This window comes from Patagioenas fasciata, chromosome 14 (assembly GCF_037038585.1).
Source record: "Patagioenas fasciata isolate bPatFas1 chromosome 14, bPatFas1.hap1, whole genome shotgun sequence".
NCBI classification, from domain to species: domain Eukaryota; kingdom Metazoa; phylum Chordata; class Aves; order Columbiformes; family Columbidae; genus Patagioenas; species Patagioenas fasciata.
This window is the reverse complement of record NC_092533.1, coordinates 1899236-2036976: the sequence shown is the minus strand read 5'-3', so window position 1 is coordinate 2036976 and position 137741 is coordinate 1899236. Positions and strand designations below refer to the sequence as shown.

The window sequence follows — 137741 nt, the reverse complement described above, 5'->3', positions numbered from 1 at the left end:
ATGCGATAAGGCTTTCTGCAGAGCTATTTATACCGGAGAGATGAGCTGCTGCTGGCAGAGGCGCTGGGCCAGACGCAGGACCCGTCACGCCAGTGCTGCTGAAAGCAGCGGAGCTGGCCGTGCCGCTGGGGTCGTGCTGGGAAGCGATCCCCCCGGCTGCTGTCGGCGTTGGGGTGTGCTTGAGGAGCAGAGAGGCTAAAGATGAGGGAGGCGCAGCCAGGGCAGGCTTCTTACTCCGTAACCTTTCTGATTGCACATCTCCCCCTCTCCCAGGGCTGGAATGGGATGGGTGGACCCTGTGAACCCTGCGGGCTCCTTCATGTAAGGAGAGAAGCCCGTGGGTGACTGCACTGGGAGGGAGAGCTGGTGGGGGGACCTTCTGCCCCCTTGAGTATGCAGGTTTCATGTTCTTCACCCGGGACTGATTTTCCAAGCTTATCGGCTATGGATATTAGTTACTGTAAGGTCATGATGATGACATGCCCAGGAGATACGTGTCCCTGCCTGGGTGCAGGGTGTGCCGTGGGGAGGTGGCAGGGAGATGCCAAGAGTCTGGGGGACAGATCAAAAGGTTTGAGCTCATCCTGTGCTCCACAATGCCCAGAGATGCTGTGGTGCCCAAGCTGGGAGCTGCTGGGGGAGCAAGGATGGCTGCTGGGGTCCTGGGGCTAGTGGCAAGGGGGTTAATCACAGTGATGGTGGGAAGAGGCACCAGCGGGGGCAGTTGGAGAGCTGGGGAGGGTGGGGGCTCCTGGCCAAGCTGGAGCCAGCCCCAAGCGCTTGGGCTTCTGCTGATGTTGGATGCTGAGTCCCAGAGGCTTCCCTCATCTGCCCCACTCAAGGGGCCCTTGTTTCCAGGGAGGAGATGATTCATGTGCATCAAGTGGCCCCTGAGCAAATCTTCCACTGTTATGGGATGTTGCCAGAGCTCAAGTGTGGTCATTAATGGCTGGCTTTTCTCTAAAACCCCCCAGGCTGGAGCACTCCAATTTAGTTGCTCCATGCTGGGAGGAGGAGGTACTTTCCAGGCTGGTGTCCCTGGCCCCACCAGCCCATCCCAGTCATCCCAGTTTGCCCCACACCCAGCTGGGGGATGGCTGGCTGGGAAGCCCTGCTCGCCCAGGGCTGAGCGCTGCCCTTCTCCTGCCTGCACCGGAGGAGCGGTGGCCGCAGGCAGGGTGCAGGCAGGCAGCAGTTTGTCCTCCTGTCTTCTGCACAAAGGAACAATTCTGGGAGCGCTGTGCCTCCCCCGCCAAGGCACTTCCTCGCTGGCTGCGCAGCTGCCTCCTCCTGATCGGAAAGGAACCTCCATGGGAATGGGAACGGGAACAGGAACTGCCCCAGGAGCTCAGCAAACAGCTTGGGAGGCCGTGGTCTTCCTCAAGGAAGGGGAAAAGGAGTGGGGGAAAGCTGGTCCTGCTGGGGAGAGAAGCAGCGTGCTGGGGCTGGAGGGGGCTGTCAGCACATTGCCCCTGCGGTGATGCCCACAGCCCGCACTGGGGCAGGAGGAGCTGGGGACAGGCAGTGAGGGATGGGGACACATGCTGGTGCAGTAAGGGATGGGGACACGTGCCGGTGCAGTAAGGGATGGGGACACGTGCCAGTGCAGTAAGGGATGGGGACACGTGCCAGTGCCCGGGTGTCTCGTGCTCCCATCAGGCTGTGGAGAGGGCAAAGCGATTTATCTCCTGCAAGTGACTCCTCCAGCAGCGCTGGGTCTGTTTGTCCCACAGGGTGGGTGGGTGACCTCCCTGTAGGGCTCCTCCTGGAGATGGGACATCTCTGTCACTGTCACTGGGTGCTGGGGTGGCCCCTGGCTGTGCCTTCTCTGGCCCACACCCCGCCTATTTAAGGCATCTCAGGAGCTATAAACGTTTGTTTACTGCCAATGGCAGTTCTAAGCAGCCCTGTGCAGGCAGGCAGGGTGTCCCAGGGCCCTGCCCATGCCAACAGGAAAGGTTTATTTTTGCTTGGTTTTTATTTTAGCTACAAACAATGGCCGTCACTCCCAGCATCCGATTTCCCCCCGGTCCCCCTCGCCCCCATCCTTCACCTGGCGCGGGAGGAAGCGTGGCCAGGGCAGGCAGAGGACGGGACACCCATGGCTGCAGGACGAGGGTCCCTGTGCATCTCGCACTGCAGCGTTACTGCGCTGTGAAACAGCATCTCCCCTCCCTGGGACTCTATTTTCAGGCTGCAGACCAGCTTTGCTTGGGGTGACAACTCCACAGGCATTGTTTTATCTCTCCCCCTGCAAAAGCTGGGTCTGTACACCGGACAACTCCTGCTTTGGCTTGGCCAGAGCCTCTTCCTCATCCTCCTCTTCCTCATCTCTGCAGGTTGCTGGAACAAGATCTGATTTTTTGCTCTTGTGCTGGAGCAGGGGCCAAGGAGGGGGAGATGGGCTCTGCAGCTGCGGACTGTGCCTAGACCCTTATCTGCACACTGTGGAAGCTGGTCCCTGAGCGGGGGAGTGCTCGTGGGGTCTAAAAATGGAGCTGCCCTGGGTGCAGAGTGCAGAGAGGTGCTGGGGTGCTCCCCTGCCCGCATTGTGTTTGGTGCTGCTTCTAGGACAGGCTTTAGCAGCAGGTGAAATACTGCCCCGTTGTCCTGGCCAGCAGCAGTGTCCTGGTGCTGGTCCCCTGGCTCACCCTGTCCCAGCAGATCTGCCCTGGGTCCCCGCAGCCCATCCAACCCAAATTAGCTAATGCCAAAGCCGTCTGCTGCCATGGCTCTGGGCTTTTGCAGGCTCAGAGACCTCACTGACATCTCCCCGTCCTGCCACAGCAGTGGGACAGGCTGCGAGCATGGAGAGGAGTGAGTTTCTGGGAGGAGAGGCTGGTGTTGCTCCCTGTCCTGGGATGTCCGTGTCCAAAGCCTGAGCCCAGCAAGGCGGTGCCATCCCACACGACTTTGGTTGCAAGAGAAGCTCCCGCAGAAGCAGCGGGCGGGAGACATTTGTCAGCACCAGAGGCCAGAGGTGTCCTGTGAGCAAGTGGGTGGGGGACACAGGGTCCCTTTTCATCCACGTCACCTGCTCGGCGCCTGTGGCTGCTCTGATGTTGTGTTGCCTTCCCCCCAGGAGCCCTTTGATGTCCTGCTGCCGCCTCCTTTCATACTGTTGGCCAGAGCCCCAGGGGCAGGGGTGCGCTCGCTGGTGCGGGGTCTGCGCTCGCTGGTGCGGGGTCTGTGCTTGCTCCTGCTGGCTATTGCAGAGGTAACGCGCTGGTCCTTGCTCACCTGGTGACCTTGGGTCGGTCACTTTGGTACTGAGCAGCAACCCTGGAGCAATCTCCCCTTGCTTCCTGCAGCCACCCCATTGACCTGGTTTAGGCTGGCAGCCTAACGAGTGTAGGAAATTAATTCCTTCCCTTCATCCGCTCCCCTGGGCAGAGGCTCCACTCAGCGGGCCATGTGCCCTCCTGGCATCACAGGCCTCTTTGACCACCCCCCCTTGTATTTCGGAGGATGTTTAACAAGGGAGACGAAGGGGACAGCTCAGCTGGGGGGAAACAAAGGCGCCTTCAGTGCTGGCCCCACGCCGTGCTCTGTGCGCCCCGGCTCAGATCTGGCGCTCGGGGTGTTGCTGATGAGCTCACTCGCCTGCCAAGCCGAGCAACAACCCTCGCTTATCGGCTACTATCACTTCTCCTGTGCAGGGGGGTCTCCTCGCCCCCCTTGCCATGCACGCTGCCTGCTTTGCCGCTATTAATAGAAACCCGCTTGCGCTTTCACCCTCAGCTGGTCCGACGCCTTGACACGGGAGCTGGTGGCTGTGATGGGAGATGTCCTACGCAGGGCAGGGGATGGGGATCCTGGTGAGCACCATGGCCTGGGTTTCAGTGCCTGTGGGAAGCTGATGTAGGTGTGTTTGTGGTCCCATCTCCTCCATGGGAGCTCATGGCCAGCTGAGAGCCTGCTGAGCTGGGGCAGACGGGAGATGGGTGTCTCCCCCAACGCTTGCAGGTTCTGGGTGGACACGGAGACATTTTGCTTTTGTTCCAGCTGCTTCCTTGCTAGTCCCCTGCCCCAAGAAGCCCTGCAGGGGAGCACGTCTCACCTGGGAACCACCATGGCATTGCTGAGCAGGAGCCTGCTCCCATCCTGCCCATGCAGCGCTCTGCAAACACCCCACAGAGGTTCTGTCCCCCTTCCCTCCCTTCCTGCCTCTGCAGAAGGGCAAGGAGCGAGCTGTGGGAGCTGAGTGCTCACCCTTGCTCACCACGTGCCTGAGGCTCTTGCATGGAGGGAGCTCTCGTTCCCCATGCGCTGGGGGATGCTGTCAGCTCCCCAGGCTCGCTTGCTTCTCCTGGAGCTGTGCTGAGGCTTATCTCCCTGCCTGGAGGGTACCTGTTCTGGTTTGGCCTGTCCACAGGAGATGGGTGCTGGCAAAGCCACCCTTGCCGAAAGGGCTGAGGCTGCTGTTTAGCTTGGCGCTGGGGAGGGAGGAGGAAGCAGAAGGTCTGCAGAGATAGAAGCCCATCACCCGGGGGGGCAGGAAGAGGCTTGTGAGCTGCATCCTGCTCTGTGTCCTGGGGAGGCGGCGATGTGGGGCCGGGCACGATGTGGGGTCGGGCACTCTGTCTCCTTGCCCGAGGGCTCGTCTTGGCTGGGTACTGATCTGCATTGACCCGCTCATGCTGGGTTCCCTGCTAGCCGAAAAGCTTTGGAACAGCAGTAGGTTTTACTGCACTGTCCCTGCTTTGGGCAGCACCGGTCCTGGGGAACTTGCTCTGTGCTCTGGGCCACAGCTTGTGGGGGTGGAAGGACTGTGCCCTGGGGCAGTGGCTGCATGCCTGGAGGGAAGAGCAAAGTGGCCTTGGAGCGGTGTGGATGAGCTGGGGTGACACAGGGGAAGAGTGACAGCATGGCAGAGGAGAGTGAAGAGGTGTATGGTGACCCTGTGGAGGCGACACTGGCCTGGGAGGTCATGGGTGGTCTGAGCAGGCAAGGGGTGAGAGGACATCTCCCTGGGTGGCATTGCCAGGTGGCTCTGGAGGTGGCATTTGGGTTTCCTTTCCTTCCCTCCTTTAACACCCAGTGCCTGTGACAGTGAGGGGGCACCAGCAGCAATACGCTGTCAGGTGGACAGAGATGGAGCTTTAGCTACGTGGAAATATCTGTGTGCCGAACCCTTTGATAGCTGTCCAGTAGCCTGCAGAGCTGGTGTTTCCATTCATGGGCTCAGCAGGCTGCATCCTGGTGTCTGCGTGCAGGTGGAAAAGCTTGTGCATGGAAGGAGCACGTGTGCACTTAGCAAACGCGGCCAGAGCTGTGCCAAGCTGGCTGGGGAAGATGCCCATCCTGGGGTCTTCCACACTTTCCAGCCCCTCTGCCTTGTTTCAAGCCCAGCACGCTGACACCAGCCTGGCTGACGGGCTTTTTCCTGCTCCCCACAGTGCTGGACCAGCTCCTGCCAGAGCTCAGCGTCTTGCTCAAGCTGCTGGACCACGAGTACCTGAGCGCCACCACGCAGGAGAAGAAGCTGGCCGTCTCCACCATCCTTCAGAAGCTGCAGCCACCTGCAGGTCTGTGTCCTGCTCCCATGGTGGCTGTCCCCAGGGCTGGTGAATGTCCCCAGGGGCAGTATCTGTCCCCAGCACTGCCCCAGGCCAAAACCCCAACAGGCTGGGGAAAACCATCTGCAGGGCAGGGATGAGCTGGCCCTGTGCTCAGTGCCCAGCACATGCTCAGCCCCCTCGGGGCACTTTGCTCCTGCTCTTGCTTCCCAGCTTTTCCTTGCCCCAGGCGTGGGGCTGGCTCAGCCCTGCTGGGGCTGCGGGGGCGCTGCTCCCTGCGGAAAGGCCACTTCACTTCATCTTCCTGACGCCCATTTTGCTGAGCGCAGGGGTTTCCACGGGAAGGCCGGGAGGGATGTGCACCTGGGGCTTCACAGCATTCCCACTTTCCTGCCCTCCTCTGGGGGAGGCAGCATCCCTGGGGACTCCTCCATTCCTGCTCTGGAGGAGCACCCCATGATGTGGTGGGGTGCACTGGCCTGTGTCCTTGGGTTGGTGTTTGTGGGGAGCAGGGGTGCTGGTGTTCGCCCTGGCCACCCTGCTCACCCCTGGGTTAAGAGCATCCCCTCGCTCCCAGGGAAGGACATGGACTACATGTACGTCAACACAGCGTCCCTGAGCAATGGCACCAGCTTCGTGGAGTCTCTCTTCGAGGAGTTTGGTACGTGGGGGTGACCTGGAGTGATGTTCCGGGGGTCAGGCTGGGTGAGTGCAGTGCTGGCCCTGAGGTCCCCGCTGACAAGGAGGGCAAGGAGGGTGAAAGCTGTATCCTTGTGTCCAGGGTGGGCAGCATCACCCCAGGCGTTTGCTCCCACTGCCCTGTAGCTGTCTGGGGACTGGCCACGGGGGATCCACACACCAGCTGCATTTACCAGCAGTGCCCATCTCCCAGCACCCTCCCAGTGAAGGACCATGGGCGTTTTCCTTGGGGGTGCCTAAGGGACATGGCAGGGAGGCCAGCTCTGAGGTTCCCTGCTCCTTTCACTCTCTCCACTTACCCCTGGGCAGACTGTGACCTGCGGGATCTCCAGGACATGCAGGAGGAGGAGGGGGACACCAGCGATGGTGTTGGCTTGGAGGTGGCGAGGAGCCAGACAGCAAAACCTGTAAGTCCCTGAATGCCCACGTGTGAGGTGTGCCCTGCACCTCCCCAGGGAGGTGGCTGGGGCTGGGACCTGTTCCTGTCCCTTGCCACCGCAGCAGCTGCTGGCACACATGGCCCTCTCCTCTGCCTGGCTAATGCTGGTGACGTTTCTGCCGTAGGTTCCTGTGGACCCTGCTCCACCGCTGCCCACCACTCCCCCGCCTGAGGATTACTATGAGGAAGCCTTGCCCCTGGGTCCTGGCAAGTCCCCAGAATACATCACCTCCCGTAGTGAGTTCTGCTCTGTGCCGGGGTGTCAGGAGGGTGGGGGAGCCCCACAAGCTTCCTGCTGCATCCCCCGCCTGGCAAAGCAGGCAGCGCTCGGTGGGCAGGACGGCTCGTCCTGGGGAAGGAAACATCGCTGCTCCCGCCGGCATCGCTCCTGTCCTGCTTCCTTCCCATCCCGTTGCGCTGTTATTACATGGAGTTGTTTGCTCCAGCTTGACTGGTCACGGGGTGATGGGGAGAGGTTGGAGCTGGGGGGAAACCAATGCTGAGATGTTTTGGGAGGCATCTGCTCTGCCGTGTCTCACAGGCTTGTTGCTCTGAGCATCCTTGGGTGGAAACCAGGTATAACAGCCCCAGCTGCCCTCTGCTTCTTCCGCAGACAGCTCCAGCCCCCCCAACTCCATCGAGGATGGTTATTATGAGGATGCAGACAGCAACTACCCCGTCACCAGGATGAATGGGGAGCAAAAAAACTCCTGTAGGTATCCGGGTGCCCTTGCTGGGGAGGGGAGAGCTTTGGCAAAGTCCAGCCCTGAGATGGGGGCTTGAGGGCTTGGGGCCCCGAGGGTGGGTTTGGGGCTGGAGGACCTCTCATGTGTCACAGGCTGCTGGGAAAAAAGCAAAGAGCGTGGAGTGCTGTTTGTCACGCGAGCCAGAGCCCTCATGCTGTGGAAGGGATGTAATCGGTGCTGTGTCTGTCACCAGCATGGGGAAGGGATGTCCCTGCCTACACAGCTCTCACACCCTGCTTGAGCTGCCTTTGCCACCACCGGGACACTGTGGGGCCCTGCTTCTCTGTGCCCCACATGGCAGGTGTGGGGCAGAGCTCCAGCACGTGATCCACTGTTGTGGGTAGAAGGTTTAATCCTGGGTTTCAGCGTTGGAAGCTTGCGAAGAAATTAGCCAGCTCAGAGGTTTGGATAGATGCACCTGGGACTGGCATTTGGCCCGCAAGCATCCTGCCTGCTTTGGAAGGGAAACGGACACAGCTGGGGTCAAAATGCTGCTGTTTGCAGGGGATGACACGGAGCCCATCCACCACAGCACCCAGCCCCGGCTCCGTGCTGGAGCCCGCGGGCACGGGGAGCACTGGCAGGGTGCAGGCACTGCCGGCAGGCAGGGCCCCAGCGTGCCATTTGGGGTGACTCGCCTGCTTCCTTCCAGACAATGACTCCGATGCGATGAGCAGCTCTTACGAGTCCTATGACGAGGAGGAGGAGGAGGGGAAGGGCCAGCAGCTGACACACCAGTGGCCCTCAGAGGAAGCCTCCATGAACCTGGTGAAGGACTGCAGGATTTGCGCTTTCCTGTTGCGCAAGAAGCGCTTTGGACAGTGGGCCAAGCAGCTCACCATCATACGGGACAGCAAACTGCTGGTGAGCCCAGAGGTGGCGGGGGCCAGAAACCCACTGCTGGGTTATGAGGGTGGCTGGGTCCAAGCTGAAGGAAAATAGCACTATCCAAGCCAAGACTCTGCCCCAAGGCAGCCACTGCCCTGCAGCACATACAGAGGCTGCCCTCACTTCCCTTGCAAGTCAACGGAAGGCTCCTCTTTTTGGGACCCTGTGGGATGAAAGCCGTTGTAGAGACTGAGCCACCTCCATCTGTGCCACCTATAAGGGACCCTGAGAGGGACCCAGCTCTGCCAACACAGCAGTGGGACAGGCAGATGTTGGCCAAGCCCTGAGCTGTTCCTTTTGCTTCCTCTAGTGCTACAAAAGCTCCAAAGACCGGCAGCCACACGTGGAGGTGCCCCTGGCCACCTGCAACGTCATCTACGTCCCAAAGGACGGGCGGCGCAAGAAGCACGAGCTGCGGTTCTCGCTGCCGGGAGCCGAAGCGCTGGTGCTGGCCGTGCAGAGCAAGGAGCAGGCTGAGGAGTGGCTGAAGGTACCGTGGCTGCTCTCGCATCACCCAGGGGCCACAGACCCTCTTTTGCATCCTCCCGAGCTGGGGTGGAGAGGGGGCTGCCCTGGGAAAGGTCTTGCCCTCCTGGAAGGGGAAGGGGGCTTTGCTCCCATTTCTTATCAGCCATGGGGGGTGACCAGCTGCTTCCCAGGGCCTGGGCGTCTCCGGCGCTGATAGCCCCTGCGGGCTGGGGATGTTTGCTCTCCCCCTCCTCTTCCCCATAGCCCTTTCCTGCCTTTGTTCAGGGGCAGGAGGTGGGGGCCGTGGGAGGGAAAGGAGCTTCTGTGCGCACCACAAACCCAGCTGTTACCCCAAACGTGGGAGGACAGGGTCATTTTACATGACCTGGGCAAGCCATGCTGTGCCTGCCTGGAAAATGGGGGGTCATGGGGTGTCCTGTGCTGGGGGCATGACTGGGCTTGGCACCTGAGTCCCTCACTGCTGAGTTTTCCAAAATCTCTGACAAAACCTGCAAAACTGGTTTGTGTCCTGAGCAGGGCAGGGCACGCTGTCCCATCCTGCAGCAGCCAGGACCTCTCTCCCCGTGGTTCAGCCCAGCTCTGGTGGCGAGGTGGGAGTGTGCTGAGCCGGGGAAAGCAGCCTTGGTGCTCAGGTCTGTTTTGAGTGGCTACTGGGGGCTGTCTCCGCAGGTGATAAAGGAAGCCAGCAGTCCAGCAGCGAGTGGGATGGAAGCCCCCACCTCCCCAGCAATGCCGTGCAAGATGGACCTGGACAAGGTGATGGTTTCTAACCGCCCTGCCGAGGGGCGGCATGGGGCCGCTGGGGCTGAGCATGGGGAACACAAGGCCAAGGGAGCCCCGAGCTCCTGGTGCCACACAAGGAATCCTTCCCTTCCTCACAGCAGCTCTGCGGGGCTTATGGTGCTCCCTGCTGCTGGGGAAGGCGAACGGGGCTCCCCTGGCATCGGGGGACATCCCAGCCCTGTGCAGGAGGGGCAAAGGGCTGATAGAGGCTGTTGCTGGGGGCTGCTGACAGGGTGCCTGCTCTGCTCCGCCCGCAGCGGCTGTCCCAGGAGAAGCACACCTCGGACTCGGACAGCGTGGCGACGGGTGAGACCGGCTCCTCGGCGGCCCGCAGGGAGCCCGGCGAGCATGGTATGTCCCCCTGGCCGGGGGGCCAGCAGTGTGCACCACAGCAGTGTGCACCACAGCAGTGTGCACCACAGCTGGGAAGCAGCCTCTCCCGCTGAGGCAGGATGCTGTCACACACGCCAGGGGCACAAAGCTACCCTGTATTTCCAGGGAAAGGCAAAAAGAGCGGCTTGGCTGACCTGAAGGGCTCGATGAGCCGGGCGGCGGGGAAGAAGATCACCAGGATCATCAGCTTCTCCAAGAAGAAGCCTTCCCCCGAGGACACGCAGACCTCCTCCACCGAGGAGGACATCCCGTGCTGCGGTTCGTGCTCACCGGGGGCAGACGGGGCTCAGCTTGCAGGGGGCTGGGAGCGGTGGGGAGCTGGGATCCTTCCCCCCAGCCTGGCTGTATGGGGGGCAGGTGCAGGGTTAGGGGGCAGTGGGATGGAGGCAAGCTCCCTGAGCTGCAGGAGGGCTGTGACACTGCCTTGGGCTACAAAACAATGCCCAATCCCAGCTCTGCATGCTCCTGTGGTGTGTGGGGAGGGGGCGAGGGGTTGCCCATGTCTTCCCGGAAAACGGACTCAGGTGACTGTGTGGCACTGAGCTGGCACCTCACCTGGGTCCAGGGGTCCCAGCTCGCTCTCTGTGGAGAAACTGAGGCACAGAAGGAGCAACCAAGTAGGGAGCCACACTGTAATCTCTGAACAGCCCTGTCTCGTCAAAGCCTGCCCAAGGTCTGGCTGAGCAGGTGCTGAGACCTTTCCTTTGGCCCTGCGACCCCCCAGGCCACCTCAGCGTCCTGGTTAACCAGTGCTGGAAGGAGCGCTGGTGTCGCCTGAAGGGTAACACCCTCTACTTCCACAAGGACCGCACTGACCTGCGCACCCACGTGAACGCCATCGTCCTCCGGGGCTGCGAGGTGGTCCCGGGGCTGGGCCCCAAACACCCCTTCGCTTTCCGCATCCTTCGCAATGGGCAGGAGGTGGCAGCGCTGGAGGTGAGCAGGCAGTGGGGGTACAGGGGGTGCTGGTCCATGAGAAGGGGGTTGCCAAGCTAGGAGACCATCTCCTGTGATGATCACAGCTTGCATGCAAGCAGTGCCTTGTTTTCCCCTGCCCTGCATACTAAGGAAGCCCAGGGCATCACTTGGCTGAGATGAGGCAGCCATGCAGGTGTGAGGCTGGACACAGGGAGGAGACTGGCAGGGCTGAGGCAGGCGGGTTGCAGGGGTGGGCTGGGGATTTGGGATGGGAACCTCCTGCATGTGCCTGTGTTCCTTCTCTTGGAAGCTCCTGTGCCTTGCACACATGCTTTGTGTCAGAGGGCCCTTCTTCACAGCAGTGCTTTGCATCGGGAGGCAGGAGTGAGAGGCCAGGAGCTGGGCATGCACCCCAAACCTTTCTCTCTCCTTTGCAGGCAAGCTGCTCCGAAGACCTGGGCCGCTGGCTGGGTCTCCTCTTGGTGGAGACAGGCTCTCAGACAGCACCAGAGGCCTTGCACTACGACTATGTGGATGTGGAGACCATCGCCAACATAGTGACGGCTGTCAGGCACTCCTACCTGTAAGGCTGTGCTGCTGTGTAGTGCGGGGAAGGGGCTGTGCTGGGGGCAGAGCGTTGGGCTGGGGATGGTAACCCTCAGGCCATGTGTTCCCTAGAAAAGGCAGGGGCTGAGACACGGTTTGTGCTGTGATCTCAGGGAGATATGGTGTCCCAGGGTGTTGGTGGTTCCCAAAGCAGGGCAGTTTTCCTTGGGCAGGATGGAAAAGGGAAGGTGTTTCATCAACGCTGGTGAAGGACTTAAAGCATATGCACAGTAGGGTAGGGTTCTGAGCGAAACTGTGAGAGCAATACAGGCAGCCCTCTGAGATGCAGGGGCTCTCTGGGGGAATGGCAAGGATGCCCTGAAAAGGAAGACCCCATCCTTCCTCCCACAGGTGGGCCAGCTCCTCCCAGGACCACCGGCCAGACTCTTCTCGCGTGGTGTACGATGACGTTCCCTACGAGAAGGTCCAGGTGAGTGTGGCTCAGAGGCTCATCCTTTCCCATCACCGTGGCTGGGCTACGGAAGATGCTCCAGGGAGCCTTGGCCAGGCTGTGATGGCCCCAGGGGTGTTTCAGCCCTCCCTCCCGTCCCCACCGCAGGCCGAGGAGGAGCCGGCGCGGCCGGCAGGGGCCCAGGTGAAGCGCCATGCCTCCTCCTGCAGCGAGAAGTCGCGGCGAGTGGACCCGCAAGTCAAAGTGAAGAGGCACGCATCAAGTGAGTGGGGACCCTCAGCCGCACACCTCCCTGAGGAACCCTGGCCAGTGTGGGAGGATGCTGGATCCCCACGGGGGTCTGTGGCCACAGGGAATCTGGCTGGCTCCAGCACATAGTTACAGGGTGTGCTGCACCAGCTCAGCTGGGCTGTAGGTGGCATTGGTGCAGCTGGGGCCAGAGCCCTCATGCTGGGCTCTCCTTGTGCGTGCAGATGCCAACCAGTACAGGTACGGGAAGAACCGGGCCGAGGAGGACGCCAGGCGATTCCTGACAGAGAAGGAGAAGCTGGAGAAGGAGAAAGCATCGATCCGCAGCGAGCTGGTGTTGTTGCGGAAAGAGAAGCGAGAGCTGCGGGAAGCCATGAAGGGCAGTGCAGGTTTGTTGGTGCCATCCAAGCTCTGCAGCAGGGGATGCTCGAAGGTGCTCAGGCACAGGGGGAATGCTGCAGAGCTGGGGTGGGATGGGGGTGCTGGGCTGGCGATGACATTGTGGCTGTGAGCTGGGCTGGCTGCTGCACGCTGCTGGGCTGGCAGCCCCATCTAGCGTCCCCATCCAGGAGGATGAGTGGCTTCTCCACCCCCGTGGCCTCACCCCCCCGGCAGAGACGCTGAGCTGGGTGTGCTTGTGCAAGCAGGGATGAAGCTGCAGGACCTGGAGCAGCGGGTGGCGGTGCTGGAGGAGCAGTGCCGGGAGAAGGAGGAGCGTCGCGTGGACCTGGAGCTCAAGCTGACCGAAGTGAAGGAGCGGCTGAAGCAGTCGCTGGCGGGAGGGCCGGCCCTGGGGCTGGCTGTGACCAGCAAGACCGAGAATGGGGTATGTATCCCTTCTTCCTTGCTCTCACGGCTCTGGCTTCCCCCAGCAATGGGGTGGCTGGGGGAGCATAACATGAGGAAGAGGGGACATTCCTGCTGCTTTGTCCCATTGTGGACAGAAGTGGGAAGCAAAGCGTCAGGTTCAGCCGCATCGGTTTTGAACTCATTACAGTTTGTGCCTTTTTCTGGCTGTCCTTGCTCCTACATCATCCTCCTTCTTTCTCACCCTTTTCCACAGGAAGCTACAAACAAGCCAAACGGGAGCCCCCCTGAGCACTTGGTCCCCGTTAACTGTGCAGCTGAACTGAGGAAAAGAAGTCCCTCCATCCTCCCTGCCAACACGGGAAACGTGCTGCGGAAGGCCAAGGTCCTGCTTCAGCCCTCCTCTCCTCCCCAGCCCCATGGGAAATCTTATCCTTCAGCCTGTCCCCCTTCCTTGACCATAAAATCTGGGGATGGGGGATGCTCCCTACCCCAAAAGCAGGGGGTACTGCCAGCATCCCCCGCGGCCAGGCTGGTGCAGCTTAGCAGCACTCACTGCTGGCATGAGCCCGGCTTGCAGGGACGTTTGGAAGGTGCAGGGCTGGGTGGGCAGGGGCGAGAGAGCATCACCTCTATGATGACTGGGGCTGCAGTGACCCCAGGTTTTGAAGATGCTGGGTTGGTCCAAAGCCCTGAGTAGGGAGGGATGCCCTTGAAGGGCTCAGCACTTACTCCTCCAGCGATGTCTCCTCATCCCCCACTTCTTTTGCTTTCTGTGCAGGAATGGGAAAAGAAGCAGACTTAAGCCAGGCTGCAGGAATTCCTGCCGAGCCCCCGCTGGACACTGGGGCTCATACTGGAGCTACAAGACCCCTTTCTCCACAGCATGGAGAGCGTGCTGGGCAGGCATGTGGGGAGAGATGCCCTCCCATGCCCCAGCACTGCAGCACCATCTGCATTGTGGGCAACACTATAAACCATGGGGAAAGGGGCAGGAGGGGGATCTGGGAGGTGGGGGGGAAGGGGACTCCTTCGTGGATCAGTGTCACATACTACTGGGAAGCTCATTTCTGGGGGGAGCCTCGCATGGGGCTGAGAGTTCAAGACAAGGCATGTGTGCCTGGCTGGTGGGTAAGGAAGGAGGGCAGAGCCCAGGTCTGGCGGTCGGTGCTGCCCGGCAGGCGTTCTGATTTACCAGGATCAGTGTGTGCCACCCTGGGGACTCTGGACACCAGGATAAGAGTTTCCAAAGCGACCACCAACTTCTTGGGGGTTTTGCCTTCCTTGGTGCTGGAGTTCATGAGCTGCTCAGGACCGGACACTTTGGAGATGCTGATCATTCGCCCTGCTCACTGCTCCCAGCTCCGCAGGGTCTCATCTCAGGTTTCATCATGTCTCGAACTCGCTGTGCCTCAACCAAGTGCCCTTGTCCCTTCTTGTCCTCCAGGCAGTAAATGTGAGGGTATGCTGGCTTCCCTTGGGATTGAACAAAGCTCAAGCGTCAGCATCTGAATGCAAGTTAACACGGGGATACATTTCAACCTTGCTAAAGAGTTTGTAAGTGCTGCAAAGGGCTGCAGCTGGAGGCAGTTCAGTGGTCCTGCCCCAGCCCCCTGCCAGCTTTTGGGGGAGCAGGGAAAGGGACAGCGTGGTCACACTATTGCTGCTGCAGTCAGACACGATTTGTCAAGGCACGTGGTCAAATGGGAGTGAAGGGAAGTGTAAAAAATTAAAAAAAAAAAAAAGGTGCTTTCAAATGAGGGGACTGAAACAGAAGAGAAGTAAAGGAAGGTCATTTAGCACAGGCAGAAACAAGAGACAGGAATAAAAAGGAAAGGCCTAGGCTTTTGTTCCAGGAACAAGGCAGCAGGCCTGTTGCCAACCCATGCTAATGACTGCCACAATTAACCTCTGGAGCTCGCTCTTTCAAAGCCCTCTTGTTAGTAACTAGGTAAGCAGCTTTTAATAAAAACGCTGGCACTGGCACAGTCCTTCCCCTGGCTGTGGGGAGCATGGTGGGAGCGGTGAACAACCTCGCTCAGACTGAAGTGGGTCAGGATGGCTCTGGGGTGGGCTGGGCATCCCGGGGCAGGCGGCTGGGGGAGTCTGGTACGGCAGGCTGGTGACCGCGGTGAGCTCAGAGCCAGCCTTAGAGATCATCTAGTCCAAACCTTAGAGATCATCAGTCCCACCCTCTGCCATGGGCAGGGGCATCTTCCACCAGACCAGGTTGCTCGGAGCCCTGTCCAACCTGACCTTGAACCCTTTCAGGGAGGGGACATCCACAGCTTCTGTGCCAGGGCCTCACCACCCTCGTGGGGAAGAACGTCTTCCTAACACCTAACTTAAATCTACGCTCTTTCTGTTCAAAACCATTACCCCTCATCCCTACCCCTGCACTCCCTGTTGAAGGGTCCTTCCCCACCTTTCCTGTAGACCTCCCCAGGGTAGTCCCCAGTTAAAAGGCCTCACGTTAACCTCCAGGCCCGACTCTCTCTCAGTCTTTAACGCAGTCTCTAACGAACAAGACGTGAAACTTGTAACGTTATCACCACCCTAAAACTGCGCAGCTGCGGGGTCCCCGCAAGCCGCACCGGGCCACGCCCCCTGCACCGGGCCACGCCCCCGCTGAGGCACCGCCCACGCAGCCGCGCTGCCCGCCGGGATTCGTAGTCCGCGCAGGGGCTTCTGGGAGCTGTAGTTGGCGGGCGGCGCCGGCGCGTCGCTCCCGCAGTCACTCAGCGATGGCCGCCGGGTCCCTGCGGCGTTTCGGGACCGTGCTCGGCGCTCCGCGGCGCGGCAGGTACGTGAGGCGGTGTGAGGGAAGCTGTGTCGTCCCTCTCCCTCAGCCGGTAGCGGTCGCGGCGGTGACCGCTCCTCTCCGGTGGCGGGCTCGGTGTGAGACGTGGCAGCGCCCCCGGCCCGGGCCCGCCGCGGAGCCTCGCAGCCGCCACCGCCCTGCGGCGGGCCCGGGCCTGGGCCGCCCGCGGGGGTGTGGGAGGGAGTCGTCGCATCTGGAATATTGTGTCCAGTTCTGGGTCCCTCAGTTCCAGAGGGACATGGAGCTGCTGGAGAGAGTCCAGCACAGCCACCAAGATGCTGAAGGGAGTGGAGCATCCCCTGTGTGAGGAAAGGCTGAGGGAGCTGGGGCTCTAGAGCTGGAGAAGAGGAGACTGAGAGGTGACCGTATTAATGGTTATCAATATGGAAAGTGTGAGTGTCAGGAGGATGGAGCCAGGCTCTTCTCGGTGACAACCAGTGATAGGACAAGGGGCAGTGGGTGCAAACTGGAACACAGGAGGTTCCAGTTACATTTGAGAAGAAACTTGTTCCTGGTGAGGGTGGCAGAGACTGGCCCAGGCTGCCCAGGGAGGTTGGGGAGTCTCCTTCTCTGCAGACATTCAAACCCACCTGGACACCTTCCTGTGGAACCTCAGCTGGGTGTTCCTGCTCCATGGGGGGATTGCACTGGATGAGCTTTCCAGGTCCCTTCCAGTCCCTGACATTCTGGGATTCTCTGCCCCCGGTGATCTCCGCTTTACCCCCATGAGGGGTGCACTGTCCACCTTTAGCTCCGCAGAAAGCCCAGGACAAAACCAGGCTCTCAATAAGTGTGTTCTTTCCTGGAAAAGTGACATTTTGAGGAAAGAATAAAAAATTGAATTTTTAAGGAAAGCGTTTCTGCAGTCAGTAAGTCACGTTGTGGTGCAGTTCCTGCCACACACGTGTGATTTCTGCATCTCTTCGTGCCCATCAGAACCATTTATTTACGAGTTACAAGTTCAATGTGCTCCCCAGGTTTTATTTTTTGTAAGGATGCTGCACCTGTACTTTCAGCATGTTTTGGATGGTCAAGGGAAAGGGGTTGGTGTAATTGTGTCACTATTTAGACATAAAAAGTGTTCAGTCATGGTTTTGGAGGCTGCAGAATATGGCTTGTACAAGTGAAATCCATCACAGGTGCTTGGGTTATTCAAGTGAAATGTGGGCAGGAGAAAAGAAAATAAAGTCCAAGTGCTTGCTGGTTTATCCTGCGGTTTTCTCTCTGCAAATAAAAACCAAAAGACCATTTAAATACAATAAAACAATTCTGCAGCACATAAAAGAAGCATCTGAGTTTGGGACTAAATGTGAAGATGCATGTCTGAAAGTCCTTCTGCTTTTATACGTGCGAAAACTGCTTTGCCTCTCTGAAAATGTATACCAAGTTTGGAAGGGGTGTACAGCACAATTGGAAGAGGTTACTTTCTCTGATGGGAGCTGAGCTGCCTTCTTCCTTTTGTGGAGAGTCACCAGCACCTGCTGTTGGTGTGAAACTCCTCTTTTACCCAGGTTCTCTGTGGCCGTGCCTGTGTCACAGCCAACAGCAGCAAAGTAGCAGGTGCTGGGGCCCAGACACCCACACTGGGAGCCTGCTGCCCATTTACAGCCCTCTCATGTTAGAGTGAGCTGTACAAGCTTGTTCTCTAGTTTCATCAAAGAGGAATCCACATAGTATTAATCTCTGGTGTCACTCCCTGATGAAATGGAATCACTGGGGGTAATTAGATTTCCTTCCAAAGCACGCTTATCAGAGCTAAAACACTAATGCGGATGTTTCTCTGTGTGTTGGCACTTGTGTGGTTCGTCATGCTCTTCTGGGAGGAGGAGGAAGAGGAGGAAGAGGGAGCATTAAAGGAGAGATGGGATGGGACCCTGTGTTCCGAGGGAATGTGACAGAGTCACTTAGGGATGGTCGGGTATTCTGCCTGTGCTCCAGAGAGGTGATACTGTTCTTCTGATGGGAGGGATCTGTTCTCATCATTTAAGTTCTAATCTTTAAGGACAAGTGGCTTAAACCGTATGGATACTACCAGCTCCTCCGCTATATCTGTTTGGCTTTCTGTGACATCAGTTTGTAAATCTTTTCGTATGACCAGCTTAGTTGTGTAATCCCTTCACACATTTTGGGATTTCCACATGTCTGTCACTTGAGGATGTTTCAACTTCCTCCACTGGGATTTCTGCCTGGTTTTAGGGCAGCTGTGGTCACAACTGTGTTTAGAAGATGGATCACACTGCAGTGATCAGACTGTAAATAGTAGTTGCCTTTTTAGTGGAGTATTCCTTTCATCCTGGAGCAAGAAGTAAGTTGAGCGGCATTTTCAATTCCACATAATAGTCCTTCTTAAGAATTCCCTTTGGAGTCAGTCTGCGGTTCTTGTTTCTTGTCTGCAACTTATAAGGCAGGTTTGTGTGAACGGCATGTGATAGCCGGGGCGTTTCGCTGCACGAGGGAGTGTTCTGTGCCTTGGTTTCGGGAGCTGCAGAAAGGAGTCCATGCAGGCAGCTCTCTGCTTCACGTAGGCAAGTCCTTGGAGCTGTGGCGCCAGCTCATTCCTACCACTCTACTCCTACACACACAACACACCCATTCGTGTAGTGTAAACCACTTCACTGACTTTTGCTTCTTGGATGCAAAAGAGTTAACTCGTTTTTATAGCTTTTTTAGGACGAGCCTGTGAGCTGCCTTGCACGGCTACTTTCTCAGCTGCATTTCAGGTTCTTCGATTCCTCTGTAGCATAGCTAATTTCCATCCCTGCAGCTCTTTAAATGAAATATAAGATGATAAAGGACAAAGCTTGTAGTTGGTACTTAACACAGATACACGTTTTATTTACAAAGAAAGCTTTACAGTTGTTTGAAACTTCACGGATTGATTATGACGGCTTGCTGAAGGGGATCCTCTCTCACAGAAGGAGGCTTCCTCGCCTCCCGTGTCGTCTACTTTCTGTAACTTTGGAAAAAGTGCTGTGCTAATCAGTCAGCAACACGAATGTAACAAGCGTCTCAAAAATCATTCACGATGGGGTCTCATGCCACAAGTAGCCAGGGTTAAAATGTGGGGGTTTCTTCTGTATTGGCATTCCTGGAACCCTCCTCACAGCCCCTTGTCTGGTTCCTTAAAGATCAGTGCAAGGAACATCCTACTCCAGAGCAAGTGTACATAGCAAAAGCACTTTCAGACTCATATTTGGCGTGTAATGTATTGAAAAGGAGCATTTTGATATCTAGATTCTGCTTTACGTACCCACTTAATCAAAAATTCTATATGCAAGTGTCTTCAAGTGGGAAAAGGAAGTTTGTCATTAGTGTTATGGAACATGTAGCAACCTTGTATTAAAGATGAAATGAGGGAACATGTGGGCTGCTAAGCAGGGAGTGGTAGGAGATGCTTGGTGGTCTTTGGGCAGATATGAATCTCTTAAACTGTGCTTTGGTCATAGAGCTGAGCTGGTCTAAGCCCTGGCTGCCACCCCAAGGGGGACACCTCTTCCCTTCCCCATGTTCTCCTTCCCACGTCTCACCAGGCTTCATGAGTTTGTCTTCACTTTTGTACTGGCGCTTGAGCTCATCTGATCTGTGAACAAACCTACTCAGGGACACAGACAGAAAAGTCTTGTTTTGTAGGGCTAGTTTTTGGCTGGTTTAACTCGATAAACCTTCATTCTGCACAGTTCCAGTGCTGGAATAAGGGGAGCAAACCTGTCCCTTCCAGTTTCCACTGTAAACTCAGCTTAGCTGGGTTGCTGAACAATGCTTAAGTGTTATGATGGATTTGATAGCCCCAAAACCAAAAGCTGTGCACTTCTGTGACATTGTACCCGAGCAACATAGCCTTGCTGAAAAGTAAGAAAGCTTAATGGTGCAGGCTGGTAACACGAACTCGGCTATATTGATTCTGGGGCCTCAGTATCTCTAGGCAGTGTCAAATTATACTGTACAAACACAGAAGTTCGAGTCAGTGCCAGTGCAGTGGTTTCTGTGTTTCACGTGGTAGATGTGCACTTAGCATATGCAAAACCTCGCTGTTAAAGGGGATGTTGAAAGCCCTGCTTGGAGGAAGATCCCCGGTGTTCCTGAAAAAGGAGAGGGAAAACTCTTCATTTGGCTCTCAAAGGGACAGCATTGTTACTGCAGGTAAAGGGCTTTCTGGAAAAGAACAGAAAGAAGTGAAAATATTTTCTTTGTTTTTCGAAGTTTTTGGTGTAGTGGTTTTCATCATCTTTGACCAAACTGTTTTCAGCCAGACTTCTGTTACCTAGTTTCTGGGAAATGTGGGAAATTGTTACGCTGTAGAATAGGCTGCTAAGCACATAGGCAGTGTTTATAGAGCTCAGTCCAATTATCTGACTCTTTGGTTGTTTCATCATTTTGTCTGCAAGTTGTGGAGTCAGCCTCCTGGGTGAGCTCCACCTGCTGTCCCAACATGAGCCACTGGCAAGGGCAGTTTTTAGTTGGAGAGAGTACTTAAGATGAAAAAGTCTTTGGAAATAAGGTGGCTTTCAGTACTTGAAGCTTGGGCTTGTTTGGGGATTTTTTTGCCTTTGGGACTTTTTCATTGCCAGTAGAGATAAAAACAGTTGAAGAGTATTAGGGACAATTTTCAGTTGACACATTCAGTTCCTTTTCCAAATGCAGTGAACAGTGCTGTGAAGGCCATGGAGGAAGGCCCCAAAATATTTGGGCTACACACAACTTGGTCACATCTCTGACAGTTTTCTTTGACCCCATGTGGGTCTAAAATAAAAGAATTTTTCAAAACATCTGTTTCTTTGTGTTTCTGTGGTAATTGTCCACGTTTTCCAAAAAGAGCTAAAATTTTATCTAGCATCCGATGTACCTTTTTTAAGAGAGCCTGCTTTACTAATGACATTAACTAGAGTTCTTTTTGACTCTGTTGTTACTTAACTTTCCTTTTTTGTCACTAGTTTGTATTTTAGGGGGTCCCCATGTGTTTTCAGCACTGCAGCTCAGCAGAGAAGTACAGGAGACGAGTGTGGCCCAGAAGATCCCCGCGATGAGCCCAAACATCCCCTTTCTGACTGTGCCTTAGAGCACAAAGCCATCAAACTGGAAGAACAAGTCCGGGATTTAACTGTGAGTATGCTGCTGGTGCCATCAGGACGTCTTTCTTTCAGTCCCCTTCACTTGGTCTGTCTTTCAGCCCTAGTTTTTTTCTGTAAGCCCTGGAACACGCACACAGTGCTGCTGTGCCATGGCAGCCTTCAAAACCACCGTGCTCTGGGTGGTTGCACTGTGAAAGTACAGTCTGCGTTCCCTAGAAACACCATCTGTCAGTAGTACCTAGAAACAAGACACCGGTACTATGATCCTGGTAGGCAAAACTGTATTTTGGAGGTGGTCTGGTCAATTCTTTCACAACGTTGCACAGAGGGAATGGCAGTAGCTTCATCCTGATTAGCGTCATGTATTGTGTCACACCAGGTCCAGATTGTCCAAGAGGAAAGTTGTCTTTAGTGACAGTGGTGTGGTAGAAATGGCAGGGATCATGTTCTAGGGACTTTGAAGAACAGATGTGAGTAAGGGGAGGATTAAATACTGCAGCACTGGGTGGGCAGTTCCAGAGATGATTGCCCTGAGGGTACTACTGCACTGAGCAATAGATCAGCGGGTTGCAGATATTTTGCTGAGGCTATCAACTTGCCTGCTGGAGAAGGGAGCGTCTGCGGAGCTGCAGTGAGTCACACAAACACCAGCGCTGCGCCCTGAGTGCTGCTTTTGAGGGAGTTGTGCTGATTAATCAGAAGGATTATGTTTGCACGTAATGAAAACGCAGGAGCCCAGCACAACCTTCTGACACGAAGTGGCCGCTTTTATAATAGTTTCTAAGGGATTGCCAGCTGGTCGGGAAATGTTTTTTAACTCCTTGTTTGATGTCTCCCTTTGCTGTTGTGGTCACAGGAGCGATACCGGAAAGCTTTGGCAGATTCTGAGAATGTCCGGAGGAGAACGCAGAAGTTTGTGGAAGATGCCAAGCTCTTTGGTAAGCCAAGCGAAGCAAAGCTGTGCTTACTGCCGTGCCTGCCTGAACAGAAAATGCTGAGCAACAGCTTTTCTCTCCCCTCTTCCTGCCCCCGCTCACTGTAAAGCCTGGCATGATGCTGGCCCTGGACTGTTGGTGTCTGGGCTTACTCGCTATTTTTTCTGTGTATCCAGTTGTGTCCTATCAGGTTTATCTCAGTGATGGTCTTATGTTTTTTTTCTTAATAAAACAAGGCTGGTGCAACTGAGTGTAGTTCTACTGACTTGGCTGAAATTACAGGTTCTTCTGTAGCCTGAGAATTTGCTCTGGCAGGATGTGTTCCATACTCTTATCTGTGTCATCAGGTTGTGATCTCCTCTTCTGCTCTAGCTTTCAGAAGGTAGATGCTGCCTAGCACAAAGCTTGTCAGTTCCTATATTAGATGTTGTTTAAAATTTCTGTAATAAATATTGTAGCATCAGTGAAGTGAGCTGGATTTGTAGCTTTGGCAATGGAGGCAGGTGAAGGGTGAAGGGGGAAGCGACTGCTATTTAAATGTTGCACTCTGCCAGCACTGTCTCTGAGAATGAGAAACTGTTGTTCTCTGTAATGCATGAATCTTGGGAGGGTTTTTTGTTAGTTAATTCCTGTAGCTTTGAAATTAAAGCTCCTCTATTTTTCTAACCAGTGTACCCATTGTGTTATAGAATGGCTGTTGAGTTTTGGGATAATCAGCACCTTTCTTTTTTGAGGTTTGTTTGTGTGGGGTTTTTGTTTTGCTGTTGTTTTGTTTTTTGTAGCTCTTTGAATTTTAGATGCGTTATGCTTCAGATTTGGAGAAAAATGAGGTTCTTTATTGGAAGTTGCTCGTGGACTGAGGCACGGGGGTCTGTAGAGCATGAAAACACGCTCTGGTACAAGAGGAAATTGTTGCTTATCAGTCTGCTTCTGTCTGCTCCCTTGTTGCTTCTCCTTCATGCTGCTTTGTGCTGTGAATGTTTAAACATGTATGTACAAGTATGGACAGCACCAAAGTATTGTTTCTCTTTCTTTGTTTTCCTAATGTCTTTTCCCAGTAACTTAGTTATGGCATCTATATATAGACCTAGAGAGCCTGATTTTCCTGAAATTTCTGCACAGTGTAATACACCACTTCTGGAAATGTGTATAATCTAAGCCCATTTTTTTCTAATGAAAAAGACTGCATGACTTTTTCATGCCTGACCCAAGGACCAATTTATTCAGTCCTTCCACAGCAGTTTTAACTTATGAATAAAACTGTGGATGTACTTTTGAATGGCCATGTACTATTTTTACTTCCCCGCATTGTGTTTGCTCCCCATGTGCATGGGCATTAATGCTCTGCTTTGTCAGGTATGCTATATATATGTGATGATGTGTGTAGATGTACCTTTCCTGCATATACCTTGATTTGAGGAGTCTTTAGATTGCTACGTGTCTGATGATAAAGCTTTGACTACACAATACAGAAGACACTGTCTGCTCTCACTAAAGTAATGGTTCAAATCAATTAGCAGCTGCAAAGGTGCTTTCCAACTGCTGTGACTTTGTGCCTGTCATTGGTACTGTAACTCTGTTTGTTCTGTAAACTGCCATTCATTTACTTCTTGCTTCTTTGTGCCCGCAGGGATCCAGAGTTTCTGCAGGGACCTTGTGGAGGTAGCAGATATCTTGGAGAAGACCACCGAGAGTGCCGCAGAAGAAGCGGAGCCCAGTAACCTGAGTCCGACCCTGAAGAAAATCTATGAAGGCCTCTCTCTCATAGAGGCCAAATTGCAAAGTGTGTTTGCCAAACACGGCCTTCAGAAGATGAACCCTGTTGGTGGCAGATACGATCCGTATGACCACGAAATAGTCTGCCACGTGCCAGCCGAGGGCTTGCAGCCGGGCACGATAGCACTGGTGACGCAGGATGGCTACAAACTCCACGGTCGCACTATCAGACACGCGCTCGTCGGCGTGGCGGTGGAGTCACAGGAATGACATGGGCTTACCCATTGGGACCTTACTCAGCATGCAGTCACAACTGCAGCTGCATGTCTTATTTATTAAGTTAGGTTTGTATTGTACGTTGGATTCTTTATAATGTGTGCAGTCATTTTGCCATTAATTCTAAGGTACTTGTATATTTAATAATCCTTTTTGGAGTGTGCGGAGTAGTACTAGGAGTCCTGCTATTTGTCAGAAACGTGGCACTGTATCCCCTTTCTCTGTTGCTCGTTTCTCCATTAAGAATTGTATGGGGGACATACGGGAGAGAAAGGGAAATTCTCTGAGAGCTGAGGGATCTTGTCTCCCTGTTCCATCTCTGAGACAGACTCCTGCAGTTGCCATCAGGAAAGTAACTTCTCTGCCTCAGTTTCCATATCTGTATTAAGGGAATATAATAATACTTATTGACCTACCTCACAGGGATGTGGTGAGGCTGTTTCTTTGCAAAGTCCTCAGAAGAGGAAAAGCCCAAAGCGCTGAGTATTATTATCAGGCTGGTTTTGGTGTCCTCCCTTGTCCCCACATCCCTCAGGTGGGGATGAAGATGATCCCTTGAAATGACATTTAGGGGCAGCTTTTTCTCATGTCACTTCAGGAAAACAATCCTGAATTGATGAAATCTCTGTTGTACTGTAATCGAATAGGGATGAGGTTTTAAAGAGAATTCAGCTGTTAGGCCAGACTTGAACGTGTTAATATTTGTTCTCCAGGTAAACCATCAGCTTACCTCCTTGTTCCTCACGGTAAAACAGGGAATAGTGGTTCTTGGTGGAGCCAGAAAACTGTTCTCAAATCTCTCTTTCTCCAACCAAAAAGTATATTTTAGAGGAGAGTAATCTCTCTTGCCTGAGGGGTATTTGTGCAGCTTTCAAGCATGATAAACTACGTGTTCTTTGTTGCAGCTGCTGGCAAAGTGGAGATGTGCCCTTTAGCAGGAAATCTGGACTGTTTTGATTTTTCAGCTCTCCAATAATGGTACTCGGATAACACTAACTTCCAGTTCACCTTCAGATTCTACTTTTGCGTGATCATAGTAAATATTAAACCTTTCGGGTTTTGACACAAGGAGAAAAATCTTTTCTACTAAAAGTCTCAAGTGGCCTTGAACCAGTTTTGGCAGCAGTGATGAGAAAGCAGAAGCAGAAGGCTGAGGAGGCAAAAGCTGACCTCGAGCCGTCCTCTTAGTTGGAGGCGTGTTGTTGTCACAGCACGGCATATGTATTTCCCAGTGGTCCTTTTGCCTGGGAGTCCATTTATCTCAGCTGAAAGGATCCAGTTGGCGAGTGAGATCAGAATTTAACCCTTTACAGAGCAGCAAGCAGTGTAGTGACAGAAGAGTTATATGAACCAGCCTATGGTCTGCACTACACAAACCCAAGGCAGGAATGGTTGGTTTGGGGTTGTTTCTTACTGATTTGTTAATTCCTGCCTTTTTACTTTCTGGAATTGAATCCGTGGCGAGACGGTTATTTCGGATCCACTTCCAAAAAACTCTTTACTTATGGTGGATGCCATCACTGGTTTGGAAGAAAGCTTATTCTTCTCCCATTCCTTTGCAGGCTTCAGTTGTATAATCCTTATGTGGTGGACTTGAAGATTACTGCAGCCTTCAATTAACAACTATCAACAGTCTTTCATCTGGGGAGACTATGTGCAGCTGTTATAGTTGATTGTCATTCCAGAGATGTAAGGAAGATGCACATTTCTAATATGCTCCATGCAAGCTGCTTTAGTGACAGCTGTATGCAGGTGATTCAGTAGTGGATACTTCTTGAATTGCCATTTTCTGCCTCTCTGGGGTTAGGTTTTCAGAGAGGTACTTCAGATTTCAACCCTGAAACAGTGCTTCATTGCAGTGTAAGTTGCTTTGGACAAAGCTCTTGTTCAGTGCTCTTGTTTGTTGGAAATTGCAGAGAAATACAGGAATTCCTGTTTGTTGTTTCGCTGGTCTACGTGCTAAACTGGGTCACCAGGTTATGCAGTTACTCAAGACAAAGAACAGGTAAAATACGAAATGTGGCAATGCAAGTCTTGCTCTTCTGCCCCAAGACTGTGTGCAGCCTGTTCAGAGGAAACCATGTCCTCAGCAGGAAGGAGCAGTTGGGTTCTCTGCTGCCTCTTCAGCCCTTGCTACACCAGCTGAGTCTTTTTGCAATAGGAGGGCAGAGCTGGCTATGGAAACTAACTTTGAATGTGAAACTTTATGTATAAGGAGCTAAAAAAAAGCAAAGGCATTTTACCCAACAGGTAGTTTGCTGTCACAGGAAGGCTGCAGCATACATGAGCCAGATTTAAACGTAGTGTGTGAGCAGAAGTGATGGGATCCAAATCTTCTAGACTGACCCCCAGAGCCACTTGCCTGTGGAAGCGTGTAGAACTGCTCAGTCCGCCTTCGGAGTGCTGGCCAGGCCTGCCTGTCTCCTCAGCCAGCACTCACCCATTTTTGCCTTAAAATATCCTAAAATGCACTCCAGACCTTCTGTCTGTACTGAGCGGTTATTGATTCAGCTTGTGTGGATCCGCTTTCACCGAGACGCTGTTCCAGGGCTGGCGCAGGAATTGAAGGGGTCCAGTTCCTGTGCAGCCTTTCTTGCTCTTCCACGAGCCCGGTTTAATTTTGGGCAAGCTATGATCCCAGTTCATGCCCCAGTTTATGAAACTTCTATAGGATCTTATTGGGCTTTTATGATGATTACTGTAAGATGTTCCCATTGCTTAGAGACTTTTACAGAAGTTACCAAAGAGAGAAATGCTGTAGCTGTTGTTTGTCCTACTTTCTGCTTCCTTTGAATGGTGAAGTGAAAATGAAATAGCCAAACCTGGATTCCATCATAGAATCCGGATTTCCTAGGCAAAATTTGATTCTCCTGCCTTTCAAGCACACTTAATGATCCCTTTTATTGTGGATGCGGTCGCGTAAGGGTGGATCGAATTTCTGCTTTGTAGGTCCTTGCTCCCTCGTATGCCCTGTTTGTGTAAAGCTTGCACACTCAGCATGGTGGGGCAGAGGCCCCGCTTGTGCGGGTTCCCTTGCACTCTGCAGAGTTACACCAGGGGGGAGCTTTTTCTCTCTGGTCACTTTATTCTATGACTATTTAATAAAACGCAGGAGTGCGTTAGCAGGGACAGAATGGCAGAAGAGAGGAAGTGTCATGTACCTCTTAGTCATTTCCAGTTTGCCCAGCCATGAACTGAAGAGCTCGAGCTGGGGATGCAGAAAGCTATAGGTGAGGCATTTGTGATGCTGCATTTCTGCTGTGGGGACGTGCGCAGCCCCACAGTCCGTGGGCATTCGCCTTGTCCTGTCCCCATGCTGTCCCCCACCATGGGACCGGTTGGAGCTGAGCTGGAGGAGTCCGCAGTGGCACTGGTCCTGAGTGGGGCAGCATCTGGGCTCTGACCACGAGCAGTGCAGAATGTGAATGTCGCTTTGTGAACCTTAAATTCTCAGTGCTTCATCAGCGGAGCTGCTGTTGAGACAGCTGTGATAAATCAGTAGCTATTAGCAATCCTTTAATTTAAAAAAAAATGTATTTAAGTTTTATATTGTGAATATTGTAGTATTTTTTTATTTTAAAACTTGAGATGTTTTGGTATTACTTGCAAAGTCAAATGAACAAAGCATTGCTAATGTCCAAAAATCTAAATCCATTTAGTTGGTGGAAAACCTGTATATACTGTATTTTTTTGTGTATTTCTGTGCTCTTTGTTTACCCAAAGGTTCCAGCTGAATGAAAAACAAAGCCTGAAGTGTGGGAGTGGTGCAAGTAATTGACAACGACATTTGAGTTAATGTTGGAAAGGGCTGATTTCCTTCAGATGTCCAGATGCTGTCCATTTGCTAATAATAATAATAATAATAAAAAGAACTGCAGTTGTTTCTTTTTCCTTTTTTCCCTGCCCCAAAATGCTGCCCATTCCGACTGCCACTCTCATCGGGTAGGACTGAGGACTGAAAGGTTTCTCGTTGTTCCTGGTCACATTGTGCATGGCAGTGCTTTGGTGAACGTTTTACTAACAACGCTTTAGGTGGACTCCCAGAAACGCACACGTGTGTGCACCATCTTCCCTCGGCAGGTGAGTTGTTGGAGATTTAGTTGAAATCTTGATATCTGGTTTTGTTTTTGCCGTTCTGTTCTCTCACAGCTGCGCTTTGCTGCAGTTTTGCCCTTTTGCGTTGGTGAGTTGTAGCAGGCGAACCGTATGGCAGCTCCATTGTAACATACAGTGTGTTTAGCGCTTGTGGTATCTGCAGGCGGGTTAGGGATTTGTTGGAGAAAAGAACAGGCTTGCTTTGCAGGGCTGTGATTGTGACAGATCGCGTTCTCCCTCCCCACGTCCTCTGCAAAAATAGCTGGGCCTCCGTTCCTGGTTTTGCCTTAAGTCTTGCGGCAGTTGGTGCTGTTCTTGTTGTCCTGAAGCTCTGACTAGAAAAAACCCTTTGCAAAAGATGTGGTGAAATCAGGCCGGTTAAGTAAGAGCTCGTTAAAACCTGAGGCGTGCTGCAAAGGTATTTGTGTGCTGTTTCAGGCTGTTTTGGGAACATCACCTCCCTGTCCTGGTGGGTTGATACTGCCCATTGTAAGGACTTGGGTGAGCTGAGCAATGGTAGTTTGTGTGTGTGCTCCCCCAAAATGTTCATGCCTGAGTTTCTGGGTTGTGTGTGTTCGCCCATGTGGGAACTGAAGCGTCTCCTGGGTGGGGGATAAGTGAGGGTCTGTGCTTGTGCTGTGTTTCTCCTGAGACAAAGTTGAGTGGACAGATTCTCAAACTACATTTTGTCATTTGGTACAGAGCCACCACGGCGCTGCAGCAGGCTCTGGCTCTGTAATTACATGTCCTACCCGTTCCGGAGATGGCTCAGCCTGAGCCATCCTTTGTAATCTGATGGGATCTCCATGGCAGGAGCTGCTTGCTGTCGGGCACCTTGTTTTGCCCAGGGCAGAAAGCGCAGGTGAAAGCTTGAAATGCCCTTGTTGGTGCATGATCCAGCCTGCTCCCGTCCGCCGGGTGCTGAGCACCGGATGCTGATGCCCATGTGCAGACTGAGCACGTGGAAAACGTGCACGGGTGGCAGCTTGGCCCAAGTGCTGCCCTGCGGTGCAGATCCCAGTGCGAGAGGCGGTGCTGAGGGGAGGCTCCTGGATTTGGCCCCTTGGATCAGCGCTGGGTTGATTGTGAGTGTGATGCAGGACCAGAGGGCACTGAGGATCCTCACTGTGGCTGTGCCTGGGGTTGTTCGTTTACCACACCCAGCACTTTTGGATGTTGAGGTTCTCTGACCCTCTGTATCACTCTCTGAGGATGAGTGCTGGGGATAAGCAATCACGAGGCCTGCTTCTGTACTGCTGCTGAGCCCGGTGCTTCCCCGGCACCGCACCCCGTGCAGGGCTGTGTGCACGCCGGCTCTGCGGGATGAAGCCCGCTCACCTCTCCCTGCTCGCCCGGCTCCTGCCCGCCCCGCCGCCGGCAAACGCGCCGCCTGGGGCTCCCCGCGCCGGCGCAGCCCTGCCCCTGGAGCGGGTCCATGCCCGGGCGGGGCGGCCGCGGGGGCCGGGCCTGCGGGAAGGGGCGGGCCGGGCCGGGCCGGGCGCCGCCGGGACCCGCTCTCCGCGCCGCCGCCCGCGCCATGGCCGCGCCGCCCGCCGCGCTGCTCCTGCCGGCCCTCGCCCTGCTGGCCGCCCCTGCGGCTGCCCGCGCCCCGCCGCGCAGCATCGGTAGGAGCGGGGGGAGGCGTGCGGGGTGGGGAGGGGGCACCCAGCCCGGGGACCGGCAGCACCCGGCCTCCTGCCTGCCTCCGGGGGTGGGAGAGGGGAGCTCCGGCACCGCTCCGCGGCGGGAGCAGGGCGCGCTGCCGTGCATATCCCCGGCATCCCCCGGCACTCACCAGCACCGTCCCCGCTGCATCCCCCGGCATCTGCGCCCTGACACGCGGTACTGGCGGCTTCCAACCCGCGGCCGGGGAACCCGGGAGTCCGGGCGGGGGGCAGCACCCCCCATGCTCTTTCGGGGTTCGCTGCTGACCCGGCTGCCCTCGCCCCTCTCCCCCGGCAGCTGTGGTGGGCGCCGGGCTGGGCGGCTCGGGCGTCGCCTACTTCTTGCAGCAGCACTTCGGGCCGCAGGTGCAGCTGGACGTGTACGAGCCGGCGGGCGTGGGGGGCCGGCTGGCCACCGTCACCGTCAACAAGCAGCAGTACGAGAGCAGGGGAGCCTCCATCCATGCCCTCAGCCTCCACATGCAGGACTTCGTCAAGATTCTGGGTGAGCACAGGCACGTCAGCGCTTGCATGGCCTCCATCCCTGAGCTAGGGGATGAGGTGTCCCCGGGCTGTGCGTTTGGGGTGGTGGGGAAAGCACCCCAGGCATGTGGCGACCCCCTTGTTTCTCTGCACCCCAGCCCTGTTGTGCCCTGGAAGAGAAAGGGATGTGGTGGCGCAGCAGAGCATCAGGGCAAGGCATTCTGGTGGAATTACTGTGGGGGGTTTGTAAACAAAATCCCACCAGTTTGTCCCAGTAGGGAGCCACAACTCCATAGGATGCCCCAACATCGAGGTTCCTGTGCCCTGGGGTCTTACGCTCCCTGATGCTCCTCCAGGAGCATCTTTACCTGCATCCCCACTGCGATGGTGTTTGGCACCGGCCTTTCCCAGCGGCCCCCCTGCTCCTTACAGGCCTCAAGCACCGGCGCGAGGTGCCGGGGAAGAGTGCCATCTTCAGCGGGGAGCACTTCGTCCTGGAGGAGACTGACTGGTACCTGCTCAACCTCTTCCGGCTCTGGTGGCATTATGGCATCAGCTTTCTGCGCCTGCAGATGTGGGTGGAGGAGGTGATGGAGAAGTTCATGAGGTAGGAGAGCCCATGGGGCTGGGGGCACATGAGGTCTTCCCCAGCACCAGGGCATCACCAAGTGCCCTGTGCTTCTGTTTCCTCCAGGATCTACAAGTACCAGGCGCACGGCTATGCTTTCTCCAGCCTGGAGGAGCTGCTGCGCTCGCTGGGGGGTGACGCCTTCGTCAACATGACGCAGCGCTCGGTGGCCGAGTCCTTGCTGGAGGTGGGCGTCACGCAGCGCTTCGTGGACGATGTCATCGCGGCCGTCCTGCGCTCCAGCTACGGGCAGTCGGTGCTGGTGCCTGCCTTCGCAGGTGAGGCTGGGGACCCCATCTCCTCCCCGTCTGACTCTCCTTCCCAGCGGCCCCTCCATGGACAGGCTGTTAAGCCACCATCCTCTTTCTCTCCCCAGGAGCCATGTCACTGGTGGGGGCCCAAGGCAGCACCTGGGCGGTGGACGGAGGCAACAAGCTGGTGTGTTCGGGTCTGCTGAAGCTGACCAAAGCCAACATCATCCCGGCCAGGGTGACAGGTGTCTCTCTGCACAGCTCGGGTGAGCCTGGGCACAGGGTCTGCTCTGGGTGCCACTGGCCTGCGTGTGGGTGAGAGGTTGATGGTGGCAGCATGGGGATGCTGGGCAGAGAGGGAGCATTGGGAGGCTGGAGAGCATCCTGGTCCTGGTAGAGCATTTGGACGAGGACCTGGGTGCTCTGTCCATCTCCTCCCCTTGTTAGGGCCCTGCAGCACAGACCTTGGCCCTGAGGTTCCCCACACTCCCTCCTGAGGTCCCTCAGGTCTCTCCTATGGCACCATCCTTGTTGTGGGTTTGCTTCCATATCCAGCACAACAGAAGGGCCGGAGGGCTGTGCTGCCTCAGTCCTCCTTGCCCCTCTAGGCTGGGCTTCTCTGGAAACTTTCTCCCACAGGCTTGATAAAATCTTCTCTCTGTTACTGTAAAGCATCAGTAACTCATTCATAACTGTCAGATACTATAGTCCAACACTGGTGTGTACTGGAAAACCAGGGGATGGACGTCATACTAGAAGAAAAGGGGGCCAGGGCAATGCCACTCGGGGCTCAGGGCTGCTGCTAACTGTCCACCATCTTTTTTCAGAGGGGAGACCCCTGTACCAGGTGCACTACGAGGGCAGTGAGGGCCAGGGCTCAGCTTTCTACGACATGGTGGTGGTGACAACTCCTCTGCACCCCAGCAGGAGCAACTTCACCTTTGAGAACTTTGAGCCACCCATCGCTGACTTCCCCGGAGCCTTCCAGCCCGCAGTCACCTCCGTGGTGCACGGCTACCTCAACTCCTCCTACTTCGGCTTCCCCGACCCCAAACTCTTCCCCTTCGCCAGCATCCTCACCACCGACACCCCCGACCTCTTCTTCAACGCCATGGACAACATCTGTCCGGTCAACATCTCGGCAGCTTTCCGTCGCAAGCAGCCTCAGGAGGCCGCGGTGTGGCGGGTCCTCTCCCAGCAGCCACTGGACAAGCAGCAGCTGAAAACCCTCTTCAGGTCCTACTACTCGGTGCAGGTGACGGAGTGGCAGACGTATCCCCGCTACGATGCTACCAAGTCCCTCCCGCCCATTGTACTCCACGAAAACCTCTTCTACCTCAGTGGTGTGGAGTGGGTGGCCAGCTCCATGGAGATGATAGCGGTGGCAGCCAAAAATGTGGCCCTGCTGGCTTACAACCGCTGGCATCAGGACCTGGAGAAAATTGACCAGAAGGACTTGATGCACAAGGTGAAGACTGAGCTGTGACAGCTGGGGGAGGTGGAGGACGAGGAGATTCTGCGTGTGGTAGCCTGAGGAGTATTTATTGCCTTGGGGACACCAGGGGGTGTGGGGCCGGGGGAGAAGGGACAGGTTGTGTCGCGGATGACTTGAAGTGTGCATCGTCTTCAGGAATACAGTCCCTGCCCAGTGTTGCTGTGTGTCTGTGCAATGTGCCTCAGTTTCCCTGTTCCCCCTCCCCAGGCTCTACTGGAAAGCAGCCTGTGCCTTTTCCTGTGAAAAAGGGTCACTGTGCACCTGGTTTGGGGAGGGACCTCAGGGGGCTTTCAAGGACAAGACCGGGTGCCATTGGCAGCAGATGGGCCCACCCTGGTGAGCTGCTGCAGCCTCTCCTGGCTTTGGCACTGAGAAACCTGGTGGTAGGGCTGGCCCTGGCTGGGGCAGGAGGTCCCGTGGCCTCTCCCATGCCGTGTGTGTGTGTGCGTGGAGCTGAGCCCCTCTCGCTGGCCTGGCGCCCCGGGGATGGGCGCGCAGAGTGGGCTGTCGCAGGTCCTGACTCACCTGCTGCTGGGTGCTCCCTGTTCCCAGGGTGTCCAGGCTTCCTGGGGCTCAGCTGGGTTTTGGGGGGCAGAAGAGCCTTGCTGGGAGAGGCCTGGGCAGCACGGAGGGGCAGCACGAGGGGCTGAGGCAGAGGGCGGCTCAGACGGGGGCCAGCGATGAGCTTTATTGGAGACCCCAAAGGCCACCCAAACCACTGCCCGCTTGCCCCACGCCCTGGGCTGCCTGGCCCAGCGCAGAGGAACCTGTAGGTGGACTGGAGGGGGCTGGGGAGGACTGAGCACTTCTGGAGCTGTTGCACTGATGGAGCAAACGGGGACTTTGAGGCAGGAGGAGGCCTGATCCTGCCCAGCCCAAGCGACTGTGCAGCTGCCTCCCTCTGTCCCCAGCCCACCCTGCTGAGCTCCCCCTGGAGGTGTTGGGGCTCGGGCTGGTGTCCCACTGTGAGGCCACTCGTGGGACTGCATGGCTGGGTGAGTTGCAGAGGCTGCCGCAATGCTGGGTGTCCCTGAAGTGGCTGCTTGGGCTGAGGCTGATGGAATCTGCAGGGGAGTTTTGGGGAGCTCTTGAAGCTGCCATCGACTTGTGCAGGGGTTCTTCTCACCCTGATGCTCAGCGGGGTGACTCTCCCAGAGGGCTGCGCAAGCTCGAAAGCAAGAGCCAAGCTGGTTAGACGCCCGCAGGTAGCTGCAGGGATTAGCTTTGCAACCTCAGAAGATGCAGGTGCAGCCCACAGCGATGGTCTCCATGACCATCTGGTACTTCTTCTGACACTTCTTCTTCCCAGAGGGCTTGTGCCCCACCTCTCCGGGCACCTGGCAGAGCAGCCGGCGGACAGGCAGCCGGCTGTAGATGGGAATGCTGGCCATGGTGCGGTCCTCCTGCATCGTGAAGGGGTTGATGCAGCCGGTGCAGAGACATCGAGCCTCAGGAATGTCAGCCGGGATCCGCGTTGCATCGTGGTTTATGCTGGAGGAGAGGGAAAGCAAGGCAAGGCTGGAGAGATGGTGAGATGGGGGCAGTGGGTGGCTGGGGACAGGCAGGGCAATGCCGCCATGGGGTGAAATGGGGTGCTGTGTTGCATCACACCCCTCAGCAGCTGCCACAGCCCCGTGATACTGGAGCCATGGCCCCCATGGCACTTGCTGGCATGGAGCCACCATGCGCGTCCCCAAGGTCCCCAGCCCAAGCTCACCTGTAGGCCCAGGGGGACAGGCTCCTCCGGTTGGATCTCCAGAGCCTCAAGTTGACCTGGCACTTGGTGTCACCCGGCTCAGAGCTGTTCCTTAGCTGGTGCACCATGTCCTGGATGCTGCGCTCGTAGTCTGCCATGGTGGTGAAAGGGTCGTCCGGGGCCCAGCTGAGGGCAGGGGCAGCCGTGGGGGGCCGTGCCAGACCCCTTCTCCTGCCCTTCGCTGCCTTGCTTTGGTCCTTTGCTTCAGGGACCAGCACCATGGCAAAGGTGAAGATGCAGAGGAGCAGCTGAGGAGGAAGGAGGATGGTGTGTGGCTGCCCAGACTGCAGCGCTGGTGTGGAAGGAGAACTCTCCCACCTCTGGTGGGTCACCAGGTGATGGCAGGACCACCTTGACTTTGGGATGGAACATACAACCCCCCAAGGGCACTGCTGCCCTGTGGCAAGACCCGTGGAAACACAGGAGGGCGTTTTGCAGGGGTGGTGGGTGCAGGGTCGCGGTGACCCCCTGGCCCAAGCCCCAGCTGATGTGCGTGACTGCAAAGCCCCTCACCCTGGGTGCAGCTGGCACTTTGTGTTGCCCAAAATGCCCCTGCCCGTGCAGTGCCCACCCCTTCCCTGCCCACCCCAAGGTGGCTGCGTGAGGGGAGGGATGGGGACACCCTCAGCTTGGGCTGTACCTGGGCAGGCTCTGGCTTAAAAGGAGCTTTAGAGATGAGACTGTCAAGAATGGGATCTTTATCCAAACCCTCCTCTCCCTCCCTCTGTGCTCCGAGGACGGTGAGAGAGAAAAGAAAGATGCTTTTTCCTTCTCCCTCCGGTCTCGCAGGGCCAGGCTCCCGTGTGCTGACACCCGGCAGGCTGCCCAGCAGCGAACAAAGTTGCTTTCTGTAGTCCTACTCCCTGCTATTCGTGTCCCTGCAGCCGGCCGCAGGCAGCCCCGCACCCTGCCCGCTGTCCCACAGCCCTGCCTGCTGTCCCACAGCCCTGCCTGCTGTCCCACAGCCCTGCCTGCTGTCCCACAGCCCTGCTGCTGTCCCACAGCCCTGCCCGCTGTCCCACAGCCCTTTCCATGGATGTGCGGTGCCCTGGGGCAGGGACTGCTTGGCCGGGGCCGTTTTCCCTCTCCGTACTGGACTGTCCGCTCGGACTGTCGTGGCTCTGCTCTCTGAGGCTGTTGCATCCTTGCTGTGCCAGGCGTGGGAGCGATGGGCCTGACAGACCACAGCACGCATCTCCAAAGCAAACAAAGCCAGGTAGCCACCCATAAACAAGCGTGCAAATAATTATGTTCAAGAAGGAAAACGAGGGGCAAGCCTGAGCTGCCGTGCAGTCTCCTACCAGGTTTGGAGCCCGGTCCATCGCTGCAGAGGGGCTGCCGGCCGCTGTCCTGCAGTGTGGCTGGCACCAGCAAGCCGGGGAGCTAAAAAGGGAAAGCCCCAGCCCCCGGCTGCGCTCTGCCGGAGGTGTGTCTGGTCCCCGAGGTGCCAGGGAGCCTCGGTGCCGGCCGGGCAGGGGGCCAGCATGGTCTGGGACTCAGCCACCCGCCACCTCCCCGGGCGCTGGCTCCACCTGCGGCAGTGGCTGTGGACGGTGGACGGTTCCCTCGGGACCAGCCAGCCCAGAGGGGCTCGCTGGGTAATAACCTGCCCTGGGGTGAGGGTTTGGGCTCCTGTGGTGCCACCAGCGTGGTCACAGCTCTGCTGGGGCCAGGAGGTACACGGCTGCTGGGCTGGGGGAGCAGTGGCTTGTGGGAGGACCACGGGTGGTCTCCTCCGCTGGCACCAAGGTGTGCAGGTAGCCTGGTGCTGTCCTGCTGTCCCTGTGGGGACAGCTGAAGGCCCATCATCATCCATGTGCTGTCCCCAGGAGCCAGCAGACCCTTCTGCCCAAAGGTAAGGCAATAACGTCCTTGGCTTTCTGCACCGCTTGTCTGCCTGTCCCCAAACCCTTCCCCTTCTGTTGTCAAATCTGTCCCCAGCCCCTTGCAATGGGGACACACCATGTCTGCCCATAGCTGTCCTTGGGTCTGGTCCCCAGAGCTGCAGGGTGGTGGGTGCTGCCCCTGCGGGGCTGCTATGGCCTTCCGGGGCACAGTGTGGGATGCAGGGTGCTGCGGTGGGGGAAACTGAGGCACGGGGGTGGCGTCGGTGATGCTCCGTCTCAGGGCCGGGGGAGAAGGGGCCTCTCTCGGGAGGGGGCTGTCCTAAGGCATTGCAGCCCCTGTGCTGTCTCTGTCCCTGCGGCCAGGCAGCCGTTGTGCCACACGATGGTGCTGTTATCCACCCAACCGCACCGCCAGCCCCCCCGCTTACCCTCTGCAGCCCTCTTCCATGGCTACCCTCCCTTCATCCCTCCTCCTCTCCATCCCTCCTCCTCTCCATCCCTCCTCCTCTCCATCCCTCCTCCTCTCCATCCCACCCTCCACCCCTCCTCCCCTGCCAGCCACAGCCATCCGCCGGGAGCGCTCGATGCTGCCCCCCCATGCTCACCGACAGCGGGGTCTGTTCTGCTCCTTCGGAGGGGCCCTTTACATTGTTAGGACTACTGACCCTGCAGGTTGGGTGGCCCTGGGGGGGTTGGTCCATCTCTTTCTGGTGTGTTCTGCCTCCCCTTCCACCCCGCTCCCTCCCCAGCACCACCAGCTTTTGCAGCAGCACTAGATGCTCAGTTTCCCTCTGCCTCTTAACTCAATACCTCCCCAGGGACTTGAAGGCCCTTGTGCTTTGTAGCATGGTAAGAAATTTCCACCTCTTTTTCCCAATCTGGGAACTGGGCCTCTAGAAAAATCTCGTAAATGGGGGAAAAAAAAACTCACTACACACCCCCCCCAACTCACACTGCTCCGCTCCTCCTCCCAGTCTCGCATCCTCAGGATGCAACAGAGAACACAGGGGAGCCCCTGCTCCCATTAAGGTCCCCAAGGACAGCCCAGCACAGCTTCGAGATCCTTGCCATCCCCTTGGGTGTGTTCTGATGCTGTGCACTTAGCACAGTGTGTCCCTTCTGTCACCTCTGGGACCTGACAGAGGGGACCTGCCTGCAGCAGCCACCTGCCTTTGCTGCACAGGGCAGTGCAGCAGCACCCAGCTCTCCGCCACCCACTCCTACCTGCACCCCAGTGATTTCACCCCCTATTCCATGAACCCCCAAAAAGGGCCAGTGAGCAGCCCAGGGCGCCCAGCGGGTGCCGGCCGCCTGCGTGTGCCGCGGCTGCCTGTGTTGTGTCAGCGCTCGGAAATGCTGTTTACACATGAGAGAGGCTCAGAGGCATCCGTGCCGGCAGCCAATTACCCAGTTTTCATCTTTTTTGGTGAGAAGGAAACCAGGGCTTTTCAGACATGGCCAAATTTGATAAGCTGGGGGAGGCGGGGGCGGGCAGCTTTTCCCCACCAGTCTTGCATGAGGGAAGGGGCTGGGGTGCGCAGGCGCTAGGCCATGGCCAGGTCCTGCCTCCCGTCCAGGACGGCACGACAAATGGGCTCCATGTGCCTGTGCTGGCCGTGGTGCCAGCCCTGTAGGGGTGGGGTGCAATGGGGGTCAGCCCCGTGCGGGGACGCAGGAGAACACTTGGCCAGGAGGGGCTGGAAACCCCTGCCCGGTTCCACAGGAGTGGGTTACCCAGAGGCTCAAGAGGTTATGCTTTCAGGTTTTATTGTAGATGCTCGTTCCTGCTACCTCCCCACCACATTGTCCCACAGCCACAGGAAACTCGGGTGGAAAGCGGCAGCTGAGCATGGGAACAGATCCCCAAACAAGGCAGGAGGGACTGTGAAGATGGGCTGTGCCTGCCCCAAGTAAATCCAGACTCATATTTCCCGCTGCTGTGCCCCAGTTGAGCCCAAGCTCCTGGGACAGAGGGATGTGGGGTGGCTGTGCTGTGCTCAATGGGAGGGATGTGCTGGCCGGGGAGCATTTGGGGGAATGGGGCCGATCAAACCACAGTTCTCACACTGGCAGAAAATAGCTTTTTGCCTTTTTTTCACAAGCAGAAATGTCCCTGCCAGGGGGGAGCTGCCGACATGGGGTCTGTGGTCCCCTCCACCCACAGCAGGTGATGGGCAGCATCACCCCCGTGCCACACTGCATGGTATGGCTGCTTCTCCGGGTACCAGGCTGCTCTTGAGCCAGGATCCTCTGTGGGGGTGGTGAGGCCTCAGCACACCGGAGCACACACCCACCCGTGGCTCCGGCATGGCCACAGCACCTCCTGACTCTGTGTGAGTGACATTTTCCACTCATCCAATGCAAGTGTGCTTTGGCGAGCCGATCTCTCCAAAGCCAGCGCTGCGCCACGGTGGGGAGGAGAGCTGGGACTGGGACTGCCCCTTGGGGGGCCAGGACGGGGCCCTCCCACGTCCCCCCCAGCAGGTAGTGCCCGGCCAAGCCGGCAGCACGGTGCTCACAGCCATATTTGCACAAAGGTCCTGCTCAGTGCATGAGCGGCTCCAGAGGCGCCCGGGCCAAAAAGGCTTATTTTAAGCTTGCTGGAAAAAGAACATTGTTTGGTGGGAATTAAAACTCCCCATTCTCAAAAAAGGGAAAAACAAAAAGTGCTTAATTCTGCCGACTCCTGCCGTTGCACAAACACAGAGCCGCAGCCTGTCTGGTGAGGCTGGCCAGGAATTTATTGCTGGCATCAAGCATGGTGGGTGCTTTCGCCCAGGCAGCTGTCATGGGACATGGGCCCATCCCATGCCACGCCACCGTCACGCTGGTGCTGTCCTCAGAGTCCCTGCCCTGGCAGGAAGGGTTTTTCCGTGGAAAAGGCATTGCCCGATGTGAGCGCTGCGCCCGCGGAGCTGCCGTGCGGTGCTGGGGTGCCGCGGGCAGGACGGGTGACCCTGGTGGCCGCACAAGGGGCTGGACGAGCTGTCAGCAGCCCGGGATCTCGCTGTGCTGGGTTCTGTGTAAAGGACAGTATTATTTATACAGCCCTAATACGGCTGTCTCGGTGGCCCTTCTGCTGGGTGATGATGCTCCAGGCTGTCTGTAAATCACGCCATTTGGATCACACGCGTGAGATAACAGCCAGGCTTTGGCGTGGGGAGGCAGAGCTGTGCAGGGCCGTCCTTTGGGGCCGAGGCCGGCAGCTCGCCAGCCTGCCCGCTCCCGGGGGCCAGAGGGGTTGGGAAAGGCTGCCGGCAGCACCGGGATGGCCGGAGGGGAGGGACGCTGCGCGTCCGGCACATCCTGCCGCGGCCTCACCGGGACATCCATCACCGCCCAGCGTTTACAGCATGTTGCTGGTTACACGATCCAGACACACAGGTTCCTCCTGCCTCGCTCCGCTCCCGCCTTTTGTTTCCTTTTGCTTTCTGTACCCGGAGACAGAGCACCTGATGGAAAAAGCCTGCTCTCCCGCCCCGCGCGGAGACACCCGCTTCCTTCCGTCCCCGCCCGGCACAGCACCGGCTGCGGCCCCGCTGGCATCTGGCTGGCCCTGTGCAGCAACAGGGGGACAGGAGGGGCTGGTGCGAGGCCATGGCAGGGACAGACCCTCGTCCCAGCAGGACCCATCTGGGTGCTGTGCACAGGGCAGAGCCATGGTCTCCTCCAGGCAGGGATCTGCAGGGACCATCGAGGCACCACCTGGGCACAGGTCCCCTCAGCCTGTCCAGCCCAATAGGTATCTGGCCGCACACCCTGCTCCCTCCATATCCCCCATGCTTGTCCTCTCCCCAGCCCATACTGGCTATGCCCCACTGTCCACCAGCTCAGAGCACAGGCAGGCACCATTGTGTTTCCAAATAACTTGGTTTTGCTTCCCTCCACATCCTAACCCAGTGAACATGGCAGTCAGACACCAACCCCTAAGCACCTTGGAGGGGTGGCTGCATTTTGTGCTGTATTGCAAAGGTGATACATGGTCTCACCAGGATGCTTCTCCGCATCCCAGCTCCTGGCCATGGGAAGGGCTGGTCCTTCAGTCCCATGCAGGGCACACAGAACAGCCTGGAGCCATCCTCACTGCCCTCCTTGCAAGGCCACAGCGCCAGAGGGAGCTCGCAGGGATGTGCTTCCAGGCCATCAATGCCCTCCGGGTCCGCCAAGAGAAAGCCTCTTATTTTTAGGGCTTTAGTGGCTTTTACTTGCAGGCAGGTGTCCAAGTTCCCAGTTTCCCAGGGAAAGGTGGAGGTAAATGGAAAGCCTGGCGGTGGCACTGGCGTCTGCTCAGATGGGTTGTACTCGAGTCGAACCTCTGCTCCCTGCACAGGCACATGCAAAGAGCCTCAGGCTCCTGAGGAGTTGTCACCACGTGGGAACTGATGGTTTAAACTCAGGGCAGAAAGTCTCCTGCCCTGGTCTCCATCCCCTGCTCCTACGTGCTGCTGTGTTAGCCATCCGTGGAGGGAAGGGATTTACAAAGCAGCACAGGCCAGTCCTGAAGGTCACCTTCAGAGCTGCTCCAGCCCAGCTCACCCATTAATCACACCCACTAATCGCACCCATTAATCACACTGTCCTGCCCCTGCAATGGAGCCCGCACATGCATGGAGGCGAGGGAGGCAGGGGCTGCCTTCTGTCTGGTGTAAGGGTCATAGGCTGAGAAATGCTTGCCTGCCCCACCACAGCCCCCTCTGATGTTGGCTGCAAATTCAGTGTGTTCGGATGCTAACAGGGCTCGTGGGACAGGGGGTTCTCTTATTCCCTGGGCTCTCGGGAATGCGGGAGCAGCGCTGCAGAGCCTGCCCAGGGCTCCCGCTCCATCGCTGCCCTGTGGCATCGTGGTCAGCAGCCAGTGGTCCCCTCACCCCTGCCTGCGATGGGTCCACCTGAGGCCCTCACACCCAGCCAAGGGTGCTGGAGATCTCACTTTTGCGGAGATACTGAAACTGAATCTGCCATGAGAAGGGCTTGCTGGGCAGCATCTTAGCAAATGCGTAACAAAAACAAACCCGCGCCAAGGAATCCTGCTTTGCCCCAAATGTTTTACTTATGGAGTTGTAATAAGACAAGAGTTGTAAAGATAGTAACCTCCTAAACATTACCTTATTAAGGCTTCTCAGAAACCGCAGGGCACGACCCCTCTGGGTCATGGAATAAGAGAGCAGCATCCAGCGAACAAACAGAGGCTAACGTTACATTTTTCACTTCATTTAGGAAACCTGGTTTCTAATTATAGGGTTTGTTTAATGGCAGCAGTTAGTTGTGCTGCACTCCAAGCCAGCCCACCAAGAGCAGTGGCTGTGCAGCCACGCGGAGGGGAGAGGGGATGGAGGGGCTGGAAGACACCGGGTCCCAGGAGCTTCTGGGCTCCCTAGGCACAGGATGGGGGTGAGCTCAGCACCCAAAAGCACAGAGTGCATGGCACTTGGAGGGATACAGGGGTCGGATGCGGCGTGAGACGGCCTTGTGCCCAGGGAGGAGCTGCAGCGTGTCCTGGGAACATGCCACACGTGCTGTCCTAGCTGTGTGCTACGCACCCAGGAGCATCTGCAGCATGGGGAGGGGGATCCTCCTGCTGCGGGGAGGCACAAGGCAGGGCTGCGCTCTGTGCCGTTCCCTTCACAGGCCCAGCCCAGGCTCGGCCCCGCGCCCCGGTGACCGCAGACAGACCTGCTGGGAGCTGCTGCTCCTGGGAAGGGGCAAGGTCAAGGTTTGTCCTGCGCTGGAGCTGCGTGTGTGCAGGGGTTGAAACAGGCAGGGATGTTTTTTTTCCCCAGTCTGCTGCCAGCAGCCCCAGGGAAGTCCTTTGTATTCCTGGCCAGGTATCTTGATGGTGGCTCTGGCTCCTTGGAGGGCATCAGCTGCCTCTCCCCCTAGGCTGGGAAATGCTGCTGTCAGGCTTAGGCACTGCCACCCCCAGCGGATGCTGAGCAACCGCTTTCCCGTGCCTTGTCCTCAGCCCTGCCGGGTAGCACTGCCCTGCCGGCCCTGTGTTCCCCACAGCCGAGCAGGGAGCAGGGCTGAGCACACGGAGGTTCCTACATTTGCCTGCTTCGCGCTGTCCTGGCTGCAACGTTCATTGCTGCAGGGTGCCTGGGGTGGAGGGAGATGTGAGTGTGAGAGTGTGTGTGTAGTGGTGCAAAAAGCAAGAAGACCAGTTCCATGCTTATCCTTTACTGCAGCTGGCAGGGCAGCCAGCTCACGGGTGACTCGCCCCCTCCGTCAGCTGAACCCTGTTGCTGGAACAACCACTTTGCACTGGTTTTTCTCCCTGCTGTCCCCACTCAGCTGGCACGGCTGGGTGCCCCACAGCAGCCTGCCCAGCCTCTGCCTCTCCTCCTCACCTCTTTAACTCCTGAAGCAACTTGTCCACGGTCCCTCCTTCCAGCAGTGGGTGTTTCTCCAGGCCAGCCGGTTCAGAGCTAGCTTGGCCGGTTTGCTTTCTTTCACCTCCCCCAGGTGAGCTGGATGACTCTGAGCACCCATCTCCCTGCCAGCTGTGGGCAATCAGGCTTTGTTTTCAGCCCTGACCCTCCAGAGATGCCGCCACCCACCCAGAGCTGTGCCAGCCTGGTGGCCACCTGGTTCTCAGGTGTGTAGGGCTAGTGGAGAGGGGGGGCTGGCAGCCAACTGTGGCCCCGGTGTGGGACGGGTGTCCTGGAGGGGACGCAGAGGTGCTGCAGGGGTGTTTGGCTCCTGTCACAGGGCCTTCAGTGCTGAGATTGCGCATAAGTCAGAGGGGAGCAGGAGGGACACCAAGCACTCTACACTGTCCCTACACAAAGCCTGGTACCATGGCTGCCAAACTCTTATTCCACATTTGTCCCCATCAAGGCTGGGGCAGCGTATCCATGTCCCCAGCCACCAGAGTGCTCAGCAGCCACTGCTGCCGTGCCTGTGCACGTTCAGGATCGAGCTCCTTCTCATGAGCCAGGGCGCATCTCAGGGCATGAGACCTCACAAACCAGCCCTTTACCTCCCGCCTTGGAAAACCCATGGGAGAAGCTGTTGGTGTCCCCTGCCTTGCTTGCTTGGTTATTCTTGCTGCAGAGGACCATGCAGCAGATGTTTCCTCCTCCTTTGGAGCCACGCTTGCTCCCAGCTCCATTGCTGGGGGAGCCCAGCACAGCCCTGCAAAGAGCCACATCGCCCCCAGGGTCCCAGGGCAGAGTGGACACGTCTGGAGCAGAAGTGACAGCCGGTGCAGGAGGATGAAGGCGCTTAGATGCCGGGTGTTTCCCTCCTGAGCTGCCAACTGGCTGCTCATTACCAGGGCCCCAGTGCCGGCTGGATGCCGTACATGGACTCGTGGTCCACGCGGGGCCGGGAGGGGCCAGGGCTGACGCAGCCCGGTGGTGATGGAGCTTCTACAACGCTGGGAAAGGTGCCACATGCACCCAGCCCTGCAGCCCTGGTCTCACCGCCACTGTGGGGGTCCCAGCCCCACTGGTGCTCAGGGATCTCACCCTGCAGACACGGGCAGCCCAGAGAGAGCTCCATGTCCACCGAAATGCCTTTTTATTCCCAGCCCAGATGGAGCTTTTCAAAGTAATGTGAATCACGAGCCGCCTCCAGCCAGGCCAGGGAGCATCTTCGCTTCCTTCCCGTGGCCGGTGGGACAGACGCTCCCCAGCCCCACAGTCAGCCTGCCCAACCAGACCCCCGCCCCACCGGCGATGGGATGCGCGTCCCCCCTGTTTGCGGTCCGAGGGCTGGGAGGAAGTCAGTTATTGCAAACAACTTTCTCCGGGCGGGATGGCCTGGGTTCCCAGGCGTGTCGCTGGCAGCCGGCGCAGCCCTGGCCGCTCTCCTCCCCCCGCTCCCCCCAGCCCTCCTTCCCTCGCTCCCCCTCTCCGACTTAATGACTTCCACATGGGCCTCTGGCATCCCGAGCCAAGCCTCCCAGCATTGTCTGAAATCTCCAAATTTAGAAGAAATATGAAAATTGTCAAGCAGCCCTTCCTTAGGGGGTAAAAGCAACACTCGGCTGCGCGGCAGCGGGTCGCGGCGGCGGGGCCACGTGACGGCACCCCAGCCAATGGATCCCCTCAGCGCCCCTGACAGCGGTGCCCGTCGGCAGCCTGGCCTCCTCCTGCAGCTCATATAAGGTAAAAAGAAAAAGGTTTTCCAGCTTCTGAGCAGCCTGGAAGGAGTTTTCGTCGAGGGGTCCCATGCCAGCTGCTTAAAAAACCCCATCTGGCAGCGCCGGGGTCCCAGTGGCTGGTTTTAATGTGCCAGGAGGAGGTGGCGGGTGCATACCCATGTCCCCACGGTGCCCCACCGCAGGTGTGGGGCGGCAGGTAGGTGCCCGTGGATGGAGAGAACGGGTGGGCGTGCGGGCGGGAGCTCTCGGTGCGTGGGGGAGCGGGGATGGGGGCTGCTTGATGCTGAGATTCTCCAGGAGCGTGAGTGCTCCTGCGCTGCCCAGTGCCTGCCGTGGGCAGGGACAGGCAGGCAGGAGGCAGGGGAAAGCGCAGCTCCTCCAGCATCCCCTTCTGCCTGATGCGGGATTCTCAGCCCAGCTGGTGGTGGAGAGGTTGGCAGGGGTGTCCCAAGTGCTAGGGGTGTCCAGAGTGCGTGGCCACTCTGCCCGAAGAGGGAAGGAGGCAAGCGGACCATGGCCATGGAGTGCTGGCAGGGGAACCCGCTGGGCACGGAGCTGGCGAGGAGTGGCCAGAGTCGCCTTGAGGCCAGGGGGTCCTAAGCAAAGAGGTTGCCCAGAATCTGTCCCTACAGCTTTTTTCTGGTCCTGGGAGAGGGGCTTGATGGGGCTCGCCCAAATTTTTGGAGGCAGGGAAGGGCCCTCCTGGGGCTGGGGAAGGAACTGCTTTCTGTTCTGTGTGCATGTAGGATGGAAAAAACGGGAAGCCAGAGGCAAGCTTGGGCGGGCAGGCTCCCAGCTCAGCAGGGGCCATGGGCTGCTCGATTAGCTCCTCTGGCCAGATGTGCTGCTGCCACTTTTTGGGAGAAACAGGCTGGGGAGGGGATGGGGCTCAATCCTGGAGACCTGCAGGGTGCTGAAGCCACCCTACCCAGTGCACTGACACTGACTGAGAGCATTCCGCAGCCCTTGGGACCTTGGTCAGCCCAGCCTGTGCCACTGCCTCACTCTGTCCCTCTGGCCATGGCACACAGCTGGCACCGCTGTCATGCTCTTAGCTACCGGCTTCTCCCCGGCTCCGTCGCTCGCTGGGTGAATGGTTGCCTCGTCCCCATCCCCTGGGGCTGCAGCGGCAGCTGCCGAGCGTGATCACCCTGTGGGAGCTGAGCTGAGCCTTGGCCCGGCCACGGGGCCAGTGGGGAGGGCACAGGGCATGCAGCAGGCGGTGGCAGGGCTGCCAGCCCCATGTGGCATGAGGGGACAGACAGCCTGGAGCTTAGGCCTTGTAAAGGCTCCCCGAGGCTCTCTGGGTCCTGCCTCCTCCCTGCTCATCCCTTGTAGGACGCGGTGCTGCCATTGGTGGGGTTGTGGATGGCTCTGCACTGTCCCTCTGCTGCCAGAGTGCCGGCAGTGGCTGTCCCCTCCCAGCAGGTCACCTGGGGACACCGTGTTCAGCAGGCATGTGGCAGTAAGCTGCCGTGTCCCTCCACCTCCTTCTTCTGCAGGGCAGCTCCCATCACCACAGGGACAACCACCAGCCGTCACTCAGGTCCAGCATAAGGACAGGGGCTCCAGCCAGGGCACAACGGCATCCCTGGGGGTGCAAGCTTCTGTATGAGCTGTGTGGCCCTCTGCAAAGGCACAGTGACATGAACCAGGGCACTGTAACCTCTCAGGGCAGCTGTGGCCACCGTGGTCCAGGTCTGTCCCTATCCTGCCGTGCTTCAAGGGCTTCCCGCTGTCTCTGGCTGGTCCCAGGGAAGTTGTGGCATCTCAGCATCGGGATGCTGTACATGGGGACAGCAAGACACTGGTGAGACATGGCCTGTGTCCCCATCCCAGCAGCAGCGTCCCTGGCACAGAATCACCCTGCTTGCACCTGCCTCAGCCCCCTGGCCCCTGTGCACTGGCCAGGGTGCCTGCCAAAGGACAATGCCATCACCTCCCTGCCGCCGGCCGACAGGAGAGGAGTTAATTTCCAAAAAACACAGGCAGATGCCTCCGCCAAAGATTTCCCAAGCAGTTATCAGCAGGAATTCGGGGAAGGCTGTGTCTAGACAGGCTGCAGCTCGGGGTGGCTGCTGGATAGAGTGGCATTTCCCTCCACGCTTGTCAAGAGGTGGTCTGGAGATGATTAGGGGCTCTTTTCTTTTTTTTCTTTTCTCGGTCTCCTTCTCCATCCGAGAGCCAGCATTGCTCTCCATCAGGCTTTTCTGAGACTTGTTCCTCTGTATCCCCAGTGAAACTTGCCGTTGCTTATCCCCAATATTCTGCTGCTCCTCCTCTCCCAGGGCTGAGCTGGGACACCCAGTGCCCAGTGGTGCTGCCCGCGTGGCTGCTGGTGACCAGGGCTGCCATGCGCTATCGCATCAGCCTGCGGCACGCTGTGCCTCCCGGCACCGAGAGCTCCTGCCAGCAGCAGGCAGGAACACGGGCAGCGCGGCACAGGCAGCCTGCAGGCAGGAGCACGGGCAGCGCGGCACAGGCAGCCTGCAGGCAGGAGCACGGGCAGCGCGGCACAGGCAGCCTGCAGGCAGGAGCACGGGCAGCGTGGCACAGGCAGCCTGCAGGCAGGAGCACGGGTAGCACGGCACAGGCAGCCTGCAGGCAGGAGCACGGGTAGCACAGCACAGGCAGCCTGCAGGCAGGAGCACGGGCAGCGCGGCACAGGCAGCCTGCAGGCAGGAGCACGGGTAGCGCGGCACAGGCAGCCTGCAGGCAGGAGCACGGGTAGCACGGCACAGGCAGCCTGCAGGCAGGAGCACGGGCAGCGTGGCACAGGCAGCCTGCAGGCAGGAGCACGGGTAGCACGGCACAGGCAGCCTGCAGGCAGGAGCACGGGTAGCACAGCACAGGCAGCCTGCAGGCAGGAGCACGGGCAGCGCGGCACAGGCAGCCTGCAGGCAGGAGCACGGGTAGCGCGGCACAGGCAGCCTGCAGGCAGGAGCACGGGTAGCACGGCACAGGCAGCCTGCAGGCAGGAGCACGGGCAGCGTGGCACAGGCAGCCTGCAGGCAGGAGCACGGGTAGCACGGCACAGGCAGCCTGCAGGCAGGAGCACGGGCAGCGTGGCACAGGCAGCCTGCAGGCAGGAGCACGGGTAGCACGGCACAGGCAGCCTGCAGGCAGGAGCGCGGGCAGTGCGGCACAGGCAGCCTGCAGGCAGGAGCACGGGCAGCGCGGGGGGCTGAGCGCTGAGCTGGGGACCCCAGCGGGCTCCTCGAGGCAGCCCCAGCACTGTAACCTGTGTGGGGCAGAAATAGTGAGAGCTCATCGTCATGAACGAGCCGGAGTGGAGCAGCAAACGATGAGGCAAGAGGCTGGAAATTTGAGCTCTGGAGCTATTTCACCGTCCTTTGACCTTGACCAGGAGCACACAGAGGAGGCAAGATCCTGCACAAGGGAGGATCCATCTGCGGGGAGGATGAAGCCCAACACACGTCCCCTGGCTACAAGCCGGTGGGTGCTGGGGGAGCACTTACTGCTCCTGAACCCCTAACACCTTTGCCTGCCCAGGACCAGGTACATTCACAGGGCTCATCTCAGCCCTGCCTGCTCACCTGGCTCAGGCCGCCCCCAGGGCGGTGGGGACATGCTGCTCTGGGGATGTCCTGGTGAGCTGGGGCTGTGTCTGCCCAGCAGCAGCACCCACCAGCTGGGCTCAGAGAGGGCGCAGGGAACCTTGGGGTACCCCTGGGGTACCCTGTCCCTTTAGCTCAGGGCAGGGAAAGCAGATGCAGGGCCAGGCTCACCTACCATGGGCATGGAGGCACAGGGCAGAGGCTGGAGTCAGACCTCACACAGAGCCAGGGACACAGCTACCTGAGGGGATCGGGCTTTTCTGTTCCACACCCCAGTGGCACCATCCTGGGCAGAGACAGGGGCCAGTGTGTGCCCTGGGCTGCCCCAGGGATGGACAGGGACCCTTCCCAGCAGCGGCAGCCAGATCCCCACTGCACACTCAGGCCATGCAGCTGGCAGAGCTGAGCATGGACCAGATGTGGCTGTGGAAGGCCACGCCAGCAACATCCTAGGGCTGGGACCAGCAGTGGCATCGGGGCAGAGCTGGTCTCTGCAGAGCAGCGTGGCAGGAGCCCATTGCAGGGCTGGGCTCCCGCACCTGGGCTGCGGCTGCTGCAAGCGAGCATGTTCCCACTGCTGGGTGGAGGTGAGGGACAAAGCTGCTTTGTGGTGGTGGACAAGCTGGTGACAGTCACATTGCCTCTGGGCATGAGGAAGGGGCTTCTGAAGGGCTAGCAAGCCCCCGGGGCCAGCCCTGTGCCTGCATGAGGTGCACACTGTGCGGTTGCCAGCTGGGCAGGTGAGCAGATGTGTATGAGAGGGCTAAGCGAGAGGCAGCCAGCCTGCCAAGGCTCTGTTTGATGTGGGACACTGAAGCAGGAGCTCTGAGCACAAATGTCTCCCCTGTCCCGCTGTTGCTGGAGCAGGGAAACATGGAGCCATGCAGTGCTGGAGCACTGGAGATGGTCAGCGTGCCGGCGGGGCTGCCCGGGGCACGGCCAGCTCTGCAGGGCACCATCCTGCTCTGAGCAGTGCAGTGTGTCTGTCCCAGCAGTCTGCCCCATGAATCAGCTCTGAGGCTGTGCTGGGATGGGGGTGTGACAGGTCTCTAAAGCCCCTTCCCCAGCAGCCACAGGGAGGTGGGATGTGCTGGCAGGTCTGTGGGTGCCAGCTGGCAGTGTGCAGGCAGACTGGGGTTCATCCCGAGACCACTGGTAAAAAGCGCATCTCTCCTGCTCTGCAAGGCCACCCGTGTCATGGTGGGCAGCAGAGGACCAGGAGGTGAAGGACAGCACCATCTGTCGCTGGGTTGAGCTCTGCTGGGAGCTGGATGAGCAGCTTCCCTTGGACAAGGGACAGCAGTGGACAGGGGATGGGGATGTGGGACCTGCCATGCCGCGCATGGGGCAGATGCTCTGTGGTGGTCAACACGTCAAACTGGTGCTCACTGCGGGACCGACTCGCTGGTCGCTGGTACAAAGGGCAATGTCTCCCTCTTCCAGCTTGGCCTTCTTACCTGGGCTCCTTCACCAGAGGTTTGCCCTTCTTTCTTTTACCTCTCCCTTTCCACCATTACTTTCTAAATTTCATTTTTATCATTCCCCACCTCCAGCCCCCGTGATCCCCACTGCACCTGAGCAGAGGAGCTGCACCGCTCACCCCTGTGGGTGCTACAGAGAAACAGCGCCTGACTATCAGCCCTGGTGTAACTTTCATGCTTGATTTTCTTCCACAACTCATCTCCTGCTTGCTGGGAGCTCAACCTGTTTGGGGCATTTTCTTTTAGCGTCTTTCCCTGCTCGGCAGGGTGAACAGCAGGCAGGGCTGGGAAAGTTGGGGCCGGTGTGGGAGGTGATTTACGAACTGGGCTCCTCTCATGTCCGGGCGATGCTGCACATGCAGCCCCACTCCCCCTCCCTATTGCTGGAGCAGAGATAAGGTGACAAAGCCTGGATAAATGGCTGAGAGCACTGGCAGCTTCATGAGCTCCAGCCGCCCCATGGCTGCTCCCTGCCCGCTCTGGCTCTTTGCTGGCCTCATATGAGCTCCTGTCCACCACGATACGAGTGTCCCCTCTGCCATCTCCTCCGGCCAGCTCTGGTTGGGAGCTGTGCACAGCAGGGTGAGGAGCAGAGCCCAGAGAGCAAGGAGGATGCCGGAGCAGCTGCCCGGCACTGCTTGGGAACAGTGTTGGTGGAAAGTTCTCCCCGCAGTGCTCTGGGTTCCCACCAGCCCTCCCCAGCGAGGGCTGGAAGCCGGTGACGTGATGGCTTGTCCCCGCTGGGACTTCGCCCCTGCACCGCTTCCTCCAGACCGGGAATGTGGCGTGTAAACAGAGCAGGAGGGCTGGTGCCGGCACCCGCTCCCACGCTCCGTATGCCCCGGGGCCAGCAGCAGGGCCGGTGGCCATTAGTCCTTGCTGATGGGGTCCCTGCACCCACAAAATCCCTGGGGAGGGGGCCTGGGGCTGCACTGCCCTGGGGAGGGGGAGGCAGCTCTGGGAGGAGGAAACCAGTTGAGGATGGGGAGACGGTGGTTGAGAGGCTTGGGGCAGCGGGGAAGAGCCGAGGCCGTGAGAAAGGCAGTGAGCGGGCTGCTGTGTGCCTCGGCTCCTCCTCGGCCGTGCTTTTTCCAGCCGTGAACCCCTTCCCGCCACTCCTGCCACTCCAGAGGCTCTTTCGCACCCCCCAGCCAGGCTTCGGCATTGCTGGAGGGTTTCAGCCCCTCGCCACAGCAGCGAGTACCGGCGGCTTTGCAGGAACCCATGGGTCCTGCATGGTGACACAGGACTGGGCATGGTGGTGGCCAAGCAGGGACAGCAGAGTTTGTCCCCTGCCCCAAGGGTGACAAATGGGGAGATGTCAGCTTATGCTTGCAGAGCAGAGGTGGCAGAGGCCTCACCTGTCCCTGGGCTCCCTCCTGCCATCTCCTCCATGTCACCAACCTGCAATACAAGTGGGGTGTGGAGGAGCCCGGCTCTGCACAGAGACACCAAATTAGGCGATTTCTCCTTCCCTCTGGCACTGGGAGAGGAGCCGCCTGCCTGGGAGGAAGGAGCACAAACCAGATGCGCTCTCCCCTCTGCACCCGTCCCCTGCTCTCAGCCCCCCAAACCTGCTCCTTTGTTCTTGGCATTATAATTTATCCCAGCAAAACCCAGAGAGAAAAAGCAGCATCCCCCTGGGCCCCCTTGGCTCGCCCCCAGCATGGGAGATGGGGGCTGCTCGGTCTCCAAATCTGCCTTTTTGACCATAAAAGGGCAGGCACGCCGCAGCCCCGGCAGGAGGATGGGAAAGGGAAGGCAGAGCTATTTATAGCTGAGCATCAGGACCTCAGCCTGAACTCGGGGTTAATCAGCCTGTGACCAGATTAGGATCTCCCTTGGCCCCACCATTTTCTCATAAACCTTTGATTTAATACCAGTGTCGGCAAGGGAGGGAGGGAGGAAGGGGAGAGGAGGCACCTCTCCTCTGCAGAGGCCGCCGTGGTCCATGGGGGACAGGATGGTGATGCTGGGGGATGGGATGGAGATGCTGGGGGAGCTGGAAGGCCCCGGTGGGAAGGCGCGTTGGAGCTGTCCTGCCACCAGCTTGGGCTCCAAGGCAAGAGCGAGCAGCATCCCTGTGCGATTGCTGCCTGTGAGGGACACCCAACAGGCAGGAGAACCTGCCCTGGGGTCAGTCCCTGAAATTTCTATAGAGTTGAGTGAGTCTGCCCAGCAAAATCACGTTCCCCTTCATCGTGCCAGCCCTCACCACCCAGGAGGGGGCACCTGGGGGTGGTCTTTGGGCAGGATTTACCTTGCCCAATGTCACCCAGCAATGAGTCCCTCAGGCAGTGGGAGGTGACATCAGGGCTGCTTGGGTAGCTGATGACCAGAGCTGGATCAAAGCTCAGCTTGGGGAGAGATGGAGCCCCAGTGGTTGGTGAAGATGAGATTTTTGGGGCCAGGAGGAGAGGAAAAGGTACCCGCATAGCACTGAGCATCACCCAGCAGCCTGAAGCCGCTCTCGGCAGAGTTGGGGAGTTCAGGCTTCCCTCAAAAGCCCAGTTCTGTCCTTGTGGCTGGCCGCGTGGGGCTGGGGAATTTCAAGGAGGAAACAAATCCCAAATGCTATTAAAAAAGGACATTTCCTGCAGCGACGGCCTGCCTGGAGAGGGGAAAGGGCGCTGTGTTGTAACCGCGGGGAGGGCCGAGCTCTGACTCAGCCCCGCAGCGCCGGGAGGCAGCTCGGCCACGGCTCCCATCTCCCGGCACCCGCGGGCGGCAGGGCGGGCGAGCGGGGCAGCGACTCGGTAAAGGCGAAGGCTGGAGGTGAGCAGCGGGTCGGAGCAAGGGCAATGGCAGGCAGCACTGGTGTGTCCGAGGAAGGAGCTGGGGGACTGTCCTGGTCGTGCACGCCATGCCCCGGGCACCCTCCGAGGAGCCTCGGCCAGGGGATGCGCTGGCAGCTGGTGGTCCCCAGCCTCGGCAGGACAAGGAGTCAAGCTATTTGTTATTCTGGTTTCTTCTTCTGTGGCACGTTCACACCCACGAGGGTGAGGGGATGAGCTCTCCTCCTGGCAGGCACTGCTCAGGGGACGCTGGTGTCTCCCAGTGCGGAGGTCCCCGAGCAGCAATGTGTGTGCTGGGGAGCAGAGGGTGGCAGCACCATGGCACGCTGGTGGCAGCCTCCTTTCCTTGGGAAACGGGGACAAAACTGGGAGTGGAGACAGAGGGGAAAGGATGGGCCCTCCAGCGTTGGCTTTTCTGCCCCATTGTGGGGACACGCGATGGGGACTCTGGAGGGAGGGTAGGGGTGCCTGTCTCCCTTGCAAGACCTCCCCTTGGCCAGGGCCACGCGAGCCCCGGCGAATGTTTTGCCTCCAACCCTTCTGGATGTGCAGCCTGGTACATTCCTTCAGTCTTTCTCGGTGTTTCTTCTCCTGCTGCCACCTCCCCAGGGATGGCAGCTGAGTTCTCCCAGCCCTGCACCATGGGGGCAGAGAAGGCTCCATCCTGTCTTTTCCACCAAGGCCAGGATGGTGGCAGGGGGAGGACAGAAGCCAGGCCTGGGTGCCACTACAGGGCTCCTGCCATCCATCCCTGGAAGAGGAGAATGTGCCCCACGCCCTTGGGCTTTGAGCAAACGTGCCATTGAGCACTCAAAGGGAGGCCTTTGAGTGGCTGCCATGGGATTTCTTGTGTGCACGGGGCTGTTGGCATTACTGTCCTCAGTCCCATGGGGTGCTGGGCACCCATGGGGGCCCCATAGCAACTGCCCAGGAAGGGACCCAAGGAGGCTGCACACCAGCCCCTGCTCGGCTCTGCACCGCCACGCTGACTGTCACCCTCTGTGTCTTACAGGCTCAGGCGTGGGAGCCCATGGGGACATGGAGGCTGCCAAAGGCACACGGTGACTGTACAACCCCAGGAACGTGGCCAGCAGCGAGGGACGGGCAGAGTCGGCTGCCCGCATGGACACCGCTGCCTGCATGGACACCACTGCCTGCCCTGTCCCTGGGCACAGGCAGCTGCATTCTGCGGGCAAGCCTGTCCCTGTCCCACTGTCCAGCCGTGCAGGAGGGAGATGGCTCCCAGGGCTGCTCCCATGCAGGTGGCAGCGCCACATCGCTCCTCACCAACAGCATGGTCACCCCGTCCTGGGGGTGCGCAGGGGGCCGGGGGGCTGCCCAGTGGGGCTGGCAGTAGGGCAGTGGCCATGCACAGGCATGGGGTGGCACAAGGGTCCCTGCGGCACCTCCCCTGGCTCTGGGTCTCTGTGGCTGTTCCCGCACTTTGCTGGGGCTGGTTTGGAGATCACCCCACAGCAGTCGAGGCTGCTCCCAAACTTCGCTCCTGACTGATGGATGCTGCAAGCTCGGGGCACCACGGGGTTCTTTTCCCTGCTCTTTCCTCCCAAGAACCAGGGGCAGAAGATGTGGGAGCCAGCACATTACATTGGGGGGGCCAGTTCCGGATGCAGGAGCTCACTCCGGAGATGCACCATCTGCTTCTTGTCAGGCTGCTGGGAGCGCTGTGGCTGCCGGGGCCCGGCAGCAGGACGCAGTTGTGATAGATGGTCTGTTTATCACGTTTCGGTTCTGCTCAGGATGTTAGTGTTTGCCTGCAAAAGACATTTTTGGACTCAGCTGCTCCCTCCACCCTCCCTCTCCTCCTGCTTCCCCCCGGGTCCCTGCCCTTGGGTTTGGATGGGCTGAAGCCTGTCCGGACCCGAGGGTGAAGGTCCAGAGGGCATCCCTGCCACAGGCCCTGGTCCTTGCCCATGGGAAGGGCTGGGCTCAGCCCTGCCACCGCGAGAACTGATCGGGCTGATGTCCGAGCTCGGGAAGCTGAGGCTGAAGCCTTCCCACAGGTGCTGGCCAGCTGCGGGCTCTGCTCTGAGGGTGACAGGGACAAGAGTGGGGAGGGACAGCAGGAGCTTTCACATGCTCTTCATCCCCTGGGGCAGGGAAGGGGCAGAGGGCAGGGAGGGATGCGCGGGGTGATACCCGCAGGCCCACACCACCCTGGGGTGTCCTGGCCCTGCTTGGCGGTAGCTCTGGGCCCTGGGGGTACTCCTGTCACCCTCACCCTCTCATCCAGCCTTGTACTGGCTCTCAAGGAGGAGTACAGGGGTTTGGAGGCAGAACCTTCTCCCATCTGTCCCTGTCTCTGTTCCTGCAGAGTTGAGGCCAGGCTGAGCTACTGAGCCCAGGTCTGTCCTGCCGTCATGGTGGGGTGGGCATGGGGGATGCAGGCACATGGCCCTGGAGCGGGGAGAGCTCTTTGCCTGCACCCAGTGGGGCAGACAGACACACAGCCTTGCCACGGCACGACCCATGGACACCAGCCAGGCACAGCGAGGTGGACTGCGGACTCATCCATGTCTCCCAGCCCAAGGTGCAGTGCTGCATCTCTGGTCAATTGGGAGTCTGAGATGAAGCACTGTAGCTCGGGAAGGGAGGAACTGCACACCCTGAGGACCTTTGGGACACCCCACCTGCTGGAACGAGTGACACAAGGAGAGCTGAGCCCTGGCTACGGGAAAGGGCTCAGCTCAAAGCTCCCGATCCCTGCAGAGAGCAAGGCGGGAGAGGAGGGTGGGGAGGTTTCTCCTTGAAGCAGAGGGACCCCCATGTTCACTCGGGACTCCCAGCTCAGTGCTGGGCACCAGCAGGAGGGGCTGCACAGAAACGTGGGAGCCTTGTGCAGCGGGGGGACAGCAGGGATGTGGCAGTGGCATCACCATCACCCACACGCGGAGCCTGGCCAGTGGCGAGGATGTGCAGGGCTGGCAGAGAGCCCAGGTCGCCGTGCCCTCAGGGTCCAGTTTTCCCAGGAATCCCTTAGGCGCTACGTTGGGGATTCCTGGAAATACTGTTCTTGAGGCCACGGCTCGGCAGCTGGAGATGGTCCATCCCATGGGGAGCCACAGCCTGTGGATGAGCCGGTGACCAAGGTAAGGGGCCACTTGTTGGGGGGACTGCGAGCGGGAGCCTCCGGGCTACCAAACATAGAGAGGTGGGTAGTCCAGCCCAGCCAGACACAGCTGCCCCACACCAGGGCCTGACAGATGTCCCCATGGGTCACTGCTCACTGCAAGAGGATGCAGCTGGTGCGCAGATGTCCTTGCACATGTCACCGAGCCACCCTGGGGTCAATAAAGGTCTCGACTCCTGAGTGACTCTGTCCTGGCCAGTCCTTTGGGGCTGAGGGCAGGGTGGGAGCCTATGGTCTGGTGCCAGCACAGTTTGGGGCAGAAAGCAGCGACAAGAGCGATCTGTGGAGCACAGCCCCAGGGGCTGCTGTCTCCCTCCTGCACTGTCCTCATTATGTCCCCCCCAGCTCCCAGCCCTGCTGTGCTCCTGCAAAGGGAACTGATGCAACGTCCCTGCTGCTGCTGGGCAGTGTGAGCATCCCGGGCAGCGGCTGCCTTGGCTGGAGCTGGGAGCTCTCCCTGCAGCCTCCCGGGCACTCACATCCACCCCACGTTAATCACATCACCGGAGCCCCCGGCTGCTGAGCTGACCTGACCTGACCCCAGCCCCGGAGCAGCAGCAGGAGAGGGAGCAGGAGCTGCGGCCTCACACGTGTGCGGGTGCAGGAGGAGCAGCATGGAGGCGGAAGAGGCAGACAGACAGGTGCAGCAGGCAGGCGCAGGCAGCACAGCCGAGCAGGGAGGGCAGGGTGGACAGCAGGCGGCAGTGCTACCTAGGCTGGAGCAGGCAGGCTGGGCTGCCCACCCTGCCAGTCCTGCCCGTTCTTGCCCACCCTGCCAGTCCTGCCAGCCCCGGAGGGAGAGCACCCCGCAGGCAGGCTGTCCCCGCGCCACTGGAGAAGCAGACAGTGTCCCCTCCCTCCCCACACACCGCTGGCCCGATGTCCCCTCTCCAGCTCATGTCCTGCCTGTCCCAGTGCCAGTCTTGGATGCGAGAGATTCGAAGCCTCTCCTGGGTGGGTGCCACGGGGACCGGGACCCTGGTTGTCCCCGCTCTGGGTGCTGTTCACAACCGAACAACGGATGAGCTCCCCCACCCTGGCCGTAAGAACAGTGCGGGGCACGGGGTGCCAGGGGACACCATGAGGTGGCTGGGCTGGTCCCCATTTCCCAGCCAAAATATATGAGAGGCGCTAATCCTAATCCCTAATCCATCCCCACATGCAGCCAGAGCCACCCCCCCGCAAGGTGGACAGTCACCCACACCAGGGACAGGGCCCGGGGACAGCCATACGACGCCATCACCGCCACCATGCCGTGCCGCTGCCGTGGCACACCCCGCACACCAGCCCCGTTCCCACCCATCCCATTCCTGGCTTCCAGCCCATGCCAAAACGCCACGGGGCCAACCGCCTCCACTGCGACCCGCTGACTCAGCAGGGCGCAGCCGGCAGCACCCAGCCCCCCCGGGGCGGCTGACGCAGGACCGTGCACCCCCCGGCAGCGCCTCCCACGCGTGACCATGTCCCCTCCCCACGGCTGCAGGGACCAGATGGCCAAACCCTGCCTGCACACAGCAGAGCTGGCTGCTGGGACACAGTAGCCCCTTTGGGGAGCTGGAAGAGGCAGTGGGTTTGATTTCCAAAGGATCCCAGAGGAGTTTGGGGCTCCCAGGACATGCAGATGAATGGGACAGGGCTGGGAGTGTGAGGGGATCCCGCCCCAGAGGGGCCACCCCAAAACCCAGCTGGGAGAGGAGAATAAGCTGCGATCGCAAAACCTCTCTGGAAATGACAAGCCAAAGCACAACCCAAACCTCCCCCCTGCGACAGCGCTGTTGGTTTGCAGTGCTTCCAACTGCTGCGTTTCAAGCCTTTCCAAGCAGTTTGTTTTGATTTCGGGTGTTGGGGGGGTTACACGACATGCTGGTGCAGGATGGAAAGTCGTGTCTCTCTCACACACACCCAAATTAACAAAATAGAGCACTTCAGGAAATGCCAACTCAGAGAGCTTTGATTGTTTCCTTCTTTTTTTATTTTCCCTTTTTTTTTTTCAACCAGAACATTTATCAAGGCTGACCTTGTCCCTGAGATTGGCGATTTGTGGCCAAAACAAAGCCCTTTAATTGAAGAATTCCTGACCTGCCCCCAGCCTGCCCATGAACCAGCTGCCCCAGCTGCTGCAGGAAGCACCAGAACCCTCTCTGTCACCAAAGCAGGGCTGGGGTTCGCCTCCCCCCCACTACCGGCTTCCACCCGGGCGGCAGCACAGGCGTCAGCAGCTGCAGGAGGACAGTAAGGACCAAATGCTCGGCAAATGTCGCCCTGGGACCCACTGGGTCCCTCACCCAGCCATGTGCACGTGGGTCACAGTAGCAGCCTGGAGAGCTGACCCATCTACCTGGAGAGGGAAACTGAGGCACACATCTGCCTGTCCCACCCAGGGCGGGGTGGGCAGCCACACGGCTCTGTGCCAAGGGCAGCAAGGGGAGTCACGCTGCCCCGGGGCAAGATGCCACGCTGGCATCAGCCACAGGTGTTACACAGTCCCTGCCTCAGTTTCCCCACTGGTCAGACGGCGTTGGCGTGGAGTCTCTGGACAGAGCTCAGACACCCGGCATGGCTCAGCCACCACCAGCCCGGTGCTACCGCTGGCCCAGGACCAGCCTGCCCAGTGCCGTGGCCAGGCCTGCCGTGTGGGAACGGTGTTGTCCTGACTCAGCCGGCACACGTGGGAGCAGCACCCGCTGGCACAGCCCCGCTCCCCAGCGTGGAGGAGGCAGTCGGGATGCGGCAGCAATGGCAGAGCAGGGCTGCCTCCCCGGGGCTCCCAGGCAGGCATGCTCATTCCTCCCTTATTCCTGGCAGGATGTGTCCCTCATGTTCCCTGCTTTCTGAAGAATACCCAGGAGGGCAGGCCGAGCTGCCACACTCCCTTTTTTGGGCAGCTTTTCCCCCTCCACCCTCTCCAAGAGTCCCGCACAGTTATTGTCTTTGCAGAAACTCAGCAGCTGTAAATCCTCCTCTGCCCACAGGGACTGCGCTTGTGCTTCCCTGCCTCTTCCCCATCTCCTCCCAGAGTTGTGTGTGGTGTGCCACATCCCTCCCAAAAGTATTGGGGGTCTGCTACAGCCTCGCTAGAGCAAGGAGAGGCACCGTGCTGGGAGCCGAACTCCAGTGCCCACAGCCACCCCTGCCCAGCACAGGGAAGCTCATTCCCGCGGGCTCCAGGGTGGAGGGGGCAGGAGGGTCCTGTGTGTGTCCCACCAGGACACCAAGCTGGGGCAGGACAGGGGCTGGTCACCCTCACTCCTCGAGGCCCTCGGGGTGAGGAGCCCATCTAAGTTGTGGTGGCAAAACCAAATGGATGAGGACAGGAGCAAAACCTCGTCCTGCCCTGTCGGGGTGCAGTGCCGGGCCCACGGGAGCCACACTGCCCCAGGACCACAGCTGCACGCCTCAGTGCTTCCCTAACAGGCAGCAGCAATCGGCTTAAAACTAATCCTCGTGTCCTGCGCTGGCCTTGGGCCCCCGCAGGGGCTGGGCAATGCTGCCCACTGCCAGGGCCTGGGGGAAACAGGGTGCTTTTAAGCAAGGGAGCAGTGGGTGATGCTGTGGCACCTGCACACCATCCACCCTCCCCAGCTCCCACAGCAAGGCACCCCATGGCCCTCCTCCAAACTTGCACAGACTGGCACAGCGTGAACGTGCTCAGATCACAGCCCTGAGCACCCAGCACGCTCAGCACCGCAGCCCTTGCAGCACTGCACCACCATGCTTCAGCACTTGGCCCCAAAGTGGTTTGGATTACCCCAGTTTATTTTCTGCCAAGGGCAAGGCACCCCTGAGCTGGGGGAAGTTTCCCAGGATCAGGGCTTGTTGCATACGCAGATTTCCAAAGAGCTCAGCAGGGCTGGGACAGAGGCAGGGTGCACACACACACACGCGCGCGCGCGCACACACACACGCACACACACACGCACGCGCACACGCACACACGCGCACACGCACCCCGATCTGCACCCCAAGGGCCATCACACAGGCCCCTGCTCCTTCCTGCTTTGCACAGCCCTTTCATGAGCCCCCCACAGCGCATCTCCCCTGTCCCACACCCACCAGCGCTGTGACTCCCGAGAGCAGCCCCCCAGCTCCCCAGAGCGATGCTGGAAACGTGGGGATGCGGGCTTGTATCCTGCAGATCCCGGGGGGGCTCACAGCACCCTGTGGCCCCCAGAGGAGGAGCTGCGCTTGCTAAACCAGCCCTGCCAGGGCTGAGCCGCTCTCGCTGCTGCGGCGGGATGGGATTAGCGTGTGCGTGGGAAGCTGGAGAGGGAGGGGGGAGCACGGCCCAACCTGAGCAGTGCAGGCATGCAGGACTCATGGAGGGGTGCACGACGTGGGGGTGGCTGCCGGCCTATGCGCAGGGCTGGGGGACACGGGTGCCTGTGCCCATCAAAGGGCTCAGCCTGCCCAGCTCCAGCTCCCAGCCCGGGCTTGCAGCCACCCACCCGCTGAGTCAGCACCCAGGAAGGCTGTGTCGGCAGCCGGCGCCTGCCAGGCCTGCCTGGCGCGCCTGAGCGCCTGCGGTGCCAAACCCGGCCGGGCAGGAGCTCAGCCCTGCCCTGCCTGAGCAAAGCGTGGGCAGACGTGCCGGGCGCTGCCAGCCCCCGCATACCCCACAGCCGCAGCAGCACAAGGGGTCTCGGTCTGGGCCCCCCGCAGGGACCAGCGCCACCGGTGCTCAGAGCCGTGCCCAGCCTGTCCCGGGGCGGGAGGCACGGCCCTGCACACTCACCCCAGACCAAAAGCTCCTGTCAGCATCTCCTGGTCCCCCCACCCTGGTGAGCAGGCCCAGCAGCTCCAAACCTGCTCGGCACAGCGCAGCACACAGGCAGGGCCGGCTCACCCTGCCCTGCTGCCCCCAGCAGCCTGGGAACCCAAATCACCCCCATGGAGGGCCGAGGCGGCGCGAGCCGATTGCCAACAGCGCGGTTTCCCACTGCTTTCCCTCCTCCTGAGTCCCCCTGGGGCCTGGGACCAGGACTGGCTTTGATCCTCGTCTGGCCAGCCCTGCCCCGAGAGCAGAGGCCGCGCACAACCCGCTGCACAGGCTCAGACCCGGCGGGCGGGCTGGCCACAGCTCCCTGCCCCGCTCCCCTCGCCACCATCGCCCACAGGTTGTTGTGAATCAATTCCTGGCACACCCCAACCTCGGTGCCACGGGCCAGGCTCCAGCCCTACCCCACCTCCTCCTGGGGGAAAGCCGCCCAAGCCCTTGCACCAAGCCCTGAGGCTGCATCAACTCCCTCCCCTGCGGCTGGGGATCAGCTCCTGTGCAGGATAAACCAGCTCAGGGCTGCATGAGCCACTCCAGACCATCCAGGAGCGGGGTAATGTCATAACCAGGGTGGTGAGACCCTGAGCCACGGCTGCTTGTCCCAACCTCTCCCTGGGCAGCCAAAGGTCCCGCAGCCACATGCTGGCTGTGCCTGTGCTCCCAGTTGGGTTTTGCTCCGCCGTGCTGGGAATGAGAGGCTGCAGCTGCATTTCTCTGCATGGAAACGGGCAGAGAAAGCTGAACACACACACATAGGCTGGGCATGGGAGCCTGCGCGGCAGCTGCCGGGCTCATGGGGCCCAGCTGCTCCGGGATCCCCTCCCAGCTGGGGCACAGCGACAACACGGCAGGAGGGACATGAAGAGCAAAGCTCACACTGTCCCCTCTCCCCAGAACCGAGCCCTTGCTAGGGCCTGCAACCCCGCTGTCACCTCTGCCTGGCCTGGCACCAGCGTCCCTGCGCTGAGCAGCGTGTTCAAGTGCAGGAACAGACGCAGCCCCTGTCTGCACTCCGCCATGGAGGCACACAGCCCCACCCCTCCCCCCTTCCTCCACAACAGCCACAACCCAGACTCCTGCTTTTACCGTCTTCTTCCCGCAGATGAGCAAGGGTCAGGCTTTCACATGATGTTGAGAAAGAGTCAGCCCAGACCTGCCCTCCCCGGCTTCACACACCAGCAAACAAAGTCCTGGAGCTGGAGAATGCAGGCGGAGCTGCGGCAGCAACCAGGTGCTCAAAACTCAGCCTTGCCCCAGGTCTCACAGCTCCTCAAGTGGGTCTGCCCAGCCTAGGAGGACCAGGAGAAACAGAGCAACTTTGTGCTTACCCTCAATTAACAAGTGACCTAATTTAGAAGAAAATCTGGGCTAAGCAGGATGAAGGAGCCAGAGCTTGCTGCTTAGGGGCAGCATGGCACAAAACTGGCACAGCCCAGGAGATCCAGCTTTGTGTAGGACACAGAAGCCACTTGTAAGAAATACCCTAAACGTTCTTATGGCTGCGGAAGAGAAACCCGATCTGAAAAAACCCTCAACCCTGCAGCTCTTTCCTGAGCCCACCGGCCAGTCCCAGTGCCCCAGAGGCAGAAAGGAGGGGGCGCAGGGTGGGTGCGTGGGCAGGGACAGCCCACCCAGCAGCAGCTCCTCTCCCACCAGGGAACGCACGGTGCTCCCAGCTGGGAGGTGGGAGCCGGAGCTTCCTCACAGCAGGAGGGGACATTCCCCGGTTGGAGGGAGAGAAGGGACAGGAGGGGACATTTCCCGGTGGTGGGAGGGAGAGAAGGGACAGGAGGGGACATTCCCCGGTGGGAGGGAGAGAAAGGACAGGATGCGACATTCCCCGGTGGGAGGGAGAGAAGGGACAGGAGGGGACATTTGCCGGTGGTGAGAGGGAGAGCTGGGACAGGAGGGGACATTCCCTGGTGGGAGGGAGAGCTGGGACAGGAGGGGACATTTCCCGGTGGTGGGAGGGAGAGCTGGGACGGGAGGGGACATTCCCTGGTGGGAGGGAGAGCCGGGGCACGCATTCGCCTGACGAAATCCTGCCGACAGCAGGAGGGGTGTTTCAACGCGATGGCAGCTTTGAAAGGGAGGCGTTGGTCCTACCCAACCAGAGTGTTAACAGGAGAAGCGCTTATCTAACAGGAGCTGCGAGTCAGATGCGTATCTCTCCTGCTAGAGAGGGTGCTGCCCTAAGCTGGCAGCTTCCCCTCCTGCTCCCGAGCCTGGGAAAGCTGAGCGCCCAGGAGCAAGCCCAGCAGGAGCAGACAGCGCACCTGGGGCCGCTCTGCAGGAAGGAGACTGGGTGGCAGCTCACACGTTTGAAGCCAAAGCACTTCCCATGTTGCGCTCAGCTTTCCATCGGCAACACCTCCACACTCCAGCTATCAGGCAAAGCCAGACTAGGCGCTAGGGATTTACCACGCTCCTCCTAATGCAAGCTGAAGCAATGAACAGCTTATTCTCTCCCCAGCTGAAAGAAAAGCAGCATTATTTCTCAAGTTGGGCTGTGAGGACCCAGGAACTGCCTGAATGGCTTGCGAGGGCGGGCAGATGGAGCTGTGTTATCCAGCAGGTTTGAAATGGTCTCTCCTAATACTTCATTTTGAACCCACATGCAAAGCACCACAGACATTTGCCTGTGCCCCAAACACAAGCAGGCAGAGACACGGCTGATCTGCCAGACCCAGCGAGGACACAAGTCCTGCCCCAGCTCTGCCCACACCTCCAGAACACCCGTGTCTCTTTTACCCCACGGGGGGTTTAGCAGAATCAGGGCTCGGCCCAAAGAGGCTGCTGGGGTTCAGCTGCAGGTCCAAGGACAGACATCCCCAGCGCTCCCAGCTCGCCAGACACACTGACATGGAGGCAGGGAGCAGAGGGAGATGCCGCAGCGGTTTTGTACCATCCCTGCAGCAGCTGCTCCCAAACAGCCAGGGTGCCCGGAGCTGCTCCCCAGTACCGGGGTGAGGACCCAGACAGGGCGAGGGGCACAGGGTGCACACGGGACCGTGCTCTGGGTCAATGCCTTTGAACCCGCTCCAAAGCGGACGTGCAGGTCTCTGGGCGCCAGCAGTCAGCCCCAGGGAGGCTGGAGAGCTGTCAGGGCTGACGTGGAGCTGGTTCAGCCTTCAGCTCCAGGATGCTGGCGGAGAGGCTGAGATCAGGGCTTCAGCACCAGCTCTCATTTACTGCAGTGAGATTAAAAGCAGCCACAGATGTACACAGGAGGCTGCTTTGCCCTTCTAGAAACAGGATCTGAGCACAAGCACTTCTTTCCTGGAAAGTGTTCCCTGGGGTTTGGGATTCCTTCCCATTCCACAAAGCTTCCCTTGCAACACTGATCCCAAGTACCCGCATTCCCACAGGACCACGGCTAAGCCACATTAACGAACATCAGCAGCTGGCAAAGCTATTTAGAGCAGCAGGATTGCTTCCAGCACCGCTGTCCTCTCCCATTACCTGCTGGAGACAGCCCCGCCACGTGCAGGTTTGCCACCACGCTCCACTCAAGCCACCATGTCACACCAAGGAAAAGCCCAGGGTTCAATAGGTTTGTCTGTGCCCTGATCGCTCCAGTATCTTGTATTTAAACCAGAGGTTACAGGGAAGCTGCTGTGAACTGGGTCTTGATAGACACTCGGTGGGATGCTGCAGCTCTGGGACCCTCTGTGTTGGGCTGCCTGGCCCCAGGGAGGCTCAGCACACACAGAGCTCCTTTGAGCTGCCAAACCCAACGGTGGGGTAAGAAATGAGCCACCCTGTGCAGCCAGCAGCCCCCGGGCTCAGGCCAGAGGGGCAGCAGCGTGTGCTGCGGGCAAAGCGGGCAGACTGCACCCCCGAGCTCACGGCTGTTGGCTCTCCAAGCCAGGTCCTTCACTTCCGCACTGCATCGGGGACAGCTGTGCCCCGCGTCCAGGAAGGGGGGGCGAAGGGCAGCCACCCCCCCGCTGCTGCCTGTGCTGTGTTTACTGGTCACCCAGCAACCCCGGCTCCGCTTTCACCGCCTGCACGGCTGCTGAACCCACAGGAACAGGGTGGTTGCCCAGCAAGCAGGCGCTGCCAGGCTTTCCCTCAACAGAAGGGGGACCAGGCAGCTCCCCCAGGGCTTCCCGGGAGGGGAACACACAGGTCCTCCAGGAAACAGCAACAGGCTGCGCAGCCTTGGCACTGGGACCCGCCTTGTGTTAGAGAACTGCTCCCTGCCCTGGGAAGGGCCATGAATGCGTTTGAACACACCCTGCACTGTGCAGGGTGGACGCCCAGGTGTCCCTTGCCACCCACATTCAACTCCCTTGGAAAAGCCAGCCCAGCACAAGCTCCCTGGCCACAACCAAACCAGTCTGCCCAGTGCCACGATTCCACCTCTCCGTGGCCATGGAGGGATCCTACCCCTGCCCACAGCTGCGCTCTGGGGAGACACAGGACTGGGGTTGGGAGCAGCGAGCTCACAAACCCTGATGGCCTTTCAGTAGGAAAGGCCGAGTGTAGCACAGACCAGAACCCTGCGAGCTGTTTGCACGCCAGCACGCAAAAACAAGCCACTTCCCATCAGCATCAAGTTCCCAAGCCCGTGCTTTGCCTCCCGGGAACCTGCTGGTTGCTGCACAGCAGCCAGTGCCACCAGCAGCGGCAGAGCCCGGCTCGCACCCCACCGGGAGCCCCCGGCACAGCCAGGGAAGGGCAAGGGGTGCAGGGTAAAAAGCTGCCAGTGAGAGCGAGAAAGGTCACTGAGCAGCAACTGAGCCCATCATCCGTTCATGGGATTTGTTAACAGTTTCGGGCTGACCAGCGGGAACTCCCTGCGACCGTGTCAGCTCCGCTGCAGCTCAGCAGCACCTTCCCACGCCGGGAGTGCAACGCAAACAGGGTTAAGTGATGCTCCTCAGATGCAAGTGGTGCGGCAGGGCCATTGTCGCACGAGTCTATCTAATAAAAGGCAGCAATTAATACTTCCTGGGCAGCCCAAGGGAAGAATGGCCACACCTGGGCTCCTCATCTTTCTTCCCCCAAAGAAAAGGGTCTCGGGAAGGAAGGTGAACACTTCCAGGATGTGAGTCAGTGGGATTTCTGGCTATTCCTGCTGTTCAAACAGTGCCACACAGGAGGTACCCGAGGTCTGCCTTGTGCAACACGAGTGCCAGCCAAACACTCCTGACACTGTGGGCAGGGAACCCCGACCAACACGCCTGCTGCAAGCAGCCCTGGCCCAAGAGCAGCTGCTGCCGCACCGGCAGCCACCGAGGAGGAGGAAGGAGCTCAGCACGAGGAGAGCTGCGCCGGGGGAGACTTCAACACACAGGAACCCAGCTCTCTGCTGCCTAAGCAATTCTTCTCAGCTCAAAGGACTCTCACCAGTTTCTCTGTGCTCTCCTCCCCCCTGCCTGTCTGTACCTGCCCAGACACCAAGGCCGGCAAACGCTTCCTTGCTCCCTGACCCACAGCTGCCACCAGATGCGGATCTGGTGGTAAACCCTACCAGCAGAGGCCAGCTGGCTTGGTCCAGCAATGAGGAATGGCTCCTGACCACTGGAGCCAGCTGTAATCCCAACCTGGCCCTAGGGTCAGTGGGATATGCAGAGATGGGCTCAAGGACCTTTAAAACGACCCACGCTGCCAAGCAGCAGAGGTACCAGTTGGTGTACAAAACCACTGCTGAGTGTGCTTCTCTTATGGATGACGAGGCAGACAGACAGCAGGGTAAGGTACACCGAGAGGAGCAGCCTTAAACCCCAGGGGCTCTGAGCTAAGCACATCTGATGGTCTCATTTGGAAAAGTCCCACTGCGCTGCTTTGGCATCGGTATGTGCCACAGAAACACAAGGGGGACTCACCCGGGGTATGAGGAAGGGAAAGAGAAGGTTTGCTCCTCGTGCCCTTGGTGTGATGGGCCACGAGGTCCCACAAAGCACAGCTGAGACGCCAGAGCCACTGCCCCACCTCTGCTGCTTATCTGGATTGTGCCCAGCCAAGCACCTGCCCTGGGTATTTACAGGGTTGTAAAGGATAAGGCTCAGCTTTATCATTATATGCAGGGGCTTTGACTGCAGCAAGGAAAGATCTAAGGCCACTCCACCCTGAACGACAGCGTTCACACCCCTCCAAGGTCTTCTGATGATCTCAAATTGCTTTCATTCAAAAAGAAGTTCAAAGTCTCATCTGCAAAAGAGCTCAAGGCTCAGTAGTATTTCAAGGGCGGCAGAAACGGGAGCAGCGGAGGGAGCAGCGGAGGGAGCATCCTGCTCTCCGGTGCTCAGAGCTCTGAAAGCTGCTCCGCCAGCTGCAGGTATTGACGCCATCCTTCAGAGCGGGGAAGAAACGCAGCTATGCCTACAACAAAACAATCCGCATTATCAACAGGAACAAAAGACTTCTGGGGAGAGGAGGGAAAATAGAGCAGTTAGGAGTGAGTGTGCTCAGGTTCTTCTAGAAGCAGCCCCTGATATCAAAACGCCAAGCTGTTTGCTGAGAAAGGAGCTACATCACCTTCACAGTTGTTTTATGGACAAAATCGCTCATCCTAGGCTGGTGTGAGAATATCCCCCAGCTCCTCCTGATTTGCTGCTACCTGAATTCAGCACTAGCAGCAGTCACAGCTAAGAATATCTCACAACACGGGAAGTGAAGTTAGCACCTTCATTTAGAAGGTTTCACACCTTTAGTATCGAGCTGAGCCAAGCAGCTGAGCCCACTGCGGTTCCTTCCCTCACGGCCGAGGACACAGCCCTTGGGCTGTTTGGAAAAGCTGCGTGAACGCAGCTGAGAAGGACAAACAACCTTGTGTCCATAGCACAACACTCCATCTCAATTCTCTGCGTACAGACCTGGCGCCACCCTCCCCCCTTCCTGTTTAGCCCCGGATAACACGGATTGCATTAAAGAGCCATTTCCACATTAGAACACGCCACATCCACTCAGGCCCAATTAGGAGGGTGGGCCCTTCCTCCGCGTCCTCCCCACCCCACGTTTGCAGAGGCAGCCAGCTCCTCCCGCCCAGCCTGGAGCCCGCCATGCTCGTAAACTCACACGGTGACATCAAGCTGATAGGAAATCATGATGATTTCACTGCCATTAAGTAAGGAGCAGATGGGGCTGACGGAGCTGGCTAAGCAACAGATGATCTAAATGGGAGAATGCTGTCAAGAGAAATTAATGCCTCATGCAAAAAAGGCAGCTTAGGATGACAGAAGAACTGCAGCTGGGAGGGATCGTGGGGAGGCATGGAGCCCGAGCTCCGGCTCAACGCGGCACAACCACGAGCTGCTGCGGGACAGCACAGCACGCGAGGCATGGACGGGCCCCCGTGAGCTGAGCAACGCACCTGAAAAAGCCGACACAACAGGCAGAACGATACAAGTCAACACAACAGCTTGAAAAATAACCCCCGCACAGATGGTATTCAACAGAAATCGGCAAAATGAATTAGGATGGCACAGACTGGAGGGGCTTGACACACCTACTGAAAAACACATCTAGCTTTTGGAGACTGATGGTGTTTTCAGCACAGCCAGGGTTTGAATTCATCACTTATTACCAGCACCACACAGAACAGCAGGCAAAGCAGCAACGTTTAATAACTGAACCCTTGAGCAGTCTGTCGTTCTTTCAGGGCCTTTTATGGGAGAAAAGGAAAAAAAGCTTTCAAATTGCTTGTAAGAAGGAATGGCTTAAATAGGTTAAAAATAATGAACCAGTATGCTGCACGTATGAGCACTCCCCGCTCCAAATTAAGCAAGTCTTTAAACAGCGGCCTTGGGAGCCCTCTCGGAGCTGCTGTAAGGTTAATAAATTGATTCGAAACTCTGTACACAGCTTGGTGTGATGACTAAGAACCTGTTGTCACAGCCTAGTGTCATTACCTGAATTCTAGCACTTTCCAGGGAACATGAAGTTGTGGTTCTTGCACTTCATGGCCCCTGTTACAATGATAATTCCTTGTGAAGGGCCTGGGATGGCTTGCAGTTTGAGTTTTCATCGGGACAGCAAATAAACCTCCCAACACAAAACCTTTGCAGAGCTGCAACCAGAAATGAAGATCCACATAGTTTTTAATGCTTTAAGTCTCTGATACAAACCAAGTAGATACAGCAAACGAGTGTTCAGTGCCACAGCGTCTCTCTAGGGAAGGCTGCCATCCCGTTCCTGGTTCAGGCTGGATTCTGCACAGCAGCACGACAGAGCTGACAGTTCAACCTCAAACCTGCGTGCAGAGGCAAACCCCATGAACACAGTGTCTGCAGGACCAACCGGACCCCGCGCTCCTCCGCAGGATGCGCCTTGCGCTTGTAGGAACCACAAACCAAATGCATTTTGACACTCCAAGCATAGGAACCATTTTGCTTACAGGGTTTATCAAGGGCAGCTTGTTTTTAAACTTGACAACCCTCCTCAGAGTCAGGAGTAAATTTAACACACAGGAAATCATTTATTCTCCCCAAACCAAACGATTTCCTCTGATTTTCAAATACCTCCTGTTAAAGCAAGAAAAGTGGTGCAAAACCAATTCCAAGCAGCCACTTCGAAAACAGCTGCCAAGGCTGCATTTCAGTGATGCTCCTTCCCCTTTTGCCAACGCATGTTGTCAGCTGCATTGCCTGGACAGTGGAAATCATAAAGACATATCATGGTATTCTAGACACGTTTTCATGGGATATTGCTTGTAAAGCATCCTTACTCACATAGGGCAACACCCAGAGCCCAGGGAAGCATCCCGGCCAGAACGGGCTGCGTTTCTTCTTTCACCATCCAGGTAACAGACAGAATGCTCTGACCCACACGTTTCCAAATGTGCACCGATATTTCCAAAGCCCGGCAGACTTCACTTCCCCGTACTCCCAGATTATCTATAGAAACGTTTATTAGCACACAGTGTTCTCCAGCTAAAGTTTAACATCTTCTCAGGGCAGATCCTCCTCGTAAAGGGAGTTGTGCATAGTGACCGCCGAGGAGCGTGGCCTTGATCCAGATCACCGCTCTGTGACAAGCGCACAGTGTGAGTATTATGGTCTTGAAGAAACCGTTTGCAAAACGAAAGACCTTTTCAAACAGTAGAAATATGAACCGTGAGCAGGAACTCTGCTACATGCATGGAAACCGTCTAACAAGCTAACATACAAACAACATTTACACAATAGGCATCCGGCAGCTTTTTCAGACATTTTTTTAATTTATTCTGACATGCTATAAAGGAATAAATTACACTATTAAAGAATTACCAGCAATAAAAGTATTTCTTTCTTTCAGCTGGGCTAGAATAGGAGTGAGAAGGAAGACAGCCCGGGCAGTGACGGGTGACGCTGCGCGGCGCGAGGCTGTCCCCGAGAACAAGAGTCAATCCGCTCATATCCACTTCACAAGAACTTGAAAGAAAATGCCTTGGTTTAAAACCATCCAAATACTCCACTCAAATTTCTCTTAAAACCAGCATCACGAGTGGGTCCGGCCGGTGCGGGACGTGGCGACGCGTGGAGGCCGCCCACGCCGGGCCTGCAAAAGACGCCGTTTCGCTTTAAAAATGCCAATCTCAGTCCAGAGGGCTGGTCTCGAACAACAAGTTATAAAAACGCAAGACTGCCCCTTCTCCCTCAAGGAAAAAATACAAAATTTATTTAAAAACAAAATGAGGAAGAGTTACAACACTAAATCTAAAATGATTTAGAAGGAAATATGACTCCTTTTGCTTAACAAATGGCCTGGAAACTTGGTTTAAAAACAGGGTAATGTAGATTTCTTAAACTGAATTAACAAAGCAAATTAAAAAAAAAATCTCATTTCCTTACAGAAACAGTTTTTAGTTTTTAATGAACTTGTAAACAAAAAAGCTCCCGCTTCAAAATAAAAACAAAATCCCAGATCATATAGATGTTTACAGTGATTACATTTATCTAAGCAACTTACATACAGGTTCAGTTGTAAGATGTTAACTAAATTTCGTGACAAATATGCTGTTTTTCCTTTTATACCAAGAACATTATAGAGTTAATGCAGAGTCCTAAAGATTATCTAGTAGTCGCTAAGTTTCTCTTAAGTCTTCACTTTAGATGCTGTTATTTCTAGCACAGGTAAGCAGGCAGAGTCTCTCATACGCTTAAAAACTGGAATCTTTGGTTACTACCATGTCAGCTGGCTTGGTATGTTGCACATAGAAGCCAACAACTTTAAGAATGTTTTAAGTGTACAACTTTCAAAACCCAGGGAGGAATAACCAGAAAAAGAGTGCACAATTGTGAGCGTTTACAATTATCACAACTGTTGCCGAAGACTGTTCATGCCATTCTTCCAAAACAATGAGATCTCATAAGCAGTGTAGTTCAAAGTAAAAAGGTAACAAAAAAATTGGCATATGCACAATTTTCTCCACTTGTGTGTCAACCATTAGTTAACTTTTCCACTTGAAAAAAATGCAATAGAAAACTGGACACCATGTTTCACTATCTCAGTAATATTCACAATTACAGCTGCTACAACTCCAAGTGCAGCATCATTGACACTGCCCAGAGCCAGTTTATACTGATATTAAGTTCTTTACACCAAGTAAATGGTTGCCCACAGCCACTGGCAAGTGTACGTATGAACTAAAATTTCTAGGATTTGGGGAGTGACAAGTCCTGCTCCGATCTGCTCTGCTTTGTCCCATCCTCGCCGTGTTCAGAAACCTGCAAGATAAACACAAGGGCAACTTACTGATACGGGATGAAACTGGGAAACGGCCTTCACAGTAGGAGAATTAAACAGCAGTTATGGTCGTTCAAAGGGGAAAATGCTGCTGTGTCTCAGAATGCAGAGTTCCCGGTGGCCATTTCCAAAGCGATCCAGCATTTGCCACCACCCCATAGTTTAAACACACACCTTTTGCTGCTGGAAAGCGGGCATACGCACCAGCTGGACGCCACATTCCGCAAACAGGAATTCAGACCAGCAGTTTGAAAACAAGATGTGTTATTGCCACTACGAAGCAGGATGTAATTTCATAGGATTGTTTTCTACTCGTCTGCAGCGTCTTGTGTTTATAGCCCTGAATGTCACGCTGTCATCTGACTGCAGTGGTGCTCTTCAGAGACGCGGTACCGGTGTCACACGGACACAACTTACCTTACAGTAACTGGTGCTCACTGCACGCTCACATGTACCGTGCTCTGGGCAGCCAGAACCTTTGGTGGTGACTAAGAACACAGCAAACCTTCTGTCCTTGGAAGGACAAGCAAAACGACTCATGTGACAGGGGAAGGGAGGCTTCAAGAGCAATTACTTCAAATTACAAGTACAAGGCATTGTGGAAAAGGGAGAATAAAGCAATACAAACACGGATCTCAAAGAACCAGTTACTGCAAGCTAAGCCAGTCTTCGTGTGACTGCTTCTACTCACTCCTGGTGACTCAGGTACCAGCGCTGTGCTTTACAGAGGGAACAAGAGCCTCAACCAAAGGTTACTTTGCCAAGCAAGTTTCTGTTCTGGACGCCCTCCAAACAGCAGGGGATTGTGTCCATGTATGAATTATCCGAGCAACAGCTCCGAGTTTTTGCAACAGAAATCTCTTCAGAGTGAGCCACAGACAAAGCTGAGCTCAGCTCTAGTCTGTGCTGTCATCCAGAGAAGCAAGTGCAAACAAGTACTAAACACAGCCTGACATTCCATCAAAAAGGTATCTGGATAGTGCCCAGAAGACAGCTTTAACTCTTCCAGAATAGGCTACAGGTAATTCAGAAGGGATTCAATAGCTTTGCTTGAACCCGATCCTAACGCATGGAAGGACATTTCTCTTCAGCCAGCACTAGCGATTCTAAAAAAATAAAATAAAATAAATCTTGCACCAGAACTAAGTCATTCCCACTCGAGGGCAAATTCTCACAGAAACCCCAGTGATTCCTCAGTTCAACTGGCACAAAGCTGCCCACAACCCTTACTTGATGCATACACGTTACACTGTTTTTCCATTTCGTGTGTTTAGCAGTGAACACTGATTCACCATTTGAGCCATTTTCTCCATCAAAGTAGCCAAAACTAAGTCGCCAAAGAATGAGTGTGCTCCTGGTGTGGAAAGAAACATCAACTCGCTGTATTAAAGCCTGGATGTTTCAGATGACAACAGGATCCTGAACCCAAGGACAGAGGACATGTGAACAAATGATATGCTGCTATTCGTCAGATCATCTAAAATCCAGGCTATTATGGGAAAGAAAGTGGCCCAGCCTACACAGAGCAACAGGGAACTGGATTAAACCCACAACATCCCTTGCACAGCCTATTAAGACCACACGAAGTGCTCCCAAACACAGCCCAGCCCCAGCTGCCAAACGGGATGCCAAGACATTCGTGCAGCACAAGACTTGGCCAGTGTGAAGAGAACACAAGAGTTTATGCCACCATCTCCCTAACAAACCTTCACTGCACACACGGCCAGCTCAGATCTGCACGTTCATCCGTTCATCACTCCCTGCCCCTCCAGGGTGTCACCCAAAACTTTGGTAATCTCCGTGCTACATGAGGGACACTCAAATTGCTTCATTATTACTATAGCTGCAATGGGGGAAGAGTAACTGGACTGTCATACTTTGCGAAGCTCCTCTGAGAAGAGTTCAAACATTTTCTCTATTAAGTAGCTGCAGACACAAGCAGTGAAAAGTATTGAGTTGTCAACTGGATAAATCTCAAGGAGTGAACCAGTCTGTTCTGAGAAACCGCCGTGACCAGAGGCGTTCAGTGAATGCTAATGGGGCTGCCCACAGCCTTACAGAGCTCGACGCTGAAGAGAATTGAAAACACCTCTTGCACACAGAAACGATGGACTTTAACCTGGCAATTGGCTGCTTGAGTCAGGTTTCTGATGGAGGGAAGTGGAGCGTGAGCACTGTCACCCATCGCAGCCCAACTGCTGCGCTGTCAGGAGATCCAGAGCTCCGCAGTCAGCAGCGCAGCCCCGGCTGCTCACACAGTCACCGCCAACCACCCCGAACCAGCTGATCTCGCTGTTACAACAGACACTGCACAGTTCCAGAGAAAGGGATGGGGAAGAGAGAAAAAAGGCCATTGACAGAACAGGCTACTCTGGAACCAAACAGAATATTCAGCCTGCAGGACTCAGTGAGATGGTTTAATATGGATCTGAGTTGAGGCAGCCAGGAATATCTCTAAATGAACACACTGTCCATCCAAATTATCCAATTCACGTAAGTCATTGATTAAGAAGGTGTCTATTCCCTCACATCTCTGGACATTATCTGAAAGAATTAAGATTTCACACACCCCCATCTCCACTCCCAAGATGCACGTCTTCAATAGGACTTGGACTTTACACAGTATATTTAAGATTTTAACCAATAAATGCACCTGTAAACTGCTATTTCCAGTACTCTCCTTAAACTGGATATGGTTACCAGAGGTGTACAATCTGACACTGTGAAGCCTTTTAAGTCACTTGAGCATGGGCTTGGCTACAGGAACTACAGGAGAGTTTAACTGAACCCTGGAAAAAATAAACCAGGTATTTCATTAAATCTTCAATGTGGCAGCAACACAAAAGCCGTGCAGCCTCCTGCTTGAGCTTAGTGCAGATTTTCTGAAACCAGCCAACAGGTAATATTTCCCACAAAACTACATGGAGTTTTAGAAATCTGGAATCTTCCCTTTGATGAAGAGACTGAAGTAACTATTTTAGGAAGCTGGGGAAGCATTCAGATGTTTGACAAGCACTACTTCAATGTTTTGCTGACATTACAGCTTGATCCACGTAAAGGTCACGGGCCTTTTCTTCACAATGGGGAGGTGGGAGAGGAAGGAGTCATTCCCCTGCGAGAGCTAGCGGAATTCTGCTGGAGAAACAACTCCTCCATGGCTACAGCGATGGGCCTCGTTACTCGGGGACAGTGCAATGGGGAAGGTCCATCAAGAAACAGAAATGGGCTATAAGGTTTAAGTACATGGCAGGCTCCCCGTTACTCATGCCTGTCAGTCAGCTTTGTGCGGCCATCAAACCATCGCTGGAAACCGGAGGGAAGTAATAATTATGACCTTTTCTTCGCTTACAGTACAGCGCTTGGTCAGAAATCACCTGAGCAAGCAGAGTGGCACATCAGACCTCAGAATACTGCATCAGCAAAACAGCATTTCAAGAGATACAACTTGATTTTCAGGACAGCACCTGTTTACAGAGCATCGCTTCCCGTAAGATGCTCGCTTTGAACACGAGCTGTTGTGAAGAATCTGCGTTTTTGCTCCAATTATTCCCTCCTGCTCTAACAGCCAAGCTCACCACACCCAGCCAGCACAGGGCTGGGCTCAGCAGTGGGTTCTGAGCTGTATTTTGGGAAGCAACCTAAGCCTTAATCACCCAGTCTGCTAAGTACCCATGTTACAGCTGAGGGAACTGGTTTAGAGCTTGCAGTGTTCTAACACCTGTCAGCAAAACAAGCTGGACAACCAATGCCTCAAAGAGCCTGATATTTAATGGTATCCAATGGAAGTTTCTTCAAGAAACCATTTCAGACTGAGTCTTGGAAAGATTGGCAGGTATTTTACCTCATCCAGAAAAATGAAGTGTTGTATTTTTGGATAGCTATTTTGACAAAAGCCACCTGGTAATGTTTGAATGTGGCCACAATACATGACAACAAATATTTTGGTAAGTATACTGTAAACACTTCTGCATTTCTTTGACTTCCAAGTCGGCCACATTAACTTCATACGTGATTTTACATATATAAAAATGATAGTTGAGGATGTACTGAAGAGTCACAAGCAGCAGCAATACCTCAAACCGAGCTTCTCTACTCAAACAGCCTCATTAGCTTCAATTTTATCCACAGCTCAACCTGAGGGATCCGTTTCACGCCAGGACTGGCTGTAAGAGTCACCAGCAGTAGCAGCTGCATTCCAGTGACTTACCAGACTGACACTGCCAGATTTACCTCACAAAAACTTTAAAAATCTTCTAGAACGTATAAAAAAATATTTGAATGTGCCTTTTGAGAACTCAGTTTTCAGTTTTTACACAATTCCATCTTGAATATTTCACAACATTTCCCTTTGAAACCATAACTTAGAAACATTAATAATAACCAAGAGACCTGCAGTCCTACCCCAGAGCATCCAGACACCTCAGAAAATTGTGACTTGGCATCCCCAGCAGCTCGGGGTTGCTCTGTGATTTAAACAAGACCTTTGGAGCTCACTGGTCCTTCCCTTTAACTCTGGACCAGATTTCCCAATGTAAACCCACTGGAGGAAGCCAGACCATTCACAATTTTCTGTTTCCCGTGTTTGAGGCGTACAGACCAGAAGCAAACCCACGTCACTATACCGGCTGGAACAGAGCAGAACCCAAAGTCTCTAGATCCTCACCTAGTTAATGAGAATTATCCCTTAAGAAGTGTTAGGTCTAGGATTTTGGATTGTATGTTTTATATATATAAATATATATAATATCATATATGTATATATATAAATAAAAATAAATAAAAATGTCACATTCCCAACACCAAGTCAGTTTCTTGTTTTTGGAAAGTGGTTAATGCAGGAGCAAAAGATGCAGTGGTTAAAATGACCCAACATCCCCAGAAGAAATGATATGAAGAACAAGGACATTTGGGTATAAAGTTAGTAGTCAAATTCTCCAAGGACGTCTTTTGTTTTTGCTTTTTTCAATTAACAGCCAAATATGCTTTTTAAACCACCTCCTTGATCTAACACTTAAATTGCTGACATTGTCCAAATTAGTGTCAATTTTTCTTTTTTCCTGTAACGTCACTTGGTTCTTGGCTACTAACCTTTCATGTTACTCTTGGATTTGTCAGTTTGCTTGCCTGTGGGGGTTTGGGCCTGCTGCCCCTGCCCACTGGAAGAGGCTGCCTGCTGTGCTGCTTTCTGCTTTAACATTGTCCAGTCGAACGTGTAGTCATATTGGTGGTTCAAGGTCCTAGAAAAGAGCAAAATACTTTACTGTAACACATCACGACAACTTTATTGCTAATATCAAGCCTTCGCTGAAAGCCCAGAACTAGAGGTTTACTTTTTTTTAAGCTGCTTTGGAGATTATGAACAGGACATATATGCTACGTATCACTAATTTAAAGGGATTCTTGAAGCAAGCCCAAATACAATCAAGTTGTGATTTCTTCACACAAAAGTCTGCATTTACAGAAGAAGCAGTTTCTCACAACCCAGCTCATCTGTTTGTCTCAATATTGTCTCTGTTGTTGTTTGGTTTTGGTTTGTTCTAAATCTATACTTTTAATGAGAGACTGCAGGACTGTGGATCATCAAATAAAAATTGCTTTGGATTCCAGAACTCTGGAGGGAGAGCCTTGAGCGATCAGTACCAGCTCTTCTTTCCATAGATGCTGCTCACTCCAGAAGGCTGAGTTTGTGTTCTGGTTTCTCTAATAAGCTCAATGAAATAGCACTGTCCCCCTCCATTGAAATCCATGTCCTGGGCACCACTGCCAGTCCCATCACCACTCTCCGAACATAAAAAGCTTCACATGCTTCTACTGGGGGGTCAGCTGCTTAAGCTACTTGCAACAGAGATTCACGGATGGGCTCAACCCTCTAGCATTAAGTGGTCAGACCACACAACTCAAAACCAGGAGAATCTTTCCTTCCTGTTTAACGCTGAACAGTATTTTTCAGGTCCTTTAAACAGCTTTTCAAACTCTGAAATGGAAAGAAAGCCCCAAAAGAACTCCCTACACCACACACATCCAGAGCAACTTTCTGCTGTGCACGTCCCACAGAGCAGTTACCAGCTGGTAAAGCACTGACATTTCTGTACTTTTCCACTTCGAGACTGACCTGAAAAGAATACGGAATAATTGCCTCAGATACATGTAATCTGGTGCCTCTTCAAAGCGCAGGCCACGACAGTAGTTCAGATACATGGCAAATTCTGCAGGGAATCCCTGTAAATCAACAGTGTTAATCAAGCCATGGCTTGCAGCAAAAAGCTTCTAACAACCCTGTGAGAAGGCAAAAAGCTGTATTTCTGTCTATAACGGCAGAGAAAAACTGGATGAAAATTCATACATGTAAATTCCATTTTGCCTCTAGTTATTCATTTATTCTGTGTTTCAGAAAGTGGATTTGATCAGCAAGTTACCAGGTACACATTCCTTCCCCAGAACCTGATGCATATTATGCAATTACAAGTCCTCTGCTACCAAAATCTCAACATAGAAAATATTTAAAGCGCTTCATTAATCCTAATTAAATCTAGTTCTTATTAACTAGGTCTCTGAAATTAGTAGTAATTGTCTCTTAAAAGATTCCACTCATGTTTCCTTGATAATCTACTTGAGCATACTAGAGGCAAGGTCAGTTACCACTGTCAAGTGAAGATTTAAACCATAAAGACTTCTTTTAAAGATTCCCCGCTTTCCATATTCATGGATTTAACACTACATTAAAGCCTGTGTGTAAGCGGGTAATAGAACACACCACAGTGCTGTACTACAAGCAAGCAAGCAGGGGGTATAACAGTTGAGCAGTTTGGAAGATGTTGTCAGACTCTCAGAATACATAAATGTGTATGACTGGTGAGTGCAATCCTTGGTGCTGCTGTTTGATGGGTGAAAACACCACATGTTGTCAAGGACCTTTGTTAACAGGCACATGGTTGCCACCGTTAAAGAGAAATCTTAAGACCCAAAGGATAGCCCTGGAAAAACATCACTCCATGACGTGGCTTTAAAGATCACTTGACACCCAGTTTCACTACAGCCTCTATTTGAGATACAGAAGACAATGTGAACAATTCTCAAGAGGCAGAAATAAGTATATAAAGGAAATGTATATGGCTCTACCTTGGTTTTATTTATCCAAGAGGGCACATGTAGAATTTTCACTGCAGAAGCTGAAGAAGTGAACAAGCTTTACCTGAGAGCACTGGAGGGCTTGTGCAGAGGCACCAAGAACTGCAGTGATGGTGGCGTGAACTACGCCAAGAACCAGCAGCGATTGCCTGCCCCGGTGCACACACTGACGGCCTTGCTGGGCGGCCAAACACGAGGCACCCAGGACTGCCAGAGAAGTGTTATTCAGCAGCAAATGCCAAGTGAGACTAACGCATTGGCTCTAGTTTAAAGAAACCCAAAAAACAAGCAACAAAAACCTTACATTTCACAGTATGACATCATCGGGAAACTCTTACCTTACACAAAACCTCAACAGGAGTGGACATTTTCTTTTCGCTAATCTTTTCATACTTTTGCTTCTTTGTTGCAGCCTGTGGAACATGTAGGTCACAATATAAGAGATATTGCGCAACACTGGATTAACAAGGACAGTAGCAAAAAAAGAAAAAAGACAAAAATCCTTTGGTCAACCGTAAGTATTTTATGTGAAATCTCCAAGTCCCACACACTTATTGCAAAGAGAATGAAGGTCAATCTGGTATTAAGATTTGGACACGGTTTAATACCATTTGTCGCAGTCTAATGCTTCCATCACATGGCACAGCTCGTGTGGTCCTGGTTGCTGCTTTTGTCCGTTAAATGGACCAGACTTGCGCTTCCATTTGCCAAAGTTCTATTAATTCCCACTCGGTGCCCCATTGAGGGGCCGGTGTGCGTTTCGGTGCGCAGCCATTGCATTCATCTGCAGCTGAGAGTTTTGGGTTTCACGAGCCACTTGCCTTTTTAGACAACTTGCAGCTGCAACACCATTTGAGTTACACAGCTCTCACATGGAGGAGGAACAACAACGAAAACATGAAAACAAATCACTGAACTCTATATACCAGAAATAAGTATTTGCCATGGTTGTACTTGACCACCATACACAACAATGCTTGAAACAAGCCTGTTGCAGCTGATAATTATTCAGTCATCCTATAAAGTGGACTGGAGATATCACTAAGGCTGAACTTGCTAGGTGAGAGTTTCTTTCCATGCTCTCCACAGTACTTCCAAAACCCACTGACCATGATTTTATTTCCCAAAGAGGGCCTCAGCCTACAACAGCACAATAACAGTTTGCAAAGATGATGTAACCTATTGTTTTGTATCAATTTTAAGGCAGTCAAACAATACATATTTTGCCTGCTACAAGAGAAGCAGAAAGAACCTTTCTCCTACATTCTATAAATATCACGGCTTGGGAAAAACTGCTTTGTATAACTGAAGCTAAACATTATATACAACCACATCTCCAGATCAGCAGGCAGAAGCACCATAACCAAACATTATAGAAAAGGGGTGGGGGAAAAAAAGCCAAAGAACCTACCTTTAATCCTTGCCAAGGCAGACTGGTTCTGTTAAAGTACATCAATACATAGCCTAGAGACTCCATGTCATCCCGACGACTGGAGAAAGAGGATGAACACAATGAATTACAAATTTGGGCATTTCGTACTTTATTCTAAATAGCGTGAGCATTCAAAAAAACCAAAGGGAATAAAAACTAAGCATTGGTACAAAAGAAGGTCTCTAACACAGCTAAGCCATCTGGCAGTTCAGGTTTCCACCGGTAGACATGTAACAAGGCTTTACAAGCAGGAACAGATCCTACTCCTCCTTCAAGCAAGGGAAACATAACTTTGGAAAATAAAAAAAAAAAAGGAAACATTCAATGTCTTGCCCATTTAATTATGTAGCTTGCATAGAAACAAAAGTTTTACCTGCAGGAAGCACAGAACACATTGTAACAGAGATACAGGATGCGCCTTAACTGCATTAGGGAAGATTTTTCCCTGTACGGCAGTTGGGACCAACACTGACCATCTAGCCCGAGAAGGGCAGAACTTTTCTTCCCTCGCTTCTATTAAAAACCCCCAAATTGTTTCCATGATCTTTAAATGACAAATAACATTTGGAAAGGTGCACACAGAGAGGTGCCCCTGCTCTCCTCCCACAAGAAGTCTGTTTGAAGGCGGCTGGAGAACCCCAGTCATCTATCCACTGACTTCACTGAGAATCCGCACTCAAACTCTCATCTAAAAAGGCATCCAGTGTTTCCTGCACTGTATATGCTCCAGATCCACGCTCCAGACACACAAACACCGTTGTACTTTGCCACACAGCTTTCATGATTACTCAGGCTAGTACAGTCCACTGAAGTGGAAAAAATACTCCACAATTGGTTTTCCTCTTGGACAAGCTACCTTTCCCCAGTTGTGCTGGAATCAGGTTTTTCCTCTGACTGCAGCTGACATCTCCTTAACATGAGGCAGAACAATAACTTCTTTTTCTCCTCCAAGCTCCCTTATCAAGAGAACTTGACAGGTATTGCTGCTGCTCTGCCACCCAGGCAGATGTGCAAGAGCAGTATTTAAGTGGTGTCGGGAAAGACTACGCACCTACCAGCCCCACAAGGGAGTAAAAGGCTGAGAGCGGTATTGCAAACAGGATTATACCTAAACCAGCTCCCTCTAAGCAAGACCCATCTGTAAGAACCTGGACAGATCTACCTCCAGATCTCGGTACCAGAGGAAAGAGGTCATAGGTGATGCTCTGTGTTGTGGCCAACCCAATATAACCACTCATCATCCCCAGAGTGGCCTGTCACCCTCTCAACGCATGGTCCAGCTCTCTGGCCCTTTGGGGAACCCATTCAGGGAGATCTCCCACAAGAACATCAGCTTGGCTCCCTAAACCATTTCACTACAAGGGCAAAAAGGTGCTAATTGTGCCCAGGGACTGGATCAATCCCCTTGACAGCAACCAGCTCCAAGGTCATCTCAGCTGTAACATGAAACCACAGCCAAAGACAGAAGGATGAAAAATGATACCAAGACCACAAACTCCATCCTGAAAAACTTGCAAATTCAGGTTTTAATCATCAACAGGATTCAGTGAACCAATGTGGAGCCATTACATGAATTTACATTTTCTGAGAAGGCAGTGTTAAATTCAGAAGAAACACAGGGATTAATGGTTTCTATCCTCCATCCCATTCACTATTGTAATGTTCAATCTCATGGTTTTTAGTATGAAACATTTAGTTCTGTAAATCTGTAATGGATATATTACATTTGAGCATATACTGATAGAAGTGATTTTTGGGATTTGGCAAACAGGACAATACTCTCCCCATCACTAAAAAAGAAACAGGTAACATTGCAAACAGCTCCCCAAGAACAGTCATTACGTCTAGGGACATACGTTCTGCTCTGCAACAGTTAAGTACAGCACTAACAGCTGGCATGTTCTGCCATAGCTTCAGGACTGGTTTCTCTTGATTACAGGAATATATTGTCTCACTGTTGGCTTGATTTCGACAGTTTAAAAGCTTTTAGCATGCACCAAGCTACATTTCTAATTACATCAGAATTCGCAGTACCAGCAGAGATGGTACAAGGCCTCCAACTAAATTCAAAGGCATTAGTGATTTGCAGCTCCCTTCCCTCACTGTAAGGTGCTAGCACAGCTATTCCCTTAAACAAACGGCTTAGGTTCCATGAAACGTACTTACTGCAGAAGTGACACCCGACTACCTGACCCACATGTCAAGTAGGCTTAAATAATGACACTGGCAGACAATAAGATACACTTAAGGAACCTTAAGAAAATTAAAGCACAGAGGGAACGTGGTGCATTTTGAAGCACCAGCTATTTTTAAGTTAAATGTTCTGTTGAAGTTGACCGCTGGAAATTGTCATCCCCATTTGGACTGAAATGAAGGTCAGAGGCACGGACATGGCAATTTTAACTATGTCTAAGTGACCTCAGCATCGTGTGGTAAAGCCACACTATTACACTTATACATTACAACATCCAGGCATATAGGTAAGGAAGAGACATGGCTCCACGTTTCGTGAGTCCCTAACACCCCCTCCCAAACAACCTCAAGCGTTATCTCCACCAGGCCACTGCTAAGGTACCACAGCAGCTTTTGATCGAGATGATAAAAACGTGTTTGTTGATTAAGCAAAGCTCAAAAATACAAATACACCCTCCACCTACCCCTGTGTACATATATACAGAGCCACAACTATGGTTGTGGACACCAGAAACCAAAACACAATGTGAGTGAAGATCTTTAAGTCCTGCTTGCAGGTGAAGGGATAAACAATAGTTTACTAACTTGAAGTGAGAGTGAGAAAACAGGACAGAGACACCACCTTTAGAATACTCCTTCTGGCTACAGAATTGCTCATCAAGCCAGTCAGTACCAGCATCAATAGGTACCAACACAATCAGGAAAGTGCATCATTTTATCGGTGAAGGTCCTCTGACAGATCCACATGGAAGTATAGCTTAAACACTCAAAAACCCCAACAAACAAACCCAATCCAAGCCAGTGTGCAGAGCGTCTATATCACATCTGCAAAAACTTAGACCCTCTTCAAGAAGCAAATTAGGAGCTTGGATTTCTTCCCCCTACCCTTACATAGGCAGGCAAAAAGACGTGCAAAGGGATATAGACATTTATTCACGTAAAATTAGTTCAGACACTTCAGAACCTTACAAATAAGATCATCTTGCTGCCTCCAAAGGCACAGCAGCGATCTCCTTGAACTCACCTCTGCTCAATGCCAAGATGTGCATTGATGCTGGCATATCGAGCTGTGCCAGTGAGATTTTTGTCTTCTCTGTACGGTATGTGTTGCCTTGTCCTGTTGTCCCGGTACTTTTTGGCCAAACCAAAGTCAATAAGGAATAACTTAAAGAAAAATGAAAATAGGTTATATTTCTATACAATGCAAGGAATCCCCCAACCTCTCACGAGGCATTAACATTTTTAAGACATCCACACAACGTGACAGCCTACAGTTAAGAGGAAGCAGAGTAACAGTGCAGAATCACAACCAGCTTAACCAGCCAGTTCAAAAACTTAACAGTGAATTAGTTCAAGCTTTTTCTCAATCCAGTGGAATAGATTAGATTGTGCTAATCTGCAGCTTAGATCTACAACTATTACGTTACTATCGTAGTTTGTATCACATTAGCTCAATAACTACAGCGCACAATTTAGGAAGGGAACTACTATGTGTGAAAGCACACTTCCCAAAACCCTTCACGCTAGACTTTACACATCCAGATAGTTAAAGGTAGCTCAGCAACATAATGCAAATGATGCACATCCTGTATTCTGCCCTATGTCTCCTGAAGAGCACCGGCCGTTCTGCAGAGCACCAGGCCAAAACCTTCTACAGCAACCAAGGCATCTTGCATTCAATCATCTGCTCATTTTCGGACTACCAGAACACTATCACAGCAGCATGACACACTTGCTGATATTAATACAGCCAGAAAGCTAGAGCCTAGTACAGGGAATCCAATTTAGCTTTCTAATGACCAAGCTTGCTCAATGACTTGGTATTTAGCAACAACCGAGTGCGTGCTAATTAGCGTGCTAACAGCCAGCCTATCTACAAAGGTTAATCCAGACAGTGCCTTCTTGCGACAAGATTTCAGGACTAGGCAAAGAAAGCTGAGGCAGAAGTACATAAGGCACATTTCAAATTTTAGCAATGTCTTTAATCTACAAATCATCAGGCTGAGCTCCCTACTCCAGCACTGGATTAATGCAACAGGATCAGGTACTACAAGCCCTACAGATTAATGAATACTGCAGAAGGAGCTTGGGTGTGGGAGGGAGATGATGGAGAGAAGACAAAGTTCAAGAAATTCTCAGTAAAATCTATTCAGTATCACCTCAATGGTGATTCCAGAACAGAAGATACAGCTTTAAATGCAAAAAAGTACTGAAGATTGATACGCAGCTATACCTGCATCCAAGACTGAAACAAAGGGCCGCACTAGAAGTGCAGTGAATTATAAAGTGACACTCGATATGGAAGTATCAAAGATACTGAAAGACTGGAAGTTTCTGAATCACATGGTAGGTACACTTCAGAATTCTGGTTGAAGATCATTTTCTAAGTAGAGCAGTCTAGACAGAAAAAAACAAAAACCACAATGGTAACAACCTCTTCAGTCACTCATGTTGGAGCAGTAAACCCTGAGCTGAAGTCTTCTCGTGATTTATACGCAACCACAAAGCAGAGCAGTTCTACACATGCTGTCCTAGTGAAGTCACTCTCCAAGTCCAGAATGCTTGGAGCAAGAGCAGGTAAAGCCAAGTTCTTACACCAACTACACTGGTCGTAGCTGAGGAATGTGGGGGTCTCATCTTTGTTGCGCCCACCACAGCCACCACTAGGGGTTGTTCTTCACTTGGTGAGCATGGACATGTTCTCCAGCTACTGGGAAATGAGCAATTTTGATACTAAACTCCTCAAGCAGATAGTACAAAGCCTCCACACGATCGCTACACTGCATATGCAGCTTTCCTAGAAGCAACGCCTGAACTCAAGTGCAATCCCTTTTCTGATTAAAGCTCTCTGATGTATAGTCTGCAATAGCTACTTTTGCAGGGTTTGTGCCCATTAGTTGAAGCAAAATACTGTGCCTTGAGAAGGAGGGAAATCCAAACACTATACGTAACCGCCAGAATATTTTCAATACATCTTTGGTTACAAACACTTTAAACAACTCAATATCTTCATGTGCTTTCTGTAACCCTGGTGATCTTTCTGCTAATTAATGGTATGAAGGAACTCTCAGTTCATTAACCAAAACATTTAACACTAGAAGTGCGTCTCTAATACATAAATAGCTGGTGTCTAGCCCTGTTTAGCACCAACTTGATATGACTACTTTCTTCAAAAGAATTCTAAAAGTAAATGATGCTCTGCCCTTTCCACAGCTGCTCAGAGCTCTCTGTATTAGGGCTGAACAAGGTAATTCTGCATTCTCTCAAGAAGTATGGGTAAAACCCCAACAAAAAAACCCTCAATTCAGCACCACAGACCTGTTTTACACCAGTCAAATAACCAGATGATTATTTTACAGCACTGATTCTCTGGGGAAGTTCACTCTGCTTCCAGCTCAGGCTCGTTCTGTATTTCCCATTCGCAAAGGAGTAAATCCGTCTTGCAAAGAGTTAAGTTGGAAGATCCATCCGGATTTGGATGAGCACAGAACATAGCGATGGCAGCCAGCAGGAACACAGACGTATTCCCACAGATAACCTCACACCACCTTAGTTCTGTTTGTTGCACAATCAGCAGGAAACTGGAGAAGTAGGGCAAGATTTTTGCCAAGAGCAACTAGAGAAGGAGATCAAAGTCTCTGCCCAACTGATAACAAAGTTTCAGGAGGAGACAAGAGAAGCCTGTCAGCTTGTGTACAGCAGCTGGCTGCCCAGGATTTAAGACGTGAAGACGATCATTGTGGAAAGCTACGGACCGATTCTACAGCCAAACTCCTGAGCTATGATTCATATTCAGCAATTTCCAGCTGTCCTGCTATGAACTGGGATATGTCTTCATTTCTCTCCAATTCATCTTCTCTTGACGAGTCAGGAGTACTACATTTAACACTACCAGATAAGCTTACGCTTCTCCAAGGCACAGCTTGTTGGGAGTAATTTCATTTTCTAAGCACAATGGATGAAAATACAAGTCCTCATTACACATTTGGAAAGATTTTGAACAAAAACTGCAAGGGAAGGAGTCTGGTTGAAGCGATAACAGAACTTCTCCACATGCATTCAAAGACACAGCAGGAACCCTCCGGGGCGAGCACGGAGCCCTACGCAGGAATTCCGCTGTTTCGCTAGGGTGACACATCCTTCACCACATTGCCTTTGAGTTTCAAAGGACAAAACCTGCTTCTGCATCTGAAACCAAGCATGTACATTTAGCCCTTTTTAATAAAGTTTAGAAATAATTCCACAATTTAAACAAGCGCCACAGGGAAACATCTTAGTAATGTTACATGTTTGCCAAGTATGTCTGAATAATGCCAACATAAGAGGTGCTTTTGCAAGGTCTACATTCTCCAGAAAAAAAATTAAAATAACAAAAACAAAACAAAAATAAAGCACATGAATTTGGGGTTGAGGTTGGAATAGGAGACAGTTCAGACCTGGTTTAATCCTGAGAAAGATGGGTCCTGAGAAGTACTAACAGTCATGCTTCTTTTCCTCTTCCCCACTGGAGATTCTAAACACTGAACAAACAATAGAGGGTGGCAGTGCATCAAACAGTATTGCTTACAACGCAACATTGGCCGGCGCAGACAGGCAACACCGAGGCGCTCAAGAAAGAACAGGGTAGCCAAATGCCATCCTTCTTCCACCAAGCACTGTAGTTTTCAAAAAATTATGTTTGTATTTTTATTGTTTTTTTTTTTTTCTCCAAGCAGAAAATTTGGAAGATGTGACCAGGTAAATTTCAAGTGTGAGCCGCTCCAAAATGACACTGCCTTGACCAGGGATAGCAATGGTGACATTTGGCTCTATTAAAAAAGGAAATGGAAGTTTTGCTTACAAAACCATCCTTTGGTTTCACAAACTGCCCTTCCCCCAAAAGACGTTTAGAAAAAGTAAATCTTCAGTAAGGAAGAGGTAGAAGGCATTTAGTCACCTTAAAGTTTACTTTCATAAGCATGCAGGGCTTATTTCTAGCAGAGCTGAAAATTCATCTTTTAAGGTGGGAGCAAAATTTCTCCCAATCACCAAATTAAAATTTGAAAAAAAATCAATTCAATTTTTTAAATTTTTAATATAACTGCCAGGAAGCTACTGGAACAAGATTACCATGCTATTCTATTGTGGCTGGTTTTCTTTCAACTGTGTGTAGTCATCTCTAAAAAACTCCAAACTACACTTAGTTACAAAACAAAACAAAGTAAATAGTGTATGGTGGTGAGTGTTCCCCAGACAAAGCACTTGCTTCCAAACTGAAGCAAACCATTCCTCATTTTGTTACCAATTTGTACTTTTGCCAAAGAACTACCTCCCTCATCTCTAGACCCCTGCACCAGTAACAAAGCCCATGGCCACAGTGTTTGCCACCACATCATTGTGTGGCGCCCTAACTAATCTAACTAATGGGGCAAAAAATATAACGGTTTGCAGGCAATTGTTTTTCATTTCAGCTGATGTAAATCTAATGTGTTCCTTCACTAAAGTGAGCACAGCAGCATTCTCTAGGCCATTAATCCACCTCAAGATGAACAGAGTGCAGCGATGCCAAGCGAGCATGACTGTGCAAAAGTATAGAAAAATGGCCCAAAAAGAACAACTGGAAATTAGAAACTAAAACTAGGAAAAAAAATAAAAGTTTAAGTCATACTGTTAAGTTATGCCAGGAAACTAAGGAGCCTAACTGCTCAACACAGCAGAGAAAAATAGAGCTCTACAGAGGCAAAGTGTGAAACTTGGGAACACACAGAGTTGAACAGCGACAGGATCACAGAGACGGCCCCTCCGCTGCACGGACGAGCTGTGCAGGGGCTGGATCTGAACGGCCAGTGCGCTGCACCTCTTCACGCAACGGCCGCTATCTCACGGCAGTCCAGCTTCCCCGCTAACGTTCACGGCCCTGACGTTGGCATTCATACAGGCAAACAAAGGTAAACATTTTAAACGCTAGTGGTGCCTAAAGAGATGAGACATTCTCTGATGGCACATCGAGAAGATAAGTGGGAATCTTGCTTCCAATAAACAGCTTGATCACAATACATTTGTCCTGAAGTTAATTTCTATTAAGTAGCATGCTTAATGCATTGCCAATGCTGCCTGTCTGCCCGAGCTCGACATACAAATTGCAGGATTAAGCATATTTCACTCAAGAGAACTAAAAATAAAATGTAAAAGTTTTCTTCTATATAAGGTTTTCAACGGGAAACATGCACTTCTGCCTATGGTTACCCATCCAAACAAGTGCAACCACCTCAGCCCAACCCCCCCACCTTCCTTTTTTTTTTTCCCACAAAGTAAATTGAAAACAATTTTCTGTTGTACAACATATTCAAGTACTCTACAACTTAACAGTTTTCTATCAGCATATTTACATAAATTCATTTATTTATAAAGGGATTTGATCTCCATGTCGGCTATCAGCTGTATCCACGCCTCTCATGGCTGCAGAGTTCTCTTTACCAGTCATGGCGAGGTTTAATGCCCTGATGACTGGTAGGTCAGGAGCTCCCACATGGGCACGAATCCTTTTCAGCCCAGGACGTCAGCCCCAAATCCAAAGATAGATTTGACTTTACCATTAAGGGAAAAAATGCTATGACAACAACTCTTGATAACAAAACTCCATCATTGAGAAAAGTAGCAAAGTGTTCTCTAGGGTTGGTTTATGATCTTGTAGTAAGCCTGGAAATCATCTTGCAATCAAGTGCATCTCACAGGGTGGGTCAGAGACCCACATGTGTGCCACTGCATTTAGAAGCGGACACTTAGGAATCCAAGTTCTCCCATCAAACAACCAGGGTTTAGCATCCAAAACATCACTTTCAGCAATGAGTTTTAAAAAGGTTGTGCAGCTTCAATCAAGTAACATAGCCATTCCATATGGATCTTTTAAACAAAGAGCATTCGACTAACCTTATTACAGTGACGCCCAATACCCATTAGGAAGTTATCTGGTTTAATGTCTCTGTGTATAAAATTCTTTGTGTGCACATATTCAATTCTACTGATCATCTGTAAAAAAACAAACAACAAAACAAGTAAGATTTCAACAAGAGCAAGACAATTCACTTAAACCTTCAATGAAAGCAGGAATTTTTAGTGTTACCTTCCTCTGCAACTTAAGTTTCTACATTTGCTTAATGAAAACCAAGGGCTTCTTTTTAAGAAAGTTAGATTTATTTGAACAGCATATATGTTAAAATTCCATAACCTCTCTCAGGAAATGGCAAATTAAATACCTGAAACAATTTCCCAGACATTAATGTTTTAACTATAGTGTCCCATTAAAGAGCAATTTCTTTTCCTTGCTTCAAACAAAGGTTTGCTATACCTATCACAACAAAACTCATTCCCTCCCCCCATCCCTGTTATTCATTCATTATCAAGTGTCACTTTTCCAGGTAGCAGTTTGCAGGGAGCAAGTAGCAACTTGATTGTGGCCCGTACTATCACTTCCAAGCTATTGTGATCCAGCAATCACAGTCAGCAATGACGTGCAGAGCAAGTCTGGCACATCTGTATCGTCACATACAACCATGGGATATCCTGTGTGTGAGATCACAGCACACGCATTTATATGATACAGCTTGCCAGAGAGTAAAACACTTCATGCAGCCTTTTGGGAGTTGAATTCTTACAACATCATACTCCTGACAGCTGTTCTACTGGACTGTGACCTTCAAGCCAGTTTCCATGTACTGACATACATCCCATGTACGTTTCCCAGATGATAACTAGTTAGTGTTTATCATCCAAAGGAATATCGCAGGAAAGCCTCACAGATTCCCCAGCGATGCTGGAACACCCAGACTCCAGCTAACAGCTCTCGAAAGCAGGCGTTGCGCTCACTCTGGGCAGCCAGAACGGGGCAGCTGACCCTGTCTCCAAACAAACGCCATGAGCTTCCTTGGCCAAGAGCCTGGGACTCTCCAAGCAGCTGGCTAAGTGACAACTTGGTACTAACATCAATGACATAATATCAGATGAAATTTAAACTGCCATTGAAAATTCAACTTGAGAAACCCTTTTTGCCTTGCAAGCAGCTGAATACAGCACAGCATAATCAAGATACTTATTAAATAGCAAGAACAGAGCTGGCTGTTTGCAATGCCATACTCTCATGACCAAGTTGAAAATAATATCAGTTGCTAGAAAAAGACTTAACAGACCTCAGCTTGATATGCCTTAATTACAGTAGAGTGTTATCTCCACTAACAACTTTAAGAACTGTCTTCAAGCGCCACAACCACCAAAATCATGTTTATTAGCTCATGGTCTGGTACCAGACGTTACAGGAGGCTGCAAGTGCATAGCGAGCTGGCCAATGTGTAACAGGTTTCCTTTAAATCAGATCAGCCTTAACTGGAGACTTCTCCAGACCTTCTAATACCACACCCATGGCTGATAGCAGGAGTTAATCTACCCATATTAGTCTTGATAATTGATTAAAGTTGCACTTGTTAGATCTGCAGCATCAAGGAGCTGGTACCTGGGCTGCCCTCCCGCTACATTCATTTTCTATGGCACCATCCCTTCAATTCCTCTAGCAACTGTTACAACATTGTATAACAAGTGCTTTAACCCACTTAAAGAGAACCATGTCACCCAAAATACTTTAAGGTTTTTAACTTCCTCACTGTAAGCTCTGTACATACCTGGTCTGCTAACATAAGTACTGTTTTCATCGTAAACCTGCGAGAACAGAAGTTGAATAGGTCTTCAAGGCTGGGACCAAGAAGATCCATAACTAGAACGTTGTAGTCCTTTTCTTGACCATACCACCTGCAACAAAGAAAATTACCCAGCGTTAGCAGGAATACTAATGCAGCTCAGGATACCATTAGCCCTCTTGACCACAAGGGCATATTGCTGGCTAATGTTCAATCTTGAAAGCTAACTGAAAACTATGGCTGGGAGTGCCTTATTTTTCCCAGAAACAAAGTCTGAAGACAAAGCAGAATACACAAGCTGGCAAGTGCACGTGAATGCATTTGATTTTCCATTACAAGGAAACACTACCCTTTAGTAGCAACTGAAACACTAAACATCAAAATCAAAACGCAACCAAAGCAGAAGCCCTTACACATCAATGTACCGAGTCTGAACCGAAACCCACCTGCAGGACACCTTACAATCTTATCAATGTTTCCTGTGTTATTTAACTTCACAGAAGCATCTTTAAGTGCTTTAATCTTTGTTTTCAACTATGACTTCCTGCAACAGACTGAAGCAGCTCATGTAGTTAACTCTCATGCTACCTCTGTTCATTCATCCAAATTTAACAAATGGCAACCAAGTTCTATTGTCCTATTAAGGAGATGATAAAGGTTCTTTGCCAGGTTTTCGACATCATAAAGGGAAAAACACTTCAGGGTAATAAAAGCAAAAATACAGATCTGGTAATATATCGGTTGCAGCCAAACAGACTGTGAAAACCACCTTTAAGTGTCTGATACATCGATTTGGTGCAAAAAAAATGAATGTTACCAACACTGTGAGAACAAGCATAAGGCCTCCCATGCATATTTTATCTTCCAATCCACATCTACCATTTCTATCACAGTATTGCTTCATGTTATCTGCAGCTTGGGCAGGACTATTGCACCACCTAAGCTGCCTGGGACCTGGACCTATACCCTTCACTTCTGCAAATCTCAGCTGCGAATTTCCATACTTCAAACTGGCACTGAAGGGACACAAATATTCTTCTCTACAGTCCTCTGCACATTGCAGGTACCTACAGTTAAAGGAGAGGAATGTGTGGAACACTGTGAAGCTGTGCCGAGTTTCAGTACATCACTGTACAGATCCAACACCGTACGGATCAGAAGGCTGCATTTTGCCTTTGTCATAAGGACCTGAGTGCCCAGCAGAGACCCAGTACCAGCAATCAATGTACAAGGCACTGATCAGCTCTCTCCTGGAGGGGTCTCGAAGTTTCCAGCAACAGTGGTATAGACAAGATACACCAAGAGTATATCCCATAAGAAGAGAATGCAGATTAAAGCAATTAAAATCAAAATTCAGCTCAAACACAGTCATACCTGGGGCTTAAAAACCTCTACAGACATTTTATTTCCACTTTAGGCAATGTCTCCAGGAGACTAATGCATCCTTGTCTGGAAAACAGTTACCACTGATAATGCCGACAAATTCCTTGGTACTCATCGGATTCCAAGCCTAGCCAGGGTAGTAAAGTGTTTACAAAACCACAGAGAAAAGATTTTGTATTTGGATTTGTTTCAGGAACTACTGGTCTGTACCTTCCCACTGCTGGGATTCTAGTAGAAACCATGCACATTTATCAAGTGTGTAACAATGCATTACAAAGTTATATAAGAACTGTGGATCAGTCATTGTTTTACAGGTCAGTCAAGCACTTTTACTGATTCCCTGCATCATGAGTGGATAGAGAAAATAATACGTATTTTGAAAGCAGTCATTCAAGTGAGATGTCTACCAAACAGCTGTACTCCAACATGTCAATGATCATACTGGTACTGTAAGCACTATTCAGCAGTTTTTGCCCTCTAAAAATTCATAGAATGTACTATGATACACAAAACCACCCCCAAAAAACGTTACAAGTAATTCAACTGGGAAAGCATGTTGATGGTAACATTTGGTGAAGTCTGTAATTTATGAAAAGGTTAATATTCTCAGTGCAACCTGACACCAAGCCATGCAACGTATGCATTCTGAAGAGACCTGCCTTATAGTTCTGCCCTTTTAAGGAGCTCATTTCAACAGCAAGAGCAACCACGAGGAGTATTTCAAAAACGCAATGCAGAGATCAGGAAGGAGTCAAAATGAGATACTGTTAAGAACAGTTTTTATTCAACTACAAACCAGCTTCGGTTCAAGGATTATTGACTATGCCTGTAAATCTACTTCTTGGTTCCTCTCAAAGTCACCCATGCAAAAGGCTTTGACAAGGCTCTAAAAACAACTCCACAGGTCACAGCTGAAAACGAATCACTGTGGTCATCCAGAGTTATGAAAACTGGACCAAATGACCTGCCTAGTTATTGTCACGTGAAATTTAGGATTGCTGTGAAAAAGTCTAAAGAATAAGCTGAATTGAAGCATTCTAAGGAGTAAAGCAAGATCTAGATAAAATACGATCATCTTCAAGAAAAGGAAGCCCCATTCAGATGCTGAGTGTAATTGTTCAGCACAGTAACGGTTCAGTGCCCAGGAGACTGCAGTATGAGGCAAAAAGATCAAAGATCAACCTTCAACTCAGCTCCGAAAATTTAGTTACAACATCACAGAAAAAAGCGAAGTTGATGAAAAGGAAGCGTACCCTGGGAGCTATATTTTTAAAAGCATTTTGTGCCTCTACAGGGACCTCTCCGCTCAGTAAGTGCGGTAATTCAGGTTGATTGCACAACCTCCATTTGGCCTACTTCTACATATGCACAAGAAAATGTTAATCTCCTGACCATTTCGCACTGGTGGAAAGCAGAATCAGCTCTGCAAGACAAAGAAACGAGACGAGACCTCTTAACACTTTGTTTTCATGTGCACATGCCTGTAATTCCTCTCAGAAGACTATTCCATATTTCACCACCAGCAACAGAAACTTCTGCTAGGCTTTGCAGTCACTTGGTGCTTTATTTACTTTGCTAACACTGCAAGTAAGTTTTCATTTCCCTTGGAACACTGCCAGGGAAAAAGTGGGATTAATAAGTACGGCTACATCATGTCCATTCAAAGTCTAGTAGCTGCTGCTACTACTGGCAGCTCTGAGTAAAGGTGTTAGAAGCCTTGGCTCTTCTTAGGAAACCTTGGATATTATCACAAAGACCTTGGCAAGTATTCCTTACTCCAGTATTCACATAATTACTGTAAGATAGTGTATAAGTGCATACTTTGGATAAGCACAAATTCACAGCACTTGGCATGCAAGTTTTAACACTGCTGGGCTAAAGTGCAAAACATGGCAACAAACTGAGCACAACACCAAAAAACAAAAAGCTAGAGTTTTCAAGAGAAATCTTCGTAAATTTAATACTGCATCAGCCATAAAACTTGGAGTGAAGTACTAATATGAGGGAACGATCCATACAAAGCCCCAGGTAGCTATTAGACAGCACTTGTATCTCAGAAGTGTCCCACCTGTCAGAGCTCCATGGACGCACTCTTTCTCATACTAAAGCTGAGGATACAACAGCAGCAATACATTTTAAGCAGGAACAGTTTGAGAAGACTGGAAAGTAGGAGGAAGAGATTTAACCACTTGACAGTTCACTTTGACCAGGTAATGACTCTGCACATAGTTATACACAATGTATTATTTCAAAAAGAAAAGCTGAATTAAAAGACTGGGAAAATTCTATTCCTTTAATTGATTCCCACGGTGCTGTATGTTCCACCAGGACATATCTCCTAAAGAGAGAATTCTGATTCTGTAGCACAGGTCCATTTCTACATTAACAGGACAAAGTTGTCATGAAGAACTAAGAGTTATCCTTGAGCAGACAGCGTAACAGTGCCACACCTGATCCAGCTGTTAAGAACCAAGGTCCATATTCAAGCTGCAGGGTGCACCCAAGCTCACGCATGCATGAAAATGCTTTGTCACTCTGCCTTGCCTCATCCGTTTCAAACTGCAGATCAAATTACTACCTATCAGTTAGAATACAGTAAATATCCTTTATGAAGCTTTCCATCAAAGCACGGTTAAAGATTGAACAGTGACCTTAACTTGACTTCCGCAACTGGTCTAATTTGAAAGACCGAGACTCACCACGTCACCCCATTTCCAAATCATGTGGCTCAGCAGCCCGACGTGCTGCCCCAGTACATGCACCCAGCTGAAACTCTAACATCTTGAGTTTCAATATTTGCAGCTCTCTGCTGAACTAAGTCACAGGACACAGAGGTTTGGCAGTATTTGGTTTCCAAATCCCATACAGTAAAGAGGGTACGATGTCAGATCACACGGCAAGTGAATGTTTACTTGAACTCATGTGGGGTGTTTTTATTAATTCCCTTGACTAACCTTGAGACAAGCAAGTGAACAGCTGATGCACACGCAGCTCTTGGAAACACATACTGTAGTCAGATCTACCCAAACTTAAAATTCTCCTCTGTTTTCAGAGCTGTATCTTTCAAAAATTGGATGATGTCTATTTCAGCAACTGCTTATTTTATAAATAATGTCAATAACAAAAGAAACATTCAAGAAAATGTTTGTTAATAGCTTAGGAGTAGTTTTTTAACTGAGAAAACATTGCATTTGGTTATTAGGGCATTCTCTTCACATCTTGTGAATCTTCCTTTGCAAGGTCAAACTGAGATAGGCCAGTTAGCAAACAGAGGTAAGTGAAGTGCTAATGGAATTCAGACACAGCCTGTGAAACTGAAATTACACTTTCAGACTACTGTACTGCCTACGCAATTTTAGGAGATATCCCTTACCCTGGTATTTGTAATTACAACAAGGTAACAAAAGCAGCACAATTATCAAAGCTGTGTGAGCTGGTTAACTGTTGAACAAAAAGACTCAGAAAACTCACACACACAAATCTCAAGTTCAGATCAAGATTAATTAATTTACTGAATAACTGTATATATGTTAATCACTGGTAAAGAAACCCCAAATCCCATGCATTCTGAAACCACAAAGGTAGCAAAGACACTGTCACCATTAGCACGATGGCATGTCATTGTGTCTACAGCTTATTCGATACACAACCACAACATCAGCTCAGTGTCCCAAGAAACACTCCTACTACCAGAGCAACTGGCACAAGACTATTTTGTTCCAGCCGAATAAAAGTTCTTCTCAATCAACACCTGCTTTGTCAGGTAACCTGTCCTCCACTACAGGCTTCTGTCAACGTGATCACTGACTGTTCCAGTGGGGCAATGTGGCATTGCAGAAGGTCCCACTTTTGTTACACACACAGTATCTCCTGGTGCCTCGCTGCAAGGAAGGACAAGGCTTTGTGACAAGACTTGAACAGTTAAACCTTTAGACTTCCAGAAACCTTTACAGTCACATTAAAAAAAAGTCAATTTGGACTTCTTTGACATTACATAAACTTTTGCCACTTTCATAATCCATAGTATTTGACCCTATGGTTACTCTGTCTAGTCCTGTGCAATTAGTTTTCCGTCATTTGGGCTTTCAACATCAAGCAAAAGAGTCCACCTGACGAAAATGGAGATGGTCAGAAGAACTAAGGTGGATAAAAAAGCTATTAAAACATGAAGTGTACAGGCAACAAGCAATCTGGAAAAGAACTTAGTACTAGAATTACCTGAGATCACCTTATTAGTAAGTTTGACAAGTCAGCAGACATGAGGGTGAACCTGCAAGTCTGGGTGGCCTCGTGAACACAGAGGATTCAGACATCCCACAGAAAACCAAATGACCCTGAACTGATGAACACTCTGGAAGTGTATTCCATTTCTGCAAGCACTAAGTCATCTGTACAAAAGTCTCTGAACTAAGCATTAGTCAGATGACGTGACTAAGGAGAAAACACAGACCTCCCTGTAATCATATAGTTCTAATACCAGGAATCACTGAAAAGTAATAAGTAATCCTAACCAGTAAAAGCACAAGGATTCTCCACAGGAACTGTGAAGCAATTGGTATCAATGCTTACGGCACTGACGTGCCAGCCTTGTCACCAACATTCAGGAAAGGCAATTCAAATCACAACAGGGACAGAAAAGAAACTTCAAGAAAGGTGGTGAACTCTGTAATCACGTATTCAAACAGCTCACCAATGCAGCTGCAGAGTGATGCAACTGTTCTTTAGAGGTATGGGAGGGCTGAAGTAGCAAAAAAGTTATTTAAAAAAAAGAGAGAGAAATGGGAGCTGCCTGCCTGCGGGTACAGCGTTTCTCTTTAGGCACAGCAGCTGACTCGCTCTCGCCAATGAGTGAATCATGAGCTCTGCCGAGCCAGCCTAGAAAGTTTGAACACTGCACCTGACCCATTCACAGGAAAACCAGGATGTTGTGCTGGATTTGGAGCACAGTGATCCCTTCTGGTCCCACGTTCTGGGCTTCTCAGGACAGACATCTCCTGACAAATGATGTTTCAGACAAACTGGCAAGTATATTCTGCCTGTAAAAATAAACTAAATTGGATCTGAACGTATATTGAAGCAACATACATAAAAATGTCAATCTATTCTTACAAGATTCATGTCTAAATTGCCACATATTTTATATTTCTAGTTTTTCTCCCCCGAAGCTGGAAAAGCACTTCTTAACTGTTAGCCAGCTAGGAGTAATATAAATGAAGTTAACATAACATGGCATGACTGAAATACTGAAGTAGAATATTTAGCAGATGTCATCCAACATTAGTTGCCATGGTGAGTATGAATTAGGCCATCCAAGTACTAAATAAAGAAACAGCAATGAACACCCTACTCTATGAAGTTAGACAGACTATAAATAAAATTCAGTATCATTTTTTTGTACAGTTATGAGAGAAATATGAATACGTGAAGGTAGTGTAACCCATCTCCTAAGCAATAGGGTCATTTCATCTGCCTTGTGTTATGTTACAAGCATACTTCCATGTGGGTGACTCGCTGTTCTGCCCGCTGTTCAGTGAGGTTCATTAACACCTGGGAGGAAATGGCAGGAACATAAGTCAAGTTTCAACCATAAAAGTCAGAATGTTCAGTTCAGCTGAGAGGGTGAGTCATTAACCCACAGCAGGTACAGGAAACGTTCCCAATGAAAAGAGTGTTTCACACCTCTGCTGATCACCTGGTCCAAACAAGAGGAACACTGAACCTGCACCCTTTAGCAGATACTTCTGCAAGGGCTGAGCGGAAGGCAAGGAGAAGCAAAATGAAAAAGAGACAGCTTCCTTTGTTTTCAAACTGTGGTCTTTCTCGCATGCCTCTAAGGAGCCCACAAAGACCAGTTAGAAGTTTAGATTGTTATAAAACATGAAACAGATTTTGTTCAAAGACACTCATTCTCTCAGCAGAAAAACTCTAGGTACTAATTTAAAAGACTTGCTTTTAATTTTACTTTGAGCTCCCAGAACAAGAGACCACTTCTTATCTAGTGCAGTGGTTCTGCCCTTCAGCACACTGCCTTAAGTAATCACACAAGATTAATTAATAGGAGGCTTTATTGCTAGAATCTTCCTCCTAATTACTTGCAGACCTAGATGAAAGTATCAGTCTTACCACTTACGACAAGAACTTGGGCTTATCTGACTACTCGTCCTAGGTTTGGGTCTTTTTTTACTTTATTGTTGTTGAACGGGGCACTGGGAGGGGGGTGATGGGTTTTGCATGTGGGTTTCATGGGTATTTTTTCCAGTGTGTTTTGTTTGTCTGTTTTTAGGGTTTTGGTTGGTTTGGTCCCCCCCGCCTTTTTTTCCTAAGCTGCTGGAAGTTATAGAGAAAACAGTTTAAAATGAAGATGTTTGAGAGGTGAATTTACAGATTAAACACTGCTTAGAGATAAAAAATTAAAGCGCTCAAGGAAAAATCTGCAGTAAGCAACCAGAAGAACAAAAATTGTAGATGCTTTTATAGATTTTTGTTTTTCCAGAACATGTTAAATATGCTTCACTATTTAGAAGATCGCATAGTGATACACGGGCAGCAATAGTGAATTTCAACATCAAAATATTTTGCAAGAACTTACTGCATTGAAAAGTTCAGAAATGTGAAGATTTCCTTGTCCAGTTTGCAAGAGAATGGTGCAAAAAAATGCTAAGTCAGCAGCTACAAATCACTAAAGTTAAATAGCACCTTCATCAGCCTCACATGCTGTACAGTGTCTCATCAGCCCGGCCCATGGAAGAATTCACGCAGTATCTGTTCCACATTTATTAGACTCTCTTCCTGCTCTGAAGTGCCACACTTACGATGCATCAACAGCCGCAGCTGGTTCCAGCGTAGCTGTTTTCCATTTGAAACTGATACCAAAACTGAGTTATCCCATGATATTGTCAGGACAAAAATCCAAAGCTTGTTTTTCTTTCAAAGGCACATCTGAAAGTACCTAAAGGCGGTGTTCATAAATGATAGGAAAAATGGCTGATAAACACCATAAATGGCAAAAATTAAGAAGGGCTATCACAGATTATTCAAACAATTTTTTTGTCTAACAGTGTTACACTGTGAACAGCCCAACATACAAAAATCACCAAACACGCTCTGCTGCTTTCCTCCAAGCCCCGACCAAGGATTTGGGAACAAAGGCAGACAGTCCAAACTAACAGGATCAGTGCCCAGTTAACAAGATTACAGCTAAAAATGCTTCACTGCTGAAAAAGAGACGAGAAAAGAGAAAGACAGCTGACGGCTGAGAACAATGGGAAAAGGCCCAGCAGAATACTGTGGACTTTACAGTTGTGTCCTAAAGGCAGATCAGATTGTTAGAATGTTAAGCTTGGTTCAAGAGGCTTTTGTGAAAAAATTAAGGTAATAATTAACCAAACTTTGTGCATCAAGAACATACCACAGCTTAAAGTCTGTAGAGCATTCATACAAAGTTCTGTGAAACTCCAGGGACAAGTTCAGAAACTTTGCTGCTCTTCCAGGAAACAAAAATAAGCAGCAAAGTCAAAGACTTGCAAGTCTAAAATGGTTTAGAATATTCAGATAAAGACACTGCAATCTCTATTTTTGCTATTTTATGTGCAAACAACATGTTCTGTTACAGTGGGAGCTCCCAAGGCCCCTTGTTCACCCTCCAGGACAAGCAAAGCTCGCAGCTGATCCCACAGAAGCAATATTTAAAAACTTTTCTCTCCAAAACTGAGATTTTTGCTCATTAGCTTCCTTGCAATCAGCCAGAAAAGCCTTCAAATCAATTTAAAGGCTATAAAAAAAATAATTGCTTGGTTCTAGATAATTTAAGTGACACTCCAGATACGCTCTCTTGTCATTACCAAGTTTGCAATCACATCTAAAGGGTAGAATCCAGTTCTAAGAGCAGGTACTCAAAATGAACCAGCAATCCATACCTCACCTATTACTTCAGCTCTGTGAGTCAAAGAACCACAGCGGCCCACTTTGTAAGGCAAAGCCACGTCATGCAATGTCTAAGTAAGCTGATCTTGGCCACTGCATTGCTTAAGTAAATGAAAACCAGAGAAGTCCCACATTTTTACATGAGGAACGCAAGGTTTTGTGCCTCTGTTTCCCAGATGTGTAGCACTGGGATGGAAACAGTGCTGAGCCCAGCTTAGACAGCACTGCAATGGGAAAAGCTTAGAATGATTCCTTTTTATCAAACGCACTGTTTGTGCTGCTGCTGTTTAAAGGTCTCACATTACAGAAATTTTAACAAATGTATCGGAAGATTTTCCTTCAACGTGATTCATCCCTCTAAACATACCGAGCCAAGAACAGCTTATTCCAACTTGACAGCATACCATTATAAAACAATGGTGGAATGTGCATTATCAATTACACATGCAAAGTGACCTAAGTACGAAGTCACACATTCTCCCAGCTTAGCTGCTGCCAAAAAACATGACAGAAAAGCTGGAATTGTCTGAAACAATACGCACAGTAATATCACTTTGGTCCTAATCTTTGTAATCACCTATTCAGGACACATCCTTGTTAAGCGCCTCAGTGATACAGCTCACTTGGCACGCCAAGTCCTCCCCTTTACATTCAGCCTACCATGGACTCTGCTACTAAACACGTTGTTTCAATGTTTGTCCTAAGAACTGTGTTGGGTGCCTTACTCAGCTTCCTCTTGAAGAACATAAAAAATACAATTTTAGATTTCTTCAAGCACCACCAGATATCATACAGCAATAACTAGTAAGAGAAGCCTAGTTAAACAACTTGGGAGCAGCATCTTAAAATGAATGTTGCTTCTGAAGACAAAAAAGGTATTTCCAAAAATTTTGTGAAGACACTTTCCTAGAAAAACACTAGAGGGTGTTTCACAAAGATGGAACCAATCTGAAATTCATTCGGATGAATTCAACTATCATCTCGATGCTGTCTACACAGCACATGGAGCACACAGAGCATTAGTGTTACTAAAAGGTTACTAAAACTCAATAGCTCATTAAACCATTTGAATTTTTTTGTGTAACATGTTGCCATCATGAAATACCAATGCTTTGAAACTGGATCCAACTTTTTGAAACATCCTGTATAACCATGAAGAAGAACTTGCAAGAGCTTGGAATTGAAAAACCTCAAAACTCACTGCCATTATCAAATAAGTAACACATCTTTAGCATGAGTCTATGAGTAAATTCGAGTTGGTTTGAGTATTGCCTCAGATGTTCATTCTTACTCAGATTTCTGTAATGCTGCACTGGGGGAAGGCAGAGTGTGTGTTAAAGGTTGTAGCTCCCCTGTGGTGGTGAGAATTCTAAACCACAGTCACTGGTTATACAGAAAACAAAGTCAGATACAAGAACATTGAGCACAGATGAAAGAAAACTTTAAGATGACTGCTGTAGCTGAAGCCAGAATCAAGTTTCTCAACACGCAGATTCATTCCAGTATTGCAGCTCTGAATAAAATGCTCTCACAGGGTATTTTAATCAAAACTAAGAACTCAAACAGTAGTTCACTTCTGTTACATGGAAAAGTTGAAAAATTTGCAACTTAGGCCTTGTTATCACGTCAGATATTCATTTACTTAAAAAACCCCAACAGTTTAAGAATGCCTGTTTTTCCAGTTTTGCAATGAACCACCTGATATCCACTTGTCTTGGCTGTTCTCCCAGTTATCCCTGTTTTAGCACATAACTATACTGCGATAGCTTCCCAAACTGCAATTTCTGTTCTTTCAGTTGTGAAATAAAGGCATCCATTTGAAGAGGGAAACTGTAGGCTAAAATAAAGCCTAAATCAATTTTCACAAATGCAATTCTGTTTAAGCTACAAATATTCTGCTTAATTAAGGTACATTTACTCTATTCCTGCAAAAGGCTGTAGTGAATGAGGACAGATGGCCAAGACAACACTGTTCTCTGCTCCAGCTTATGCTCAGGACTGCAGCCAGTTGTGGCTTTGGGGAAAGGGGGAGGAAAGGACCTATTAACCTCAGAAATGCAGACCTGGTTTAGGTTTTGTTAAAACTAATACATAGTCTAGAATACATCAGCATTATGGCTTCACAATATACCTTACAGGTCACTACAGATGTAGGTGCCTATTCAACACAGTCAGGGAAGGGTTAACATTATATGGAATCCACAGTTTGACTCGATATCTAATTGAAGTAGTTTCTGTGGCTCAAGGAGCAAAACTCCTTTATGCCATAGTGCAAACATAAATGCTAACTTTTAAGGGCAGCTGTTAACAAAGTTTAAAAAAAAATAACTTATTGTACAAAGTCTTTCTGAAGAAACCTGAAGTTTCATTTAATCTACTCAGATGCATAGATTCAGTAGCTGGGAACTAACCCACTGTAACAGCTCAATAACCTCCAGAAAAATAACTCCTCCTAGAGTCTGCTGCACCAGTGATTTTCTTCCAGATTGTGAAATTATGAAACACTCCCAAAAGTTTCAGACAGAACATGAAACAAGGAATCTGCATAATGAGCAACTGAGAGGGATTAATCTTGGCACTTTTAACTGTACGGAAATCCTAGTGACGCATTTGTTGCGGGTAACAGAAAGGGGCTGCCATTTCATTCCTGGTTGAGGTTCTCTGCAGTCTCCAGCGTTGCAGCACATAACTATGAAAGGAAAAGATACATGCCGGAGCACGTCCCTTGTCCCAACACGAGAAGGGGGAGGGTTAATCACATCCATCCGCCATTTTCTGAGCAGAGGAGGAAGACATGTTGGAACAAAAAAAGAAAAAAAAAAAGCAACAAAAGAAAGCAGCCATTTCCAGTGCCGCCTCCAAACTCCCAACCTCATCAAGAACACTGGCTCTCAGCAAAACAGCCTCACACTTTGTTTTAATCATAACAACAATTTCTCAAAGCTCAGGAACTGCTGAAGATCTCACTTTCAAAGCACAGTACATAGGAAGGAGGGGAGACCACGGGTTGCTGGGCAGGATACCCAACTAGTTGTAGAGCTTGGAATGCAGTTATTTTTCCTCCAACAGCCAAATCCCTCCCAGAAAAATCTCTTTTTAATGGTATGCCCTGCCTCACACTGACATTAAAGAAAAATCACTGTACTGGCATAATTCAATAATTCCTACCGTATATGTGGGATGCCAACTCCTCCCTGCAGAATCTTGTATAGTTTGCTTTCATACAGCAGCTGGGGATGTCTGGCCTTCTGAGACTCCAACTTTACAGCAACTTCCTACAGTGAGAGGGAATAGGGAGTCAGAGTAGAACGTCCACCAAGCACAGCTTTGCCACTGAGGTTTAAGGGGCACAGTACTTCAAGATCCCACACACAACCCTGCTGAAAACACTTTGAGATATTTTTTTTTTAAGCTCTCGGTGATCATCATCCAGCATTCTGCTGAGTCTTCAAATAAAATCCACATCGTGATGATCTGTGCATAAATATCCATCCATCCCGGGTCATGAAATTGAGCTGGAAATGTGAAGTCTTCAGATCCATACAAGTGAGGAAGAACATACGTGGGTGTTTCTTCTTTAGAGCTCAGAGCCATGAGAGGAAGGAAGGAAAAAAAAAACAAAAAAAAAACCAACCCAACCAAAACAAGACACCAAGAAAAAAAGAGCTGAAGAAACAGAAGATCTTCTTTGTTCCTATTACTGTTGATGAAAATGAGATAAAGCGTTCCTCAGCTGAGAGAGAGGGGAACAGACGATTGGTGGGAGAAGGCCGACTTCAGTCACTCACAAAAGACAATTTTGTTTTCCCACAATGGTGGTTCCCTCTCCCTGCGCAACTGCTGCGTGGGGGAGCCCAGGACCGCGGGCTCCGCTGTGGGGAGGGACAGAGGGACACCGGGGCAGAGCCACCCCCCCGGTGCCGCCAGGCGGGGCAGGCCCCTCAACCCCGCGGTCCGAACCTTCATCCCCACCCGCGGAGGTGCCCAGGGACAAGACGGGGGGGTCGGGTGGGGTGGGCACAACCAGACCTCCAGTCGGCCCCGGGAAGGTGACGCTGATCTCCCGTTCCCGCCGGGGTGCGGAGGGGACCGGCCCCATGGGCCCAGGTAGGTGGGGGAGTGCGAGGCGCCCCTTACCTCTCCGTTGGTGATGTTGATCGCCAAATAGATGTCCCCGAAGGAGCCCGAGCCGATCTTCCGCACCAGCTTGTATTTGCCTCCGACAATGAACTCGGCCTTGGAGCCGCTACTGCTCGCCATAGCGAAGGGCGGCGGAGGGGCCCTCCGGGCGCTGAGAGGCTCGCGGGGAGAGAGAGGGCTCTACTGCCGCCCCGGAGAAGGGGAAAGGAGCAGGGGAGGGAACAGCAGGAAGCAGATCGAGGCAGGCTGGTCCCCGCTGCTCAGCTCCAGCCGGGCCCCTCCGGCGGGCGCCCCCCTCCGCGGTTCTGTCCCGCTCGCCGGCCGGGCGACGCTCGGCTTTTGGCGCCCTCCAGAAAGACGAGAGGCAGCCACTGAGATGCTGTGAGGGTAAGGAAAGGGGGAGGGAGGGGAGGGGAAGGGAGAGGAGAAGCCCGCTGGGTCCCGGCCGCCGCCGGTCCCTCACTCGGCCGCCGCCATCTTGTCTCCCAACCGCTGCTATCGCGGACACAAAATGCCCCCAGCCTGCAGCCGCCGCTTCTTCACCGCGCGGGGCACGCTGGGAACGGGGCGGGGCGACCGGCGCGCATGCGCCAGGGAAAGGCCGCCCCCCCCAATCCCGCAGCGCCTGCGCGGTGGCAGGGAGGCGGCTCCAATGCGCCATCTGCTCATGCGCACGCACAGCCCGCCCACAAAACCAATGACCGGCGTCGCTCTTCACCCGCCCCAGGCCTGGAGAGTCGCCGTCTGCTCGCTTTGCGCATGCGCATTACTCGAACACGACCCCGGGCGGAAGAGGCAGGAGAGCAGCATCCATGCCCTCACCCGCTTTTTAAAGGGGCAGGAGCACCAGCCTCGCACCTGGGCCGGGCCTGCTCCGGGCGCTAACGAGCAGGCGGGCTGCAAACCGCCGGGCTCCTGCTGAGTCCCTGGGTGGCGGGGGGTCCGGGGAGGCAGGCGCCCGCCCGCCTGCCCGCCCTGGCTGGCTGCGAGGTGGTGGCTGGGAACAGGAGATAAGGCCGGTCAGAGCCAGCGCGGTGACGCACGTGTCGCGCCTCTGTGATGTGGGGCCGTGGCCGGGCTGCTGGCGCTGTGTCAGGGTCCTTATCGAGTGCCCAGCCCTGCTCTGCATGCACTTTAGTGCTCTGGTTGTGTGTATAATGAGTTGATGCCAACCTGTCCCACGGTACCTGCAGCCCGGTGTGTCGCAGGGCTTAGCTGAGGGCCCAGCGGTGCCATCCACGCTCCCGTGCACACACGACATCTGTTTCATTACCCTTGCCTGCGTGACCAGCCATGCCCGATTTATCCCTCCAACCTCACTTGACGGGCTGAGCGTTTCTGGCGGGTGTTTCTCAGCCCAAGTGCGGGTTCACGAGGAGCCTGAGGAGGACATGGCCACCTCACAAGGACCACACCACCAGCCGCTGCCACATCTCATGGCCCCCGCCTTCAAGTGGCCGTTACGCTTGGCTTCTCGCCTTCCTCAGATTGCATTGACCCAGCAGCTCGTGCTCAAGGACCCGGTTCTTGCTGTCTGTCAAAACCAAGCTCTCCTCCCTTGCCCCCTCAGTGCTGTGAATTTTCCCTTTGCAGGAACATAAAACTGTGAATTCCTGGTGACTCATCATCACTCCCTTTCAGAGCCGTGTCTTCTGCTGTGCAGTCCTACATTTGGGAAATGATTCAGTCTGCAGGAGAATGAAAGCTCCTGCAGTAATGTAGCTCATGCATGTAGAAGGAAGGCCTGCTCAGGGTGTCTACTTTAAAGAGGGGCCGTTAGAGAAACTGCTTTCCAGCTTGTCTGGTGTACCCAAAGCCATAAGAATAATTAAAAGTTTTATTTTAAGACTGGTCTACGTACAGATTCTTTTAATTTTTTTTTTTTTTTTAAATAGTTACCTGTTTTGGAGAAAAGGGAGATTAAGAGATTCAGGTTAGAACAGTCCTATATCAGTGGGAAGTTGTTCACATAAAGGTAGAGGAGTCCTCCTAACAGAACAGCAGCCCACATGGTGATAGAGGCTGTTATTCCACTCACCATGTTGCTTTCTAGCTCGGTAACGTCACTGTGGTACAAACACTTTCTGGATGCACAAGTTGCAAAACGGTCCTGGCTTGTGTCCATCTGGCTCTTAGGCAACAAGGGAAGTCTGTGATTTGCCTGTGGTGGACTCAGTCGGCTACAGGATGGCTCCATAGTGACAGACCAGGAGGAATTTAAGGGAAGGTTGGCAGCCAGCAATGCCCTGAACTGCAAATATTAGCTCCAAGTTCCCCTTGTGTTTCAGGGAGCTTAGATCCGAGGTTTTACTACAGGTTGCTCCGCATCTCGAATAAAAATAAAACACAAAGGAATTCAAAATCAGCCTGGACTGTACCAGATCCACCAGAATGAAAACGATGCTCGGAGAGCCAGCTCGCCTCCAACTCATTCCCACCTCAGTGCTGTCAAGGAGCATGTACGCAAGCAAGAGTATCTGCACCCTTGTCACTCAGAGGGAATGTGGAGCTTGTGCGGAGGAGCTCAGATACATCACACGCTAGTTAAGGGGGCTGGAGTTTCAAGGACGAATGAGGTATCTTTAAACATCACACTCATTTCTAAATGCAGAGCCCCCGTGTCCTCAGTTGCCCTCACGTTGCTGCTAGTGGTGATTTGCAGACAGCTCAGGACTGATGTGCACTTAGCGGCCTTTGGGGTTTTCTTGGTTTTAATGGTTGTTCTGGATGGGATCTGAGCAGTTTGGAGGCGTTGAGCTTGAGTCACGTATCCTTGGAGGAGCTGGAAAAACAGGTCTGGAGCTCCCTGCCAGTGAATAGAGCATGCATGGCTATGCAGGCCAGCAGGATCTCCTGGGCTATGCAATGCTGCCACCTCCTGCCAGCCGGGGGACATCTCTGTGTCCTGTGGACACTGCTGGTGCCTGGGGCCAGGGGATGCCACACAGGACAGGGACCGGTCAAGCCGAGCCTGCTGCAAACGCACCCAGGCATACATCTTTCCCAAAATGTCTGCAGTCTACTGGAGTGCTGTGCAAAAATGATCAGCCAGCAGCATTTGGTATTTTTATGTATTTTCAACGTGCATTCACTGATAGGTCCTGCAGCATGGTCGAAGGACTCGCAGCTGCTTGTACCAAACAGTCTCAGTTCTGCATCCGTCTCCCCTCCGACTGACCCGCTGCCAACGCCCAGCTCTGCCAGCTTGTCACACCCTCCAGGGCTGGTTCCACTCTCCAAGCCTACAGAAAATTGTCCAAATGGTTTCTTTTGGTGTTTTCTCTGGGTTAATGTTCTGCCAGACTGACTCGAATGGCTCAAGGAGCTCCAGGGGACAGGCAAAGGTTGTCCCCTGTTGGCAATGACGTGCTCTCAGGCAAAAAAACCAGAGTGGAGCAATCAGGTGGGAAAAGTGAAGAAGCATCTCCTGCTGCCTGGGAAGGTGCTCTGCACACACCCAGAAGAGAACACGAGAATCACTGATTCACTGCTAACAGAGAGAACACCAGCCCCAGCACCACCACCAAAGAGGACGGGTTAACCGAACAGTTAGAGCACTCACAAGCTGTTCTTTACCTCTTGTTCATTATTATTTTTCACATATTTCAGGGACACTGAGACAATAAAAAACATGTTTCCAGACGTATCACTTGATAAAGTGAAAGGAAAAAATCCCCTCTCTTCTCTTTCCAGAAGATAGGCCAGAAATCTTGCTGCACGGCCAAGCCTCCAGCGGGCCTGACCCTCCTTGATCCCAGCGTTGCTCATCCTTTATTTGTGCCTGATTGCAGCTGAGCATCCCCAAAGCTCTTAATTTGGTCCCAGCAAAGGAGAGGAATGTTTTCAGTGTGATAAACCACCTGTTTGACGCAGCACTGATGGAGCAGTGCTCTTTGCATGCTTGAAACCACGTCAGCAAATATGTGCTGCTGTCAAGCTGGAACAGGAGGGAACCGTTCATCCTCCTGGGCAACAGGAATATCTTGAACTCCTGTTTAAAAGCTCCTGGGGAGGGAGGATCAGTGAAATTACAAGCTAAGCAAAGTCATGATTGAAAAAGTCAAAGGGCATGCAGTGCCTCTGCTCCAGAGAAGTCAGCTCAAGTTCAGGTTAAGTTATCATTTCAGAGCCTCTCCAGAGCGGAGCTGCCACCTCCCAGGGCTTTCCTCTCCTCGTCCTGCTGCGGGTGGGACCTGGGAGCACCAGGGATGCACATCCTGAGCTCTTCTTCAGTACAGACCACAAAGGGCAAAGTTACAGACCACAAAGGGCAAAGTTGAGCCGAGCTGACAGACCCCATCCCCTGGCCAGCAGCAGAGTCCTGCTCAGGGTCTGCAGCAGCAGCCCAGCCCCTCACTGAGCTGAGGCACCTCCTGACCTGGCAGGAGACAATTCCCTTGCTTTGCCAGGCTGGTTTTCTGATGGTTTAGGGAATAAAACTGTCTCGTGGCAAGGTCCGACAAAGCTGGAGCTGATGCAAAGGAAAGAGAAGAGTAGGATCAGGAGAAGCCCAAGATCTTCAGAAATAAAATGGTTGTCTTCTGTCTTTTGCCTCATCCCAGCCACCCAGCATCAGCCCTGCTCCAGAGGGACATGTTCACCGTGTGTAACCAAGAAAAAACAAGGTCCATATCTTCAACCCGAGGTCCAGCCTGCTCTCTGAAGTGTTTATTGTGTCAGAGAGGTGGAGAAACCAAGGCAGTTTTATCCACAACTTTCCCTGTAAGTGGGCAAAACCTGGCTGCAGGTGAATAAAGCAAGATACCACCAATGGCTTTCACTGAGTCCTGGGCAACCAAAATAATCTCAGCATTTCTTTGCTCTTTGGCAGGAGGGGCAAGCGGGCTTCTGGCATGGCTGAGGGATTTCTGGTTTAAATTAGATCTGAGTTGCAGGTTTGTAGGCACAGCAGGTGGCTTTTCTGGAGGCACCCATTCAGCTCTGGTATCTCCTCGCTCTCCCCCTGCCCACACCATCACCCAGCAGCGTGTCCTTCACGCAGGGACGTTTGCCCTCGCTCCTGAGCCCCTGGGCTTTGGCTTTGCTCTGACCTCAGCTGACTCTCCATCAGCTATTTTTAGCAGGGCGTACGGTGTTTGGGAAAGCGGCTGGACAGGAGCAGCTTGTGCCAGTAGGAACCAAACCAGGCTTGTGCTGGGACCCCACGTGAGGCAGCTCCAGTTCGGCTGGTCCTGCCTGCGTGCCCAAGGACACCTCACAGGGTGGTTTTTCCACCCACCTGGCCAAAGCCTCCTCCCTGCGGGTGCCTCTGGCAGAGTGGGGTGACGTGGGGCTCACCAGGGCATTGCAGGGGGGCAGGAGGGATCCAGTCCCTCTGCGTTACTTGGGCAACATCCTGCCTGACACCCACCCCCTCCAAAAGCATCCACAGGCACCAAAGAGGTGCTGCTGGCCCCCCTTGCCTGGGCCACTTGCTCCTGCCCTCCCACCAATCCCTCCCCTGCACTGGTGATACCTAAAATCAGCAATTAGTAATCAAATAAGTCTGTATGAATAAAAGTCATAGATTTTAGGTATTTACTAATTTAATAAGAATAAGCTGATTTATGGTATCACTGGCAGGGCCAGGCATGGGGGTATGGAGAGCCAGCCCAGGGAACTGGTCCAGGTTGAAAATAACCCTGTTTTTCCGGAGCAGTCTGACACCACCTGCATTTGCCAGACTGGCTCTCAGCACAAAGCTTCCACGCCAGTGCTGGCAACAAGGTAACAGGCACCATTATTTTTGGCAAGGGTGCCTTTTGAAGTGTTTGCATGTAACCCTCAGAAAGTTGTCATCCCTTCTAGTCCGGGGTTACATCCAGCACAGGCGATGCCTTATTGCATCAGAAGACGCCATGTCCGACCCTGAGCCTGGCATTTTGTCTCCAGCGCTGCTGCAGCAGAAGCTCTGCAGAGATAAGCAAGGCTGGGGTGAGCCTTCCCCACCGAGGCCAAACCCTGGCATTTGTGCACATCATGTCTCAGACAGACCCCATCATCCGCAGCCACGACAGCGTGGATGTAGCATCGTGCTGTGCTCATCCTCTGCAGGGAAGGGACATGGGGACCCTGGAGCTGGGGCACAGCGCTGGCAGAGCCTGCAGCAGGGCTGGGACACTGGGACGAATCTCATTCTCACAGTGATTGAATTGAACCAGAGTATTTGATCTGGAGAGAAGGTGTCCATGAGCTAACAGCACCATTTCCAAGCCTTGCAAAAAGGTAGAGGGGAATTCTGCAGTCTGAGACATATTTGGCTCTTTGGAGAGAGGGGGTTTTTTTAAGTACTGCAGGAAAAGGGGGATTTTCAGGTAATTTTGATGATTCATAGGAAATGTCACTAGTGCAGAGCTGAAGCTCTACCAATGAACTTGTTTCCTAGAAGACTCTTTGCTGCAGAGTTTCTCTAGTGAGCACATTAGTGCTGAGCAGCAGCGTTTGCAGATGCTTGGATAATCCTGGCTCTGCTGCTGAGCTCAGACTATCCACCCAGGCAAGAACGGTTCAGAGACATGAGATCCATGAAGGTTTCCTTCTTGATGGAGCTCAGCTGATTTCCTTTGGGATACCTCGTTTTACCTTGCCTTAACTCTCTGAAAGTCCATGGGGTTTCTAAAAGCAGGTTCCTTTCCTAACCCTGTGCCAAGAGGCTGTGCAGCTCCAGAAGTGTTTGTAGGCAGCCAGGGGAACTGCAGCTCCTTTCCCTTGGCACAGTCGCTGGGGACAATTTGCTGAACGGGTGTGAAGCTGAGGTCCAGACTTCCCAGTGATGTCAGACTGGAAATTGCTTCAGGTACTTGGGAGGTGAGGTGAGAGACTGAAGAAGTCATGGGCCAAAAAAGCTGTAAATGGCATCACAGCTGATTCACTGCATGTCAAGTGCTATGGATGAGTCTTCAGCAGCAGTTCCTCTGGTGCTTTTGAATTAATTACCCTGCCAGTGCAGAGTGCTGGTATTTGGCATCCAAGGCACATTTCCTCTGTGAAACTGCTGAAAGCGTCAGGTTCAAATCACTGAGGTGAGTCTCCTCTAATGCAAAATAACTCAGTCTGCGGATGACGGCTGAAACACGTGGGAGTAATTCTTCCCTCTAAGTATAATTTCTTGAACCTTTTTAGGGAACGTGGATTTTTATACATGTTGTGTGCTGTGGTTTAGGATGCTGGGGAGGAGGAAAGCAATGCAAGCAGGTGGTGCAGGGTATCTGCTGCAGCAGCAGAGCAAGAGCCTGGAGCACTGGACATGGCCAGCTCGGTCCCGTCTGCCCAGTGCAGGGTTTGGCTGGGCTGGGTGACACTGCTGCTCTGTGGCGACAGGAGCCAGCTGAGCACAGTCCATCCCAGTGCGCTCCCACCACCCTCTTCTGGGGGTGCTCTGGATCTCTTTGCACATTGGGGCAGAGAAGATAGGGAGCAGTGAGCAGAGACTGTGTCCCCCAGCTCCCCGCAGCAGGGATGCTCCCTCTGCCCCCCACCTCCTGCATCTTAGAACATGAGAGGCTGCCTCTGGATGAGGATCCGCACTTGAGCAGATTGCAGATGAGGGACCCAGTCAAGGGCTGTAGAGTCTGGTGATTTTGTCACTAGCAGCACATCATGTGGTGGCTTTTATCAGCACCTCCTCAGGGGGCATGCAGGTGGTCCTGTGGAGTCAGGGCATTGCAGTTCCATGGTTTTTTTTAAAGCAAGTTGCTTCCTCCCAAGATTGGAAAGAAAAACATATTTGAGAGCACCTCAGAGAGCCTGGATAGCACAGTGCAGTGCAAAAGAACCCCATTCCTCCAGGGGCTTGTTTGTAAATGTGTCTGTCATTTTTAAACATATTTCCTAGGCCATCATGCTGATTCCTGAATCCTGGGGGAGACCCGCAGGAGACAAGCTCTGAGGGATGCTGAGTGCTGTCCCACCTGCCAGATGCCACTGGGACACTACTGGGCAAAGTATCCCAGGATTTGGACTTAGGATGGAGCATCCAAATCCAGACAATTGTGGCTGGAAACCTGGGGCTGCGGCCCCTTTGTGAGCACGTCCTCCCAGGGGCAGGGTCCGCCTGTGTCTTGTTCCTTCCAACAGTCACCTGCAGGCCTGAACATCATCTCTACTCAATGGAGCAGCTTCTCATGTAATTTGAAAGCTGATTCTTGTTGATATTAAAAACAAAAAGCAAACAATCCATGGGTTGAGAGATGCTCTTTGATTAAGCCTGAATTTTTTTTCTCCCCTCCTCCAAAGATCATCACGAGCTCCGGTTCATTATTATTTGCGAAAAGCACAGGATGGAAAGTGCCAGATAAGGGGAAAAGCTCATCACATGTTATTGTTGCTACAGCACTGGAAATATCACTAACAAATCAATCAACCCCTTCATGTGCAAGGCCCTGCTCCACATCTCCTCTGGAGCAGCAATCATGCCATGTGGGTCCCACTTTATCATCTGAGGAGCAGAGGGAGCAGATTAAAAAGAAAAGGGTGCACGCTGTCCCGCTTTGATGCTCTTGAGAGCGAGCTCTTTCAAGGGCTCCTTTATTGATGGACCTTCAGCTAATTTTAGCAGCAGCGAAGAGCAGCTCAGCACTGCTCAGAGGAGCAGGGGCCATGGTTTGCAAACGCAGGTGTCTGTGTCAGATGCTCCAGCCGACACTTGGGCAGCACAGAAATGGCTCTGCAGGGTCTCACGGGCAGCTCGTGATGGGAAAATAGCTCTGCTAGTTGCTGCTCTGCGCCTGTTCTTGTTGGCATCAAGACTGAGTGAGAATACAGGCATTTTTACTATTGCTATGTGAGGCTCTGGGTGTGGAGCTCTCGTACCCACGCTCCTTTCTGCAGCCACCTCTGTCGGGTTTGTGAGGCCACATCTGTGGGGTGGCAGCTGATGCCTGGCACAGGAATGTCACCCAGCAAGGATGGCCTGCCCTGATTACAGGTGCTCCTGGCCTGGTCCAAAGCCCACCAGTACCTGGGGAGCAGATTGAAATCTGTCGTGACTCAGGCACAAGGGTTGTCACCTGTCTCCTGAGTGAGCTGCTGTCACAAGGTGTCTCGTGGTCCTGCCCCAAGCGGGACACAGTGTCCCCTGGGTCCCCAGAAGAGGGGAAGGTGTGTGGTGGGTGAGTGTGCTCGTGCTGCTGCGCTGATGAACCCAGGCTCCTGGGACTGGCACCCAACCTGAGACAGGTGATTCACATCACGCTGAAGCTTCCAAGGAAAATCCAGACGTGTGGGACCTGTCTCCGCTCTGCAGGGAAGGAGACAAGGAAAGCTCTGAGACCAGAGGGGAAGAAACGAGTGTTTGAAGTTCATCCAAGGGTAGATCTGCTGCAGCTGTGGGACGCAGCAGGTGACAGCGTTCTTCTGTCCTCCATCACCTCTGGCTGAAAGGTGGGCAATGCATCCAGAGCATCCCTTGGATGCTGCAGCATGAACTGCAGCAGCAATGCACTAAGTCAAAACAAGCGCCAGGTCGTGGCTGGAGCTCTCTGCCAGCCGTCGCACTGGATATCCCCACATCTCCGTGCTGCTGTACCAGCATGGTTTCTCGTGGGAGCTACAGAAAGGTTCACTCCTCCACAAAGTGCCCTGTTCCCAAGGGTCAGGCAGCTGCCAGAGTGACCCACACTGTGACTGGTACGTTCGGTATCTGAAGCACATGAAGCCCTGTCAGTCACCTCTTTAAAAAATTATCCTGGAAACAAATGTTTCTAAAAATATTAATTTCTCCTTGTTTCACCCAAATAGCACAGGAGACAGATCAGAGTCAGATCTTCCTGTTAAAGCCGACAGAGTCACATCTCTGTACCCAGCAGCTGGTACCCGGCTGCTGAGAACTGGTGCATTGCAGGGACCTCCAGGCACATGACAGCGTCTCTGTGTGCCCTTGCTGTGAGGTTTGCTTCATCGCCCTGGGGAGCTGGAGATGATGCTCAGAAATATTCAAACTCAGACTGAATTCAGTAGGGCTGCTTGGGTATCACGATGGCCAGATCGTATCAGCAGACCAGGTGGCACCAGGGAAACAGAAGACACTGGAGTCAGCTGCCATGTCCGAATAGCCAGTTCCTGCCAGCTCCGAGCTGATTAAAGCTCTCGTGAGCATTCAGAGGTGGAGGGGAGATGTGCACATAGAGGCGTGGGCTGGTGACGGACATGGGACTGAGTTCTAGCGAAAGAACTTCTTTAAAATGAATTTTTGTGACCGGAACATGTGTTGTGGTTTCCATGAATTCCCAGACTCTTTTCCCTTCCTCTGTCTCAAGGGCATCAGCAGACGGTTGTTAGCAGCAGAAGTATTTGCTTTCTTTGGGCTCTATGCTGCCCAAAAGTCCAGAGAAGACTGGGCACAGTGACGTTCCCCGTGGCGAGACATTCCAAAAAGTGCTTCAAGAAAAACAGTGAATTCCAGTGGATTATTATCAACTGTTCCTTTAAAACCAAAGGGAATGGGACCACCTCGTGGTGGCACAGCTGCACCAGCTCGTGGCACAGGTCGGGCTGCAGAGCCTGTGGCGGGGAGTCCTGTGCTCCCCTTGGGCCAGGACACGGTGTGCGATGTCCCCGGGGACCTGCCCTGTCTGTGGCTTCATCTCAGGGCAGTGGTTTGACAAAATGTGAGAGCCACGTGTGGGCTCATCTAGGCCAATATCCTGTGGGTCACGGCAGATGTTTACAGAGGAACAGAGTAAGGGTGCAGCAAGACTTTCCCAGAATAGTCCCCCAGCTCCCACCAGTCCTCCAGCACTAAGGAAGAGATGGTAGTTCTTTGTATTTAATAACCCAAAGGATTTTTCTTCCATGAATTCATGCAGTTCCTGTTTAATGCTTTGCATCTGTCACATCCTGTGGTGAGGAGCTCCGCAGTTTAACTATATGTTGCACCGAGAACCACTTCCTTTTCCTTGTTTTAAACTTCCCTCCAGGTAGTTTCGTTTGGAGCTTGTACTCCTGTACTGGAAGAGATGGTGAGCAATCATCCCTCCATACCCTCACGTACCTCCCAAGACAGTGCAGATCTGTATCACACCCCTCTCGTCATCCCTTTTCCCGGCCCGTGGAGCTGTTCCTCACAGAGAAGCTGCTCCAGAGCTTGGGTTGTTCTTGCTTCCCTTCTCTGAGCCTCTTCCACATCCCTCTTGAGATGGATGCAATGGGGAGAGCCAGACCCCCATGCAGCCTCCCAAACATGGGCCCATCACCGGCTCACGCAGAGATCGTGTTTCTTTTCTCACCCTGTTTCTTTCCTACTCACAACATTCAATTTTCTGCTTTCTCTGCTCCAGACATTACGCAAACACCACTTAACACTGCCCCTGAGATCTCCTTGCTGGGAGGAGATGCGCTGGGCAGAGCCCACCACTGGGCTACCAGCGCTAGGACTGGGTTCTGCTGGGGGCAAATGTAGTCACTGCTATTCTGGCCCTTTTTCAGATCATTTCTGGACGCACACTGTTGCTCTCCAAGGGTAACATCCCTCTGCTGTGAAAACAGACTCTTTACTTCAGTCCTTCCTTTTCTGCCTGGAAGGTCTTTCCTCTCTCCCTCCTGTACGGCACTGTGTCCCCAAGGACCGGTGGCAGGAGGCCTGGCCACACATCTTGCTGGACACCCTGACAGACCACATGAATAGGTCTCCTTCCCTGCATCCTTGCTGGATGGCCCCATGATGCCCCTCGTCCAAAAGTGAGTCCCGAGGCTTGGCAGAGAGGTCTCTAACTGGAAGGTGTCCAGGCTGGTGGCTCTCCACCATCATGGCCCAGGGAGGAGACCTGCAGGTGGGGCATGGGCTGGTGAGTCAAGGCAGGTGGAAGAACCGGAGATGGCATCTCGTCTACACACATTAATAATGGAGACATCCCTCTGACGCTGCCTGCTGGAGGGAAGGAGGTGAAGTAATGGCTGCTGACGCACAGGGGAGCTCTGCTTTCAGCCGAAGAGATTGATGGGAAGAGCACACCCAGCCAGGCGCTGCCGCGTTGGCAGCAAGGACCAGTGTCCAGAGCCAGGATAACCCGACAGGTATGGGGGCTGAGTGGTACAAGTGGTGTCCAGGCTGACCACGAGTCTCTCCCTCAGCTGCCAGACCTCAGTGCCACCAGCACATGGGACTTTTGACCATTGTTTTAGATTCCAGGTTATTAGCTGCTGGGTTTTTTCCACAGCAGACTCCTCCCCAGTAAAACACCCTCCTTGTGAAAGATGTGAGGAGGTGGGTAGAAGAGGACACACGGGCAACACCATGAGCTGGTCCTGAGCTTTGCAGCTGCTGCTGGGGCTCCAGGGACCCCTGGACCCTTTGTTCCACCTCAGCCTCTTTTCACCTCTTCTGGGTTTGTTTGACCACTTCTCTCTGTCCTCTCAGCCTTGGCATGGGACAGCCCCACGAGCACTGTCCTGCCAGGGGTGTGCAGTCAGACCTTAACCAAGGCCAGGCAAGTGCCCACCCTCAGCTCTCAGCAGCTTCCAGTTGAGATGCCTGGTTCTCCCCTACCTGGTCGTTTATCTGCTCACAAAATGAAGGGGCAGCCCAGGCATTAGGCTGCTCCCCTGAAAGGGCTCTTGGCCATGGGCTCCCCCAGCCCATTGCACAAAGCTCGAAGGCTGCCCACCCCTGCCCTCCTTGCTGGCAGTGCATGGAGCTGGTGGCCTACTGCAAGGTCTTTGCTTCAGGTGTCCTTTCTGTGCTGTGAGATACAGCACATCAGCTGAGATTCATGGGCTGGGTTTCTGCCATCAGCAGTGAAACAAGCCCAGGATGATCCCTCTCAAGGGGCAGCTTTTAGGCTTGCCTGTGGTGGAGACACAAGCCCCGGCACTCCCAGTTGCATCAATGGAACAAGAGGTGGAGAGCTTGCACAGAGAAGGGCTTGGCAGCTTCAAAGGGCTGCTCTTTCCTCCCTCCCACTCTTTGTTTTGAACAAGAGAAGTCAGCTCCTGCAACATCTCCCACGCACACAGCAGCTATTGCGGTGACTCCGGAACAACCGCTCTTGCAGGAATTTGCCTGGAGGAGCAGGTGCTGATGGGAGTCTGGGGGCACCTGCACCGAAAGGAGGTGAATCTCGAGGGGATGCACCGCTGCTTATCTTCTCGCGCCCTCACCTTGCACAGGAGAGCAACTGCACCCAGGGTGGGGTGCCGGGGTGCCTGGGTACGTGGGTGGCCTGGGGTAAAAGTGTGGGGTGCTGCTGAGAAGAGGCAGTGGTCGCGTGGAGCTCCGGCTCTGCGGGTGGGCGGCTGCGATGACTCGGCTGGAGCAGAAGCTGTGCAAAGCCAGGCAGGGAGAAGATGTTGGTTTGATCAGTGACAATGACTAATCAGCAGAAACCACCAGAATTTTCTAAACGCTTCTTTACCTGTCTCATGTCTCATTACCTTCTCGCTCCAGGCAGAAGGTGCTAGATGCAACAGCACACGTGCCCTGTGGGATGCTCTGGGCATAGCACTGTTCCTGGCACTGCTGTGGGATGGGGTGTCAGTGGCCCCAGCTGGGGCTGGGCTCCCTTGGAGACATTCATCCCTCCTCCCAGAGCTGCGAGGTCCTACAGACACCCCCGTCCATTCCTGGCAGCCCTGCTCACATGCGCATGGACCACACACACCTCTGCATGCTGCTTGGCCATGGCTTTCCAGGGCAGGGACAGGGACTAAATCCTGCTCACAGGTCTGGAGGCATCAGTCCCCAGGAAGGGCCTGGCATCCATGTCCTTGATGGGCAGGGACGGGAGAGCTTGCAGATCACAGCCCTTACAAAACAACCTCTTTGCTAAGTGAGTATCTGTGCTCTGCAGGAAACTGTTATCCTTCACCAGCAAGAAAAGCAGCCACCAGCATCCTTGCATGAATGGGAGGAAGAAAAGATAAAATATCAGTACTGCTTGGCTGGTTGGGCAGGAGGTGACAGCAGGCTCTGGTCCCAGGAGAGCAGGCACTGTTGGCTGGGCAGAAAAGCAGATACCTCAGCACTCAGTGCCCTCAAACCGGTGTCTGGCTTTCTTCTCGAGCTGTCCTCACCATCAGCTGGCCCAGCTGATAACAGGGACATGGGACAGATGGGTGAAAGGCCCCAAGTCACCAGCCCTGGGAGAGAGATGGAGATCGTGGGGTAAGACAAGTAATGCGAGGCAGCAGGGACTTGGTGCGGAGAGGGAAGGACCACAGAGGCTGGTGGACACGGTGCTTCAAGCACTAAAATGTGGATACAGGAGACCTGAGCTGCTGTAGCCTCAGAGGCTGAGGGGGGCTGAAGCCTCCTCCACAAGCAGATCTGCCTCAGGCCCATAAATAATCCTCTTAGGAAAAAAAAAAAAGTCTGACTGTTAATTTATTCCACTTGGATCAAATTCTATCTGCTTATTTTTAGGCTGTGCTCTGCCTCGTGGTGCAGGCAGTGCCCCCCAGCCATGAGGCTGGAGCCTGCGACTCCTTCCAGACCGCTGGAGCTCACACAATTTCTACCTGCTCAGGAGCAGGACCCCAGCGCAGCCCTGGCCAAGTAGGTGGATGGGATTACCCCAAGCAGCTACTCCTTCCCTCCCACAGGTCATTCAAGCACAGGTTATGTCAGCTGGGAAGGGAAGAAGAAAGCAACTAAATGTGTGTTTTTTTCAGGAGGTGGTTTTCCTGATGGCCAGCTCAGCAGAATGAAGACCTTTCATTTCCTGGGCTTTTTCCTCCTTTTCCCAGGACCTTAGCTTGCGCCCCTCTGCTTTGCGCAGCCTGCACAAGTGATGGTGTTGGAGGCAAAGTCCACTCCTGGGCCTGCGGTGTGGGAGGAAGTTTTGCGATTAGGGCACACCTGCAAGCACATTCTCCAGCCGCTGTTTTTTTCCCCGTGTTTTCATTTCCACCATGAATGGCTGATAGCGGCATGTGGTAACAAAGTCCTTTCAAGACAGGAAAGAAATCTTAAGAACAGTAATAATGGAAAAAATTAAACAGCGGAAATGTAACTTTCCTGTGCAAACCTGCTGCTTGGAGAGGAACCCCCGCCTGCTGTTATTAGGCAGAGCCTGCACCGTCGTCCTTTCCATGGCTGGAAGTTGCGTTTGTTTTCTGAGCAAGCCCTGTCCAACTCAAAGCTTATCTGGTGTGTTCCCAGAGAGCCCCCTGATGGCTTTAGGTTTCATCTGAACAGTCTGAGCTTTAACGCTTTGAATGGCTGGGAAAAACCCTGTCAACAGCAAAAGGCTTTCCAGGAGCCATCAGGAATTAAGGATGAGATGAAGCGGGGGCAATAACCACCTTCTTGGCCAAGATGGTACCTTCTCCCCCAATGGCTGCATACACGCTGTGTTCCTGCCGGCAGCCTCCCTCCCTGCAAACCTGCCTCCCTCTTCCTGATGCTTTTACTGCAATGCCTATTTTGAGCTGGAGCCCAGCACCATCATGCAGGTGTTCCTTCAGCTTCCAGACGGGGCCTGTGGTCATCACACAAGGAGTGTCACACGGGCACCTCATCCCACCAGCAGCTTGGGGTTGTTGTTTTCTTAAACACTGCCAGAAAAGAGCTGGCAGAGCACCCCTGCTGTGGCTGGGTGGTGCCGTGGAGGTGGCTCACCCTTGCTCTATGAGAAGCATCCCGTAAAAACAGTTTGTAGATGAGGTTGCACAAACCTGGCTCTGTGGCATAAGGCAGTCCTGCCACCCTGCCACCCTCCACAGAGGCTGCAGGGCCCCATGTGTGGTCCCATGTGTGGTCCCATGTGTGGTCCCATGTGCGGTCCCATGTGTGGTCTCACACGCTGCCAGGTTTTGCATTGGCAGGGTGGGAGCACTGGCTGCCCATGAAGCTACACTACCACTGATGCCAGGGGTGCCAGGGGACAGCCCACTGTGCTGGGACCCTTTAGTTTGGCTCAACCTGAGCACAACACCTCACCCTGGAACACAAACAATTGTGCTTGACCAGACGGCGCCTATTTGCTTTTCCTTTGTAACTAGAGCTGGGCCAGGGCAGCCAGCTTGCTCTCACACCTCCCTGAGAAGCCCCAGAGTGGTGACAGTGCTGTGACACTGCTCCCCATCCCTGAGCCATCTGGGCAAGCCAAGTAGAGCCGCAGCAGCCCTGGGGCTGGACAGGAGGAGCATGGGGCTGGTGGCATGGCAGGAAAGAAAACGCTTGCACAGGGGGAAGAAGGCATCGGCTGCTCTCCGCAGCGCTCAACGGTGAGGCCATCCTGCAAGGAACTCACTGGAGCCAGGTTAACCTGCACCTGAAAAAACAGGCTGGAATGGGAAATAAGCCCTAGGAAACACCCACAGCGTGAGCTGGCCAGGGTGGAGCAGGTGGCCACGGATGCCGCCCCACTGTGCTGGCCCTGGTGGGGCAAGGACACTGTCCAAGAGGGGAGTGCCACCCTGCTGGGACTCCCTCAGCAGCCACAGGACTGGTGTGATCAGCCACGGGATGCTGATAGGAGCAAAGCGGTGGTGATGAATCTCAAGGGGTGATGGCTTTGTTGGATGCAGCAGTAAGAGCGCCTGTCCAAGGATGGAGATGGGGACCTCCTGACACCCCTGTGATGGCAGCCCAAAGGCCACCTGGCCACTTCAGAAAGCGCCCAGGCGAGCACTGAATCCCTGCTGCCCCCTGCAAGTGAGAAAGGACATCTGTGTCCTCAGGGCCACAGCCAGGTAAAGCTCTCTCTGCACAGCCATTTGTGGGTCTGTCCCTAAACCTGTATGGTGTGGGCCAACCTGGGAACCATTCTCATGGGGTGGCTTTACCCTGGCCACCCAGCCAGCCAGGGGACACTGCTGTATGTTGGCTTCTCCCCTACAGACCTGCCTGGGTGTTAGTGCTTCTACCTCTTCCCATCCCTGGCTCCTCCTGCCACGTTGCTGCCCAGCTTATCCATCCAGTGTTTGTCCTGGCCCACGGGGAGGTTTGGCTCTGGACACAGGTGCCACCTATGACCTGCATGAGTCACCAGAGACTCGGTCATTTTTAATGTGACACTTTTTGGACATGTTGGTTCAGCCTGGAAAAAAACAGATGTCACCACGTCCTCCCTGCAGCCAGTCTGGGGACCAGCTCCCAGCTGCGGGAGCTGGCAGCACATCAGCCTCTCTCTTCTCAATAGCTTATTTATGAGGATGCAAACACCTCATGAGCAAAAAAAAACAACTTCACACCAAATAGCCACTAGTTCCCAATGGCCAAATTCGTGCAACCACTTCCTCAGTTATGCAATATATTTTTGTTTCTGTTTGCTCTGAACCCTTTTCCGTAGCTCAGCAGCTGGGGAGCGATTGCAGAGCTGAGGGGCATGTGCCTGCAGGACAGTGCGGGGGGAAGCCTCTGCAGCCATGGATGGGCTGTGGGAGCGCCAGGGCACCAGCCGGGCTCCCCTAGCTAATGCTGACGCAGCAACACGCTGGAGCTGTAGCAAGGCCATAAAAAGACATAGATAACTTGTCCCTGTTTATTTACAACTGGAGCGCACTGGTGCATCCCCTGCTCCCCACCCGGAGCTGCTGTCCGGCGCAGGCTCCCAGGACGCCAGGGGGCTGCGCTGTCCCGCGGTTTGAGGGTGGACAAGGAGAAAAGGGGGGAGGACTGCGGCTGCGATGCCAGGGGCTAATACAGAGCCAGGTACGGCGCCTGGGGACCAGCTGCTTTTGCAGATGAGACCCCCCCTCCGCGCCGCCGCCTCCGCTGCAGCCGCACTGCCGGCGCTGTTCGCCGCTGCCTCCCGGCAGGTTCGGCGGCGGAGGCGGCGCGCACCCGCTGCCAGCCCGGCTGCCTGCCCGGGCCGCCTGCCCGCCCCCGCCGCGGCCGGGCGTGCGCAGGGAGCGCGGCGCTGCTCATCTGACCGGCGCCGCCGCCGCGGCCCCGCCACCGAGCGCTGCGGCCCCGCCACCGCCACCCCGCCACCGAGCGCTGCGGCCCCGCCACCGAGCCCCGCGGCGGGCGGGATGGCGGGGCCCGAGCTGAGCGGCAGCAGGTGCGTGGGTGCCTCCAGCACGTGCCGTGGGCCGGCCTGTCCTGCCCACGCCGGCCGTGCCACCCCGGCTGCGGCGCTGCGGGTTGATCATTAACTCCCCGCAGGCTGAGGGAGAGCGACCGCAGCCGGACGCGGCTCCCCGGCGCCAGCCGCTGCCTCCTCCGCAGGTAAGAGCCGGGGCTCGGGGAGCTGCTTCGGGGCGTGGAGGTGGCGGCGGGGCCGGAGCAGCGTGAGGAGCAAGGGGGTGGCAAAACGGCTGTACCAGAGCCTGTCCCTCGGGGTGCAGGGGGGGCCCTGGGGACCTGGAGCCGGCGCTGCCGCAGCATGCCAGGGACCCCACGGCATCCCCTGCCTGCGGGTCTCTGAGTGCGGGGTTGGGGACGCTGCCTTACAGACAGGGATGCTGAGAGTCACCGAGGCAGCAATGACATGTCGAAGGCAGGCAGCTGCCCGAGAGGACAGCTGGGAAGTGAAACCCACTCCAGCGCTGACCAGAAATGCTTCTTTTCGGTTTTGCACAGTTCCCTTGTTCCTCTGGTATTTCAGGAGGTGGGGGGTGGACTGGGCACAAAAAGGTTTCCCCAGCTTGGGGACAATGCCCCAAAGCAGCTGCATGCTCTGGGGGATGCTGGCACGGGGACCAGTGACTCCTCAGTGCCTGCATACCCCCAAGCTGCAGGGCATCTCTCCAGGGCTCAGGGGCTGTCTCAGATCGCAGCTCTCCACCTGCCTCCGCTGCAACCCTTCCTCTGAGCAAGGATTTTGCTTTCGCTCCAGGCAGAGGATGCTGAGCTTGTCCAACAGCCCTTGGTGGGCATCCTTCTACCTGGACACTTCAGAAGCACCCAAGGGGGTGCAGGAAAGTGTCCTCTACTCCCCATGTCCTGTAGCAGCCAATGCCATGCCACAGGCAGGGGTAGGAGCCAAATTCACAGAGGGCAGGGATGACAGCTGGCAGGGTAACGTGCCCCTGCAAGGCAGGCAGAGGTCCCATACCTCCTCACAGGCATTTGCTTGCTGTGCCAAGCCCAGTTCTCCACCAGTGCAGCAGTGGGCATGTGCCAGGCGGGGACACTCACCCTGCCTGGTGCTCACAACCGCATCACCTGCTTGTTAGCTGGACCCTCCCCCAGTGGAGGCTCAGGCTGTCCTGTCAGCCACTGTCCCTGCTCTCACTGCAGGTGCCCAGGGCTGCAGCGCCTGACGTGTCACGGTCCAGCTGATGGTCAGGCACAGAGGGTGGCACTGGCTCGGCGGGCAGTGGAGGGCAGATGCAGAACTGCCGTCCCTGTGCTACTGCTTGTGCCATCTCACTTTTATCCTGCCAAGCCACCTCCGCTCTGCCATTGCTCGTCACCTCCTCTGCAGGCTCCGCGGGCAGGCTGCCTGGCAGCATTCCTTTGCCCTGGCCAGGCTCTGGATTTGGCCGAGCTGTGCACTGCGCTGGCGTGGGCTGTGCCCCATCTCTCTCTCAAGGCCTCTGCCTGGGACTGAGCACTATCTGTGATGCTTTGGGAGCTGCTCCATCCTCCTCAGCATCAGTTAGAGCAGATGATGTTCCATGAGAAGCAAATGGCACGGATCAGCATCCTTCTCAGCATCAGTCAGAGCAGATGCTGTTCCCCGAGAAGGAAACTGCATGAATCAGCTCCAATTTTTCATGGTCTCCACAGGTGGAGAGAAGAGGGGAGCGGGCTGTGCTAGGCAGGGCACAGGCTTTGCACACCAGGCGTTGCAAGTGCCTCTGACAGAGACACCTGCAGCTTTGCCCACTTCTCTCCCCTATCACTGTTACTTTTAAACCAGCTTTCCCTGCCACAGAAATGCCTCTTGTTCACACACTGCAAAAAAAAAACAACAGTCTTTGTACTTTGAATAGGACTCTTGAACACGAGGCAACGTGCCAGGCACTGACAGCCAAGGCAGGGAGGGAACAGCCAGCCCTGGCAGCACGGAGCGGTGGCAGCAAACCCTGCTGTGCCCTCAGGGAGCAGCCTCCGTGCAGTCCCAGTGCTGCCGGGCCCCTGCCTGCAGCTGGGCTCCCCTCGCCTGCACCCTGGATCTCCCCATGATCTCTGGACTTTAAGCACGTGTGTTTGTCAAGTCCCTACCTGCCACAAATGGGTGTCTGCCTTCCGCTGCCAGCCCGCTCCTGGCTTGCAGCACTTTATGGCTTTGGAGTGTCATCTATGCCTTGTTTGTAAATTCAGATGGCTGGAGTGTCCCTGGGGATGTGCTGTGGGCCACCCCCAGCACATGGTGGAACATGGCCATGGAGCTGGGTTGAGCACCAGTCCCAGGGCTGCCCTTGCCACAGCCTGTCCCTAACCCCTGCCACCGCCTGCAGAGTGTCACACGGAGATGGCGAGCGCCGGCGGGGCAGAGCCTGGTGCTGAGGATGCAGCCGAGACTGCAGAGGAGATCTACGACGATGTGATGCCCTGCGACAAGATGGAGCTGAGCCAGCGGCTGGCTGTGGAGGAGCTCATCACCACGGAGGCCAGCTACGTCCACAACATCCAGCTCTGCGTGTCGGACATCCGGGCACACCTCCAGAAGAAGCAGGTGAGAGGGGGTATGTGCCCCCCACCCAGGGGCTGAGGATCATAGGGTGAATCTGTTGAGATGTGAGGTGTCCAGATCACCACAGGGAGGTCAGCACATGTTCACCTTCCACCTTCCTGGTCTCCCATAATCATCCAAGGTCTTGGGTTGGATGGACGTTGGGTCTGACCCAGTACAGCCATCCTACAGCTTTAAACCTGCACCTGCAGCACAAAAAGGCCTCATTGCCCTGCACAGGAGCACAGCCAGGTCTCAGCATCCTCCGTGCCCCCTGAAACAGAGCATCGCTCCAACTCCTTGGGTGTCACATGGGCAGCTGGAAGGACACAAATGCTCAGGAGGGGGAATGCATCCAGACCACATGATCCACTTGTCTGATGTATCTGGCTTACCCTGGGGCATCTTTGTTCCCTTCAGCTGCCCGATCTTGACCTGGAAGGACTCTTCTCTAACACTGACGACATCCTCCATGTCTCCAAACGGTTCCTGAAGGGTCTAGAGGCCACGGCCACCCAGGAGGACGAGCAGCTGCTCTGCATCAGTAAGTGCTGCAGCACCGAGAGCTGACCCGCGCCCACCGCTGCCTTTGCTGGTGCTGGCAGTGCCACTGCCTGGTGCTGTGCTTGGGTGCAGCCCCCAGCCCCCCTGCCCTGGCACCTCCTGCACCCCCTGGGCTGCGGGAAGCGCTGCTGCCCACACATCACTGCCCACAGCCACCCAGAGGGGTAAGGCAGAAAGTGAGGGGGGCAGCATCAGGCTCAGCTTAGCGGAGATGCCCGGGGTGCTGAGCACATTTGGCTGGCTCTGCTCTGACAGCTTGAACCTTCCAGGCTGGGGAGAAACCTCTGGCTTTCCCTGAGGCCATAGGAAAGGACCATCCTTTCCAGCCTGGCTCTCCTTCCCCAGGTGCTCTGTTCCAGGAATTCAAGGAGGAGATGGAGACCGTCTACAAGATCTACTGCGCCAGCTACGAGCATGCCCTGCTGCTGGTGGAGAGCTACCGCAAAGACCCCAGGCTGCAGGAGGAGATCTTGGAGACCCTGAATGCAACAGTGTAGGTACCTGCTGCTGAGGCCACCAACTCTCTCTCCCTGTTTTACCTACTGGCCTCTCCTTTCTCCTCTCTGGACAAGCTGCCTGTGCAGGTCCATGCCACCAGGTGGAGTGTAATGTCATAGCCATCACCCTTGTGATATTGCCTGGTATAGCCCCTGGCAGCCTGTCCTATATCGTTGGGACCACTTACCAAAGTGGCACTACAGGTTGGTGGTCTTTTATGGTGGACCCCAAAACAAGGGATGCAGTGGCACCCACAGCTCCTGCCTGCTCCCCAGCCCACAAGGCTGTGCTCATGGAGGGCGCATGTTCTCCAGCTTGACCAGAGAAATGGGCTGGCCCTGGGGGACCTGCCGAACCCATCCTGAACTACCACGGGGATCACAAACACTGTCAGAGCCTGGGGAAGCAGTGCCTTGCGTGAGAGCAGAGGGGGAGTCCTGCCTGTGCTTTACCCACACCCTCCCTGCCCCGTGCCCCCAGAACAAGCACTGATCTCGTCCCTCCAAACGGGACAAGCACAGCACTGTTCTGGGCAGCAAGGCGCCTGCCTGGGGCTGGCACTGCCTTCGGGGCTGGTGAGGACAGCCTCCCCCTGCCAGCGCTCTGGGGGGGTGGCCCTGCAGCTGGCAGGGAGCGGGGGATCGCAGCCAGAAACCCCGCACAGCTGCTTGGCACAGCTTAGTGTGGGTCCGAGGCAGCAATGCTCCGCTGCAGCTGGCGAGGCGCTGCTTTCTCCCCAGAATGCTCGCACAGAAGCTGGGGGAGCAGCAGGGCAGCCCTCCGCTCTGACCTCTGCAATCCTCATCTCCACCAGGCCTCACACGGGTGCATCGGACCTCAGCTTCTTCCTGGTGATGCCGGTGCAGAGAGTCACCAAATACCCGCTGCTGCTGGGGAAGATCCTGGAGAACACCCCCCCCAGCGCCAGCGCCTACCCGGCCCTGCAGGCAGCCGTCCGCGCCATGGCCCAGGTCAACGCCAACATCAACGAGTACAAACGGCGCAGAGAAGTAGGTGAGTGGGCAGAGTGCATGGCGCGGGCAGGGGACACGGTGCAGGCAGGGACACCACATCTGAGAAGCCCCATCCTGACCCCAGTCATCTCCTCTTGGTGTTGCGCTAATTCCCACTTAAATCAGTTCAAAGCTCTCCTGCCCTCCACCCGTCCCGCCTGGTGGAGCCGCAGCCTGGTGCAGGCAGCTGCCGGCACTGCTCTGGTCCTGCAATTGCCACTCTGGGCAAGACCCAAAGGCTGCAGGAACAGGGCGGCATGGGGGGCTGAGCACAAAACCAGCCTGTCTGCATTCCTGGAACCGGGGAGGAACAGTCCTGCCCTTGGGATAGGAGAAACCAGGCTCCCCACAAACGGGAGCTCGCTTTTCATTTTGGTTTTCGCAGTACTTTCCCCTGGGGCTGCCCGTCTTTGATGTGGGTTGTGCTTATCCTGTTAATCACAACTTGTCAGCTCCAGACCTCAGTGCTGCTCAGGCTGCTGAGGATGCTGCCCTGAAGTTTCCTCTTCTGATCTTTTTTCCTCCCACCCTGTGTGCCCCCACCTGAGCCAGCAACCAAATACAACAGGGCCGAGCACCTGACGCTGCGGGACCGCCTTGCCCGCCTCAACACACACTCCATCGCCAAGAAGACCACGCGGCTGAGCCGGCTCTTCATGCACGAGGCCGGCATCGTGGCCAAGGTGGGCAGCCTGCACCCTACCACCTCTCCTTGGGCCATTTCTGGGGCTTTCCACTGCCTCCCAAGACACCTTGCCAGTGCGATGGGGTGAGCAGAGCTGAGGTGGCCAATGCTGACACCCAGTGGCCCCGGCTGTCACAGGAGCCACAGTCCCATTTTTGAGCAGCTTGAGGGTGGCTCCCAGTCCCCAACCCAAGGACCAGCGGGGTGGGAGGGATGCAGGTACACACCTCACTCCCTGCCTCAGAACACCTCAGGGGAGTGCTTTGACCCCCAAGGGATTCCCAGGATCCTCAGGCACCCCAGTGACACAAAAGACCTGCAGGCATCCCAAGCACCTTAGATCTTGGTCCTTTTCAGATTCCTGGAGCCTCTCAGGGTCCCCCCAGCCTGTCCCAGAACTGTGAGCTTGAGGCAGGGGCCTGGCTGATTTTTGCATTAGCACCCAGTGAGGGGCATCAGCCCTGCCCAAGGCAGCGCCTGCCCCCCCGTGCTGGGGATAAGCTGCCCCTTGCCTTGCAGACAGAGGACAGAGAGTACGACGACCTGGAGGAGAAGTTCCAGTGTGTGGTGTCCAGCGTGGCCATGCTGAAGGATAACGTGGCATCCTACCTGGGCCATTTAGAGGTAAAGTTGCAGGGGGTTTCCCCCCTCCAGGCCTCAGGACCTGTTTCTTGGGGCTGCAGAATACTCGCAAGCCCTATGAAAACCAGTGTCAGCTGGGGATATTGAGTGACTTGCATCCCTCGGCTAAATATGTTGTGCCAGGAGCTTGCACAATATCCAAGGATTACTCAGGGCCAGCAGAGTTTAGAACAAAGTCAAAGCTTCATTGACACAGTCTGAGCTGGGTGTCATTTGAGATTAATCAGTCCTTAAAGTGATCATTATTTCAAGGCACTAAATAGCTGAGAGGGCTAAGTGTTGTTCAGTCTGGGAATACTTGCATAACAAGTATAAGGCAGAAGTGTTTCCAAATCAGGAAAACAAGACACTTCCCTTCTGAGATGACCCAGCTGAGTATGGGCTGTGATTGTCTCATGGAAATCCCTTGGGGCATCGGAGGGAAATGAAAGTATGAGCAATGGCAAAACTTGAATTCTCCAGACACTGTGCTGTCAGGAAAGTCTCAGGAAATGTCAGAGGGTTCAGAAAGCAGCAATTCAAGGTCTGGAAAGACCCTGTCATGAAGATATTGACAAGAGCTCCCCGTATAGGATTGGAAAGGAGTACAAGGGGACAGAAAGGCTCCCTGTAGCCCGAAGAGTGGGTCGGATAGAATTAGAATAGAACACATAAGGATGGCAGTCTGTGTGAGATTACGGCATCATGAGTGGGAACAGGGTATGACCGGTCCTTGGGACAGTGGGTGCTCCTGGGTACCCACCTGGCACTGCACCTTGGTGAGCTGCATCTCCATATGCCAGCTTCTCGGCTGCAGCCAGGACACCCAGCACTTGCAAATAGGCTGGGCAGCCCAGATAATCAGCGGTGACTGGGAGTCATGCTGGGGCTTGGCTGCAGAGGAGCTGCTGGTGGGGAAGGTGGGGCTGCACACATGCCCTGGCTCCCTCCCTCTACAAGCTTCTCAAAAACATCCTGAGGAGCTGTTGAAGACACATCCTCATAGGGCAGGGATGGCCTGGCCTCTCTTCGTGCTGGCTGGGAGTTCCCTCTTGTGCTTGTCTGTACCAGTGGCCCCACCACAAGGAGACGCAAATCTCGGTGCATACAAGATCATCAGAGCCACCTCTGCTTGTGTAAGAGCCCCTGTAGGCTTGAGGAAGAGCACACAGGTCTCAGAGCTGCCACCTTCTGCTCAAAGGGTCAACCCCTTTTCCCTTTTATATTTCCATCTCCAGCCCCTGCTGTGACGAGGAGGACTACAAAGCAGAGGTCTCCTAAATTTGACCACAGGCAAAAAAGCAGGATTTAGGACAGAGATCAGGTCACTCAGAGGGGCCCATGGAATCCATGGTTGATGAGCATCACACAGAATCTGCTGCTGCTCCAGGACTGATGGCGGAAACCAAGCCCAGGAGGAGCAGGGGCCGGGCTGCCCTTGGCACCAGCAGCAGGCTGGGGCTCTGGGAGCTCAGTGCTCCCTTCTTGGACCTAGAGCCTGTGGGTCAAAAATCTGCCTCTAGATAGAAGGAGGCTGCTGCTCGTGGAGTGAATGTTAGAGCAAAGCCTCTCAAAACAGGAGGTCTTCACCCAAACCATCCCTAGCTGCTTTCCTTTCCCACCAGTCTCACTCTCCATGCAGAGGCGATGGGGGGAAGATTTTGCACACAAATACAAGAAACCCCACGTAGCTACTAGAGAACAAAACCCAAGTCAGAGCACCAGGCAACATCAAGCTGGGGCAGGAATGCTTTTGAAAGCTGCTGCATGACCCCTGCACAAGGGGGAGGTTTGTTAACACCTCAGTGAGCTCCCTGACTTGCAGACAAGCGTAGCCCAGAGCATTAGTCCCACTGGGCTACCAGCAGAGAACACTCAGGCTGGGACACTGGTACGTCCTTAGGAACACAGGGATAGGTTCCTGATGGGTTAGTTAGTGTTGGGCAGCTTCCGCAGGTCAGGTCTGATGCCTTTCTCCCTTTCAGGCATTCCTGTTGTCCGCCCCACACAAGCGTGATCTGCAGATCGACGAGGGACCTGCCCAGCAGTACTGCCACTTAGCAGAACACCTCCATTGCACCGTTTTCCCAGAGTTTGTGAGTGCTTCTTCCTTGTGTATCTTCTTCAGGGCCACAGCCAAGCGTTGCTCTCACACCTTCTGCCAGGGTACAGTGGGGCTGGCTCCAAGGCAGGGCAGCCAAGAGCTGCCAGGACCCCAGGGCAGGCAGCATCCTCACCAACAGACACAGTCCCTGGGGCGTGAAGGGACAGGTAACAGGGTCCATCAGTAGTCCCAGGCACACGAGGTGAAGAACAAGCTCCTGGGCTGGAGGTGAACTGCAGTTTCCCCTGAGGGGTCTGCCCATGAGCTAAGCTACCAAGATCCACCCAGAAGACAAAGGCAGAAACCAGCTCACCCACAGCAATGCTCAGACAGCAGCTGAACTCCCTTAAATGAGTGTGGGCAGAGGCTCCAGGTGAGGCTCGTTTGGGCCATTAAAGACTACTCGTGCCTTCAGGGCCCTGGCATGTTCATGGCCAGCTATGCAAGCTACTGCAGAGCAAAGGATGGGGGAAACCAGACATACTCTTCATTTGACTCACACAAGATGTTTGCTACCAACCTCAGCCCATCCCACTCACACTGTGCAGACATCCCTACTCACCACTGGGAGCCCAAGAGCCCCCCATCTGTCTCCTTCCACCACCTTTGTTTGGTTCTCCAGGATTCTCTCTTGGGTGGCGGCTGCCACTGTGAACACAGTCAAGGAGGTTTGCCAAGCAGTGAGGATTGTGACAGGGCAGCCTGAACCCCACACCTGGATGCCGGTATCCCCAGGGAGTGCCAGCACAGGGAGGGAGGGTAGCTACATGGGATAACCATGCAGACCCAAGGCTGAGGGTCTCCATCAAACCAAGACAGTACAGTCTGCATGGGACAGTCACTGCAGCCCATGGGACCCTGCACATGAGGGTCCTACCTAATCATTTTCAAGGAGCACAAGTTTCGAATCGTGGCACGCATGACTGCTCTCTATAGGGGTTTGCTTTGGTTGGCATCCCATGTGCCTTCAGGGAAGGATGCCCGAGATGTTCCCCACTCCACACAAGCTCTTCAACAGGTCCCCAAGCCTTTTCTCTTGGGTAAGACAGTGCCCCGTGCAGACTTCTGGCTCTGTCTGGGGGGCTCACATGGAGATCTGGGTTCTCTCACCCCACAGAAGCGGCGGCTGGACAGGCTGGTCTGGCAGCCCCTCTGCAGCCTCTCAGACATGCTGGTGGGGCCACAGCAGCTGGTCAAGAAGCGCCTGGACAAGCTCTTGGACTACGAGGAGATCCAGGAGCGGAAGAGTGAGACAGGCAGCGTGACATATGATGAGGAGGCAGCCATGAACACCTACCTCGCCATTAACGCCCTGCTGGTGGCCGAGCTCCCAAAGTTCAACCAGGTGGCTCTGCAGCTCCTGGGGCAGATCCTGTGCTCCCTCAGTGCCCTGCAACGAGACTTGGCTGCGCAGGTCCTGCACCGGGCAGAAAAGGAGCTGGAGCAGGTGAGAGGGACCCCATGGCATGTGTGCCCAAACCGGTGCATGTGGAGAGCCTTTTCAGGCTTGGGACATCACTCAGATATCAGGGCACTGAAGGTTTGCTGTAGTCCAAGCCCACCCTTGCAGCCACACAGCTCTCTGTCTAGAATCTGTGAGTGATCTCTCCTCCCTTTTGGCTGGATAAAGCCAAATCTTGTTGTTTTCACTGCCGGGAGCATTTCTGCTCTCTCTTTGAGGACACCACTGATAATTTATTGATGTGGTGGCTGAGAGATCAGTGTTAACGCTGGCTCTGTGCTGGGAAGGCAAGGAGGAGAAAGACAGCTCCTGGCTTGAGGAATGAGCATCCCTCAAACCTCCATCCACCGGGAGATATCTCCCAGGATTTCTCACTGCACAGCACATTCTGAGCCTGATGTTTGCAAACATGGTGGGTCAGGCCAGTCCAGAGCCCGGGGGTGGAACACAGCCCTGGCCTGACCCATGACCAAGACGGGAACAAGATTCAGCCATGTGGAGGCCTCCTCTTGTACACACCCAGGCATGATGGTGGATTCCCCTTGCTCAGCCTGGGATGCCTATGCTGCGGACATCTATCCCAGCACTACATCCACCTGTCTCGTTTCGGTTGGGTGGGATGGTGGGCTTGGGGCAGGACAGTGGAACACAGAGGCTGCTGCAGTGGGCTGGGCACTGCCCAAGTGCCCCACGTCTGGCTGCCCTGCCCAAGGCAGGCGGCTCAAAGCCAGAGAGCAGCAGCTCTTCTTGCCAAAGGGAACCACATCTTAGATCCTGAGATCAGAGATGGGCCTGGGGAGGGGAAGAGCCATGGGTAGGGTCAAAAGAAAAGGAGCAGGAAGAAAAGAGGTGAGGAAGGAAGAGAACAGACCTCATCGCTAAAGGTTCATCTGTCTTCACAGCTGCCTCATGGCCATGTTCCTCTGCCCAGTTTCTGGAAGATGGTGGACGATACCTTGCAGCAGTCCAGCACTCAGCTCCGTAGCTTCTGCCAGACGTTTGAGACGGTGACGCCGAGCCCTGTGACACAGGTATGAGCTGGGGAGGGGGTGTCTCAGGCCAGCTGGATGAAGAGGTCAGTCTGTGGCTTCTCAGAGCAGAACGTTCCTTTGTGAGGGAAGCTGGCACAGGGGATTGCCGCAGTATTTCCCCAAAGCCCCTGGCAGCAGCTGGCTGGGAATAACCAGGGGTGAAACAGTCTCAGCTCTTCTGGGTCTGGACACTGGTCTCCAAACCGTGAAGTAGAGCAGATAATGTGAGGAAGTTTCTCCTCTAACCTCTCATTGGGATGTGATCCTGGAGGAAGGAGAGCACATGTACATGGAGGGGCTCATTGTCCTGACTGTCTCATCGACTGCTCCTGTGTCTCTTGCTCCCCACCAGCCCCTGAACCCTGCTGAGGAGCGGAAGGTCCTTTCCCTTGTGAGCAAGCATGGCCCAGACAAACTCTACCAAGTGACGAGCAACATCAGCGGCAGCAAAGACTTGGACCTGACCTTGCAAAGGGGACAGATTGTAGCTCTGCTGCAGAGCGTGGACACTAAGGGGAACACGAGCAGATGGCTGGTGGATGCTGGAGGTACTGTGAGCGTCTCTCCCCTCCTTGGCACCAGGGTCAGAAAACAAACCCGAACCACTCCTCATCCTGGATGAACAGTGAGCCCTCGCCTCCTGGGTCCTCCCTTCCATGGTTTGCTCAGCCCAAACCCCCTCTGCTTTGGCAGCTGCACCCATAGCCATTAGCTGTAGAGTTGAGGTTTGTCCATGAGGGAGCACTCGTGGCTCATCATGGCTGGGAAAGGAGAATCCCATCCACACTGAAATGTCTTAAACCCCCTTTTTGGGAGGTTTTGCTGCTGAGTATTCCCTAGTGATGGACCAGTTCAAACATTGCTGCTGTGCCATGCCAGGCAACAGCCACGTTGTTATTCCTCTCTCCTCTAACCAGTCCTACATGTGCCAGGCAGTGGTGCCCCACGACCTGTGTGTGTGCATGTCCTCCAGGTCCCCGAGGGTTTGTGCCTGCTAGCAAACTCCAGCCCTATTGCCCCGTACAAAGCCAGCAGCCTGGGATGCAGATGCCAGCCCCGGAGAGCAGCACAGAGAGAAGGCGACATTCATATGCGGTACCTGAAGCTCCCAGGCCCCAGGTGGCCACCTTCAGCCCAGCTTTCCAGGTGAGAGTGGGAGACGCTCCTCAGGGCAATTCCTAGCAACCCCATGAGCTCCATTCTAGTCCCCGTGTGTCCAGCTTGTGGGAGGGAAGGCAGACCTGCTTTTCCAGTGCACATGGGGTCATACATGTGTAGCCATGTGCCTAGCAGGGGACTGTCACAGCCCCTACTGAGTGTCTGTGAGGCTGGTGTCTGCCTTGCTGGGACCTGGGGTGCACAGAACAAGAGAACTGTGCTTGGTGGGGTCCCCAGTGTCCCTGCATTGATGGCAGTACTGTGCTGCCCTCTTGGATACAACCTCCGTGTCCCCTCTAGGTCCTACCCTGCCATGTATGTCCTTCCCCTTTGACTCTCACATCCAGCAAGGGCTTCATCCCTCCCTCCCTTGCCTTTTGCAGGTGGTCGCTGGCTTCTCCTTCGCAGCCCGGAGTCCGCGGGAGGTGAGCCTGCAGGCAGGGCAGCCCGTGGTGGTGCTGGAGCCTCACGACAAGAAGGGGAGCAAAGAATGGAGCCTGGTGGAGGTGAACGGCCAGAGGGGCTACGTGCCCTCCAGCTACCTGGTGACCGTCCCTGTGCAGGAGCCCATGGGCTGGAGCTTGCCTGTGTGAGCACAGCCAGGAGCACCCAAGAGTACAGGCTTCATCCGATGAGAGCTGTCTGCGTGGCGACCAAGGATGCACCACAGAAGATGCTGGAGGGGGCACACATGGTGTCCCTGGGCTGGGGAGGCAATGGGAAACAGGTAGCAGAATATGGCCCAGGGAACGTGCGTGCGAGGGATGGCAGTCAGGAGGCACGTTTAGCTGCATAGGCATGAGGGTGCTGTGTCCCGTATGTGGTTGTTTGAAGGAAAGGAGGATGAGGGAGTGAGGGCAGGTGCCTGCAGTTTTCCAGGTATTTGCTGGAATCCATGTCAGTGACAAAAGTGTCCCTAGGGATCATGAGACAGCATTGTCCCCAGGTCGGTCAGGACCAAGCTGCAAAGAGTGCAGCGCTGCAGAGGGTGTCTTCAGCCAGGCATGGAGTATGTTAGGTTTGTGGCTGGACACTGTGGTCCTGAGGGTCTCTTCCAACCAAAATAATTCTGTGATTCTACGATCTGGGGCTCTTGGGAGGCAGCTCTCAGGGAAATCACTGATTTGAGTGCAGAGATGGAGGCAGAGCAGCCCCAGGGACACGGCTGCCTTCTCCTCACTGGGTTGTCATGCCTGCCTGGGTGTCCACGCTGTTGTACTATTGCCATCCCTTTGGCAGCACAGCCCTCACCTCCTGCCGAAGGGCATGGCAATGCCAGCAGGTGCCCAGCCACGCCGGCAGCAATGGGAGGAGCGCTCCTGGCCTCAGTTTTCCCCGCAGCACCGTGGTGCTGATGCTACAGACCCCTTTGAGAGGCCCCTTGAGCCCTGGTGACGAGGAGCGCTCTGGGCACCCACCAATGCTATTTCGTGTGACTCTTGCGCTTATATTATAATGTATTATAGGATCTCGCTGCCCACGCACCCTCCCCGTGGGCATCCACCCTCCCCGTGGGCATCCACCCTCCCCGTGGGCATCCCCCCATAGCGCGGGCCCGTGACAGCGCGGCCGCCAGGGGGCAGAGCCGCCCCGCCCGGCGCGCCTCGACGGCGGCACTGGGAGCGCTGGGAGCGCTGGAAGCACAGGTTTTGGGGCGCTGCCGGGCTGCCGAGGGCTCTCGCTGCTGTGCTGGAGTGTGCGTGTCCTTGGCCGGCGTGGGGACAGCCCGAGGGGACAGGGCTGGTGGTGCCAAAGGCGAGCTGGGCACCGCTCCCCTCCCAGCTGGTGCTGTGCGGGACTGGGGCCAGCGGACGGGACACCCTGACTCACACCTCTAGCGGTTTGACAAGTGTGTGATCTCTAGAAGCACAGGCTCTGTGGAAGAGGTTTGGAAGAACCAACCTGGGTTGGTCAGTCTCTGACCTAAGGCCTGGTCTGGGGATGGAGGCAGCGCTGCCTCCCACCACTGCGTGAGGTGTCACTGTTCTGTGCCTCGCTTTCCCCATGGCTTGCTGTGATGCTGTGCCGGACGCTGCTCTGCTTTCACTGTGCACCCCACACATGGGTCCAGGTGCTTGGTTTGGGGCAGAGCTGCCTCCTTTGTACCTCCAGGGTCCTGGGGCTTTGTCTGTGGGGAACCTGGGGTGGCTTGGTACCCCTGCCCAGATGCCATTGAAAGCCCCAAGCAAATGGTCAACCACGCAAAACCTGGGATGGGACAGCAGTGCTGGAGCTGGAGACACTGCCTGGGGATGCTCCCAGCCTGGGAAAACCTGATGTGCTCCTGGGAACGGGAAAGCAGCTGGCGGGGGGATGAGGCTGCTGTGCAGGGGTTGTTTCTGAGGTTTGCCCACCCAGCCCTGGCCCCGCAGCAGCAGGTCTCACAACTCCAGCTCGCTGCTAATGGCTCCTCAGGATTTTTCCATTCCTAATCAAATCACATCAGGTTGGACTTCCCTCCGGGGTCACCTTCCTGCCAGCTCGGCGGGGCGCAGATGCAATCAGCCCCGCGCCAGCGCAGGAGTCAGCAGCTCACACAGGTCCCGCTCCACAGCCCACAGGTGCCCAGGACCCTTTGGAGGGTGGAAGGTGCCAGCAGGACAAGGAGCACTGAGAAACTGCTGCTGCCTGTGCCCTGATCTACCAGTTGGAAGGAGACCTGGGACAGGACTTGGTATCAGCTCCTCTTTGATACAGGAGCTCTGTGTTCTGTCTGCAGCCGGCATGGAGGGGTCCAGGTTGTTGCCAAGTGTCCTAGACCCCTGCTGCCTCTCCTGAGTCCCTGCTCTACCCATAAAATGTCCATCTGTAATAACAGCACTTGTCAGGGCATGAGGAGCAAGGTGGAAACAGCCCATGCACAGCCCACCAGGAGATGTGCGTGAGCCACACACCAGTGCTCTGCAGGAGGTGGCAGCTCAGTGGGGACACACTGCCGGTGTCAGGTACCACATGGTGCTGAGCCAGTCAGCACCAGAGCCCTGCCCAGCGGCACTGGAACCGGCACCCTGCCTGCCCCTCAGGACATGGCCTCGTACTTGGCTGCAGGACACGGGGCACCAACATCACCCACTACTCCCATAATGTCACCCAAACTTGTTGCACCCACTGCTGCCCTGAGCCCGCAAGTGCCTCATCAGAGTCACCAGAGGGTACGGGGCTCTTCCAGCCTAAACACGAGGGGGAATAAAGGGCACAAGTGTGCCTTTAAATAGCCCAGCAAGGACAGGCTCTCCCAGGAGGAATGCTTTGGCCAGCCCGGTGGAACATGCTTGTGGCTGGGGACAGCGGGGGGCAGCAGGCAGGTCAGGTCAAGGTTAGGCATTGCCCCGGCCGGGTGCCGCTGTGCCATGGCTTGGGACCGCAGGAGCAGAGCCGAGCAAGGGGGAGGGAAGTGCGTGCCAGGCTGGGGTCTTGCCATGCCAGGGCTGATGTGCATGGTGGCAGCAGAGACAGGCAGGCGCTACTGCCTGCAACCTGCCTGCCGACCTGCGAGGGTTTGGCACCGGCACAGCCTGGCTGCTGGAGCAGCCTGCCAGGCAGCTCGGGTTGTCCAGGAGCGGCTGCTGCACTCCTGTCCAGGCTGATTCATATCCTGGACGTGCAGGCATTTGGATAGCGTCCACCCGTGGGGTTTGACAGCATGCAGCTGCACCCCCAAGGTGCAGGGACAGCTGGAGAGCAGGATAGCAGCAGCTCAGACTCTGCTCTTCCCCAGTGTGGGGGCTGTACCAGTCCCTGGGGATGTGGCATTGACTGCGGGGAGGGTGGGGACCCCCAAAATACACCTCCAGATGGAGGCATCTGGATGGCGGGGATGGTGGCTGCATGTGAAGGTGTCAATGTCTTTGCCGGGTGTGCTGGGGCACACAGGTGTCAGTGAGGTGCAGCTGCCAAACTGGGGCTCATCCCCTCCCCATAGGTGCAGCAGGGCTGCAGGGGGCAGGGGAGGAGGGGAGCGGGGGGACCCAGCAGGGGCAGGGCGGCTGCCCTGGGCTGAGGGGCACAGCCAGCCCGAGTGCAGCTGTGTCTGCAGGAATGATGCTCGAATTCACAGTGCCAGGCTGAGCTGGCTCCCAGCAGAGCCAGCCTGCAGATGCGATGTTCCCAGGCACCTGTGTGGGAGCAGGGTAGCCCATGAGAATCAGCCCTGGCAGCGCACCCTGGCCCTCCTTGCCGTGCCGCTAGCCATCGTCAGCATGGTGCTGCGTGGCCCGAGGGAGGGCTGAGTCCCACAGAGCAGGAGGAGCAGGAATGAAGGCACAAGCAGCAGCGCTCGCTCCAGGCTCGTGCAGCCGGCACCTGAATTGTCTAATAAAGTGTGAAATTGCTTTCATGCTCTGCTACCTTTGCTGAGATGGACCATCATTACGGCCCCCCCCTTCCCAGCTGGCAGCCGGCTGCTGCCGATGTCCCCGCTGTCACGGTGCCGCCAGATGAGCGCCCGGCTGGAGCTGTGCCTGGTGCAGCCACGCGGGACCACTGTGCCGGGGGCTGCCGTGTGGTACCCGCCATCCGGGGATGAGCAGCCCCCCCTCCTCAGTCCTTCCAGTGTGCCCATCCCATGTAAAAGCACAAGCTGCTGTGGGTGCATCACGCTGGATGGGGGTAGATCTCTGCCACAGGGCTCTGCAGACATTCTTCCTTCCCAGCATCAGATATCCTGGGGGTGCAGCGGTCACCTTGAGTCTGAGT

The 137741-nt window shown here is 53.8% G+C and overlaps 6 protein-coding genes across 13 annotated transcripts in view; 4 read left to right on the top strand and 2 right to left on the bottom strand.

The window, feature by feature from the left end:
* The window catches only part of AFAP1L1 (actin filament associated protein 1 like 1), a 21950-nt gene extending 7016 nt beyond the window's left edge, over window positions 1–14934 (top strand). Inside the window, exons 1-19 of one of the 3 annotated variants that reach the window (XM_071814611.1) lie at window positions 3764–3818; window positions 5400–5528; window positions 6097–6180; window positions 6528–6625; window positions 6783–6891; window positions 7271–7369; window positions 8056–8267; window positions 8602–8781; window positions 9450–9536; window positions 9821–9914; window positions 10062–10214; window positions 10681–10892; window positions 11312–11457; window positions 11832–11910; window positions 12040–12154; window positions 12366–12530; window positions 12789–12967; window positions 13205–13333; window positions 13730–14934. In XM_071814611.1, coding sequence (XP_071670712.1) covers window positions 3779–3818; window positions 5400–5528; window positions 6097–6180; window positions 6528–6625; window positions 6783–6891; window positions 7271–7369; window positions 8056–8267; window positions 8602–8781; window positions 9450–9536; window positions 9821–9914; window positions 10062–10214; window positions 10681–10892; window positions 11312–11457; window positions 11832–11910; window positions 12040–12154; window positions 12366–12530; window positions 12789–12967; window positions 13205–13333; window positions 13730–13753 — 2334 coding nt within the window. In that variant the 5' untranslated portion in view covers window positions 3764–3778 and the 3' untranslated portion in view covers window positions 13754–14934. Of the gene's footprint in view, window positions 1–3763; window positions 3819–5399; window positions 5529–6096; window positions 6181–6527; window positions 6626–6782; window positions 6895–7270; window positions 7370–8055; window positions 8268–8601; window positions 8782–9449; window positions 9537–9820; window positions 9915–10061; window positions 10215–10680; window positions 10893–11311; window positions 11458–11831; window positions 11911–12039; window positions 12155–12365; window positions 12531–12788; window positions 12968–13204; window positions 13334–13729 lie in introns of those variants that run through there. The other 2 variants (XM_071814610.1, XM_065848711.2) reach the window with 2 other exon arrangements.
* A 146-nt stretch (window positions 14935–15080) lies between these two features.
* On the top strand, window positions 15081–27637 carry GRPEL2 (GrpE like 2, mitochondrial). Of its 3 annotated transcripts, XR_010652305.2 has the most exons (5): window positions 15081–15751; window positions 20701–20869; window positions 21695–21776; window positions 23404–23833; window positions 25328–27637. XR_010652305.2 is itself a non-coding variant. In XM_065848712.2 (4 exons), the coding sequence occupies exons 1-4, from the start codon at window positions 15693–15695 to the stop codon at window positions 23757–23759; spliced, it is 666 nt and encodes a 221-aa protein (XP_065704784.1). In that variant the 5' UTR covers window positions 15081–15692; the 3' UTR covers window positions 23760–27637. The 3 variants fall into 3 exon arrangements, 2 of the variants coding, with proteins under 2 accessions (XP_065704784.1, XP_065704785.1); XM_065848712.2 differs by having other exon boundaries at window positions 23404–27637; XM_065848713.2 differs by lacking the exon at window positions 15081–15751 and adding an exon at window positions 17057–19909 and having other exon boundaries at window positions 23404–27637.
* Window positions 27638–29348: 1711 nt separating this feature from the next.
* Window positions 29349–32539, top strand: PCYOX1L (prenylcysteine oxidase 1 like). The gene is made up of 6 exons (XM_065849062.2): window positions 29349–29485; window positions 29823–30029; window positions 30440–30614; window positions 30702–30913; window positions 31012–31152; window positions 31714–32539. Exons 1-6 carry the CDS (start codon window positions 29398–29400, stop codon window positions 32370–32372), a joined length of 1482 nt encoding a protein of 493 aa, XP_065705134.1. The 5' UTR covers window positions 29349–29397; the 3' UTR covers window positions 32373–32539.
* A 519-nt stretch (window positions 32540–33058) lies between these two features.
* Window positions 33059–34379, bottom strand: IL17B (interleukin 17B). The gene is made up of 2 exons (XM_065849363.2): window positions 34099–34379; window positions 33059–33872 (listed from the first exon to the last, which is right to left on the bottom strand). The coding sequence occupies exons 1-2, from the start codon at window positions 34356–34358 to the stop codon at window positions 33614–33616; spliced, it is 519 nt and encodes a 172-aa protein (XP_065705435.2). The 5' UTR covers window positions 34359–34379; the 3' UTR covers window positions 33059–33613.
* A 34631-nt stretch (window positions 34380–69010) lies between these two features.
* CSNK1A1 (casein kinase 1 alpha 1) lies at window positions 69011–103976 on the bottom strand. Of its 4 annotated transcripts, none has more exons than XM_065848739.2 (11): window positions 103404–103976; window positions 102435–102541; window positions 89946–90072; window positions 88204–88302; window positions 85731–85814; window positions 82319–82458; window positions 79081–79159; window positions 78008–78082; window positions 76654–76760; window positions 75630–75778; window positions 69011–70522 (listed from the first exon to the last, which is right to left on the bottom strand). In XM_065848739.2, the coding sequence occupies exons 1-11, from the start codon at window positions 103524–103526 to the stop codon at window positions 70515–70517; spliced, it is 1098 nt and encodes a 365-aa protein (XP_065704811.1). In that variant the 5' UTR covers window positions 103527–103976; the 3' UTR covers window positions 69011–70514. The 4 variants fall into 4 exon arrangements, with proteins under 4 accessions (XP_065704811.1, XP_065704813.1, XP_065704814.1 ...); XM_065848741.2 differs by having other exon boundaries at window positions 75666–75778; XM_065848742.2 differs by lacking the exon at window positions 85731–85814 and having other exon boundaries at window positions 103404–103975.
* A 17316-nt stretch (window positions 103977–121292) lies between these two features.
* On the top strand, window positions 121293–137392 carry ARHGEF37 (Rho guanine nucleotide exchange factor 37). Its single transcript, XM_065849406.2, has 13 exons — window positions 121293–121515; window positions 123696–123913; window positions 124331–124454; window positions 124820–124967; window positions 125787–125986; window positions 126538–126668; window positions 127190–127294; window positions 129277–129387; window positions 130513–130842; window positions 131760–131888; window positions 132241–132436; window positions 132862–133034; window positions 133430–137392. Exons 2-13 carry the CDS (start codon window positions 123710–123712, stop codon window positions 133637–133639), a joined length of 2061 nt encoding a protein of 686 aa, XP_065705478.1. The 5' UTR covers window positions 121293–121515; window positions 123696–123709; the 3' UTR covers window positions 133640–137392.
* Window positions 137393–137741: the final 349 nt, after the last annotated feature.

What these genes read in the sequence shown, in the direction of transcription:
- IL17B (XM_065849363.2), bottom strand. Translation starts at nt 34,358, where the DNA reads ATGGTGCTGGTCCCTGAAGCAAAGGACCAAAGCAAGGCAGCGAAGGGC. An exon ending in CTGTCCCCCTGGGCCTACAG is followed by an intron (nt 33,873 to 34,098) that starts GTGAGCTTGGGC and finishes CCTCTCCTCCAG; the next exon opens with CATAAACCACGATGCAACGC.
- ARHGEF37 (XM_065849406.2), top strand. Translation starts at nt 123,710, where the DNA reads ATGGCGAGCGCCGGCGGGGCAGAGCCTGGTGCTGAGGATGCAGCCGAG. An exon ending in CACACCTCCAGAAGAAGCAG is followed by an intron (nt 123,914 to 124,330) that starts GTGAGAGGGGGT and finishes TGTTCCCTTCAG; the next exon opens with CTGCCCGATCTTGACCTGGA. An exon ending in CCTACCTGGGCCATTTAGAG is followed by an intron (nt 127,295 to 129,276) that starts GTAAAGTTGCAG and finishes TCTCCCTTTCAG; the next exon opens with GCATTCCTGTTGTCCGCCCC.
- CSNK1A1 (XM_065848739.2), bottom strand. Translation starts at nt 103,526, where the DNA reads ATGGCGAGCAGTAGCGGCTCCAAGGCCGAGTTCATTGTCGGAGGCAAA. An exon ending in CTTTCTCAGGATTAAACCAG is followed by an intron (nt 82,459 to 85,730) that starts GTCTGAACTGTC and finishes TTTTTCTTTAAG; the next exon opens with TTATTCCTTATTGACTTTGG. An exon ending in CTGTTGAGGTTTTGTGTAAG is followed by an intron (nt 76,761 to 78,007) that starts GTAAGAGTTTCC and finishes GTTGATTTACAG; the next exon opens with GGATTCCCTGCAGAATTTGC.
- PCYOX1L (XM_065849062.2), top strand. Translation starts at nt 29,398, where the DNA reads ATGGCCGCGCCGCCCGCCGCGCTGCTCCTGCCGGCCCTCGCCCTGCTG. An exon ending in GTGATGGAGAAGTTCATGAG is followed by an intron (nt 30,615 to 30,701) that starts GTAGGAGAGCCC and finishes TGTTTCCTCCAG; the next exon opens with GATCTACAAGTACCAGGCGC. An exon ending in TGTCTCTCTGCACAGCTCGG is followed by an intron (nt 31,153 to 31,713) that starts GTGAGCCTGGGC and finishes ATCTTTTTTCAG; the next exon opens with AGGGGAGACCCCTGTACCAG.
- GRPEL2 (XM_065848713.2), top strand. Translation starts at nt 19,785, where the DNA reads ATGCAAAACCTCGCTGTTAAAGGGGATGTTGAAAGCCCTGCTTGGAGG. An exon ending in GGACAGCATTGTTACTGCAG is followed by an intron (nt 19,910 to 20,700) that starts GTAAAGGGCTTT and finishes TTTTGTCACTAG; the next exon opens with TTTGTATTTTAGGGGGTCCC. An exon ending in GGAAGATGCCAAGCTCTTTG is followed by an intron (nt 21,777 to 23,403) that starts GTAAGCCAAGCG and finishes TTGTGCCCGCAG; the next exon opens with GGATCCAGAGTTTCTGCAGG.